Source organism: Echiichthys vipera (assembly GCF_963691815.1).
Source record: "Echiichthys vipera genome assembly, chromosome: 9".
Lineage (NCBI taxonomy): Eukaryota > Metazoa > Chordata > Actinopteri > Perciformes > Trachinidae > Echiichthys > Echiichthys vipera.
The window spans coordinates 11,377,137-11,521,315 of NC_139834.1; the positions used below are offsets into that span (position 1 = coordinate 11,377,137).

A 144,179-nucleotide genomic window follows, 5' to 3' on the forward strand; every position below is an offset into this window, starting at 1 on the left:
TTATTACAAGTGTTCATCTGGCCCATTTCAGTGAGTCCTCCTTTCATTGCGACGTTAGCCCTCACATTCTGGATGCGTTCAATTCTGGCTGAAACAAGTCTTTCCCTGTTGCTTTTTGTTTCACACGAGCAGAGAAAGCTGCATTTTAAACTGGCTGAATGTGACCTTTGAGGTCCTAGTGGCCTGTCATTAGTGCATGAAAAGGTGCAACCAATATTGTGAGATTCAGTATTGTTACTTTCAAATTTGCACATCATTAAAATGTATAATGGAGACTCATTGAAAAACACCCTTATATTTGCCATTTTCAGTTGCATGGTGCGTCTGTGAACGCTTTGAAATGCTAAAGAGGTACTTGCACTGCATTGTGGGTTCAATTATTTTTCAATCAGTCCAACGTGTCTCTCATGTCTGTGCCTGTAAGCGTCCGTCTCTTCTCTTAGGCCTCCTGTTCATAATGAAATGGACTTTCATACCTCTGTAATGGCTCTGACGAAAGAACACCTTCAGTGGAAATAAGCTTTGTAATATAATGGATACAGTGTGTGTGTGTGTGTGTGTGTGTGTGTGTGTGTGTGTGTGTGTGTGTGTGTGTGTGTGTGTGTGTGTGTGTGTGTGTGTGTGTCTGTGTGTGTGTCTGTGTGTCTGTCTGTCTGATTCACAATATATTCACTTTTGCATCATTATTCCCATTTTCATTGCAAGGATCTGTATCAGACATATTTTTTCTTTAGTCTGTAGAATACAACTTGATGGTCTGGGACATCTCTGCAGCACCAAAATACTTAATTCAGAATAGAATGTCAACACTTATTTAGCCTTTAATAATTATGGCACTAGTCTATATTGTGACTTTGATAGAATCCCCTGTTTTGTGATATCCGTCTCTATAGCATAAAAATATATATATATTTTTTGCGATTTGAATGAACTGATCCTTTAAAATTAATATAACATCACTTATATTTATTATGTATAAATATTCATAATTGATGTAAAACATACTGTGCACTGTATTATCTGTATTTGACTGCAAGTCTTAAATAAAACCATGTCGGTATCACTATAGCAGACACATACATAAACTATTTACACACACACACAGAACGTGCACAATAGCTATAACTGCCACAGTGTCGCCAGCATTTTGTATTGTGTGTGTTCTTTCTAACATGTATAAAAGGGAGTCAAAACGGCAAACTCAGCCTTCTGCATTCACCCCCCCCCCCCCTCCCTCACCCCCCAGCAACAGTGATGGCTCTCGACTGGTCAGCGTGATGCCCCAGTAACCTCCCCTCCAAAACTCTCTAACACGCACGCATGCATGCACGCACGCACGCACGCACGCACACACGCACGCACGCACGCACGCACGCACGCACGCACGCACGCACACACACACGCCGAGCACCTCCTAGAAGCCCCGGTCACAAAAGAATACACATTCCGCTGTGTTATGTAAATGATTGTTGTGGATCTGTGTTGTTCCACACTTTCGTTAGCTCTTTCTTCACCTTCTGGTGTCTCCACTATGTTGCCGTCGGCTGTGGCGTGGTGCCAGTGACGGCTCTGAGCTCTGAGGCAATGTCAAGTTCAGGTCTTAGTGTTCATATTCACAGGCCTGTGCACCGACTGCTGCCTCCTTTTGATGACTGGTTAACATATCGCTGGTGTAATTGTCTCCAGAACAATAAACAGAAGCAATAAAATGTGATCACAAACTTTAGCATTGCAAATTTAAGACAATGCTGTAGTTTGATATGTATTTTTGTCTTGTCTCTGTCCATACGTACGGCATAGGTAGCCTATATGCTGTTAACAGACAATGGTTTCACAGGGTCAGGCATTTCAGTGTATGGGTCAGTTCAGCGCTGTTAGCTTTGGGCACTTCCGTCCGGGGCCCCAACTGTATTATCTGTGTATATGTCTATGTGTGTGCGTGCATGTGCGTGTCTTTGTGCATGCGTGTTTGTGTTTTCTGTCCTTGTCCATCAGCATTTGTGTCCCCTGATTATGACAGTTATGATATGTCAACAGATGACATATGCCCCCAAAGAAAACTTTCTCCTCCAGCTGCTCTTCGCCGTGGCTGTTCCTCAGAGTTTCCAACTATGCCACTGAATATAAGATACAAATACTTCCTGTTGCCTGTCCTGTGGTTTGATCCACAATTTCTATCATAATGTATTTCACAGATTTTCACTCATTTTTCGCTTTATCTGTTTCTCTTCTTGGATACACTACCTCTCTTTTGGTCTCGTTCCGTTATAGGGGGGCGACAGAGGGGTTAAGTTTGTTTGATTTAGGATGTCCAGCACTGCCGCCCCCCGCCCTTGGCCTTACAGAGGGATTATGGCGTCAGCTGGGGCCCCTGGGGGGTTATTATAAAGCCCCTGTCTGGCCCTCTCCCCTCCGTCAGAGAGGCTAAAAGGTCCACCGGACACTCTGTCTATCCCCATCTCTACTTTAGAAATACCCCTTTAGCATTGATGCCCACCTCCTCTTGACAACTCATCCCACCTGAGATCTCTCCCACATTATCTCACACCTATGTCTTTGCGGCAGGTGGACAGAGGTGGCAAGCGAACGTAGCTGAGTTGACTTTACCAACCCAGTTCACGGCTTGGTAAAGATCCGTTGATTGGATTCGTCTGTTCTAAAATCCTGTTTGGTTTGAACTGACTCTCTGAGTGGTTTTGGTCAGCCAAATTAGCTGACTACAAAAGGGAGATCCTTTTTTTATTTTTGGAAGAGGACAGAAAAGGTACACATTTATCTTTACTTTTAAAGAATCTTCTTTGTCTAGTGGAGAGGCTCAAGTGAACAGTCACCATGTGGGAGTTCCGATCCATGAATTTTTGGCGGGCAGTCTTTGCAGAGTTCTTCGGGACCATGTTTTTTGTATTTTTCGGCATGGGCGCTGCCCTGCGCTGGACCACCGGGCCTCATCATGTCCTTCATGTGGCCCTGTGCTTCGGGCTTGCAGCTGCTACTCTCATCCAGTCCATCGGCCACATCAGCGGCGGCCACATTAACCCTGCCGTCACCTTTGCCTACCTTGTTGGCTCACAGATGTCTCTTTTCCGCGCCATTTTCTACATAGTCGCCCAGTGCCTGGGTGCTGTAGCTGGGGCTGCAGTGCTGTATGGTGTCACACCTGGCAACATGAGAGGCAACATGGCGATGAACACGGTAAGGACCTAACATGGAGGTTTTCAGAAAGCAAATACATGGCCTACATTTTAGAGTTTAGGAATTTGTCAGTTCAGTAAAGCAATCTATTGAAACCATAATTTTAAATACCAGAAACAACATTTCTGGTATCTATTTTCAGGAGCCCATATGTGTTATTAAATAAAAGAGAAATTCCAAAGTATATGTTCAATCCAGCCTCTTTGATTTCTTTGATTTATGCAAACTTTTTTTCACTTGCCTGTGTCTCTCCAGCTGCAGCCGGGCATCAGTCTGGGAATGGCCACCACTGTGGAGGTCTTCCTCACCATGCAGCTTGTGGTATGCATCTTCGCCGTGACCGATGAGAGGAGAAACGGACGACTCGGATCTGCTGCCCTATCCATCGGCTTCTCTGTCACCATTGGGCACCTCATGGGGGTGAGACACATGGAAACATAGATATTAAATTACAGCTAAATATTTTTAAAACACAACACAGTAACAAGTGTATTGGGTTGTAGATGTACTACACCGGAGCTGGAATGAACCCTGCCAGGTCCTTTGCCCCTGCTGTGCTCTTCAGGAACTTCATCAACCACTGGGTAAGAACTGCAACAGCACTGCAGATAAAATCAATCTGAGCAGGAATCATGAATGAGTGAAGACTGTGTTGACTGATGTTTGCTGCTCGCAGGTGTACTGGGTCGGGCCTATGATAGGAGGTGCAATGGGCGCCCTCCTGTACGATTTCATGCTGTTCCCACGCATGAGAGGTCTGTCCGAGCGCCTGGCCACACTGAAGGGCAGCCGGCCCCCTGAGAGCGAGACCCAGCAGGACACCCGCGGGGAGCCCATCGAGCTCAAGACGCAAGCCCTATAAACCTGCCCCAGCCCCCTTCTCCGACTAGGGATGAGGGACAAGGCCCGGAGCAACGCCAACCCCACCTCCACTACCCCCCCATGCCTTCACACATCGCACAAGACTAACCCAAATACTCACATCTAGACTAACACCACACAAACATGTTCTCAACCTTCAACCTCAACACACAACAAGACTCCTCTACCCCCCAGTCCTCACTCTGTATTCTGAACGGGACATTGTGTTTTTGATAAATGATGACCAGAGCCCGAACCAGCAGCAGCCCCGTCTCCCCCCAACCCCGCCCACCTCCTTCCTCCTCTCAGCCAGGCTTTCACCTGCGACTCAGAGGAGCGCGGAAAACCCTAAAATTGAGCAGAGGGTTGGGGAGGCAGGTGTTGGAAAGTAGGGGGAGACAAGGATGAGTGTGAGGCGGGGACGTGGGTATGATATGAGAAGGGTAAACGGGCATGGGGCAGGTGAGGGTGGAGTAAAGGGGTGGGGGTTGGGGTTTGGGTAGGGTAGAGAGGGAAACACTCTGGGTTTGTGGTCGTTTAAAGTTGGGTTAGACCAGTGAGGATGGGCATGCTTTTCATTATTCATCAGAATTTATCTCCATTTTAGTTTTTTTTTTCCATTTTGTTTTCTGCACTTCAGACACAAGACGTGGATGTATGATACCATTAGATTTTACCAGGGTTTCACTATTTTCAATCACTACATTTTATCTGTGGGTTTGTGTTTGTGTGTGTGTGTGTGTGTGTGTGTGTGTGTGTGTGTGTGTGTGTGTGTGTGTGTGTGTGTGTCTGGATACTTCTGCAACCTGTGTGTGCGTGCAAGTGTGTGTGTGAGAGTGAGCGTGCTTGTGTGCACGCCTGCCTGTGTGTATGAGTGCGTTTGCAAGTGAGTGTGTATATGTGTGTAAGTGTGATCAAGATTGCAGACACAGTACTTTTTATTTTGTTTTATTTTCATTACCGCTCTCCTGTTTCGTGCCATTAACTGTGTTCATTTTGTCATCAATTTTTAAGACATGATCATTTCTCCTCCCCTCACTGTGGTATTTGCTATGATATTCATTTTTACATAACTCATCTGCTTTTTTTTGTTCTGAACCAACACAATCCATAGGAAATGTTGTATCCCAGACTTTGAGAGTAGGTCTGTTCACTGCAGACCGGCTGTGCAAGCTTTACATTGAGTCTCTTATTATTTGATCCTTACTGGGAGCACAAGGTGTTTCAATAAACATTTCAATGATAATAAACCTAAAAAAACGTGATACAATATTTGGGTCATTTTTGTTTGTTGTGAAGTTGCTGGACATGGAGGAAAAAATGTGAGCTGGAATAAACCATTTTGGCCAGAAGAGGGCGAAAAGAGCTCATGTCAGACTAAAATTTCAAATACGGTAGTTGAAGGAACTTGAGTGATGGCTGAATGAGTTGTAAAATGTGATGGTTCACATGGTGATTTCAGAAAACTAATAATAGGTTACATTAGTCTAAGTCATGTAGAGAGATGTAGTTAAGGGAGGGGTTGTTTGGGTAAGACGGGGTTCACCCAAAGGCTGACTATTGTTTGTGTTTGATAAGAAGCACATTCATTTATCTTCCACTGTCTTCTGTTCTTGTGCATCAAAGCTGATAAACTACAGTGTGACTCCACCCATGAAAGATAGACTGTTAAAGAATGAGTCTGGTGAAATCCCACAAAACCATCAAAACAAAGAGTTGATTCTGCTACCATGTATATTATATTGAGCCACACTGTTGCATTGGTTGACCTGTCCCTTCAGTATGATGAACCTGGGCGCTGTATTTTTTCTTCTGAGTAGATACATACACCGTCCTGCTGCTGGAAATCACAGAAGCACCAAATGTCAAATATCAATCCACAGCTGAAAATAGTCCCCAACAAATACAATATAGCTGAGAGCCACAGGCATCAAAAAGTACAGAATAATGTTGATTTTGGTCTTTTCATGGGACAACAAAAATATAAAATTTTGCTGACATTATTCTTTTAGTTTCAGGTGGGAAATGATGTAGCCTCCGGATTAGTAATCATGTAGTATTTAAGAAGTATTTAAAAAAAGTCAAAGTCTGTTGGACTCATTCAAAAGAATGGTTCAACATATTGTGAAGTACTTGTTTGCTTTCTTGCTGAGAGTTAGATGAGAAGATCGATGTCTGTAATATTTACCAAACTGAAGCAGCAGCTGGTTAATTTAGCTTAGCACAAAGACTGGAAACAGGTTGAAAAATCTAGGTTCAAAAGTAACAAAAACTGCTTGACATCACCTCTAAAACTCATTAAGTTTTGACTAAACCACAACCCACTTTTCAACTTTTTGGATAAGGATCTAATTTAATTCTTGACAAGAAAGCAAATAAGAGTGTTCCCCTAAATGTTTATTTATACATACAGCCCATTAGTGTGAAGTATCTCAATGACACAGCAAAATGTCTTATATGACTCGTGTGTGACTCTCCAGGTTCATCCAACAGCTGTTTCCCACATATTTTTAACCACAATTACTGAAATTCGACCACACTCATATTCAGAAATATTCATTTTATTTTGCATACGTTTTAAATGTGATGTATGGCTTGGTTCATGACTTTACTAAGGTGGCACCACAGCACCGTGAGACTCCAGTTTGGTTGCTAAAGCATCCGACTGTATTCTGCAGCTGGAAAAAGAACAACAACAAAGAAACAACTCTGACCGGTACAATGGGCAGGAAATGGAGCTCGGTCCTGACACTGGCGTATACTGCATCGCTCTATTTCTCTCTTACTCACTCACACACACATACACACACACACAGAAACAGACACCACAAATACACTAACAGACATTCGGTAACAACACATCCAAACATTTACTTGATATGTACTGACAACTTTGTAATTTAAGTATCATAATCCAAATAATACAGACACACTTGCTCCAAAAGTTATGGATCAAAAAAGCCCAATATGCCGCTGCAGGTACTGTGTTTTAAGTGTGAAAGTCTTTATCTCAGTAATGTTCTAGCAGTAGCAATACAAAAACAAAATACCAGTGTTGTCTACCTTATTCATGTTCATCCTTTATCATCATAATTGCATATTCTGTTAAACTGTGATTATCACCGTGTAATGACTTGCCAGCGGTAGATAAAAGGAACCAAAGGGAGCACAATGAACATGAGAGAGAGAGAGAGAGAGAGAGAGAGAGAGAGAGAGAGAGAGAGAGAGAGAGAGAGAGAGAGAGAGAGAGAGAGAGAGAGAGAGAGAGAGAGAGAGAGAGAGAGAGAGAGAGAGAGAGAGAGATCTAAGGCCATAGACAGAAAGGTAACCTTGAAGAGGAGGTAATTGGACCTTTGTTTCTGAGGAACTGGCTCTCAGCTTGGCTAATATCCAGCCTTCAGCCCAGTACCTTTGGAGAAACTGCAGGCGCAGCATCATGTCAAGCAGACATATTTCTTATTATCTTTACCTGTCCGCTCTCCAGCAGTTGCCCTGCCTCCAACCTCAGCACTGAGGCTCAGCGATGAGACAGAAACGTCCAGAAGATTACCAGTCGTCTCATTCCAGTCCCTGACGTCTGCCACGTATGAAAAACATTCAGATCGTATGCTGATGACAGTAGCAATAGAACATTTTCAACTATTACAACAACAATAATATAATATAAAAAAAGGAATGAGAGTGCTTTCTAAAAGCCCTTTTGATTTCGTCACACTCTCTCCCTGGTAATCCAGTCTCATCCTGATGATGTCACAGGTCAGCAGTCACACTGCTTTGAATGATCAGTTCAGCAGCTGCAGCTCCACTCAGAGCTGCTCACTGCATGCGGTCGGGCTGGTGCAGAGGGTAGTGGAGGAAGGCCTGCGGGGCAGCAGACATGGTGGTGAGTGCAGCCAGAGGAGGATGGGTGGCAGCCGTAGGGGTCGGGGACGCCGTGAGAGTAGGTGCCGGCGTGCCGGGGGAGAAGCTGTAGCTGAGGTATCCAGCGGAGGGTGATGGGGAAGGGGTGTAGGGGTACGGCTCCAGGCCTGTGGGGGCGTAGTGGCTGTAGGCGCAGCTGTAGTCCAGATAAGGGGAGGCGAGTGCTGCTGCGGTGGGGCTGAGCTGGGACTGCAGCACCAGGCTGGGTTGGAGGAAGGCCTGGGGGTAGACGTACTGCTGGGCGAGCCTGGACAGAGCAACAAGGGTTAGAGATTAAACATTAGAAAATGAATGGATTAGTTGAGCAAAAGCTATTTAGATAATAATTTTAGTCATTTCTTCGGCAAGAACACCAAATCATTTCTTGTTTCAACTTCTCCGAGGTGAATATTTGGTTTACTGGTCTTGGCGACTTGGTTGGACAAAACAAGTTATTTATAATATACCTGTGCATTCCAGCTTAGACTGAGAAATTGTGAGAAATGCTTCCCCTCCACCTTCATGAGCTTCACCACCACCACCACAGTATTTACAGCCCTAGATTATGAAAAATACTGTGCTTTCAGATACAAAACTGCACATGAAAGAGGACAAACCTGGGAAGCAACATTCTTTGTGTGTTTATATATAAACATATTTTCTTATCACTTCCTCTCCCATTACCTTTTAGTGACTTCTTTAAACTTTTTGACATTTTCACCTTCATTTATTACGGTGCACAGATATGGAAAACTAAGACCTTCCACTATTATTTTACTTTATTCATTTTTTTCATGAAATATAAAGAAATATGGCATTTTTATGTTGTTATTGGACTATATATTATACTATATTATACATGCAAGACATGCTTGCATGTTGTTAAGACTGACAATAAAGTTCTCTTGATTTTTTTTAATGTTAAATTATTGCAGCAATTTTTGTTTGTATATGTTTCTGATGACAACATCAGCATAATCAGATTAATGTGGGTTCAGAGATGCCAATGATCTGATTAAGTCTCATTTAAACAACACACACACACACACACACACACACACACACACACACACACACACACACACACACACACACACACACACACACACACACACACACACACACACACACACACACACACACACACACACACACACACACACACACACACACACACACACACACACACACACACACAGAGTTGCAACATAAGCAAACTGGTAACTGCTTCTTTTCTTTACATCCCAATATTAAAAATCAGAGTCCTATAAAGGCCTCCTCCTCTTTTAAGAGCAATTATCAGCTCTGTTGGCTTGAAATAGACCTTCTCCCTTGTGTTTAAGTTTAATTAGCACATAGCCTGGGAAATGTTTAAAAATAAACGCTTTGTTCCGAATAAAATATTACTCACTGATTCAAAAACGACAACGTAAATGAGAAGAAATAACTTCGTATCACAATGAGTTTTGTTTCTGAAATGAAAAATCAAAACTGTGGTGTCTGATTTTCTGTGTGCACACAGAAAAAAGTGCTTTACTGTCCTCCTGTATTGACTCATGTCCTTGCCTGAGGCTGCCCACTTAACCTCAACTGCCTCAGTTACATCTGGCAACAGCAGCAACGCTCATATCAGAGGAACTGGGTTATGCTGCTTAGGTAAAAACAATAGAACATGACAGTGTTTAACACTTGCACTGCCGTGATCGGCGCCTACAGTCAAAACCCATTAACCTGACAGCACCCATGTCACTGAGTCTGAACAGGTGATCAGAGCAGCGAGAGGCAGCCTGTTGCTGCTGTTGCTTACCCCTAAACAGAGCCAGAGCAGGGATCATGCGTGCTTACACAACAAATAGTGGGAGTGGATCTGTTCACACAAACTCTGCTGTATACACAACACACAGGCACACACCACAGTATGCCTGGCAACATTCTCCAATATGTAAGAGTTATTTAACCGTTCTTAACTATAATATGGACTCATCTGACCCTACTGTGTCCAACTGAGGAGCACTCGAGCCCTCAAATTCCTGTAAAGTTTCTCCCTGACTATGCTGGATACAAAAATTTTGAGTCGTTCATATTTCAGACAGTTTACAATCACACTTGGGGTAACTTCTCATCACCTGCTACCACTTTGAACTACAGCGAACCTTATGGCTTTGTCCTAGGTCCACTTCTTTTCTGTTTTTACTTGCCTCCACTTGGCAGATGAATACATAATCACAAGATCTCTATTCATTGCTGTGCCGATGACATACAACTCTATGTGTCTATAAAACCAGGATGCCATATCAGAGACAGTGGGCCTCATTTATCAATCTTGCGTGAAAATGGGCGCAGATCTGAGCGCAGAATTGGTCGTACTACAGGACCCACGTGTGATTTATGAAACATTCGTATCTGACCAATCTGAGCGTACGAATGAGCGGGCCTTGATAAATGCGGCGGCTGAATTCAATCGTCATTAACATGTTACGCCCTTAAATATTCCTGGTTTGGAGGCCTCGCCCACTGAAGTCAAACATGGAGAGACGATACACTGGTACGAAAAGAAACTTTTCCGACACACAGATCGGCATCCTGACATCCGAGATGGAGCAAAATAAAGATGTGCTTTTTGTCAGTCTTAAGAGTGGAATAAAAGGGGCCCATAAAAACGCTGTATGGAAAAGAATAACGGAGGCAGTCAACCCGAAGCAGCGCTCCACTGTGACCCGTGTGCGCCTGTGCGTGTGTGAGCACTGCTGAACCTGCGCTCCTGCTCTGTAGCGGGGTTTGCCAGCGGGGTTATTAGGTATCCCGTCAGAGGATAACCTTTGTCACCTAGAAGAACCATACCAAGATGTTAATCATCTGATACCTTGTTTGATTTAATGCAATTTATCGAGGGTAGCCACTTACCGAGGAGATGACTTTGGCTCTGCAGTGCGTCTTGCTGCAGCCGCACGCCAACACATTCATTCATTAATTCATCTTTAACCGCTTGTCCCTGTCGGGGTCGCGGGGGGCTGGAGCCGAGCTGTTTTGAAATATAAAAGAATTCTGTGTGTCCCCCCCTGGCCACCTGGCCACGTTTAAAAGCGACAGCTTGGCATCACAAATCACCTGTACATTTATCTAGTGGTAGTTTTGGCGATTGATGAATGCGTAATCATTCATGGATGGTGCCTTCAGACGCACATAAGTACAATCAATTAATCCAACCACAATTTTTATTTTTCATATTCGTTTTAAGAATCCGTTTTGATCTGTTCTTAACATGTGACTGCTTATGCTTAATGACAGCTGAGGTTTGTTCATTATTTTCAGCCAGATTTTGCTGTGCTGCACCGCAAATGCACAGGCTCAAATGTGCGTACACGACCTCAGACCAGACGTGAGATTTGATCGTAGCTCCCGCTCACGTCCAAATTGATAAATGCCGGAGTTTGCCAGGAAATGGTCGTACGCACGTTTTTCTGCCGTACGTTCGTTTGATAAATGAGGGCCAGTATGTCTAAATTTCTTCAACTCAATGAAGAAAAATCTGAAATATTATTTTGTGTTTTGTCTTTTGTGAAGCTCTTTGTTACCCTGTTTGGAAAAGTGCTATACAAAATAAAGTCATTAATATTACCTGAAAACACCTATTTCTTATATCTGCTTGTTTTTATTGGAGCCATATTGAACAGGCTGAAAACAACAGCTGCGACATAAGCAAACAAGCCCACAACTGTCATCAAATTTTAATGCAAATATCGCTTCATAATTTGTGAACATTGCCTTTTTCTAACTTCGTCTTAACCCACTTTAAATCAATAAGAAGTCTGTGTGAAATAACCAAAACTTTCAAAAAAATTGGGCAGAAATGTCTGTTTATGTTGAGTCCCATAGCAAGAAAAACAGTAAGAAGCAGACTGAGGAGCAATGTTTTCAGGCCATTTAAGGGAAGTTAAATCTGCACTAGTGACAAACAACAACAACAAACTAAGTCACAACACAACTGAAGCTGATATCAGCCCTCTCCTCGACCGCTCTGTATCCCATCTCCCGTCACTCCGCGCTCCGTCGGTCTCTCCCAGAGCAGAAGTGCAGCGTCATTCCCAGGGCCGTGTGCCGCTGCCTGCTTGTGCACCGGCCTGACTGATTCAATGTGACAGCGGCATCGTACGAGAGGGAGCAGCGCCTCGCCTCTCTGTGCCTGGCATCATTGCTGGCTGTCAAACACACATATATATGTACACACACACACACACACACACACACACACACACACACACACACACACACACACACACACACACACACACACACACACACACACACACACACACACACACACACACACACACACACACACACACACACACACACACACACACACACACACACACACACACACACACACACACACACACACACACACACACACAGTGGGTGCCGACACATGCACGCAAACACATCAGTTTAAAAGCACGCATGCAGAAAAAGTCTAATGCATGCTTGAAAGGTTGTGTGTAGGCAGTTAAGCAGCTTAAGAAAAGGATGTGTATGTGTGGGTGGGGGCTGGGGGTGTAGGCATAGAAGGGCTAATTGGCGCAGCTGCATGGGTGTACCCCGGTGTACGCTCACTAACAGACCCATGAGAGCAGAATAACCTCCATCGACTCCACTCCCCCTCCCCTCTCTTGGTTTACTCCCCCACAGCCAGCTTCCTCTGCACCCCCCACTCACCATCCATCCTCAAAACCGGGTGGCGGGATAAAAGAGATAGGATGTACTGAATAAAAAAAAGGGGTCGAGGCCGGGGCTCCTTGGGCGAGGAGTGAGCGAGAGGGAGAGATTGCTGAGAGGTGAAGGATCAGCCATCATATCACTCACGCCTCAGGACAGCCACGCTTTTAATAGTTCAGATCAGAGATGCGAGGAGGGTGAGTCAGTCAGTCAAAGGGGCAAACACACACTCATGGAGACGCACACGCATGACCCTCATGTCCTCTCTCCATAAACACACACACACGGCTTGAGGGAGGGTGAGACATAGAAAGGCCAACATCAGCACTGGACACTCAGCTTTCATGTCAGCAAGAAAGACATTGGAATTAACATATTAATACAAACTGTGTGATGTCAAGAAAATGTGCAATAAGTAATACGTTTACTTAATATTATCATGGAAGTGTAATGTCATGTTCGTTTTAGTGTAACTCAGATTGTATGTGCTTTAAACCCTACGAACAAGTAGCTTTTGTGCATGCAGTGTAATATAATTTAAACAATCTCACCTTCACTTGTTGCACATCAACAAGTATTTAAACACAGCCGACATTAAATAAACCTTTATCAAGTTATGAGTTTGTTAAACATCACTGCAGCTGCTTCAGTAAAAGTCTTTATTTTAACTTCCTTTATGAAGAATTTCCAAGCAATTGTTTATAATGCACTATAATGCTGCACATTTATTCATGTATTTGTCAAACTTCTCCAGCTAAAGCACCCGTAACTTGTGTATAAACAGTTAATAATTACAAGACAAAAGGCTGGTAGGCAGCTGTCTTCATACAACATGAAACACAAAGTATGTACTCTTTATATTTCTAGTATTTACGATAATAAATATACATAATTAAGTATCTAAACCTGCCTGCGAATGATCTGTAAATGTGTACTACTAAGAGCGGTACTAATACTGTACTGTAATCAATCATTCATTAACTGTTTATACACAAGTTACACTGTAGTCGTTGATTACAATGATTAATAAACAACTAGATACATCCTCATATCGGAGTACAATTCAGATCTTATGCTGAGGCTTGTGTTTATGATTCCCTGACTTTGAGTTTTTAAAGACAAAGTTTAAACACAGTTCTAAGAGCCAAAGTTGTTGACTACATCATGTGTGTATAAAACATTTATAAAGTGTTTACTGCATGTTAATGCTCCATGCTTGCTCGTTACTGGCATCTGAAAGGTTTTTACTGTGAAGCCCTAGCAGCCACATGAAACGAACATGAAGTGTCGAGTTAGCCTGAAATGCTAAGTCACAGCTCGTTAAAAGTCGCCTTCAATCTGGATTTGTATATTTTATGCCCATTATCTGTTTACGGCTCCAACAAAATAATAAAATCAAGGAAGAAAAAGCTAAGATTCGAGTTAAAATGCACAACACAAAAGGTACAAAAAAAAATAAATACAAATGCTGATGAAAATGTGTCATCTTTCACTAGACAACTGAACAAAATATGAGCTTGAAAAGCTTCCCACATGACCTTGTTTTTTATTGGTTTTTAAATTAGGCTTTTCATGTGACAGAAGGGCCTTTCCTAATTAGGTCCCTGGTTAAGAGAAATATACACTTGAGGATTCACCGTCTACCTAAACCCCCTCGACACACACATAAGACTGATAATACAGGCTGAGACAGAAAGATCATTTCGAGGGGGAGGAAGGCAGCCAAAGAGGAAACAAAGTGGGGGAAAAAAAAAAATCAAAGAATTAGTGAGAAAACGGATGAGGATGTAAACGTATCAAAGGAGTCGACGTGTCGGTGTTATTTTATGTTTCACTCGACTATACAGTAAATCCATTTCATACACAAAAATGATCTCCAGCGTCACATCTAACATCGGCCCTAAAGCTTCGCCACAGCTACGCTCAGCCACAGGTGGGCTGATAGTCTGTGCCCCCCCTCCCCCGTTCCACTGCTTCAACAGCCTCACCACACATCCATCTCCTTTCCTTTGCTCTCTCAAAAATATAAAATAATAAACACCAGAACATTTTTTGAGAAAATTTAATTTGGCTTCTGCCAAGCACTGACGTTTGGTGCTAAAGGCAGACAGCAGGCAGCCATGGGCGACAGATACCCCCTCCCCCACCCTCCTTCCTCAATTGAGAACAACCCCCCTCCTCCTTTACAACTAAGCTGTACCTCAAAGCCACATTTGGCATCAGCTCGTCCTCTGTCCTCTTAAAACTTAAAGCAAATACACTGAAGCATCAGACAGAGCTGTGCTTTGTTTGAGTTGGTTTCCGTTATTTGCTGTTTACCGTGTGAGACCCTGAAGAATCAGAAGACAGAGGGCATTAAAATACCTGCAGACGCATTTCTGTCTGTTAAACACGAAGCTGCAGCCAGCAGCCGCTCAGCTTAGCCTGGCAAAACAACTGGAAACAGCTCGTCTGGCTCTGCCCAAAGGTAAAAACCACCTACCAGCTCCTCTGAAGCTCACTAATTAAAGGGATAGTTTTTTGAAGGTGTGTTCTGTCGAAAGAACGTCACGATTAATAAGATGACACACATCCTTGTCTTTGAGAGGATTAATAGAGCTCCTGTAGCACGTTTTCTGCCCATATGAATTTGATCAGTTTCAGCTTTTCACATGTCATTGCACGCCATTAATTCAATTCAATTAAATTTTTTTATAGTGCCAAATCATTACAAAAGTGATCTCAGGACACTTTAAAGAGTAGGTATAGACCACATTCTATGACTTATTTATGATTTACATAGACCCAACAATTTCCCCGTAGAGTACGGTGGCAACGAAAACCTTCCCTATAACAGGCAGGAACGTCAGGCAGACCCAGCTCTGTGGAGGACGGCCATCTGTCTTGACCGATTGGGGAGGAAGAAAAGTCTCTAATGACTTATAGTGTGACGTAGTATAAAGAGGGACAAAGTCTTTGTTGGGAGGAGGTCGGGGATGGACGGGTCAAACGAACAAAGGACTTTAACCCTGGAGAGCGCTGTGCGTGTCCCATCGAAAAACTAAAGTCAACGCTGACACACACACAAACCATGATCTTTTCCTGAACATAAAAAAGCTTTATAATGCAATGGCATGACATGTTAAAAGTCCTTAAAAGTTTAGCTTGCTTAACCTTTAAACCTTCCCACAAGATTACGTTGACTTGACTCATTGCTATAGACGACTTGTTTGAAAAATTGTAGATGTATCTGCTGTCACAGTCTCCTCAAAACCACATCTGGTGAATTTGGTGGTAAATATTAGGGATGCATGATGCAATCGGTTGGATTGGTATCAGGTCCAATGATAACATCATTAATATCGTCCAGATGTGATGAACCCACGTATCGTTTAATTCTGTTTCCGTTCACTTTCCTAATCTATTTAACTTTTGTTTCCTCCTGTACGTTCCATGTACGCTTTTTGTGAATAAATGTAGCTCCACAACAATCCCTGATGTCCTGTCACCTTACATAAAAAATGTAAGTGTAGTATAAAGATTTGAAATGAGGGGAAAGGCAGGACTGATTGTTCTTTTGTATCGTGAGGGAGTAAGCTGGATCGGTACATCCGTGGTCATTTTGTGACCTAAAAAAGGCTCCCGTTCTTTATCGGCTGCACAGGCCTGAAAACCTGAGCTATAGCTTGTTCCTAAAATAAAAGTCTTTCACTTTGCCAAGGAATGAATCTGACTGCAGTCATACTAATCACGTCAAAGACACATCTCGCCTCGGAGCAGAGAGATCTGAGCTGGACAGAGGCGCCCTTTGCATGCACTGAAACTGGGAAATATAAACATTTGACAGGCTGTGTGGTTTATTTATTTCTTATTTAAACATGTAATTTGTATAAATTTCAAATTTAGAGGAATTAAAACCACAGATGGTTGCAAAAAATCGATATTACGTCCAGTCTCCTTTAGACAAAAAGCTGTTAAATTGACATGTAAGTGGAGTGAGAGACATCTGCAGTAATTTAAAAGAGAGGGAGTTTGCTGTTGAGAAGAAGTGAATCTGCCATCCACTCAAAGCACCACACATCTTGCAGCTGTGCTGGACTGAGATCTCCTGAGGTTAAAGTTGTTTTTGGTATCGCTTCTTCTTCTGCAACAGATTTTCACCCATTTACACCACCAAACAAACGGTTTACAAGATACACCAAGCACAGATTTGTCCTTCAGAGTGTGTTGTGTTCAAACAGAAAGTAAATGAAACCATAAACTGTTTATTAAAGTGGAACTGCAGTAATTAAGCATTTTTACTTCCACAGAGTTTCCTAATATAGGTCAAAATCCTGACTGGACCGTTTTTTCTTCCTTTCTCTATTTTACATCTTTGTGAATAATGTTTGGACCGTTGTTCGAAGATACATATTCTGATCCTTCATGGACTAAATGATTAATCAGTGAATCAAAACAGAATTCATAGATTAATTCTAAATAAAAAAGACCCTAAATATGTGGTCGTTCAAACTAAACGCAGAGATTAGATTTATAACTAAAGACTATTAAAAGTTTAAGAACATGAATGTCTTGCTTGCATTTTAACTTAAGGTTAGATGGTGAAACAAACAAACAACTACAATACTATCTGCATAATAACAAAGTTTAGCTCACAAAGTAAAACCAAATCATTTTTGCTTTATAACAGCATATCTGTGGTCTGTAAAATATTAGATTTATTTCTAGCCACTGATAGAATTACATATAGTTTGCCTTGTTGAAGAAATGGTGAGAACTTGCCTGTTTACTGTTTACATATTTTTATTATATTTTGCATTATTTTACGGATTCTTTTATAATTTGCACTACTCTCTTTGCTACTTTAACACTTACATTTCCCGACTTTGGGATTAATGAAGATTGTTCTTACCTATCTTATATCCTCACTAACACACTGGATGAATTGTGTTGCTATGCTATAGGACTGACTGACTATAATGATAACAGTTAAAATGTCAGGAAATAGTGAAAAATTCCCATCACTTGTAGAAAAGTCTTGTATTGTCTTGCAACAGCCCCAAACCAAAAGATATCCAGTTTACAATAAAAACAATCCTAGATAAACAGACAGCTTAAACATCTGTTACAAACATCTTAATGCTTAAATCTGCAGGTGTTTCCACATCCGATAAACAAAGAGCCACCTTCTGGGTGCGTTTGCCTTCTGGGTGTGTTTGCGCTAGTGTGCCAGCTGATGTTTCTACCTCCTTTGTTTCAGTTTGCGAGGTGTCAAAGCTGCGACTCGTCCTGGCAGATTAAATACTCCCTATTCTTTCGAAATGTCCGATTTCACTGCGCGAGACATTCAATCAATCCATCATCACTCATTCATAGACTCATCTGGGTCAGCCTCAATTCCCTCATCACTCATTCAGAAATTGAGGACTGCAATATTAATAGCACTCAGAACAGTTGAGGTTTTTAATGGACTTCTCTGGAGCCGCAGGAGCGGAACATGTCATCCTGCAGAAAGTCAGTGTGAGGAGCTCATCATGCATATACCTTAAAAAACACCTCTAAAATATAGAAAATCAAGGCTGTAAAACTTTTCTATCAACTGAATACCAAAGCATGTTTTGCACTCTCAGATATTTCATTGTGAGAGTCAACAACACGCCCACATACACAGGACAGACAGCTGCGACACTGGTTGACAATATCATCGAAAACAACACTCATACATCGACTATTTGAGTCAAGCCTCAGTAGATGTTGTTGGGTTCGACCTGCAGCGTCGCTCTGCTGTCTGTAACATCCCTGGGAATGAATCACCTAGTCATTAAGATTTTATTTCGAGTTCACATTGAAATTCTGTTGGATGAGGAGGCAGAACGTCTCTCACACGTGGATAATAGGGCGTTTTTGGAGCAAGTCGAGTTCCTGAGAAAACCACCAGCAGCTCCGATGAGGCCACTGTTTGGCTCGTACGCACAATAGGAGCACTGTCGCTTGTTTTTGATATTGAACAAAGGTCTAAGTTATTTGAAATACTTGATTTTTATAATAATATATTTATAGTTATATTCATCATTCTTGGTGTGGATGGCCCTTGAAGTGAAAATCCAGCGTAAAATCATCCCAGGGTCATTTTTGGCAAATCCCGGACAGTCGCTAACAGCCGAATACGTCTAAAACGGCATAGCTCGGGGCAGCACAGTGAACGCATTAAAGCGGCTTTTTTAAACCACTAATACTGCTCAAGATAACACCAAACCTCTGCAGTAGTATGATAAGAATCCTTACACTTTAACCGAAGCACCAATGGGCTCCTACCTTTGGGATCGCATTTGGTAATTGACTTGAATGGACTTTACTATGAGAAGAGCTGCGACCGGGGCCAGTTGGTAAGTCTTTCAAAATACCCTTTTAATAAACTCCAGGTTCAATAACTACGTTGTTGATGCTTTGGTTAATGTGTAAGGACTCTTATCATGCTACTGCAGAGGTTTGCTGTTATTTTGAGCAGTATTAGTGGTTAAAAAAGACGTTGTAATGCGTTCACCGTGCTGCCCTGAGCATATCAGTGTTAGCTGCATTTGGCTGCGACTGTTAGCGACTCTCTGGGATATCTACGTTAATAGTTGTTACACGAAAAACTTGTCTCAATGGCTTATTTAATGAGTGTATTTGCCGAAAAAGACCCTGGGATGATTTTACACCGGAATTTCACGCACATTCGCATGGTAGACGTAAACCTTCAACCAGCCAAACTCAGCAAGTATGTGATGTGAACAGTATATATACATATATATGTGAATGTATATATATATATATATATATATATATATATATATATATATATATATATATATATATATATATATATATACAGTATGTAGTGGAAATTATGGAACCCTATGGGTGTTCATTAAGCTCCACTACATGATGGAAAGCCATGACAGTACATGATGGAAAGCCATGACAGTACATTTTCTTGGAAAAACTATCAATCAATCAAACAAACAAACAAACATACAAACAAACAAACTGTTTTTTTTTTCAATTAAATAACCAGACAAGGAAGTGTGTTTGGACTTATCCAGCAAATTAAATATCTGACAAATCAAGGTAACTCATTACATTTAGGGCTGCAACTAACAATTAATCCATTGTCTAAGAAACATGGCCTCGAGCCCTGACCAACAGTGCAAACCCCAAAGAAGCAGTCCTGATCATTGATTTTCAACATTGCCTACAGTGGAATACCGAGGTTTCCAACCTTTGTTACGTTTGAGTCCTTGACACAAATGAATATGCACTTGTGATTCCTCCTCACAGGTTGTCTTTGTGTTGTAAGCAGATAAACAGGAGAGTGGTTTCCCTTCTCAAATGGTTTCATTTGAATCGTTTTATTTAGTTGAATGAAGAGCTAAAACAATCGATATTTCTCAAGAAGGAACCAGATATTAGAATGCTATATATAACTATGTTCCACAAATATTTTCATTCCCCTTTCCTGCTCATCTCTTAATTAATGCAGTTGATAATTCACACATGTTAATATTATCACTGCAGTGCTACACACTTACATGATCAGAATGTGTCCTACTTTAAGGAGGTTTGCAGTAAAGATGTCTTCTCTAGCTGTGCGTTCTTTCTTTTTTTAACGTTTCCCTCACAATTAGGATTCTTCATGGGCATCGGGAACAATCACAGTTCTTGTAGTCTCCTTGCGTACGCTAGTTACATTTATTAGGCCTACATCTGTAACCCCTTAACCATGAATTCAGCTTGTGACCTCTTGTGGGATTCCTGAGCTCCAGGTTAGGAACCACTGATCTAAAATACCCAGAGATAATAAATAAATATAATATGATCTCTGCATGCATGAACATGAGGAATAAATCGACGAGAGATAATGGCAGCAGTGCACGTGTGTGTGTGTGTGTGTGTGTGTGTGTGTGTGTGTGTGTGTGTGTGTGTGTGTGTGTGTGTGTGTGTGTGGAGAGAGGAAAGAGAGAAGGGATGGAGGGAAGTTTAAGTAAATGGCTTGTTTCCTCAGTAAAGCCCAAGTCATGCGTGAGAGAAATTCAGAATTGAGCTTCTTGTGTGTTTAATGGCCCAGAAAGAGAGAGAGGGACAACAGCAGACAAATCAAAATGGGATGTACAGATACAGATATGGGTGCAGGGCTGAACATATCTTTAAAGCATCATTTGTGCTGAAGGCTTTTTTTTCTTCTTTCTTCCACATTGCAGAGTGGTATTAACAACCACAAGCCGAGTGGAGAACGGGAGCAAGTGCTCACAAATGTCAAGGACGGAGGAGTGAGATGTATTGTGTTGAAGAGGAGGAGGCAGGTGAGAGAGAGAGAGAGAGAGAGAGAGAGAGAGAGAGAGAGAGAGAGAGAGAGAGAGAGAGAGAGAGAGAGAGAGAGAGAGAGAGAGAGAGAGAGAGAGAGAGAGAGAGAGAGAGGTGGAAATAGAGGTATTGATTCTTCTCAGTCTTACCCATATTGCCTCTGAGCCCACGTAGGATGGACTTGCTGAACTCCAACAGAGAGACCTGCAGACAAAGAGAAGGCAGCCGTGAGGAGGGATATTTCAGCTGCTGGCTACACAGACAGCGAGAGAGACGGGCAGACAAGGACAGAACCGAGGACTCTCTCTGTCTCTGCTTATTTGTCTCAGATGTTAGCATGTATACAGAGGTAGCCATTATTCCTTCAGCATACACACTCACAAATAATAATGCACTCTATTGAATACAAACATCTGTGACCTCGCTGCCTCCAGAGTTCACCAGGAATCAGCTGAGGCTGAGTAAGAAAAGGAGAAACATATCCTCCTCCTCCCTGCCCCTCCTCTGACTTCATGGCAACATTCCTCCAGCTACTCATTCCTCCATTATTCTGTTACTGTAAAGCCTTGACTCCGTCAGCACTCGTCTTTTTGTTCAACATATATCTAAATGCACATTTTGTTTCTTCACCAACACAAAGAGGAGACAAACACGCTGTTATTTCTTTCTCCTAACAGTCCCATCCCCTCTCGCTCTTCCTATTCTCTCCCTCTCCCATACTCTCTCTCTCTCACACACAATAACAAAATACCAAGCGCTGCCATCTCCCATCAGCTGCATGCTTGGGGAGTTGCGTCGCAGCTCTGGCCTCGGAATAAGGACACCCAGTCAGTTGTTGTTGGCGCCAGTGTTTGTCAATCACACCTACACTCAACGGTATTTCAGCCAGCGAGCTTTAAATGAAGCAGCAAAGGAAAGCTGCTGTCAAGGTTTGGTGTGCACAGAGACGTCGGATGGGAAGCACAAAGCGTGTGTGCTAGTGGTTAACGCTGAAAAAGCCCGGCGGCAAGAAAGCTGTGCGTTAAATCAAGTATACAAAGAGTGAATGTATGGTGGGAATGAGCAGAGACAGTTGGCTGAAAGGAGCATACCAGTGGTTTTGCATGTTTTATCCCACTAACCTCAAATTTGTAGACTTAGGCTTTTAGATTGATTTTCTTCCAGACAGCTATGGGTTTCCATTCATTTCAGCGCAGCATGAAAACCAACATGCGGAGATTCAAAACGAACCATTTAGCAGCTTTTATTTTTTCATCAAAGTTAGACTATCATCATTTGGTAATGTCTTGAAGAGCAAGGAATATCTTTGATGCCTTGTGTTGGCCCGCACTTCTGGGACACTGCAATATTCCAGATGTGAGAGCCAGATTCTGAACAGCAAACGTTTTGCCTTCAGGAATCTATTAAATCAATTTAATGACATCTAAGTTATTCTAGGGTGGCTTGCCGGTTTAATCTCCCCTGAACATGCAGGTGGACTACAATTCTTGAGTAAACTTCGAGTCTCTAAAAACCTACCTGGATGTTCGGACATCAGTTCCTTTTTTATCCATTTTTTTTATATTAAAGTCCCATATTATGCTCATTTTCAGGTTCATACTTATCATTTAGGCGCCGGTCTCTTTAAGCCCCCAGCCTGAAAAAGCCTAGTTTGCTCTGATTGGTCTGCATTTTCTGGGTCTTCTGCATCTGCGCTCTCTGTATCTCTGCATCATTGCAGCCGGCGAATGACTGTAACGGCACAGTAGCAGCACTTTCTACTTGTTCTAGTGTGGTCGTGACATTACAGAAGCACTGGCGGCTCGTTTAAAGACACAGTTTCTGAATACAGGCTGTGTGCATTTCTCTGTGGATTGAGGATTTTGATACTTTCACAGTATTTATACAGCACCTTGACCTGCTTTATAATAATACAAAAAGACATGGTAATCTGACTAATGTGGGACTTTCAAAGAGGGTAGGGAAGTCAGAGAAGCACTGACACATCATTGGTCTTTTTGTGGTATTTGTTTACAATAACTAGAATATCACCAGTCTTATTCTTCACCTAATTTGTAGGTTTGTTGGCTACACAGGTTTAAAAAAAAAAAAACCTCCTGATATGATCTTGCCGTGCGTCACATCTACAGTAACTAACACACTTACTTGTCTGCGAGCTGCGGGGCTTTGCTCCCAGGTATGCCAGGTTCACATTGGCCTTCCTGCCATCAATGATGGGGTTTGCGTCTTTGCACGCCCGCTCTGCTGCTCCCCTGTCCACCATGGTCACCTGTTGACGATGTCACAGCAATACTGATAAGCTACATCATTTCGTGCGAGCGCTTCTCTAACCAGTGTTGAAGAAGTGATTCTAACACAATGAAGCAACAGAACCAGAGGGAGTAAGAAGATGGGTTCCTGAGGTAGCTGCTGTCCTTGTCTCTCCTTGACTGATTCAATCATTTTTGCTAAATGCGTGAGGAGACATGAAGACAGCCATCAGTGTTTTAATGCTTCCGGTGGAGCCTATGTAGGAGGCGGACATTCAGACTGTGCTGCCAAGGATGAGATACATGGAATCTACCTTGAGGGAGTGAGTTGAGTGGGCAGATAGCAGTGGGAAGGGGTGGTGAAGGTTCACACACACACACACACACACACACACACACACACACACACACACACACACACACACACACACACACACACACACACACACACACACACACACACACACACACACACACACACACACACACACACACACACACACACACACACACACACACACACACAGTTGCACTTAATATATGAGGTAAACTACAGCTCCACCACCAATAAAACAGGACACTAAAAAGTAAAACTGCCCCCGCTTGCTTTCGTTTCTCAGCATCAGACTCTGGACTCGTAAACAGAGGCGGCGGATGGTTTGAGATGGCCAGGGTTCAAGAAGCTGCTGCAGGGAATCAAGACCACTGAGGGGAAGTCAGGGATGAAATGAGCATGCTGTCCTAAAACAACTTAAACACAACACTGGTCTCTTTAGATGATCGGCCTCACTGGCTACACAGAGGCTTCATGTCAGTCTGATAACATGTCAGATATGATCTTTTTCTCTTTCACACACAAACTCACAGCACATCCGGGTAGAAAGGGGGGAAGGGCTGCATGGGAGGAAGTCAAAATGAAACTACTGCAGCCTTATCTTGCAGAGCCAACTGACATGTCACACCTCTGTGACCAAGGACCCCCTCCCCCCCTGTCCTCCTCTCAAACAAACACACAGGAGAAATAAACATCTGTCCACACAGCTGTTGCAGCTTATTACCAACTCACCTGTACCGTCTCTCTCCCTCTGCATTAGCCTGTTCCTGCACACAGAGCACCTTATACTGTATACTTTGTGCTCATTTGTTGCTCACTTTGGGACCGCAGAGATAATTGATGACACACTTATAAGAAATAATCTGCTACTCATGCTTCAACCATGTGACCGCCACCACCAGACACACTGCACATGGCTGCTGCTGCTGCTGGAACATACTGGCAGTGTGTGCAGCCTCCAAGGCAATAGTTAAAAAAAAATACAATTAACCATAAAGATAAAGTCGCTTCACGTTCATTACTAGCTGCTACAGACGGGATCTAGTGTGTCTTCAGCCCCCTGACGATCCAATTAAAGACAGACTGGCTGATAAAAACCTTAATTAAACCCCATATTTCACTCTTCACGTGTTCCGATTCTCATTTATTCTACCAGGACACCGGAACTTAAATGTACTCACAAAGCCATATCCTCTGGACTTGCCCGTCTGTTTGTCTGTGATAACCACAGCCTCATCGATGTCCCCGAAAGTCTCGAAATATTTCCGAAGTGAAGCGTCGTTGGTGTGATACGGCAACCCTCCGACAAAGATCTTGGTGTAAGTCGTGTCTTTCTCCATGGTGGGGTGCATTATTTCTAACGGAACCCCGACCAGCTGACCTAAAAACAGCGGTGAACTCATGCGGGTTGAGGGGGTGAAAAAAAACCTCCAGTTAAAACACAAAGGAAAAGACGAAAGCAGCAGAAAAAACTTTACGCTCCTTGGTCACAGGGAGGCTATAATAACGATAACAGCGCGTCCATGGTTAAACACGCAGCCTCCACTTGCACCACATACAGCTTCTGGATGAGTAGTCCTCCTGACAGGTGTCTCGGAACCTCATGTCTCCTGTTAAGAGAAAAAAAGAAAGTCTTTAAGCCTCAGTAGGCGCGTCTTGCATGCGCCCACTCCGCGTCTGGTCCAATAGACGAGCGGTGCGTCTTTTCCATTGGCGCATCCCGCCTCCTTCTCCACCCTGACTGACACGCACGCACGCGCACACACACACACACACACACACACACACACACACACACACACACACACACACACACACACACACACACACACACACACACACACACACACACACACACACACACACACACACACACACACACACACACACACACACACACACACACACACACACACACAGGAAACCCCCCCACATAGCAGCTGAAACACTTCTGCCAATAAGATGAAAGCAGACAGTTGAATATCTATTCTTCTTTTAATATCAATATGTGGTCGGACACCATATCTTCTAATTATTTGGCACCAAATGTTATTGTAAATATTGCCAAACATGATTCATAAGAGATTTCAATATATCTCTGACATGGTTTTGTTTGACTACGATCGACACAGCTGTTAGAAAGTCACCAGTAAAACGAAAGAGAAACTCAATGTGTGCCAAGAACTCTGGTTAAAACTAGTCATAAGAACAGTAAATCTTATATTATTATTATTTTATAGAACAGGAAAGCCTTCATCAGAGGGGTTTCCACAGGCTAAGGGCTGATCCCGGGTCTGACAGGGCAAACAGAGAGCACATGGGTGCCTCTTAATGATATAAAATAAAAATATTCTGAAGCTTATAAAAATGGCTATTGTTTTTATTTTTTGTCCAATCTTCAAGAATTATTAAGACACATGGAGAGCATAACAATAGATTAGTCTCAGCTTAAGACAGTGTGCAACACGTGTAAAATGTCACTATCCTCAGTATTAGGCAACCTTGGTGCAAATGTACTATTACTTCTGCTACTGCTAGACTCAGACTAAGTGTCAACAGCCAAATTCAAAAGCAAACAATAGAATAAGTTTACTGTATTGTTCAAGTACAACGACATTATAGGAAAGTCTATATTGAAGCTATCATAATAAATAAAAATAGTACAAAAATACCAATAAAGTAGCAGTAAAGTTATAACATCACCTGGAATCCAAATCATAAACGCCAAAACAGTAGAGAACACATACTATGAAACTGTAATGATAATGTAATGATAATGTTTACCATGTTGACCATCTTAACAACAACAGGCTGATGGGAATGTCATTAGTTTTTGTAGATATTTGGTGATAAACCAAAATATTGGACAAATTGAAATTTAGGCTAAGATCAAAAGGTCAGAGATCAATTGGACGGCATCCTGAGGGGAACACAAATGTTTGTACCAAATTCCATGACATTCAGTATCCAGTAGTTGTTGAAAGAACTTAACAGAAAACCACAAATGTGAAATGTGAGGAAAACCCCAAGGAACACCAACACTGTAAAAATATGAACTGTAAAAAAAACAGATACCATGAACTTACAATAAATAAGCATATTTAATTACAGTATATTTTATGTAATTAAACTGATGTTGACCTTGTGCTCTGTTTTGTTTTTACAGTTTATTTCATGTAATTATGTGATACGGTTATTTACTGCAATTTCACGGTATCCGTCTGGAAAATTATTTTTTGCAGTGAACAACAGTAGGATTCATCATCTGGGAAACATGAATGTCTGCACAAAACTTCATGGAAACACATCCAGTAGTTGCTGCTGTAGGCGACCCTAAACAGAATAAAGATCAGACATTTATAACTTCTCAAAATTAAATTAAAATCAACATACAATACACATCCAATCATTACTACATTAAAACACAAGTGGATGTCAAACCATTTCTCTTCAAAGAGTTGAGAGTCAGCCAGCGGATCTTAAACACACAGTCTCTGCATTTTCATTACAGAGCCTAAAAAGCAAAACGGACTGACGGTGTTCTGTAGGGTTTGGTTACAGTAACAGCAGCAGGGTTGGGATAGCATGGAGGTGTGAGATCTCTCCATGGGGTGCAAAATCATTAAGACAAGGGGAAAGAAGTGAGATCACTGAAGACAAAAGCTCTAACGGAGGAGGTGACTAGTTACAGGGAACAAACAGCAGATAAAAGCGAGGCTGCAGACGGCATCAAAAACCTCGATGTCACTGACAGCAGCCAATCTGAGAGGAAGCTCTCGCCTTTTTCAGTTCACTTCTAAAGATTTGCCACACAGATGTCCTTCACACTCTAGAGTCCCTCCACACTCAGACACACTCACCTCCCACTTCATACAGACTGGCAGACTCCAGTCATCATAAATGATGAGCGGAACATCTACTTGTCACTCGATCGGCCCTGTTACTGCAATAAAACACACACGTCGTGTTAAATGTACTGTATTATCTACTGTGGCTGCAGAACCGTTGAGTTATGTACAAAATGTTTGCATGTGCAAAAAGACAATAGAGACATTGTAATGTTTAAATATAAATTTGTATTTACATCGATATTAACATCAAGAAACAAGGTGAGAAAAAAAATGCAATAGTAATTTACATCCTGTAGTAATGACTGTATGTTTCCCAGATGTGTTTTTTCTTTTCTTTAGCTTCAACGATGCACTGAGAGGAGTTTATTTCCTTTAAAGCAAAACACAGACATTTTTTTTGTTTGTATTTGTAGATTTCATATACTTCATTGAGACTGGGATTAAAAAACAAGCTATTATTCTGAGACATAATGACATCAATCATGAAACCTCCTTTCCAGCTTAGAAAATCTTGACATTCTCTTGTGAAATAACCGTTTGCAGCACCACAATTCAACTGGCCATAAGTTCTACAAAAAGGAAGAAACAATCACAAAAATAACTCAAACCACCTCAGCAGAACCAGACTCGTTTCTACTCTATGTCATACGGACGATTGGGGGTATAATATATGCAATTAAACATATTTAGCTCAATAATTATTATAGGTTATGTGCGACAGTAAAAGCACACATGAGTACTTGCACGATCTACGTCAGGAACTGTTTCTAAGCACTGCAGAATGACAAACAAAAATCTTTGGATTGAGCATGTGTTCAAAGGTAGATTTCACAAGCAATACAATGAAAATAAAGGCAAACGTAAATGTAAAAGACCGACAGGTAAGTTAGGGATTCAACGACTTCATGTGTTGGTTCCATCAGGATTAAACATCTGTGAATAAACCAAAAAGGACTTATGGACAGTTACACGGTGGGACTGGTTTCCAAAGTCTTGTATCTGAGGCCGAACGATCATATCTACAAAAATTCAAAGCACAGAAATCTCAGGAGTGAAACTTTAAGTCACACATGGAAGCATGAGGTCCAGAAAACATCAACCCCACAAACTGGTAAGACATCTGGGGCCCTAGAAGCCTAACACAATCATGTGTCAACTCTTTTTGTATAGGCATATTTTGTGTTTTCTTTTTTTTGTCAAAAGAAAAATAATTTATTTAGAAAAGAAAAAATACACACTAGCACCTCTTTAGCTAAGACTAGGTCCTCAAAAGAGCTTTCTGAGAGAAAGAAAGAGGCAATATGAAAGAAAATCTACACATACTGCTTACAAAAAGGAGGCCCTTCTGTTCCAACCGATGGTTAAAGTATTGAAAATAAAAGCTGACCTATGACGGATTAAGAAAATTACACTTTTAAATATCAAGCCTTACAATCTGTGCAAAAACAGTATGTGACCTACAAAAGCATATATATATTTATATATATTACATTTGAAGCGTATTTACAATTCATATTCACAAACAAAGGAAAAACAAAAGCTCCAAACAAGACATCATGTCTAATACTGCAGTGCCGTCGCTTTGAGTCAATGATACTTCAGCTTTGTCCTCAGAGGAAAACCAGGAGGAAGGATTATTGCTAGAAATCTAACATACACTTTTCTCTTACAGTGGGCGCTAATAGAAGACATAATTTCATAATTGGCAATTTTTATTTCTGCACTTGCAGTAACACTGTCGATTGATGCGAGGTAACCAAAATATCTGCAACATTTGGATTTAAAAATCACCTCTGGAATGATAAAATGATCACGTTAATGAATCTGTATAAATATAAGTGAAGTTTTGAACATTAACAGAAGTCTGTTTGTTTCAAGAGTGATTTTTAAAATGACTTAAAAACTGTTAATTTCTCTTGTAATAAATCGGTACCACTGTAGACAAGAGCATTGGCTAAAATCTGTGCTTGCCGCCTTTCTACTGGTTCCCACTTTAGAACAAAGATCATCACGGTTACCCATTTCCTATCAACACCCCCCCCCCCTTTACCCAGAGAGGAAAAGTCAGAAAACACACACATGTACACAAATAAACTAAAATAAACAACTGCTGCTATGCATTAATTCTTGGGTAAAGGCCTCTATATTGCCACAATCCTTTTGATGTTGGCCTTTCCTTAAAGTGCAATCAGCCAACAAGTAATTCACTCGTACTTTAGCCCAGTGGCGTCCTGGAGGACGATACAATGTGCTACTGCTTAACGACATTCATCTGGGTGTCACAATCTGATGGCTCGTCAGCTAGAACTGCGTTTACTTTCCGTACGCAGAGTTCCTCCAGGAGCAGCAGAGAGACAGCGGGTTTAAAAATAAAAAAATCCCACAAAGTTCAGAAACAAGAGAGGAATCCCACATTTTAAAATCTGAACACAGCTTCATGGTACATTCGACAAAAGAGAGGAAGTCTTAACACGTTCGTCAAAGTCTGTGAGCCACTCAAGTGTCTGTCCACCTTCACCGTTTGGTCCAGCAAGAGGTGCGTGTTTAGTGACGCGCACACACACCGCTCATAAAGAGAGGGAAACTACAGTCTACGAGAGGAATCACAGAGCTGTCTAAGATGTATGTGTGGGTCACAGTGTTTCTGATTTTTATGAACGCTGCGTCTTCATGTATGTGTGTGTGACAGTCTGTTTTTCCCCAGGTTGCCAGATTGCCATTACTGGCCGTAGGTCCAAAGGAAGTTCACTCCCCCGTCTGGTGGGAGTGCAGCACTACACACAGACACACACCGCCTGGTCCTCCACACACACACACTCCAGTGCTGCAGCCGTGTCTTGTCTCTGGATGGAGATCACAGTGAGACAAACGCTTCTGTCACGATGCTCAGCAGTATTTCTAGATAGAGGAGAGGAAAAGGGAAAAAAGTGAGAAGAGGAAGTGCACAATGGAAGTGTAATCGTAAAAGTTTTGTCCATCAAAAGAGCTAACAGAATAAAAACAGGATAGGTTCACACTTTTTTGTACATCGAAAAGGTTTTGAGTGCAGTTACCGTTCCTCCTGTCCATACTGTCTGTAAAGAAATATCTTCTTTAAGCAACTTAAAGCAAATTTAAGTATGAGGAATAAATGCTCAGTCCTCATCAGACGTTAATAAGAAACTTCATCAGTTTGAGTTAGACAAATAAAATGGATATCTTTCAAAGTTTAAGTCTTCATAGTTCAAAATTCTCTCTTTGTGTTTCAACAGACAGTTTTCCATCCAAATGTACTATCCAAATTTTACCGGAATTTTCAAAACATCTACAAAAGATAATGCGAATTAATACCCTTTCCCTCCACTACCATTGTGCAAAAATTCGCTGGTTCATTGAAATAAACAGTCAGTGGTGCTAATTCAGGTGTAATTAAACTACAACAGAAGTAGAATACACAATAAAAGAGTGCCAGTAACACCTCAAACGGTGTAAAAAGATGAAAACCTAATGGAAATATGACATTTATGTTTGCTTCATGTATTGATTTGAGAAAGGTTACAGTCTCCCCACTCAAAACTGATGTCTTTTCAGTGAACATTGAAGTCATATGCCAGAAACTGGTCCTAAATGGTTGACACCACTTGATTTAACAAACTCACTTTCTCATCCATCTCTTACATTGAAAACTGCTACAAGAAGAGATTTATTTGCAACCACTATGCACAGGAGGAACGATTACAGTAAGCGATAACCTTTTCAGTATTGTTTTAAATTGAATAAACATTACCCTGGCCTTCAAGCACTCAGACTCTCCTCCTCTCTGCACTTACCTGATCAGGCCCCATCGGAATGCGTCCCATTACCATTGGGTTCATACCCATTGGCCCTCCCATCTGGCCCATGTGACCTCCTCCTCCGCTGGCTGGCATGCCCCCGTTCATCATCATGCCCCCGTACTGGCCTGGATTCCCCTGCTGCCCAAACTGCTGCTGGCCCGGAGGTCCCTGCTGGCCAAACTGCTGCTGAGGGTACGAACTGGTGAATGAGAACGAGAGGAAGGAAGACAGGTTTAACTGTACGCATTCAAGAAAAGAAGCCAAACTTTCTCCCTTATGTTGTGGTGCTTGCCGTAACTGTGTGAGATTTCATACCTGTTGCGTCCCATGCCTCCCTGCGACCAGCCTTTCATTTCTGCTCCCTGGTACATGGGACCGCCCTGTGGGTGCTGTTGCATCATGGGGTTTTGAGGCCCCAGGCGGCTGGGCATCATGGCGTTAGGAGGACTGACGCCTGATGGGCCGAACGAGGGATCTCCCTGCTGGCCCATTCCTGTAGAGAAAAATCATCCAGCCTCAGCTTACTCCTCTCTCGATGGGATACAGATAATTATGCATGGTGATGAATAAAGATAGATGATGGGAGTGTGCCCTGATAGTCACTAATCCTTACATCAATTACAATATTTGGTCTGACGAATATTTGGTTTCTGAAAAAACAGAAACAAGCGATACATGGAGAGCTGTCTGACATTTTTATTTTTAGATAAATCTGCCAATTCAATTCCTCTTTAAATAGCAAATGTGAGCCCAGAAGTGACAGTGACTCACCACCAGGGGGCAGCAGTATTCTGTCTCAGTAAACTCACCATAGTTCCCACCATAACCAAACTGCTGGGGGCCCGGCTGGCCCATGCTTGGCCCTCCCATAGGGTTCTCCATGCCACCAGGAGCTGTGACGTTTGGAGGAGGACTGAATCCTCCCGCTGCAGCAGCGGCGGCCGCCGCCTGCTGCTGTTGTTGTTGCTGCTGCATCAGCATCATCATGCGCTGTCTCCTCATCTGCATGGTGACCATCTCCCTGCTGCGCTGAGCCATCATCTGAGCATTGAGGAAGCCCGGCTGCATGAAACACACAATAAGAGAGTTTGATGAGGGTTAAAATGTGATATAAAAATGTTTGGAGCTTTAATAAAACAAGTTATAACACATACAGTATGCAATGTTAGAAATGGGTGGATGATAAGGTGTGTTATGGTGATGTAGAGGCTTTAACTTTAAATGTCACTGTACTACAATAGTCAAATAAGTTCTGGAAATACTATCACTTTCACTTGCAAGGAGTTTACAAACTCAACAAGGCTCTCACAGACCATCCCCTAATACGTATAATAACGATGTTTGCAACAGAGACACTGGGATTACAACACACACAGAGGGAGAGTGACTTCATTCTCTGCTCTGGACACCGTTACTCCATTATATCTAAGCAAATATTTCTTTGCTGCTATATTAACGTTCTGAATGTCTGAATAACATGTAAGCAAAATCTCACACCATCAACAACATATTTACACCCAGACTGTAACTATTATATACTACTATCCTACTACTATAACAAATAAAGTGAACAGGACGTCGGCTGCATACAGACAAGAGGTGATAATAACTTGTCCTGCATGTTGTCATCCCCCTCCTTCTCAATCTCCAGCTCCTGTCTGCCTCTTCTCTGTATCCTACTCGTTTAAGGCAAAGAAAATGCCCCAGAAATGTCATATTCATATAAGAAAATAAACTACAAATTCCAATGGAACTGTGGTAACCATGGAAACCTTTAGATTTCTGGGATCTATAATCTCCCGGGACCTGAAGTATGATGACTGCAAAATAGACTCCTCGAGTAAATTGAGAGCTACTGACAAGTGGACTCACATTATTTGTATGTATGGACATAATCGGCTTCTGATGATGATTATGAAAGAAAATCTGTAAGATATAACCAAAGAGTTTTTGTCATCTACCTGTCCTCCCATGCCAGGCTGCATGCTGGGCCTCATGCCAGGGTTGCCTCCCGGGTTCTCCATCTTTATGCCCATGCCCTGCCGCGTCTGATTCATGAACTGCGGATGAAAAAACCCCCAGAAAACATTAAGGATAAGATGGAGGATATGTCTCTCTGACCTTGTCCCACTTGCATACAGCATATTTATGGATTAATTATACATATATGCTAACACGGATAGTGCAGAAAGACATTTATTGTATGACTAACATTTTTGTGATCAGACATCACTTAGGCAAACTCAAAAAGCCATAATCTAGTTATTCATCTCCAGCCGTTGTATCTGACATGTTGTTCACTTTTTCCAGATGGGTGAGGGTCCTTCACAAATTTTGTGTACACCTTAACGTGTAATTATTACAGCGTGAGGGCACTACATACTGACATGTTTAGATTAGAATTAGTACTTGTTGGGACAACTGGGTCACAAGCTAATTGTTGGCATATATGCTGAGGAATCAGGGAGTTTGCTGTCAACATACCTGTTGTCCCTGCAGTCTCTGTTGCAGCTGGAGCCTCATGGGCTTGTTGGCAGTCATCATCCTTGGTCTCATCATGTTGGCACGAGGGTGACCCATGCCGCCCATTCCACCCATACCAGGGAAGCTGCCACCTTGGCCCATCTGAGAGAGCATAGGCCCAAACCCCCCCTGCTGGGCCTGTCCCTGCATGGGGTTCCCTCCATAGCCAGACTGCATAGGCATGGCAGGAGGTCCGGGATAGCCCTGTCCATAGAGCGGCTTCTGGTCCAGCACCATGGATGGGTCCTGTCCTGGAAAAGGCTCCAGCTGCTGCTCACTTCCCTGGTTCTGGAGCAGACGGCACAAGAGAACAAAAAGAGAACTTTGTCAAACCTCTCCATCTAATTGATTAATTTACAATTGGTTGGCTCTGTAATTGTCTTTTTCTAAGCAGCACAGACAGATCCCTTTGGGCTCATCTATCTCTTTTCAGTGAGATAGAACAGTCTGAACACGGTGAGTCATGACTGAAATATCTAATGATAAGATGAACGTAAGGGTGACTTATGAGTCATGACATGCAGACTGATCATTTCTCCTTTCACTTAGAGGGATCTAGAAGAGCACAGAGCTGACAGTGTTGCTAATCCATCTCTTCACGTCTTTTCTAATTACCTACCTGGCTGACGAGGTCTGGGATACCCAGGGCTCGGTCTATCTCCTCCAGAGCGATGCCGTCTGTATTATTCAGCAGAGAGTCCAGCTGGTCCAGAAGCGCCCGCTCGTCGCTCTGACCCTCACTGGTGGTGGGAGGCACCAAAAGATCATCTAAGGTGCTGCCAAACTGGCGTCTGGAAAACACAACCATACACTCACCATGAGGTTCAGTATAAACTCCCTCCTGAGCTAGATGCAGATAATCAGGAATAAAAACTGACGATGAGGGATGTTGCACTCACCTGTTACCCTCCATGCCCATTATAGCGTCCGGCCAGGAGGAGGACTGGTTGGGCTGGCCCTGCTGGCTGAAGGGGCTCATACCCATACCCATGTCAGCAGATCCCCCTAAACAACAAAAACAATACATATATTGGGTAGGCTGTACAGGACAGGGACGTACAGTGTGTTTTAGTCCACATGTGTAACAGATGCGTCCACACACTTTTGGCGAGCTGACAGCCTGACTCAACGCACTACACTGTCGGCCAGTTGTTCAGAATGAAATATCTCAACCACTATGAGATGGATTGCTACAAAATGTAGTTTCCGTCAGGATGAATTGTTGTAACTGTAGAGGCGATCCCTTACATTTTCATCTGGTGCTCAGGTCAAACTAACTACTTTATTTATGACCACAAACATTCTCATCGGCTCCAAGTTCAACTGCACTATATTTCCACTCTTCTTCCTGCTTTTTGGCACATTATCTTCACATAATCATGATCATCTGTCTTATATTAACCTCCTTCTAATAAGCGTTAGTTAATCGGTAATAAGGGCCTTATATATGCTTATTAACATTATGTGTTAATACACAAGTTTCAATAATAGCATCATAATTATTATTAGATTACAAAACTTATGAGAAACACATTATTATTCACTTATTAACAGGTAATGAGCATCTTATAAGGTCGGTATATTACAAGGACCTTAATATAAAGCGTCACTGATCATTTTCCAATACCATCATCACCACAGTATGACAGACGTACCCATATCCATGAGCTGTTGCTGCAGCATAGACCTGGTGCCTGGTACGCTGTTGGAGCGTCCGACCATAGGTCCTGACATCATGCCCTTGTTATTGTTGTACTCCATGCCTGGACGCATCATGGAGGGGTGTCCTGCTGAGCCCACTGGGCTGGCACTGGAGCGGCTCATGCCCCAGTCGCCTGACCCCCCCATGGGAGACCTCTGGGGTACCATGCCCCTATTCATTGGTCCTGGTAATACGAAAGTAGATGTGCATGTGTCAGTGGCATAAAAGCATTAAAGGAGAGCAGTGTGGCACATTCATGGTCTTAAATCTGTGTCTTTAAAGTTTAAAGGTTATCCGTTAATATGAGTCAAATATAGTCAAGGATCTCTAATACTAAAGAGATGGCGAGGCAGAACGATGGGAGAAAATGTGCTGAAAATAATGTTGGGCCACTTCAACACTCACCCATGTTTCCTGGGTAGCCGTCTGGGCCGCCCATCATGTTCTCCTGCTTGATAAGCAAGGGGCGTCTACCTGCTCCTACAGATCCAACAGGAGGCTTCCCGTCCATGGACACAGTCCTCTGGAAGGGCCCCCGAGGCCCGGGACCCATTCCTGGACTCCCTGTGCACAAGAAGTATAAACTCATTGGTCACAGACGTCAGGGGTGGGTTATACAGGAAAATATAATATCTCGGTACCCTCTGGCATTTTGAAAAAATTGATAAAGGGGTTTTTCAGAGTTTGCATTATGGTGTGTGGATAACTGATGGATTCGTAGACATGAATGTATAAAAAAAAAAAGTCACCAACGAAGCTGTAGGAGTAAAACAAAGCTCAGACAGACAGCACATGATGATGCCAGACGTAGTCTCACTGGCATTTTAAATTCATTACATATGATGTAATGACACTCGCACTGCATGTAACTTACCCTGCAGGCTGTCGTCAAGGCAACCCTGGGGTTTGCTTCCTGTGTCGTTAGCCCCTCCACCTCCAGCCTGATCCGGGTAAAAGTCAGAGCTTGAACCCCTCAAATCTCCGAGGATAGACTCCAGGTTGTGCAACTGAACATCAAAATAGACCACATTAGTTATTACATATAAGTCTATAATCAATTTAGATCAAAGGACCAAAGCATTTGGTTTAAGACAAATGTCAACAAGACAAAAATATAGTTGCAGTTATTTTATCATGTCTTAAAAAAAGAACCAATCTTACATCATCAGGTGGCTCTGATTTGATCTTGCTCTCAGGATGTTCAGGTGCAGGGCCGGGCCCAGATCCAGGGCCGCCCCGTGCAGGGCCGCCAGCGGCTCCTGGGGGTCCCTTCCCATCAAGCTCTTCAAGTTTAGGCTTCACATCCACGGGCTCTTTGGAATCATCCTTGTTGAGGAGGTAGTGGAGGAGCGCGTGGGTCTTCTCCTTCTTGGGGCTATGTTGTTCCTGCTTGGGCTCCGTAACCATCCCAGGCCCGGCCCCTGTCCCTGATCCTCCTGTCCCAGCCTCACCGCCCTCCTGGCCCCCAAGTGTCACTTTTCCTGTGGCCTCAGCAGTGATCTTCGCTACGTCATCTGGGGTGTTTCCATTTTGAAGAAGCTTGTGGAGGATCTTGTGCTTTTCTTGCAGTGAGCCTGTGTAGTGGGCTGGCGATATTGATGCTGCCACGCCCCCTGGCCCGGTCGCCTGGCCAGGATTGGCACTGGTTGAAGAGGAGGACACCCCAGTAGACGAGGGGCTAGTCATGCCTCCAGTGGGGTCCTTACTGTCTGAACCTGCCGGAGTGCTGCTGCTAGTTGGTGGGGGTGGTACAGGGGGGCCTGTTGACCCACTACCACCTATTCCCAGCTCCTCAGTTGGGGAAGTCAGTAACTGCAGCAACTTCTTATGCCCCTTACTGTCCGGCACCCTCCGAGGAGGTTCAGAGCTCGCCACCCCAGCCTCATTGCTTCCCTCTCCAGACTCTTTAATCGCTGCAGCTGCCTGGCTGTCTGGTCGGTCTCCAGTACTCTCAGCCTGAGGATGCTGATGATGGTGGTGATGGTGCATGGGGAGGTGATGGTCACTGGGCCCAGGACCTAGGCCTCCTGCTGGGCTTTTGGAGCCATCTTGGCCTGGTTTGGCCGGCTGACTGGGCTGAGAGGAGGAGGAGGAGTGGACGCTGGGAGAGCTGTCTGGTTTGTGAGCTGGGGAGGGCGACGTTAGCGTTGAGGGGAGGGAGCTTCCTACACCTTCACTGATTGCTTGTAGGGCGTTTAGGGAGCTGCTGGAGAAGGTGGTGGTGCTCCCTCCACTTCCTCCACCACTGACAATGCCACTCATGGGAGAGTGCATACCTGAAAAGGACATCATAACTGAGATCAAACAAGTCAACCAATTCATTAGTAAGTGATGCCAAATTACCAGAAACTGATCAACTAACCTCCAGGGGAGAACTGGTTGCCCATCTTTGGGCTACCTCGGTTTCGTGGTGACATCAGGAGTCCCTGCTGGGGGCCGCCCATTCTGGGACTTCCTGAAGGGCTGTTCATGCCACTCAGCCCAAACCCTCCGCTGCTCTGAAACGGGGGCTGCTGTGGATGCTGCTGCATGCCTTGGCCCGGGTGATTCATGGGACCCATCTGATTCATGTGCCCCACCTGATTCATTGGGCCCATCTGATTCATCTGCATCATGCGGTTGCCCATGCCTCCACCTCCACTCCCTGCTCCGCCACTCCCTCCATACATAGAGCCTCCTCCCATCGAACCCATGTGGCCCATGTGGCCCTGCTCGTTCATGCTGAAGCCCCTGTTCATGCTGCCCATGCCCCCCATGCCCATCCCTCCACCAGTGTTCATGTTCATTTGGGCATTCGGGTTGGGGCCTCCCATTCCCTGTTGTCTCATAGTGTTCGGCATTATGCTCCCACCCTGAGCTGAGCGGTAGCCGTTTGGTTCCCTGGATGAAAGGAGACAGAAGACAAGCACAAGGTTTTGAATAAAAAAAACCTTGAAAACGCTGTAACTCATTCCCGTACAATAACCACTCTCAGAATGTAGATCAGACTAAAGACACTCTATAAATGCAACTAAAATACCAGATCATGTGTGTCCTCTAAATATTCACACTGCCAGTGTATGAAAGCCACTTCAGCTGCTACTTCAGCTTTTTATGTGGCATGAATGCCTTGGTTGCCTCGAAAAGATATGCTGGAAGTGCTTTTTTTGTCCAGACAGTAAATGAAACATCCTTTTCTGTGTCTGAATGGAGTGTTTGCGTTTTATTTTCTGACCTCTGCAGTAGGTGAGTGGAGATGAAGCCTTGTGGCTCGTTGCTCATGGGGTGACGGTACAGTTTGCTCTTGGTCTGGGCTGTGACTGGAGTGCCGTCGGACAGGGAGAAGCGGTACAAGGGTGTCTCAGCGTGACCCTGCAGGAAGGCTGCACAGACGGATAAAATGACAAATGAACACCCTGAAACACTTATATGATAACAGAGGTCATGAATCACTCCCTTTATGTTAAAACCAACTCTGTGATTACAGTGAGGATCAATGTTGTATTCATGAGATCAATATTGATACAGTCATGCATGAGGTGTGCATGTGTTTATATTAGTAGGTCTCGTTGAGGTTCAGGGTTTCTTTATGAAAGAGAAAGAAAGGTAACAACAACACATTTGTTTTGAAGTTCTTCCTTCAGCAGTGTGTTTATGCATGTGACGCACCCTCATGGTAGTGGCGTTTGTGCGACCAGGGCTGCCCGTCACTGTGCTGAAGGAACATTTGAATGCAACGCCTCAGCAAATCCTCCCAGCCTGGACGCATGGATGCACGCAGTGAGTTCTGGTCGATCTGGATCAATTTACCTGACAGGGAGGACAGAAGAAGGACGAGACACAAGAGGAGTAGAGTCAAACCTGTTCATAGATAAATGATTGATGTCACAACTTTGTTCAGTCTTTAGGGTATGCAGGGCTCCTCACCTGAGAGCTCATGCCGGGTATTGAAACTCTCTGTTCTCTCCATGGCTGTCACCCGACGGGCCACACAGATCATACATGACTGAAGGTCTGTAGGTGAAAAGGAGAGGAGTCAGTAATGTTTTGTTGTCATCACATGTGATTAAGGCTCGTTGTTTTTGTTAACAATGTTTTTGTTATTATGCTTTTCTTACTCTCTCCTGCAGATTCAAAAAAGGACAAATGTTTGATTTGAGAGAGGCAGGTTTGCACTCAAATCTCATAAAAACAGTTGTCATGGTCCTCAGTAAAATGATCTCATATCTGTCAAATGTCACATTTTGCCTTTGTAATACATTGATAATTAATTTACTTTATTTCTGTCAGTGTGTTGGTATTTTTTCTATATATTTTTTTATAATGTCCTCTTTTGCAGAAGGAAACAGGAACATAGATCAAAAATACTTCTTCGTTAATAGAAGGTGGGGCTTTTATTTTTTTTAATTTTACTTTCAATTATGATTTTTGCATCATACTGTTATGAAAACAAGATAATTGAGATAAAACTATTTTTGTATCTCATTCTGTTTCACAATGATGCCCTCGTTTTGTCTTTGTTAGAAATCAAGCGCATCATTTCCTCTACAGCGGCGTGCTTTTGCCAGTTTTCACCGACTTACTGACCGGTATGTTGAATATAATTAATCAAAATGTTGAATTCAGGTTGTGGCAGTGAACTACAACCTATTTGATCTTATTCATTTTGGTTTCATTTTTAATATATAGTAAAATGTATATACATGTTTATTTTACTTATATATTTATTCCTCTCATTTTATTTGCATTTATTTTATCATTTGTTTTTTTCGTTTAATTGTATTTGAAATTCAAGAAAATCCACTGAGTTCAATAAATGCTTGATTTTTCCAAAGTCAGTGAGTAATCATGTTCAATAACCGTTGTCGCAATATCAACCAAAATAATCGTGATTATGATTTTTGCCATATTTGAGCAGCTCTATTAGAAAATTAAGAGAAAAACTTATAATGTGCGCCCTAGTCCCTTCAAGTGAGAAACAAACAAGAAATTGTTATACTACAAAGTGGCTGCTCTGTATTTAAATCTGATTTTCATTTACTTGATACGTTTTAAACATGCCGCTATTAATTTGTGTACATATTTTTGTTCCAAAAGTTCACTAAAAAATCAAGTTTCAGTGTATGTGCACTGGATGTTGTTAGTTTCCAAATCACACTTGTGTAGGATGCATACTGGACCACCACTGGCTTTCACACTAGTCGTGAAAACTTTTTAGGTAGAGAAACTTCCCTCCTTCAGCAATGTGTAATGTATTATTTCAACACAGTAAAACTGTAAAATAATAAGTCCTTATCGTGGAGCTAAAAGTGAGTGCAGGCGTACCTTCCCCCTCCTCGATCATGGCCTTGGGTTGGGTAAGAGCAAAACACTGCATGGTCTCGTAGCGTGGCCCTCCTGGCCCCTCCTCCATGGGGCCGTGAGAGTGGCCAAACTTGACCAGCATCCGGCAAGTGAAGGTGTGACTCTTCTGTCGGGCCGCCTCGTTTCCCCACGACACTCCATTTACTGAAAATGAAGAACACAGACAAAAAGAAATTTTCACTCATGAGTAAAAATGAAATGAGCATGTCATTCCTGGGACTGAAACCAAACGTATGAATAGATTGCCTGTAATCAGATGTCACAAGATCACACCCTTTTCCACACACACACACACACACACACACACACACACACACACACACACACACACACACACACACACACACACACACACACACACACACACACACACACACACACACACACACACACACACACACACACACACACACACACACACACACACACACACACACACACACACACACACACACACACACACACACACACACACACACACACACACACACACTTTCCCTCTTAAATTGAGAAGCAGAAGCCTCTCCTGCTGTTTGGATGCCTGGCTAAATGGACCATGGGATTAATGTAGCCAAGGTGTCGATTTCCAATATCTCTCTCTCTCAGTTTGCTCTGCAGCGGGCAGAGGCCAGGGACACTCAGCCATCTATCCTCATTTAGGCCCTGACTTCTCATCACAGCTCACACACAGACACACTCATTTAGACGGGGTCACCTTCACAGGGGGAGAGGGAGGAAGAGAGAGAAAGGGGAGGCAAACTTCAGAGAGACATCCAACTGTCTTCCAAGGTCTGCATGAAGCCTTATCAGGAGCCTTGAGTTTGCCAAAGGTTTCTGTCTGGCAGGTGCAGGGGAGGATACAAGAGAAGACCCAGGAGGGCGAGACGTGTCGGTGGGGGTGGAGCGGGGGTGGCTAACTGATAGTGAGAGATGATTTAACAAGGCCTTGAGTAAACGCAGCGTAGTCGCTGGGGCCGACACCTCCCCTCAGACACAATTAGCCAACAGCGAGGCAAGACAGAGGGGTCAAAAAACACACCGGCCGACAACAAAAGCTCACTCTACGTTTTGTGCACAAGTGTTTTTGTTAGTGTATCTGTGTGTGTGTATTTAACTGTGGCTGGCGTGGTCAGTGGTCATCCCGCAGGAATGTGCAGCGAGAGCGTATTTCATTCATAGGCCAAAAAGATAATGAAGGGGCAGAGCAGCAGAGCGAGACACAATGAAGGGGTGGGAAAGCAGAGAGGGAGGCCGGTTGAGAAACAAGACAACCACAATATTCGTCTTAGTCGGCTGCCATATCAGGAATGAATGAGGCAGAGAAAGAGTGAGTTGAGAGAGGCACGAGGGACGTTGGGAGGAAAGTAGTCTTAAAATATAAAGAGAGTGAATGAATAAAAGAGCGTGCAGGGGAACAGGAGGAATAAGTGAGAGAACGTGTCAATGACATGTCGGAGCCGCCACTGCTTAGGAGCATTACTGCAGAGTTAAGCGAGTAGCAGGTTCAGTCGAGCACACATATCCATAATTAATCAGCTTTATAAATAGTGCTCTGTGCACACACTCATAAGCTTACACACACTCAGGCAGCATCTTCAAAAAACGCAGTCCTATTTCTGACATAGGCACGCAAATATACACAATAATACACATGCACATGCAAACACGGATTGAATTAAGTAGAGGAAAGTGTGGAGGTGCATTATTCAGCAGTAAGTAGTTTCCAGATGGCTGCTATGGGATCTGAATAGAGCTCAGGCCTGTTTTACACTGTCTGGACCACTGAGTGTGACTGACAGCTGCGCTACGCTCTGCCTGCTTAGCACCGAGAGGGTGGGTGCTCCTGTGCACATGTGTGTTTTGTCAGGTGTGTGTGTATCTTTCTGAAAAGCTCTCATGCACATGAACAGGCTTCCCAGGAGCTCCTCGTTATAACAGGAGAAGGAGTTAAGAACGGAGGAGCATGAATAAATAACTGAGTGAGTTTACAATGACATATGCGAGCAGAATTGTGGTAACTTCTTAAAGTTTGCTTTCTACTTCAGCCCTATGAGTGTGTGTACATATATATATATGTGTGTGTGTGTGTGTGTGTGTGTGTGTGTGTGTGTGTGTGTGTGTGTGTGTGTGTGTGTGTGTGTCTCACTGTTGGTCTTGGGCAGGTTCTTGTGGAACTCCTCCCTGTCATCCTCATGGAGAATATTGTACACGCTGGTGTTGATGAGCTCCTCCTGTTTGTACTGCAGGTACTGTGTCACATTGTCCGACACAAACACGATGCTGCCCTCCCGGTTCACCACAAACAGGAAGCCGTCCAGAGCCTGAGAGCACAGCGACAGGAAGTCACTACCCACACAGTTCACCAATCAAATCTTGAATAAACATTATCCAGAGCGCTGAACTTACCTGCAGCAGGAGCGGCCCCAGGTGGTCCTTGTCAATGACCCCCTGACCCGTCGAGGACACATCTGACTTCTGGACGTCGTCGTCGTTGGATGATGCTTTTCCTGCAGGACGGGAAAGGAGACAAAATGCATTACAAAAAAAAAACACAACGAACAACCATTTCTAGCCCAGGTGCCTACAAAGAAGAAGAAAAAAGAGCAAAGGAGAAACACAAGGAGAGAGCAACGATACCTGAGACTGGAGGAAACAGACAGTTCACTACTCTAGCTGCACCAGCAGGGGGCAGCGTTTCTCAATCTTTACATATACTTTTTATTTTTATAAACTACAGGTGAGGAGGTAGACGGACGGAGGCAGGTTTCTCTGAGGAGCCCGTCAGGAGGAGTAGAGGGCTGGGTGCATGTGGAGCAGGTAGCAGCCGTCCTCTTGCTTTATATTCAGTGTCAGACTCTGAGGGACTGTCTGGTAGGCTGGGGCTGAGAGAGAGAGAGCGCGGGAGAGAGCTACACAGGCTCTGGAAGCTGTAATGGTGCAGGGGCAGGAGCTGAGGCACCTGAATTAATGGAGGGGCTGAGGCTGTGAGAGAGGAAAGAGACAGATAAAGAGAGGGAGAAACAGGAAGGACCGGAGCTGAACCGGAGCGATGTGGACGGAGACGATGCTGACAGAAAACGGCTGGCATTTGGGTCATTGTATTAATGCAGGGCTTGGTCTGGGAAAGAGGCGGGGGCTGCTAAGCTACAGGAATCATTCTATCTGATTAGCTCCCAAGGGGCACAGATACCCACACAAAGAAAAAAAGAGCCATTGCTGCCTACACCCAGCACTGTGAAGTTAGGTAGAAAAGGACTGAAAGAAACAGGGAGAGGAAAGAGAATGAGATACAAATAGAGTGAGTGAGACATTAAGAGAGAGGCTGCACTCCCCGTCAGTTCACTCGATAGCTTAAGATGCTGGGAGCAAACCTGAAGATGCTGCAACTCATTGTGCTGCAATACAGATGAGAAGGGGGGGTGGGAAAACAGGGAAGCAGAAGAGGGGGAAGACGCAAGAGCAGAGTACATTCAATCTGAGTGAGATGAGAAACAGAAATGATTGTTGGAGAAAAGAGCAAAAATGAAGACTGGCAGGCAGAGCAAGCGAAAGTGAGAAGAGGAGAAGAGGAACAGGTAGAGAGCGAGAGACGAGTCTAAACGCTCATGTCATTTCTGTCTTCACTTCCTGTAACTATGGCAACCTGTCAGCAGCCAGTCAGGGCCAGCTGTAGCCTCTTCCCCTTCCTGTCGAGGTGGCAGACGCCGACTGAGCCGAGCAGAGACACAGAACAAGATTCACCCCTGATCTTGTGAAATTCACCTCGAACGGAAAGATTTATACTGACATGTATAAACTGAATGCAAGAGTTGAAATCTGTCCACTCTCCACTGAGGGTACATTTGCAAAGTGAGATTCTCAGCCTGGAGCTTTCTAAACTGTTCGCTGTGGAAGTGACCGCTGTATAATGGAGACATAAGTATGACAACGGCAGCTGTAACAGAACTAATAATTTGGCAGTTCAGCAGAATGGATGGGCATGTGATTACCTGCAAACGTCCAATTAAACAGCCCCTGGCGAGGGCAGCACACAGCTGTGCATGTCCATAATGCGCACACACTCGCATACATGCAAGCAAGCACACGTACGCACACACACACGCAAATGACAGGTTCACAAAGCATTGCCAATGTTTCCTCCAAAACATAAACAGTTGAAGCTGTGAAATTTGTGGGAGATGAATGAGTGATTCGTCCTTGCACCTGGGCTCTGAGGAGGCGTGCGTGTATATGTGTGTCTGTCCCAATGACACACACACACACACACACACACACACACACACACACACACACACACACACACACACACACACACACACACACACACACACACACACACACACACACACACACACACACACACACACACACACACACACACACACACACACACACACACACACACACACACACACACACACACACACACACACACACACACACACACACACACACACACACACACACACACACACACACCCCATCTGACTTGGGGTGCAGCTGTCCAGCTCCAGCTCCCAGCAGCCTTTGGGATTTCGGACAACCGTGTCCACTCACCCTGCTCTTTGATCTGGCGGATCTGGCGCACTGTCTCTTTGAGGATGGCACATTTGTCTGGTTTGACGTTGAAGCTGTCGATGTCGCTGAGGTTGGCGGAGATCAGCTCTGCCAGCTCCTCTATGTATTTGCTCTCCTGCTCCCGCCGCTTCCTCTCACACCTGCAGAGGGCAATGTGCAAAGATTAAAGCAAAGCTAACTACGCTTCTCTTAGATCATCAGTGGTTAAAATATTTAAATTCAGAGTGGATGCAAGGTACATGGATAGTAGTTTGTTTGAAAAAGAATAGCAATAAATGCTTTTTGGGCACAATGCCCTTTAAGAGTTTGTCCAGCAAAACAATCTTGTAGAGGTTTTTAATGTAGCAGGAGCACATTGACACATTGTATTTGTAAGAGCTGCACCTTTGATTCATCTACTGAAAGTTGTAACTGGACTGTCCTGTCTGTATGCTTAATATGAAGCTACAGACATATTAGCTCAGCATAAAGACTGGCCTGGTGATGTGCTGAAAATGTGGCTCTTTTGTGTAGTATTAGAGTTTCTTGGTCTTTTTATGTTGTCATTATTTTCTCATTGTCTACTTAAAGGCAGAATGAAGATTTGTCATTGTAAACATAACGTTCAAAGTCAGTCCCTCTTCACTAGCTTAACAAGGGTTATGGTGCACGCCAGCAAGTGAAAAAAGGGCTGGGCAATATGGCCAAAATCTTCTATCCCGATATAGGTCTTTTTTTATCTCGATAACCATATATATCTCGATATAGCCAAACAGTTTTCTGGTAATTAAATATACAGTCTGTGAAATAACCACACGGTTTTATTTAGAAATCAAGGCTGTACCATGGGTCAGTGAATGTACGTCTGAATGATTAGATTAGATTCTGAGGAGCAGGTGGCACTGCTCATCAGGTTGTAAGACTAGAAAGGAGTTATATAAAATAAATATTTTTTTACCATTCATATCATTGTGACAATATATCACTAAGTGAAAGCCAACCCCAGACTCGCTCTCGTTTTGGAACAAGCTTGCTATATTTGAGCTTTTTTGGCACCGTTTTCACTATTTTCGTATTTCGTTTGACACATGCTTACGATCTGGCACCTGGTCGCCGAGTTTTTCAGAGTTTGAAATGTCCAGAACTCAGCAAAATAAGAATATACAGGCAGAGGGCAGAGTCTCTGCCTGTATATTCTTATTTTGCTGATACAGACACAGCACCACACGTCTAGTGTGTCAAAAGTGATGATTGAGACGATAAAAACAAAATGTATAGAATTAAATTAAAATCCTCCTCATTGTTGGAGTATTTCATTGACTGTCATATATCTCTATCTTCCTGGGGAGAGAAGATCTAAAACTTTCACCAGGTTAAATCAAGTGGAAAAAGAAAACATTCTTCAAAGTGATGTGCAGTCTAAAGAGTGCTTTTTCTACCAAAACTACAAACACAATCTTCTTATTTTTTTGCACACATTCAGGTTCTTACTCATCAAAGCACAAAATGGAGGCACATGGCCGGGGCTTCGAGAAGCCACTGACCCAGTAGCCCACTTTTCTGCATTTCCTCTCTCTTGGGCTGATCACACACACTCACCCCAGACCAGGCGTGTCGCAAGTGGAGAGCTTGCGTTTCCGGTTTTCTGAGCTCAGAGGCTCCATGGAGTTCTCCCCCAATCCGCTCATCGTGAACACATATCAGCACCTGAGAGGAAGGAGCGCACACATACACAGGTGTAAATATGGTTTTAATGCAGGCAGAGGAGGGATTATATAGTCCCTTTCAGGCCTTTAGCTCTTATTATAAATGTAATTGTAAAGGGAAGAAGACATGGGAATTATCCTTTTGAACTCAGCAAAAAAATAACCAATACAGAGGCAGCTTGTAAAGTGAATAGAGTGCAAAACAGTACACAGTAGAGTAAAATATGCTTATATCATGCAAATCGTATTCTCCTGGCAGAGACTGACGAACATAAACATGTCTCGTCTGCCTCCTCCTCCTCAGAAAAGGAGAGTAAGCATGTGAGGTTGTGTTTATTTGTGTGTGTGTGTGTGTGTGTGTGTGTGTGTGTGTGTGTGTGTGTGTGTGTGTGTGTGTGTGTGTGGGCCTCTGCATGTATGAGTTCATCAGCTCATATGGTGCATCCACACAAACACACGCACGCACAGGATTAGCAGTGTCTCTGATGATAAGCCACGCTGCACAACTAACCCCGTTAGACAGCCGTCTGTCTCCCATAATGCATCACATTTCGTCTCCAGGAAGTGAGCTGATAAAGGTTGTGGGGAAGAGAGAGGCAGATGGGCCGAAAGGAGGGGAAGAGGAGGAGGAAGAAGAGAGGGGAAGGAATGGAAGAAATAAGGGAGGGAGGGAGAAGCCGGTGCTGTGAAGTGAGCTCTGATTGGTCACTTTCTTTGCCACAGTGACAGCAGCTGACACTGGGGAAAGGTAGGAGGGAGGGAGGGAAGAGGAAATTAAATGAAGGAGAAAGAGAAGAGAGAGAGAGAGAGAGAGAGAGAGAGAGAGAGAGAGAGAGAGAGAGAGAGAGAGAGAGAGAGAGAGAGAGAGAGAGAGAGAGAGAGAGAGAGAGAGAGAGAGAGAGAGAGAGAGAGAGAGCGCAAATATAGCGAGAGATATACAGGGAAAATGCAGAGGAAGAAAAAATACAGGGGGGAATCAGAGCAAAGAGGCGGAGGCAGTAGGAGGGAGCGAGCTGAGAGAAAAAGAGATAAAGGCATGTCAAAGAAAGATAGGAGGGAAGGGGAACAGGTGAGAGGCAAAGAAGGGGGGAGGAATTAGAGAAGGGGATGTAACATTCAGACTGTCTGGTGTGTGTTTTGAAGGCATGTGTGGCGCACAGAGTGGGCTGAAAGCTTCCAGTACCCCTCTTAACCTTCACAGCCAGAGCAGCTTTTTCATTCCATTGATTACATGGTTATCCTCTGACCAGAGCACTGCCTCTCCTGCATAGCAAATCAGGCCAACGGCAGGGGAGAGGTGCCGGCCTGTTATTTAATCACCATGCACCATCATCTCATGCTCCTTCTTGAGGGATCAGAGCAGCTCAGGAAAACGTCTCATTACGTCCCTTTTTTTTCGGTTCTTAGATAGAGAGCGTTCTAATCTTCAGTCGTCCTCGAAACAAGATCATATCCGGCCAAAACGAACAGTGAATACACCTTGTTATGGAGACAGAATCAATGTGAGGGCTTGCTTTCATGTATGTTTTTAAGACCAGGTGAAACACAAGTGTATTCCCTTGCAAGACAACAACGGGGAATTCTCGTGAATCTTCTTCTAAAAGCAAGGAGATGCTCTGAAGACGCGCCAATCCTCTTGCTCATTCCCTCCTGATTTGAGTTTCTTTCAAATTTCTCTTTTAATCTCTCCCTTGAGCGCCCCCCATTCGACTGTCTCATTGCCTTTGTCTGCTTGCTTACCTGCGTCTCTTCTCGCCTATTCTCCTGTCTGCGTCCCTGTGCGCCTGTCTACCTGCCTCCCCTGTCTGCTGCTCATCGTTAGACAAAACCCCCGCTTGCTGTTGTCTGATGAAATCAACCATGAGGGGGGCGAGGAGCAAAGGAGGTAAAAGCAGAGTGGGGGAAGTACAAAGTCGGAGAGGTTCAGAACTCGAACAGCCAAAGCAAAGTGTTTGAGTGAAACTCCATCTTTGCTCCTCTGACAATCCGGCCCGCCTGCCTGGCAGCCTATTGATGGAGTTCTCAAAGGGGGAGTTGCTCTAATTGTGGAGTGAATGAGGCGGCCTCAGAGAATGGTTGATTAGGAGGCTGCTGAATGCCCCAGGGAAATGGGTCACCTCCAGCCTGGCGTGGGCCGCCCGCTTTTCCAGTGCAGGGAGAAAGTCAATTACACGCCACAGGCAGTGTGGGGCCTGGTGGCAGAGAGGCAGCAGGGCTGCGGTGGGTACAATACAGCAGCAGGGGGCAGTGGGAATGAGAGGCGTAAAGAGGGAAATGGAAGAGGGTGATGGCAGTGTGGAGGGCAGGGACAGGGAGAGATGGGCATGAAGATGGCAATTTAAGGCAGAAGGACTGAGGTGTAGCAGATGTGAGTGCAGAGCAACAAGTACTTGCGCACATTTTGAGCATTATGAACATTTCCAATTGGGGACATTAAAACTCTTCACTGAGGTGGAAAATTGTTGAGAAGATCTTGAGAAGATGTACAAAATGATGTTGAGAAAAGAAGAAAAACGTGAATGTCAAAAAAGGAAGCAAATGAAAATCCAAGAAATGGGATTCTGTTGGGAAAACTAGTCCCTTTTCACTAACACATTGTATATAATAGTTATATCAATAACACCAAAACCTTAGCTTATGGGCAGGTGGAGGAGGTTGGTGCACACTGATGTGAGTGTATCACCATACACCTGGGTGAATATGGTTTTACAAACCAGTTCTTTACCAGCATAACCCTGCCCTTATAGCCGCTCATTTGATAGTCTTTCACCATGTTCAGAGCAGAACATGACATAATGGAAACATGCTTTGAATCTCACGCACCTTTCTTTTGTACTTCAAATGCTCAGTTGAAAGCACACCTACATGATAACTAAGAGCTCTCAAAGAGAGTTCAGATGGAAACATTATCGTGGAAATTCTGTGTTAAAGGAAGCATTCATTCATGAAACCACAGCTAAGAGTTGAACATGTTCTCATCAACCGGTCCGTATGATATCTTACAAAATATGACGATGTGAAATGGTGACCGTAGGTTACCGTGACAGATAAGTTTAGGCTACAAAACAACCATTACGTGACAGGCACCAAAACGACTTGGTTAAGATTAGAAAAAAAGGTTGTCGTTTTGGTACTCTCATGCAACGTCATCCGATTGCCTTCTTTGCTTGGGACGTAAATTCTAGAGTAGCAAATATGAGGATTACATACAAATTATGGTGCATTAGTTTTCGTAGTTATATGTACACACTGTGGACGGGCACAGCCTGAAGAGTTACACAGGAACAAACATATTCCTGATTAGCTGCATGTTCATTTAAGTCTATAGACTAAATCCTGTAATTTAGGATGACTCAAAGGCATTAATCGAGGTCAGAAATAATAGTGGGAAGCTGCTAATCAGAGTGCTTATTAAACGACAGCTGCTTATGGCTCAGCCAGAGAAACAAACAAGAATAGGACAAAGAATTCAGCTGTGACTGAGCCGCCATGCGGGAGTTTTCTGTCCTCCTGCTGACATGCAGAGGTGAGCGCACCCATGCAGGTAAACAGCTCTGGAGTTTCCACACCAAGTTTGACCCGGTTCTCAACCCTGATCTTGACCCGGGCGATTTCAAGGGGTCACCGACTGCATGCTGACAGCTGACCCTCATATTTTCCGGGTCATAAGACGGGTGTGAAAGAAGAATCACTCAGGTCAACTGTGCTGTGGCATCACCTAGAGTCAAGTTAACCTCCTTAGGCCTGCTACAGGACAGCAGCCTGCCAGTGATCCCTGAGCCTGAAGCCCAGTGGGAGCACTGCTCACCAGGAGGCGCAGATTTTATGGCTTTATGGCAAAACCACAGGAAACGGTTCACCTCATAAACTGGAAAGCACGCAATCCGATCCCAGTACAGCTCACATGCTTCCGGACAAATAAATATCCCCTTAATCAAGAGGATTTCATGTTGACCCCCTGACCTTCCTGAGCCCCACAATTAGGCCAAGATTTACTTTCGCATACAGGAAATAACAATGACTGTGTTTACAGACACACTAATATTGCACTATTATAAAGAATATGAGAATATTCTGGATTTGATACAGGTCAAGTAAAGAGCAAATTCTGTTTGGATATTCAGAATAAGGCCTTTTTCCATACAGCATTTTTTCTATGAAGACAGGATGAACGCCATAAAGAAAAGCCAACATTTCTGGTCAGAAAGAGGAACACACCTACTCCTAAACATTTCGAATGAGTTGGATATCAACAGGTTTTCTGATATGCACAAACATCACAATGCCAACCTTTTCAAGAGGGTGTTTGAAGGAATGAGAAAGGGAGGCTGTGAGTTTGTACGGCCATACGACTCTGCCACCGATGGTAAACTTAGAAAGAAATCATATTTTGAAAGGCTGCATGTAAACTGGAATATTGATTTTCTTTACGGGGGAAAAAAAGGAATTTTTTGTGATGTAAACATGGAAAACATAACATTGTTTAACTTTATTTGTTAAAGTGACAGATTTTTGCTTTAAAATACTCTGAAAAAGTTAAGCCATTAGCTCATATAAATAATAATAAATAATTTCCCCCTGGTGTTATTAAAGTATTTCTCATTCTGATGTGTTTCATGCAAAGCATTTTACTGGATATGGATAGAAAATAGTGCTGCAAAAATAGCGCAATAATAACCTGCTCAGAATATGTTGTGCCTGTATGAGTAGCAACATTATCATTAGTGTTTGTTTTAAATAAATTACATTCATGTGACATTTCAGCCTCTAGAATATGTTTTGTTTCAGCTTTTTTTGGTGGAAATATCACAAAATGTTTTATTATAGCAAAAGAAAATGAAGTTTGCAAAGAGATTTTACTGTTTCTAACAATAACTCTGAAAATGTTTAGCAGAGTTTGTAGATTAAACATTTAATATTGACTATTCATTTCATGGATATCTGTCAGATAGCATTTGGTTTTCTAAAATTTGAACAGTGAATTAGTTCCGTTTCAGTACACACAATAAAAATAAGAAGAACAGTGCGTCATAACAATGGTAAATTAAAGTTATGGACCCATGGGGAGCAGAATAAAGAACGGATGAACAGCAGCTAAAAACTAAAAGCAAAAAATGAGGTTTTGGAAAACAACGTGGAGACGGCAGACTTCCCATGTTGACCAGAGTTAGTCATAGCAGGAAAAAACCCCACTGCAACAAACACTGTGGAAAGAGTCACTGAGAGCAGACGACGAGTATATGGGGAAAAAATGACAAGAACAGACACAATCTAGATTTACCTTTAATATGTGTTTAATCTTAGACTACACACAGAAAGGTTTATTTCTAAGCATCATCAGAAACATCTTAGGTCCCCAGAGTGGATTCAATCAGTGTTCTAGCTTAATTTTGTTAAGCACGAGAGCGTCGAGGTTAACACAGAAACGTTTGTAAATCTATTGAAAAGCTAGAATACGGTTAGTTCTCTGTGCAAAACTGCAGTTTGCTGAGTACTTTCATTCACTGTCTCTCAAACACTGAGAAGGCAGAACGGTGGCACTGTCTGCCATCAAACTTCCTGTGTGTTTGTTTGACAAGCGTCGTTTTAGGGAGGGAGAGGAAAGATCGTGAAGGCAGGACGGTACGGGCCAGGTTGCTGGTGGAGGAGTAGATAGGGAGGCGGAGGGAGGGAGAAAGAGGGAGGGAAGATGACGGAGTCAGCAGGGCGGGCGTGCTCAGGCTGGGTGATGCAAATAGCCCCGCAGTCGCCTCCCCCCGCCTACCTGCCTGCCAGCCGCTGTTTCATAATCTCTGTTGACAAAACAGAGGCACACAGCCCCGCTCTGGCCCTGTAAACTCACACCAGTGACATGACAAGAGCGGCTTGTTTGTTTGTTTCAAGCCATGGACAGTCGTCACTGCCTCATGAAGGATGAAGAAACATGCTCCCAGGGCGCCGTTTGATCGGACTCTGCCAATTTAAGCTGTTCTAACCCAGTAGAATAGATTTCGGGAGAATTTCTGTCTTCTGTGAATTCCCATGCTAGTGTTTTCTTTCAATGAAATCATCAATGATCCTCAACATTCAAGATCCAAGGGAGCTTTATTGTCATCCTCTTTCATTGCACTTCATTGGCAAAGCGACTGATGCAGATGCTAAGAAAACACTGCTCCACAGTTTCCGAATTCATCCAAATCTGACCCAGAATCCAAAAGTAAAAATGATGATTTCTACAAAGTGTCATTGTCGGATTCAGCTGTTACTAAATTTAAGTTGTGACTGGATATTTTACTGTCCCCATGTTTGATGTTTACAGGCTTGTACTTTTTTACTTTTTATTCAAAGAAACAAATACTTTCATGCATATCCAAGTCTCAGAAGTGATCTACCTGGAGTCCCCTAACATTATCTATAGCAAACATGGACTTTTTTTTTTTTACATTACTTCTTTGCGGAATAATCCAGGAGCCAACTGCCCTTCCTCATCTTCATCCTCTCTAGTTTTCTTCCTGTTCATGTCCAGTGTCTCCTTCCCTCTCTCACTCTGCACACAATCACTCCTGCTATCGGTGCAACGGCAGTGTGTCTGCAAAAGCATGAGTGAGACTGCACATGGACAAAAGAGCGAGTGTGGTGTTGTTAAACCTGGGCGCATTTAAATGTATATGTGTGTGTGTGTTGTTGTCACCTGCAGACAGGGGTAAAGATTAATGCTCTCGTTCAGCCTCTGTGGCAGGTAGAGGACAAAGAATAATTTGATTTCTCCTCCTCCTCCTCTCCCTACTGTCTTCCCCACTCTTCATTTTCTCATCTGCCTGAAAATCACCCGTTCAACCCTCTTTGTTTCCAAAAACTATCCCACCTTTACCCAATCTAAACCTCAAAAACAAAACACCTCCATAAAATATTTTCTTTGGAGAGAACACAACCTGTTCTCTGCCTTTCCTGCGTTCAGGTCAGGAGGATGTTGCAAGAATGTGGCAACAACAAGAAACTGTCTCTGGCAAACCACTCAACCTAAACCCAGCAGGCCGTTACCATGCCAACCATATGGGATGCTAGCCCACCTTGTGACGGCGCCCGAGATGATGGACGATCAGATCCCCCTCCAATCGCTCTGGGGTTGTGGTCCTCTGTGGGCTGGTCAATGGAGTCTGGAGAGAGAGAAAATAAAGAAGGGGAAAAAAGTTGAAGCTCAATAGTGCATGTTCATTATGGTGATATTAATGAATAACAAGGAGCATTATTAATCAGCGGCCTGAAGACAGATGCACAGGAAGCTGTATTAACAGCTTAATGAGCAGAAGGAACACTGAGGGAGCCATGCCTTCCTTCACTATGTGCTTCTGTCTTCATTACGGGTGCATGCGTACAGAGAAAACACAACGTGGCTCCTGTGCATTTGCATTAACACACAGACCGCTCCCACATTCAGACCAACCACACACACACACACACACACACACACACACACACACACGCACACGCACACGCACACACACACGCACACGCACACGCACACGCACACGCACACACACACACTCGCAAACACAAACACAAGAAAAAGGGATGTTGAGACACAACAGGAAACCAGACCGTCGAAACCTGAAAGTGACGACAATTCAACCAGTTGCTCGAACTATAAAAGGTAAAAGAAAGTGCTTTTCCTCTAAATGTGTGATCCTGATCCATACGACTGGATTTAAACCTTTATTGGCAAATATCTCTCATGCTTTGTGGACTCCGAGCAAGATTATGAAAACAGACTATTAGGCTAAATCACCACTCTAATCCCAAAAGCACATAATAGGCTAATTTGTGTCCATTTAGATCCTGATAAGAAACAGTGTGTGTGTGTGTGTGTGTGTGTGTGTGTGTGTGTGTGTGTGTGTGTGTGTGTGTATGTGTGTGTGTTTTGGCCACGCTGAGTTGTTGTAGTAGCTCAAGTGTTCTGTCTGACCAATCACTAAAGTGTATCCCGTGGGGGTAAAGAGTGCGTAACCATGGAGAATGCTGGGCGTTTCCATGACACCCTGTCATCAGTGAAGCACGCCGCCAGGATGTCTCATGTTCATCTGTCACTGTGCCTCAATGTGTGTGTGTGTTTACTTTCCTTTATATTATATGAGATCGCCGCGTCAGAGCGGACCAAATATTTGGACACGCCTACATGAGAGTGTGTGTGTTTGTATGGCTGACCCAATGCCCAGCTTGCCTATGGTGTGTGTTTTTACGTGTGTGTGTGTGTGTGGTTGTGCGACGTTCACTGTCAGCGACCTGACCGCTGGCTGCACCCATGATTGGGAGCAGATGGGGGCTGTCGGTGTGTGTGTGTGTGTGTGTGTGTGTGTGTGTGTGAGGAGAAAGGAGGCGGAGGAGGGGGGGCTGCTCTAGTTTAGGTGATGTATGGACTCTCACACACCAACAAAGACCCTCCTTCAACCGATGTGTTTCCTATTAATTGAAAGGGGAGAAAAATAGAGCCAGAGAACAACTGCTTAAGCGGGAAGAATTTATAGCTCAGCTGTGACAAAGAGTAACTGACTCAATTTTTTGGGGCAAAAGTTGGAGAAAGGAAAAAAAAAAGTAGTAGTTCTCCTTTCCGTGCATAAGCAGGAACTAGGGAGCCGATCATTACGGCTCTTTGTGCTCACTTTGAAACAGCCGTGAGTGAATAAAATGGTAGTTAACGCCATGTGGTGTTGCTGCTCATACCAGCGTAAAGCCTTGAATATAAAAGCAGCGTGGATGAGCTCAAGATACAGAGGTTGAAGGAAAAATGTTAAGCTCACAGTCGCAGAGGTCCTTTTGCAGCCCGCTCGACAACCAGAAACCTAAACAACCTTTTACTGTACGAGTGGTTGTGCATTCGCTGCACTTGAGCGGCACAGTAAATATCTTACATCTTCCTCTTGTTAAAGCAACACACTTTAAAGTGGAGCAGCCGGGCTTCACATTTTACTGTGGATGCTCATACAGAAGCCATTAACCTCATGAACATTAACTGCTCAGTACATCTTCAACAGTAGGGACGGACCAATATGGGATTTTTTAGGCTAATACTGAATTCACAGATTACCGATATTAAGGCCGATATATAGTGAATGTTTGAGCTGAAATGAAAAAAACATTTTCTATGTGCACCGCTATGATCATGCAAAGGTACTCTGGAGGCTGATTTAACCTAAACAAACAACTTTATTAACAACATTTGATTCTAGAAAATCAGTCAATTGCTGACCATTCACCATTAAGAATAAATAAAAAATAAAATGACACCGTTTCTAAATCACCCCACGCAGTGTTTTCTGTATCATATGTTCAATAAAAAATGTTTTCATATCAGGACAGACTGGAAAACATATATGCCGATACCATAGATACTGATATGTCTGTCATACGCTGACATATCGGTCTGGTTCTGGTAAAGAGGAGCTGATATAAGCGGCAGAAATCTTATCTCACCAACAATTCTGCATATCAACGCCACAGAAGCCTGTCAGAGAAGCTGATTTAACTCCGTTTGTTGTGTCTTTTGAGAGATTTCTTTCTTTTCCATGTAACGATACTGCAGAGCTCACTGCTGATGAATCAGTGTTTACTGGGCCTCTTTGTCCCCAAGCTGCCTGATATTACTCACTAAAAACAGTGGATTTTCAGACTTCTGTTAAAGATGATAATTGGTATTAAAAAAGGCTGGGCGATTATAGTACTTCAGTAATTTGTGGAAGTGCACTACAACATATTTGATCTTATTATTTTTATACTAATAATCAAAATGAATATGAACTCATGCATTATCAATTAATTATTTTCTTTATCTAATCTATGTACTTAATTTTTTTTTACAAAAAAAACGTTTTACAGGTTGAAATTTATATTTAAAGTTCAAGAAAATCCACTTAAAAGTCTAAAGTTATCGTGTCAAATATTGCATTGTGTTGTAAAGTGTTTCTCAGAACAGAATACAAAGGAAAGGACACTTTCTCGGCCCATTTTGTGTTAGTGATAAGTGTAAAGGTGCACAAAGCAGAGAAACAGCGCTGATAAGATAAAGATGGTAAAACCACACGCACGTCCTCGTCTGTCACCTTCAGCTGAACCTAGGAGAAAAACTGAGGGACACGTGGAGCGACTGTGAGAGAGAGTCTTTTTATTTTGGAGTCCATTTGAATCTGAGCTACGGGGCTAATCAGTCATGATGTTTCTCAGGATCCATTCAAGTTTTAACACCAAGACTTGAAACCTACAAAACAAGATCCTACCTGAGTCTTATCAGAAGGAGGTGAAGTGAGCGTTGAGACCAAAAAGAGCCCTGTGTGAAAAGAATGCAAGTCTCGGTGGAGACGTAATTCCATGACTTTGAAGGCTAATCAGACGTGAACACACTGCAGCATTTTTTTTTATAATACTACAAGACAGGATTTTGAAAACTCTGGTTATCACTGGGTTGATCTTTCATTGCGACATACTACGTTCTAATTCTCTTCTCATTTAAATGAATGAGAGGACTGCGGGTTCTTTTATGTTGGGTCTGAACACAGCTTAAGAGAAATTTGATGACCAGTAGTGAGCTTAGTCAGCCTGCACATCGCTGCAACCAAAACCAAATGCGGCACTTTGAATCCAGTATCAAATCCTCTTAATGAATCCAAATCTTTTCAAATCTTTGATCAAATCTGATTAAGTTTAGTCGGCACCATTTGCAATTAACTAAAGTTATAAATAACTACAACTTAAAGACAGAACGATATTAGCTTACTGCAGTTATATCGTATTAGTGGATATGTTAGCTAATAAGTAAATAAAAAAATCACAGTATAGAAGCACAAAACTAGATTTGAGGTCATTTAGAAACAAGAGTGTAGTATGTGTCTACTATAAGTGTACATTCAAATAATTACTTCAGATAATATATCGTTATCAGAGATTTTAAACCCCCAAATATCTGCCTCAAAAAAATCCAATATCAGTTGCTTCTTGCTCTTGCTAATAAAGAGAGAGAAGAGATTCCATAAGCGATTTTTTTGGTGTTTTTTGGAACTCAATCCAAAATGGACCCGGCTATCAAAAAACAACAACAACAGCAGCTCTGTGTATGCTAAAATGAGTTTTATTTGCGTGTACTGAAACACACCCTAAGCATTCATGTCCAGCGAAAAGGATCTGCGCCTTTAAGAAACATCTTCAGGCAACTGATATGGAAATTAAATTCAGGCACATCCACTAGTTGTTTCTTTGTGAGCTTTAATCTTTTCCCTCTCTTCGCCCCCTTCTTCGTACCGTTTCTTTTTTTTTTTAGAACAGGATTTTTCTCTCCATACGCCCGTCTTCTGTAATGACTGTGAATAAGGGAAATTGTGTACGCCGGCCGTCACAGGCCAGGCCTGTGTGTGTGTGGGTCTGTGTGTGTGTGTGTGTGTGTGTGTGTGTGTGTGTGTGTGTGTGTGTGTGTGTGTGTGTGTGTGTGTGTGTGTGTGTGTGTGTGTGTACTCTGGGTAACTCTTTAGTTTAGTTTTGCTTCGCCCCAGACCCCTCCAACAAATCCAGCACTCACACTGGAGCAAAATAGGAGCCAAGCCACATCTTGGCACCTTGCCTTCCCTTAAACAAATCAGACCACAGAGGCTAATAAAAAACTCTGAGTCCAAAGCTCTCCTCCTCAGACGAGGGGGTACCAAAGAGGGGAGCTATTCTCAGCTACCCCACTCCGTCTAAAATGAAGTTGGACAAGATGGAGCGCTACTTTTCAAAAAACGGCAGTCTCTCTCATCTTCTACGTCATCATCCCGACGCCCTTTTCTTTGCTGTTAAATAGCGCTTTGATGCTATATTGTTCTTAACTAGCCTCGCTTAAAAAAAAAAACCTCATTGAAAACAAATTGCTTCTTAGTTCAGTGACAAAGTGAGTGTGAACTGGCCATCTTTAGACCAATTACCACTATCATAGCACACAGCCTGCTGCTTCAAACTTCCCACTTCAGAGAGGGATAAGAGGGGGGTGGCGGATGAAGAAACGCAGAGCGAACGCGGCTGGCTCAGGACAGAAATAGGCCAGGCAGGTCTAAAACTAAAACTCATCCAGCCATCCAGGGTGTGTCTACTGTACGCTGCCATCAAACGTGCATTTACATATTCAAAAAAGGAAACCGGCGTTTGCATGAGTCATCCTTTCCAACAAGGTAGAGGAAACCAAACTCACAGCACACTGCACCACACTACAGTGTAACATACACACAACAATAAATCTGCAGTTACACAAGCTCCTAACTATACTCTCAGAAAGGACAAACCATATAAAGAAATGAAAGAAAAATGACTGTATTAGGTTTTTTTTTTGTAATAATAGCTCAAGGCTACTTTTAAATGACTTTATGGTGCAACATCTGTTTTGAGTACAGGCAGACACTCAATGTAATAAAACAGGCAATTTTCTTTTCGAAGAATTTACAGAGTATCAAATACTGTAAGACCACGTTTGAAGATCGAAAAATGAGGGGATCACTGCGCAGACGCACCATGTTTACTTAGTTTACAACTGAAAGGATGAAATGTGTGCTACCTGACTGGTTATATGTGGCTTTGTGGGCATGTAAAGCTTATTTATTCCAGTTATTTGATCCAACAAATATATGATTAGGATTAGGATTAAGATTAAGACATGCACACTGTGGTAGCTATGCTTATTAATTACATTTATTTACAGTACAGGAGCCTAATTATGGTGATGCTTTGACTTTTCCTCTATCCCCATCATGAGATCCACACTTGTTGTTTTTGACTAAAATATATTAACTATCGGATGGATTCATGAAATGTAGTAGACACAGCCATGCTTCACTCTGCATGAATTGTAAATAGTTTGGTGATCACATGGCTTTCCGTTCCGCGCCATAATCAGGTAAAAATGCTGTGCACCCACCTGTCATGCAACACAGCCAGCCCTCAATTGTGCATAACTTTAAGCCTAAGTATAATTTAAAGGGGTAAGTTTTGTAAAAATTCACCACCCATACTGTAATCATATACTTGATTAAAAAATTATTGAAACATTTATTTTTATCCCTTTAATTTTACTTGTTATTTTCCATTTTGCTTTCTGTCTTCCTATGTCCCCATGTATCTTTTATTTTATTTATCCCTTTTTTATTTAAATGTTATATTATTATATCTATTACTTTAATTTCTCCTTATATTTCAACATTTGTTTACTTATTCTGTTACAAATTGATTGTTTTGATTTGTCGCCCGTCAGTAACACGATCGACATAAAACACATTGCTTATTTTTCATTTTCAAAACTTCCTGAACTTGCAATAAAAGTGCAGTTAAAGTTATAAAAGGTTAACTCTGTCGACACTGCGTTTGTGTGTACAGTTCATTTTTGGAATTGTGTTGTCATGCAACAGATGAGAGTCTCTGTGTTACTTTGTGAACATTCACCATTAGCGTGAGCTGTGTGTACCATGGTACATGAGGGATGGCAGAGGTCATTAAAAACCTCTCTCTGGACTGCAATCTTGCATTGTAGTCAAATCCTGACAAGCATAAAAGTGCATGTTCTCCACAAAAGTTCCCCCTACTTCATGTGAACCCGGCCACGTGCCGAACGTGTGAGACTGTATGAAGGGCTGGACGCTTCCGTGTGTGTTAAGTACAAAACAAACAGCCCCGATAAGATAAGGACAGTAACCCACACATGTCCTCATCTGTTCTCTACAGCTAAAATACTCGTGGACTAATGTGTGAGTCAAGATGTGACGAAATCTCAGGGTCAGCACACAAGTGTTTTAAAAGCAACGCGTATCAAACTCACAGTCTGACACAGGCAAAGATCTCTGCATTACTCAGTGACTCTAACACTTATGAAACTCTGAAACGAGACCCTACCAGCGGTTACAAAAAGAAGGTGATAGAATGTCTACAGCAACTACAAAAAGAAGGAGTCATTAGCAAACCACAGTATTACAGGCTTTACCCCCAGGACTCAACCCCCTGTTTATATGGACTCCCAAAAATCCATAAAGAAGGGGCCCCGCTCAGGCCCATTGTCAGCAGCATAAACTCGGTCACTTATAACATTGCCAAGCATGTTGCCAATATTCTGGCACCACTGGTGGGAAACACCCCACGCCACATCCAAAACTCCATGGACTTTGTGAACAAAGTCCGAGACCTAAAAATGGATCCAGATGAAACCATGGTGTCCTACGATGTGACTTCCTTGTTCACCTGTATTCCAACCATGGAGGCCTTGGCCACGGTAAGAGAGCGGCTCACACAGGACATTTCCTTACAAGACCGAACAAATCTCAAACCAGACCACATTTGCCAACTTCTGGATTTGTGCCTGAATACCACATATTTCCAGTTTAATGGCATTTTTTACAGACAGAAACACGGCTGTGCCATGGGTTCACCAGTGTCCCCGATTGTGGCAAATCTGTACATGGAGGAGGTAGAGGGCAAGGCGTTGAACTCCTTCAAAGGAGTAACCCCAAGCCATTGGTTCAGATATGTGGACGACACATGGGTTAAGATCAAATCCAAAGAGGTGCAAACTTTTACTGAACATATCAACTCAGTGGACAGAAATATCAAGTTCACCAGAGAGGAAGTTAAAGACAACAGCTTGCCCTTCTTGGACTGTGACGTCCATATGGAGAATGACAGGAGCCTCCACATAGGGGTATACAGAAAACCCACTCACACGGATCAATATCTACTTTTCGACTCTCACCACCCTTTGGAACACAAGCTTGGCGTTATCAGAACACTGCAGCACAGAGCTGATAACGTACCCACTAGCTCACAGGCTCAAGGGGAAGAACGCAAGCACCTGAGAGGCGCCCTCACAACTTGTGGCTACCCCAGCTGGACCTTTGTTAAAACGGCAGCTGCCTCCAGAAAGAAAACCAAAGTGGTTGAGAAAGAAAAAGATAACAGGAGAAACAACATAGTCATCCCATATGTGGCTGGGGTATCGGAGAAACTCAGGAGGATTTTCAACAAACACTGCATCCCTGTGTATTTCAAACCCGGTAACACACTCAGACAGAGACTAGTACATCCGAAGGACAGAACACCACACCACCACAAAAGCAACCTGGTTTATGCCGTCCAATGCAACGAGGAATGCAAAGATCTTTACATTGGAGAAACAAAACAACCACTGCATAAACGCATGGCCCAACACAGGAGAGCTAACTCCTCAGGCCTGGACTCGGCTGTCCACTTACACCTCAAGGAGAAAGCCCACTCCTTTGATGACAGCAATGTCCAAATCTTGGACAGAGAGGACAGATGGTTTGAAAGAGGAGTAAAAGAAGCCATCTATGTTAAAGTGGAGAAACCATCGCTAAACAGAGGAGGGGGTCTGAGACACCACTTATCTCCAATTTACAATGCCGCCCTTTCGTCCCTTCCCAGGAGATTCAACAATCTAACCTCAAAGGACAACTGTTCACACATGGCCCGGGTGACCCCAACGACTGTCGTTCAGACTCAATAGAGCACTAACGACGTCGAAACCAACTGCCCACCACCGACTGTCACTCTAACGACGGGCGTGGGCACTTGGAGCACAAAGGGTTTCAGTGACATCATCGGCCTTGTGAGAGGTTAAATACTTGGATCTCCACACCAGTTAGTTGGACCAGTCCCAGCCTGGTCAGATGCGTACATGAACTGATGAAGCCTCTTGGATGAGAGGTGAAACGTCTTCCTAGACAAACAACCAGTCCAGTTGTTTTTGACTGAAATTGCTTTGAGGATAACGATGACCTGGACGAATGAGAACATTCACAGGCTTATAGTTGAGCAGAGAACTGGGTTAAATAAAACGCCTCATTGGAAGCCATCAATTATGCAGGAGCTGTACATTATCATAACAGAGGAACATTTCTGTGAGTTAATTAACAATGAACCGAGAGGCAAGGCTGCCATCTCTAAGAGCGATGAATGACTGGAGCTTTGGTAAATACTTTAAACATTCTTGTCATCACAAAGAGTAAATTACCTAGTTACAGGCCTCATGGGGTCCAGAATGAAATGCAGCGAGATTGCAGGAAAACAGTTGTCACCTGCTTTTAGTTACTGGTTGTGAAATGAATTTGAAATGAGGAGAAAGCACAGGCACACTGAGGTCATACAGGCTGAGGAGGGAGATAGTTTTCTGGATAGTTCACGCCTTATTAGTGTCAGGTCAATCAATAGAACACGCCCCTCCATCTCTATGATGGTCAATATGCTGCCATGGCAACAAAACAAAAAAAAAAACACTGATCTACCTGGATGACAACCTCCAGTCTATACAAAAATAAGTGAGTTACTGTGAATTCAATTATTGTAGCACGCCAATTCAGAATCAGAATCAGAAATACTTTAATAATCACAGGGGAGATTATTTTCGTCACAACCTGATTATTATACAGATAACATATATTAGAAAGACAGAATATAAATATATATACAACCATATATGAAATATCAAATTTGATGAACTGCATATATACAAGATCAAAAAGTATAATATAATTCAAAATACATGAGAAATTTTGAGTTACTTTACTGTGCAGAAGGATGCGTGTGCAGTGTTTGTTGGGAATTTCTCTGTAATCACAAAAAAATGTATTTAGACCTGGATTTTACAAGCGGTAGATGCACTTTTACTCTATTATTTTTTCTGGGCTTTTTTATGTCTCAAAGAAAGAACAAGTTGCTTTCTTCTGGGCAAACCAACAAACTGTGCTATTTGCATTTGTTCATTGTTTTTGCATATTTATGTAGAGCACTTTGAACTGCCTTTTTATTTATGATAAGGTGCAAATAAAAACATCTTCTGTAATTTGTCTCACACATTAGTACTGCAGTAAGTGAAAAAGCTGCCTTTGTGTGCATGGATAGTTCAGCTTGTACAAAAAGTGTAAACAGCCTTAAATTGCATTATGATGAAATACTTCCTGAGAGTGGTGGGTCTCTAAAAGTCTTTGCTTTTTTATCCTGTGGGACTGACACACAGCTGCTAAAGCTTTTAAATAAAATTGACTGCAAATTTACAACATATGCATGTGGTATGGGCTTTCCTAAATATAGATTTAAAATCTTCCAATAATTGCCTTGACAGTATCGCAATATATCACAATATATTGAATCGTAACACCTGTATCATGATATGCATCGTATCGCCAGATTCATGCCAATTCACAGGCCCAGCCAGAGGTCAGGTGTGAGAGGTCAAACAAGTATCATCCTGTATTTTATGCAGGGTGTGTGTGACAGTAAGCCTGGATGATATGACCTAAATCTTCTATGTCAATATAGACCATTTCATAACTCAATAACAATATGTATCATGATACAGCATGTTTTCTGGTCATTCAATAAATAAATAAATAAAATGTCAATTAGAAAAAGTAGTCTATACCCTCATGATAAAGCCCTAAATGACAGTTTTCTCATTTAATTAAGAACTTGATTGCAAAATGAAAATAACAGTTACAAGAGAAACTATCGAGATATAATAACTTTTTCCAGGTACATGTATAAATGGCTACGTTAACAGGGATTCACACAAATACACAGCAAGTGGCCTAAGAAGTTTGAGGTAAATATGAGACATTTTTGATCTTGATCCCTTGGATAGAAGTGTCAGCTAAATGAATGTTATGTAATGTAATGGGGTAAGATTGAACGGTTAATATAAGAGGGTCAATAAAGTAAACTTTGTGGAGTTAAAAAATATTTTTTTCAAAGTGTGCAGCGTCGGTGTGAAAGAACAGTATGTCAGTGCAAAGGTGTTTTTCTCAAAAATGATATACAGATAAAACTAAAGCTCTTCGCTCCTCGAGCTACAATAAGGAGAAAGAGACGTTCTTTTGCTGATGCATGTGTGTGATGATGAGTGAGTGTGTGAGTGAATAAGCTGTGAGACTTTCTTTAGTGGGGATGGGATATAATTGGCTCTCAATAACCCCTTAGTGTGGTCTTAGTGAGAGAACACCATCTTCTCCTCCACCTTTACGTTCCTCCTCGCCTCCTTCCTCGCGGTTTTGTTCTCCGAGGTGACAGTGAGGGAGCAGATTCACAACGTAACCCCCCCCCCCTTTTCCTGCCCCTCCTTCCTCTATTTATTTGCTCTGAGTCCAAAAACTGCACAGCACAGGGAAAATGATGGGGGGTGGAGGAAGAAGAAGAGGAAAAAAAAGAAGGGAGGAGGGGATGTAGATGCACAAAACATACACTGCAGATTCAGCTGCACACGTGGATGGGGCACGCACGTATGCACACGCACACACACTCCTGGTGGAGCATCTAAATCACATTAGCTGCCTGCCTGACATCCATCACTCCCACAGACAAAATCACATGCCGAAGAGGGAGGGAAACTGCATGGCAACATGCAGAACCACCCACCACCAAACACGGTCACAGAGCAGCCGACACACCTTGAAACCAGAAGACAGCGTGCGGAAGAAGGCGATCCTTCCTTACACACAATATTCCCAAATCAGAAATCAACTCGCATGCACATCACTGTCAGCACACATCATTTGGGGATCCACTCATTAGCCTCCGTGCTCTGCTGCTCTGCTGCTGCTCTGTGCGCTCGGCAAACTTGCATTAACATCAGAGAAAATCAACAATTCCATGATAACACAATGGGGAAAAAACATACCATAGTTCTTTTAAATATTTAAAGCGGAAGGAGCTAAGCAGGAGCATAACGACACTTTGAGAAATCTTTTTTTTTTCTGTCGGTATCAATCCTCTTTTCCATTAGAGGGGGATGGGGCCTTATCTAACTGTGTGTTTGTGTGTGTGTGTTTGTGTGTGTGTGTGTGTGTGTGTGTGTGTGTGTGGACCCAAATCTTTGTTGGGGGTGCCTCTTATCATGAAGATAGTGCTGGGTGCATGCCAGTGGGGTGCCCCTTACCTAATGGGATGCATGGTGAGTGTGTGAGTGTGTGTGTGTGTGTGTGTGTGTGTGTGTGTGTGTGTGTGTGTGTGTTTTAATCTAATGGGCTGTCTTGAGTGATGTAATTGGCTGGCAAGATGTAGCAGAAGAAGAAGGAGAGGTTTTGGGAGGCAGGGTAATGCTCTATACATTATGAGACCATATGGTGTCCACTATGCAGCAGGCGCAGGTAGAGCACCACAGCGCAGCCCTCATCCACTCGTCTTTCGAGCCAGTCTCTCAGCTCCCACTGTTCTCCCTCCCTCTCTGTCTTGTCAACTCAATAACATCCAGAGCCAGCTCTCTTAACTCACTGGGTTATTTTTTTACTGCCAGAAAAAAAAAGAAAGAAATCTCAGCCTTCTTCCTCCTCCTGCTTCCTCTCATCGCAGACGACTGGCTCTGGCTCTCGTCTCCTCCACACCTTTCCCTGCTAGATGCTGTGCACTCATCGTAGTGCTTAATCCAAACCAAAAAGGATTATTTCAATCGCATTAAAATCGGAAAAATGATGGCCCTGTATGTGCCATCTCGTTGATGACAGGCATTGAGGCTATGTCAGACACTAAAATGACTTCTACATCCTAACTAGATTGCAGGGAGTTCCCAATCAAGTTTTTTTGGCCCTGATCCCGTAGTTTTATTTGCTTGTATCTTGTACTTTATATGTATCAAACGCATTGAAATAACAGCTGTAGACTACTAAATCTGTCAGATCTTATTTTTCACAAGCTACTTGAGCCTTTTTTAAAAATAGCACATTGAGAAGTTTAAGTCATTGACATGATATGAGTAAAAGTTTGAATGGGAGAATGCGTCTCCTGAAACTGACGTGACCCGAGCCGCTAGAGAGGAGATGTATCACTAAAAAATCTGATTATATTCTGGTTAAGGCAATACTCAACCCGGAGTATGATCCGGTGACGTGTCTGCGCATGCTCCGTGGGTTATAGCTGCCCCTCCCCACTCCCCGGCAGTGTTTTTTTTTTCACCGGAAATAGAATAGACACACGCAAGTAACTACATTAATCTAATTAATCCCTTAACCGGGGAAAGATTATATTCGGGTTACTGCTGTGCATGTAAAGGCACTGTCTTTGTTGAAGTTGTTGGGACTACAGAAACACTCAGTTCACTTGTGACTAATGCAACCATGCATTTTTGCCATCTCAGTGTCAGTACCAAAAGCACGAAGCACGCCCCACAGCCATGGTAAAATGACAAGTCACGGCCTCTCGGGGCTTATTGCTTAATTTTATCTCCATGATCATGCGAATAAACACTGTTTCCCAGATAATACTCGTCTGCCTCAACAACGCATTTTACAACTGCTAGGAATTTATAATTAAATTATATAATTAAAATTAGTCTCCAAACTACATTTCACCACAAAAAACACATGCGAGAAGTTACATGGAAAATGACATAATGCTTAATATGCATAATATGCATAATTTTTTTTTGTTGCTACAAGTTGTTGGCGTGCTGATTTGCAATGACAAGACCAAGAAGAATGGATTGTAGTCATGGTTGTTCCTGGCACACATGTTCACAAAATAGCCTTCACAAGTCTTTTATATCTTCCTTAAGTCGGAACAACAATTTTGGTCTGTGTTGCAAATACAACACAATAAAGTGCCTATTGTTACAGACGACCCTTTCCCCAGGTTTCCCCTCAACCTGTGTCTTGTAATCTCATTGGCTCAAACTCCCTCATAGGTCCAGATATTTAGCCTGCTACATATCTGGCATGTGTCTGTGATGTACCGGCAACTGTCTTGGCTCACGTCTTTGAACAGTTCACACATCACGCTCGAGCAACAAGTTGCGAGCGCTAAGCCAACAATGATTCGCCTCTGACCCCGGGCCTTTGTCAGGGAGCGCCAAACTGTCTACAAGTGAAAAAAATCCAGGCATGTAGCATGAAATAGGCATTACGCAATCTAATTAAAACACAGTATTTTAGTAAAGAAAGAATCAGTTTTTGATCACTTCAGTTGAACCGATTCCGATCCATTAAAATAATTGCCAGATTTTCCTTAGTACCGATACTTGGGATCAGCTCTGACATCTCCACAAGATGGTCAACTTGTGAACAGCAGCAACAATTACAGTTGACACTTCACCACTCTGTGTCGTTTAGAAATTGCTAATGGCCGAATGCAGCTGCACGCCCGTGTGTCTACGAGCATCAAAGTAGCAAGCGAGAGGGCTGCTCTTTTAGTTGGCTCATGAAATCATTTAATATCGGGCCGCCACACACACACACACACACACACACACACACACACACACACACACACACACACACACACACACACACACACACACACACACACACACACACACACACACACACACACACACACACACACACACACACACACACACACACACACACACAAACACACACAAACACACACAAACACACACAAACACACACCTCCGCCGTTTGATGTGTAATGAGAGAAACCATTAGCAGTAAAAATGGGCTCTCCCCGCCCTGCCGCTCAGCAGATCTTAGTCAGAGCCACAGTTACATGTCTATTTATACATTTTCTCCTTTTTAGATTTTCTTCCTCTCTAACAGGGAGCAGTTTGTGCAGCACACAGTCAAGAAGGCTGCATTCCTCATGCCTTCTCTCCCCCTGTCGTCTTCTCCTACTGCTCCTCTCCCTCTGTCTCTACTCCCATCCCCCCTCTCTGGCTGTCTCTTCCCTCTCTATACCCTTCCCCCAGCTCTTTCCTGCTCTGTGCCTCCCTCCCTCCCTGCCTCCCTCCCTCCCTCTGTCTCATCAGGCTAGATGCAGCAAGGCACAAATTCATCGGGGGGAAGAGAAACAGCAAAGAAGAGCAGGAGATGGGGGGGGGGGGGGGGGGGGGGGCGGAGAGATGGTTTGTACTGAAAGAGAGCAAAACAAGAGCGAATGACAGACAAACGGGGAATGAGGGGGTGAGACAGAGAGAAAGTGAAAGAGAGAGAGAGAGAAGAGAGAGAGTGAGAGAGGAGGGATGGATTGGTGGAAGAGCAGAAGCGAGGAGGGAGAAGCTCGCTCTCGCTACAGCAATGGGCGTTCCTCTCCCAGTTCCTGCGAGGTCAAAAGTTTACCGTGGTTTTAATTTCACCTTTCCACAGCCAATCAGAACGCGTCTCCGGCTGCTGGGGGAACTTTGACCCACTCCGAGAATTTGACTGTAAAGATCTAAAGCTTGCCAGTTTTTTTTTCTTGTTTTTTTTTTTTTATCATTTCCACCTTTGCCAAGCAGACGTCTCCCCCTGCATGTTTATTTGTCCTTCATCACAGAGGACAAAAAAACAAAACCCAGTTGTTGTTGATCTAAGGGGGATACTGAGAAGGCAGCATGAAAAATAGGAACCTTTATTGTTTTTGTTGTTTTTTTTGCATTCAGTACTTTTCCACCAAAACAGATGCCTCCCAGAAGTGGTGCGGGTCGAAAACCACAAGATCAACAGCCTCTCCTTGAGGACGGACGACAGACGCCATAGCACTGACGCACAAGTTCACGGTCCACGGTCCACGTTAACGTTAATGATCAAACAACACACACATAAATATTCTCAGACTGAAGTGCGAAGACATGCCCCCCCCCCACCACCACCACCCCATGTGTTGAACGGTGGGTGTATAAGCAGTAAGCACCGATGTGTGTTTTGTGTGCGTGTGTGCAGGCATGTGAGTGTGGAGAGAGTGTCTGTCTATGAAGGGGGAGGAGGCTGCAGTTAGATCATAGCATCAGAGAGGGGAGGGGCGGCTCTGCAAATAGAGCGAGCAGAGTCGGCATGGCTGGCGACACTATGTAGAATTGCTTCAAGCCTCTTTTTAAGGAGACTAGGCCATATATATATATATATGTTCGGTGTGAGTGAGCATGTGTCTTTTTCTATAGCCTCTTCATCACTGTCTGTGTGTGCATGTGCATGTTTGATTAATTAACAGCCACGGTCACTGAAGAAGCTCCCTGTTGTTCTATTCTCCCCACATCAACTACACAATTGCCCCCACCCTCCTCCTCCATCCACCTGACTGTGATAATAAGGCACATGCAGGAGAGCGCGCGCACACACACAGGAACACACATCCTCACGAGAGCAGCAGGCTGTGAATATCACGAGATGAAGTGTGGACAGAGCAGACTCCGAGACGTGACGAGATGTACAGCCACCTTCCACCTGTAGCGGACTTTCTCTTCACAGACGCTGCTTTTCCATCCAGCTCTCCGCCCAGAAAATAAAATATGTCTGTTACAATTGGCTGCACTCTAAAAAGGACAAGTCTGGTTACATTCTATATTTTTTTATCAAATCATCAAAACATCAACATCAATAAATGTATCAAGCATTGTCTTTGTATCCAAAGTCTGCTATGTCCTATCCATCTGTGCCATAGAGCTCCATTATTGTTAAAAAAAATATGCAAATGAGCTGCATTGTTGCTGTGATTGACATGTTCCTTCATTACCATGAACATGGCCACTTCCGTTTTTTTTTCAGTAAATCCCACACACACCATCCCGCTGCTGTAAACACACATTAAATCACTAAATGCAGAGCTAAAAATAGTCCCCAACAAATACACGATTTGATGCTCTGGGACATTTAGCATTTTTAAAACTTTGAACTATATAACTGTGACTAGGGTTGGGCGATATAGCAACCATGAGTCCAGCAACCAGTGATTTTCCGCTATATATTCGCCCAGGTGTGTGTGTGGCACCAGACTCCATTGGGAAAAAAAATAATTTTACTTCGTGGCTCATCTTGAAAAACCTCATTCAAAGTGGACAAAAACAAAAGAAAACTCACCAAAACTGTCTTTCTAAGTCTTTCCAGTGTTCAAAGATATCACCAACTCTGCTTTGGTCCAAATAAATCCTTAATTCATTTGCGTTGATGATTTGCTGTTTTTGTTTAGGGATGAAAAATTCCCATCAGAGTCAGAGGTTTTGCCCGACCAGATATTTAGTTCACAATGAATGAGAAACAAAACAAAAAAACATTTAAAAAGCTGGAACCAGACAATATTTGGAATTTTCCCCTCAAAAGAAATAATGATCATGATGTTGAACAACAAATATGTTAATTATCTCAACAATGCTTCAAAGGGGATGGTATTAATGTATTCCAGGTAAAAAGAAGCTCTTACCATGGATGTAACACAGGATAATCCCGAAACATTCAATGAAGCACGGGAAGGGCAACGCACTGATTTTTGGCATTGTGGGTTTTTTTGTAGGTTGTTGTCAAAAGACATTGAACTCACAATATTTGCAGTATGTCCAACAGAACTAACACCTTTCAAACTATTCAAAGATGCAAACTTTGCCAAAAAGTGCTTGGACAGAAACAGTAGCTACTGACAGCCAACCAACAAGCAGAGAATTGCCTCACCGCTGAGATTTATCTTTTCACAACCACCAGCCATTAAAACACCTTTAGTGTCTCAAGTAAACAGATCACCTTACATCTCCCTCTTTCTCTCCAAGTTGGTAATCATCCATCTTTCTCTCAATGCGTCATTCTATTTATCTTTTTCTCATGTTTCTTTTTTTTAACCAGATTTCAGGTGAGACAGAGGAGCAGTGGTTTGTTTTATAAAGGTGTTACAGCCAAAACACACAGGGAACGGATGCATAGGCTGGGTGCAGTTTTTTGTTTTTCTACCTGCTGCACAGACCCAGTCTGTAGCGCGTGTCTGCTGCCAGCTTCACTGTTTGCATATTGAGTTTTGCTGAGTTTTGTGATAATGCAGTCGGTTCTGCAGGGTTTCTCACATTGCCCTCTGGTACAAAAAGGTATGCATCTTTTTTTATACAGTTCTATGTAGTTTTTACCTGTTGGAGTGCCGTGTAGAGAAAAAAATAATAGATGAGTCTTGTAAATATTGTTGAGTTGAGAGCTTCCGTTGTCAATGTGGCAGCCTCAACTGGATATAATGGACAAGCAACTTCCTGACCTATTTACTATCAGTTCAATCCCCAATGTGCAACTTTTTCCTTCTTTGTGACCTTCGGTTAAAGTTTGTTCCAAAGCCATGCGAGTTAAAATATTGATTTGCAGGCACTTTAACCCGACTAAGTTGCATTAGAAAAGTGGTCTGTGACACTTTGAGAGAGGGAGAGAGGCCTCAGTGTTACCCCAGGGTTTACGGTTACACAGTAAAGAGACTGTCTGAGAAACACTTGAAATGTAACAATGTCAACTGCATTGCCCATTCTTCTGCTGTGTAAAACCCCCCAACACCCCTGTGGCACTAAAACCAAAATCCTTTCTTTTGTGTAGCAACTGTGAAGCAGAGGACAGCTTGTGGAAAAATCAGCATCACTGTGTCCCTAACCCCTTAACTAGGACCTCGGTTTGTTTTGTTGGTAAATACAAACTCTAAATGCGCTCAAAAACAAACACACCCTGCAAAGTGTTTGCCAGAGCAGCATAATCGCACAGCAACAAGTTGCCCAACCCCTCCCCTAACTCCTACGACTGTATTTCTGTTCTTTTGTGCAGCTAAAGTGTCAGGAGAAAGGTTAAATGGAGAGCCGTCACAAATTAGTCCTGACTAGACAAGAGTTGAATATATGCGTTTCTGAGTAGTGTGGTGCCAAAAGGAAAAAGAAAATCGATAGAATACATAGAGCAGCAAAGCAAAGGATAGAATCTGTGATAACAAACAAGGACGTGTCAGCGTGTTAGCTCTGGAACCAGCCTCCTGGTTCACCAATTAAACCTTCTGAAAGGGTTTAACAATTTTGCACGTCATGTTGGACAGCAAATCTGTCCTGAGAAATGACTAAACTCAAGGTGAGACACAGAAACTATCAGGATTATAAACTGTGCGTCTACACATGAGTTCTGTGTCACGCAATACCTGCTGACAGCAAGAAGTCTTCCATCGAAACTCTAATTCAGTTCAGTGATTCAACTTTCTCCTGCCTAAATTATATCAAACTGTTTCTGTTTAACCTACAATATAAATTATGTTTTGTTGTTGTTAATTTAATGGTGTAAAACTTAAGTTCTTATCCATAACGTTTTAACCGCCTAATTTAAATTTGTGTTTTACAAGAGCGGTGAAAAGGACGCCAAAACCGGTGAATAAGCCTTGTGCTACTCTCGGCCCTAGCCGGACACCCGAACTCCTCGCCGTAAACACTGGGAGATGCTGGTCTTCCAAATTAACATCCGGGACCATATTTCAGTCCTATGCAATAAAATGACATGCTTTAATAGCTCCAAAATATACGGTCAAATCTTCTTAATTTCTAATTTACTAATTTGACATGTAAATGTTCATGTACAAATATAAAACTTCACTTGTATATTCTTAGAAATGTGTAAATCAAGTCTACTTGCACTTGGATGGCGATCACCCAGTAAAAGCAACACAAAAAGACCAGAAACTACGGCAGAGCAGATCCGTCCAGGGATAATACAGGCGAACGGCTGGTGATACACTTACGTTAAAACTGTTTCCTGTTTTACGACCCTTCGCTCTGCTTTGCAATAATAAAGTCCACTCCTAATAACAATGTTTTTAACTGATAAAATTTTGATATTTTCATTTGATGCTCAAAACAAATCGGTTCTGATGTCTATTTAGAATATAATTTACATGTTAATACTGCATGGGACCCTTTTGAAAATGTCCATATTAGTTTTTCCCGTGCAAAAATCAACTTGGACCTAAACTTTGGAGCGTTATTTTCCCTTTCTAACAAACTACCATGACATGTTTGATCCTAGTTAATGCCTTGGGTCATCTTCTTTCATATGATATCAGTATCTTTGTCTCTAAGGTTGAATATTCTGTGGGCCGGATGGGAAGCTTTGGCAGGTGGCCCGTAGGCCGCCAGTTGTCGATCACTGCCTCAACACATTCAGATAAAAAAAAGTTCCTCTTATAATTTTATGAAAGGCTATAAAATAACCGAAAACCTGCCCCCTTTTTTCAGAGTAGCTTATTTTCTTTTAAATAATTAAGATTTTACTGCTGCCTTTGCCCCTTTCCTTTTCCTATTATTTTGTACAGAATCATAGTCTAGGGTAATAAAGTAAACCGTACTCACTGCTTAACCTTGCTTACTTATTGATCACATGAAGTGGAATGAAGCGGATTCCCTCTGCTCACCATCACTAATAGTTTCTACAACTTAACCCCAAAGACCTGAACACAGGAACAAAAATATTGACCTGGTTCAACCTTTGCATTACGACGCAACACTGCACTGATACAGAAAGTAAATGCAAACACACATTCCTGACGGATTAGTGTTTGACGTTAACAAGGTAGCTGTCATTTTTATATGAAGTTGAGTGGGGAAATTACATGAAATATTTTTGTCGGAATAACTTCCCAGAACTGTAAAATCCAGCCTACTACAGCACAGTGTTTGCCAGCTGGAACCTTATGAATCTTTTACTTAAATTCTTCTTCCTGGATCTTATTTCATCATCTTACTGGTACCTGTTTTTTAAAATATATTTTATAACCGTGCTATTTTGGGCCTGTATGCCCGCTTAGCACCTGAGCACACCTGGCCAGTCGCTGTGGGAACAGACTTCCAGACGGTGCACACCAACCAGATCATGTGAAAGAGTTTCCCAACACTATATAACACTTTGTTCTTTGCTGAACAACACTGACCAGAACTAAAGGTCGGACTAAAAGTGTCCTCCAGGTAAATTATTAATGGCTTGTTTTCTTTTCCCTGCCCCTCTGCCCGTCTCCTCTCCTCTCTCTTGCTTTGATTGTTGTTTTCTCACTCTGCCTCCCTCTCACCCCCACCTTCTCCCTTGCCTCCACCCTCTCTTGTGTTCTCCCTCCCTCCTTTTCTCTGTGTAAGTCTAGTGTTGAGATGGTGTTATTTTTAGCCCTGGTGAGATAGCCCAGCACGGTCTCTCTTTCCCTAACACGTACTCTCCACAAGGCCTTTACTGGAGGCCTGTCAATGACGTGTGAGAGAAGAACGGTTTTCAGTTAACACATACATGTGCACAGTATGTGTTTCTACTGTGCATGCGTGTTTACTGTAGTAACCTTTAGCTGCTTTCATTCGAGTACACACTTATGTTCCTATAATAACAGACATCCACCCTTGTCAAAGGTACAATCCGTGATGCAAATGTAAATACAGGGCGGCACCACCACCTATACTCAAAACAGGATTACATCAGTAATGTTTGAATGTGAAAAACAGGCTGAATTATACAATAACGATGGGCTGACATTTCTTTGTCATTGAAATCAAGGTAGTGATGGTATGTAGAGGTGGAGATTTGGCTGATGCGATAAGGCCTCTTCAGTGTGATTGAGGTTGAAAGGTTTCATCTCCTGCTTTGATTTTCAAGATTGTCAGCCTCATCTTTCGCACATGCAATTTGATTTTCTTAATTATCTATGTGGCTGCCAGAGTCTCTGATGTTGTATTTGTTAACATACTGGTTCTTGGACCAGCTCACACAATGTAGAGAGATAAGTTTCAATCTTAGCCAGCGTTACTTAAGGGCCTGTCCACGCGTGGACGCGTTTTCCTGAAACCGCACTACTTTTGTATCGCTTTGGCCGACCATCCACACGCAGCCGGCGTTATCGGAGCCTGAAAACAGTATTTTTTTGTAACCACGTTCCCAAATGGGAAGATTTGAGAACCATAACAAACTTGTTATATCAGGTCAGATTATTATTTTAGCCGTTGTGCTCTTGTTTGCTAGCAAACTTGACATATCATTTGTATTTTCAATATTGGGTTGTGCTGTTAAAGTGCTAACCAGCATCTTAAGTCTCATGGTTTCCCTGAATACAGACTACCACCACCAGCTGGCATGGAAAGTTATTTCCTCTCATGCAGGTGCAGAACTTACATGCTAGTTGAAAGTCAGCTGTAGTTTCACAATCTTATAGCTTGTGGTAAGTCTACCGTGGATGGTTACAACATTATGGTCAAAATCCTTGATTCAGGATACAAACTGGATTTACACTTTGGGATCTTCTCTGTTCACAGCTCTATTGTTGAAGAGGATAATGCAGCATTTCGTCTATCACACTACTCCTGAATCTACTGGTGATGGCTTGATCAGCTCGGTGAACATCAGCTTCAGCTTTCTACATCTGCAGGCAAGCCGAGACTGTTCACCTGATGGTTACCTGAGTGGGAAGCCAAGTCCAACAGGAGATGATATTTCATCCTGGGCATCGTGTCTAACTTAGACACAGGAACATGCACACAGCGAGAAGCAGATGAAGAGAAGAATCTTAACGCAAAGAAGCCTTCCGTTTGAATAAAGGCTGATTTGTTGAACACCTAAAAATACACAAACAACAGCTATAAAAAGCTCTGAGAAGAGGAACACAAGGCGAACCGGAATCTTTGTCTCACATTGCATCAAATCAATATTTAAATTCTGGCCCCTTATCCTCTAAAGAAAGCATGCGGATGTCACTGTCTGTTTACTACGACTCGGATCTCACAGGACTAACAGATTCATTGTGAGGGAGGGAGGCAGTAAAAGAAAATGAGAGGGGTGGGGGTTAGAGAAGAAAAGCTGATTCAACAAAAGACACTCCCTCCCCTCTGCCTGAGCTGAGGCCGATGCACAGAGGGCTTCTTCCCAGCTTGGCAGAAACACATGGTGAAGGTTGTAACTCCGCTTATTCCCCCGTCCACAGCAGAATGTGAAATTCAGCAGTTTGCCGACAGCCTGAGCCTGCGACTTCTCTGCATGACATGTGCACGTTTTCAAAATCTCCTTAGTCATATGTGTCACTGAGCAGTCAAAACTTCTCTTACACAACAGTTTCATGGGGTTAAAGGCATTAATATCACATACTGAGGCAAAATGGGATCAATCCATTAAAAGGTTGCGGAGCTGAGAGTGTAAAGCCATTATTAAATGGGTGAGAATGAACAAATCAGTAATGAACATCACCAAAACCAAATATAGGAACTGTTTCATTAGTTTGATTATGTCAGTATTCATTTTTTGTAGACACTAGAAGCACTTAGCACCAGACCAAACACTTGTTGGGTTTGTGGGTAACTAATAAAGGTAGCAGGTGCATTAGGGACAGGTAATTCGCCAGGACACGTTTTTTTTTTTTTTACCTGGGCATGGCATCATGACATGTATGTTAATCTTGCCTGGCCAACAGATTTCTTTTGCCTGAGTACTACCCGAACTGAACTGGTGAATCAGTGGCCTATGTGTACCTTTTAGATTTGAAAGAAAACATTTTGACAAATAGTCACTACACTAAATGTAACCAGATTAGTCCTTCATTGTTCTTTCCTGGCTAATGTGGCTAACTGTGGAGGCAAAATAAAAAAACTCTGTTATCACTTGTAAACCTGCGTATTGACTAACACTGTAATGTCAGCAAGCACATTTCTGTCTCGGAGACTCTGTTATATCTGTTATCTGTTATATGTTGAAAATATGGACATCAAAAGGCATTAAAAGAAAGGTTGTAATCTACAAACTTCACATTTTAAGAGATGAATAGGTGTGTTTTCTGTTGTGTGCTGTTATCAGATACTCCAATAACAAAACACTTAATGGGCAAAACACTTAATTCAGTGCAATGAAAACTGAAAACATCTGAGGTGAGAAATAATCCATGACGCTGCTGAATTGTGGCAGCGTGGAAATGACTGACCCTGTGAACATGTACCATGAGGAAAAGAAACAGGGGAAAAGCCAAGTTTCTGCTACATTACCAACTTTCAACTTTCCACTTTCCTAAATCTCTATTATTATTGAATCCTAATGTTGTGTGCACCCACAGCGACCACTTGGTGGAACACTAATGGGGATCCAAATTAAGAATAAAGCCATCACTAATGTTATTGCTTATGCAAGATGCTATTGTGTACAGCATGTGCCAACTGAGCTTAACAGGAGGTATGGATAAACAAGTCTCTGTGACATCACAGCATCAACAGTGTGACCTCGGAGGGGTGGCGGTGTGGCAGCCAATCAGACAAAACCCGCCTGGTCGGTCGGCTGCTCCACACCAAGGTAACAAGGTGGGGGTAGCAGACCTTGGAGTGCTCCACCGCTATCATGAGATGAGTGATGCTGCTGTTAGTGACACTGGAAAGAGGAGCTCGTGGATGGAGATGGCGACGTGTATATATTTGTGTGTGTGCATGTGTGTGCGTGTGTGCGTGTGTGCGTGTGGGGTGATATAGGAGTTGTGGTGGCTGAGGGGATGGCAGGATAGGAGTGAATTAAGTTGAGAAGGTGGTCACGTAATGCCAGGTTCAGGCAGAGTTGAAGCCACTTGCTCGCTGTACTGCAGCTGGTAACATTTAACTCAACTCCTACCCAATAAATGTGTGTGTGTGTATGGGTGTGTGTGTGTGTGTGTGTGTGTGTGTGTGTGTGTGTGTGTGTGTGTGTGTGTGTGTGTGTGGGTGTGTGTGTGCACGTGCATGAGAATGAGCACCTAAAGCAGCTCTAAAACACATAAACTAGGTCTGGACTTTTACAATGGAAAAAGGGTAAAAAAAACAAAACAGAACTCACACCCTCCCCTGTGAAGACCCCTTTAATAAGCATCTATTACCTTACAGCAAGAAGAAATGTGAAATGAACTCCCCCCATACCCCTAAAATCCACCTCTCCTCTGCTCAGGGTTTACAAAAAGGTGACAGATTATGTTTTTCTTACTCTCTTTTAAACAATGACACGCATACATAACACACATCAGCCCTAAACCATCATGTCACTGACCACAAAAAGCAACATAATTCATCTCTCTGGTCCCCCTGAAAAGTTTGTGAAAATCCGGCTGAACTCTGTATGCACCCTGCGAAAGAACAAGCAGAAGCGGGTCCCACCCTCCAGCACACGGTGTCTTTTTGTGGTAGATTCAGGAATATGTATGCATGTACTTATATGTAACCCAAGCGGACAGTGATCTCCTGCTCTCTCGCCTTCATATGTTTGCAAACCAGCGATGTGAGTGGGGTTTCTTAAAACCCCCTTCACTGTGATTTCTGACACTCCCTGAAGACATTAGGTAAAAAATATTTGGTCATCCAACTCCCTTTGCTGCATGTCTCCCCCGCTCTCTCTACCCAACTTCCTATCAATCTTCAGCTGTACTCTCAAATAAAAATAGGTATATAAAAGAATAAATCTGCTCATGAATCCAAACAAAGAGATACTGACGGCTCATTTAGAGCTTTGGAGACCAAAACCAGCCTGCATGCAAGATTCAGGACCAAATTCTCTCTCTATCACTGCTACTATACGACAACCTAAAATGACTGATTGAGCCACTTTACTTTTCTTAAAAAGCTTGTAAAAACTTTTTTTATTCAAACAATGTGATTTGCTTCTCTGATTAATTACTGCAAAGTGAACATAACAATGTGATTGATCAATCATTGCCCCTTCTGCGGAATTAAATCCTAACTCATCCTGTCTCCTGGTCAATGACTACATTTACATGCACACTAATATCTCACTTTTATTCAGAACGTGACAACACTTCAAATTTGATACATGAAAGCAGCATATTGGATTTTCCGAATTAGGCGTCTTTCTCAATTTTCTGACATGGGTTATGCCGATATTATTCAGGGTTTAGAAGCATCTTTGGTACATGTATCCAATTCAGAATATGTGTGTTAATTGGGGTTTTTACCACAGCTTGTGGCAGTTTACGGTCTCCTGCCTGTTTGCGGCTTACAGTCAGGTCCGCGTGTTGCTATGGTTGTTGTACACAAACAAACTAGCCAACAGTTTATTAGACTAGAGTAGAGAGGAATTCCCAAAAGAAAAGCCCACATTTCTGATCGGAAGGAGAAGCACATCTCATTTTTAAGGACAAAAATTGTTGGTCAGTTTGTCAATGCTTGAAACAAATAAAAAATCTTGACCATAAGTATCACCATTTCAATTTTTAACTATCATTAAACCATGTTTGATTATAGCTCAGAAAAACTCATGGTAAGGTCTGGCAACAGTCGCCAAGACAGAGGCAGCAACTCTTTTTTTTTTGCTTCCTTGAGAACCTGGTAGATATTTTTCAGCCTTCAGAAAGTCTTAGTCTGAAGCGTAGCCATATCTTGGTTTTTGGAGCGGGAGAAACCTGAGCAAGGATGGTCACCCTGTCTGCAGAACATGAAAAATAAATAATCGCTGTTATTATTTAAATTTTTACGCAAACAAAACATGCTGCAAATTGTATTTGTGGTTTTCAATATAAAACTTGGTGTGTAACAGTACTTTGCAAACATTTTCAGCACATTTAAAAGAATACTGCGATCCTACTGATAACTTAGGTCACTATAATTGTGAGATTAAATTTCATTAAGTTTCATCTTAGCTTTAATTAAGGACCTGCTATAGCCTCCTAAAGACAGGCCGAGATTGATCACTGGCGGTCCTGCGGGATAGCAGACCAGGGGAGTTTCTACAGGGTGGCCTGGGGTGACCCCTAAAATCTAAATGGCCACCCCAGGCCACCCTGTAGAAACTCCCCTGGTCTGCTGTTCTAATAATGTTAATATCACAATAAGACAAATGTTAACCATGTTAGGATTTATATATGTATTATTCAGTGGCGGCTGCTGGTCTTTCAAGGAGGGGAAGCTAATTTTTCCAGTCTACATCATAAATATCTTTGTTTATTTATATGTAAATTCTACCCTTCGTTCCTTTTCAAGAAAATTATCTGTGACCTTGTCGTACTAACTGGGCGTCTTTTCCACAGACTTGACCGGTGTCCTCTCAATGGCCAGCAGAGCTAGGCTGCCTAAACGGCCTTGGCCCAGCTGGAGCTGCTGCGCCAGGCTACTGTGAAGTGTGACCACCTGTGAGTGTGAGTGATCGTGACGGGGGGGAGAAGCTCCGCAGCTGCCGCTGCTCCTTGTGGAAAGAAACCGCAGAGTGACAGAACAGAGTCTCCAAACACAACGCTAGTCGTTTTTAACAAAGACAAAGACGCTGGGGATCGGTTAAGTCTCCGGATCAGTTCAGAGCAACGGAATGAAAAACTTAGAAAATGCTCCGCTGGATGTTTGTACTTCAAGATCGCTGATTCGCTCATTTAGCTGTCAATCAAAAAAATATTCCGCCTCAGACAGCTCATCCAATCATCATGCAGAAGCCGAACGTTCAGGCCAACCCACTGTCCCATAGACCCCCAGAGACGCTGAGCGTCCGATTGGTGGCACAAAGTCCAGCATTTATCCAATGAGCGTCTAGTTTGGCTGCAGTGGAACAACCCGCTCTACACTTCTCATTGAAGTCCGTAGAAGCTGAGCATCCAACTGTGTACAGCGCTGTGGGGATGAATGAGAAGGAAGTTGCGCCGGTTACCTGTGAGAAGTAGCTGATTCTGAACAAAAGATGAAGGCTTTCTAGCACGTATTTAGTCAATAAAATGCATATTTCACCACTTTTTTTTTTGGTGAGATTTTAGTGGAGGGTGAGTTTCCCTTGCAGTCTTAGAGCAATCCCCACTGGTATTATTACAAATGATATGATACTGTGCACCAATACTGATGACTCTTCTCCGATTGCATTTTTTTAAAAAGATGGCTATAGAAATAGCACCACCACTTTGGCTGTAATAGCTCAACCACCACTGGATGGATTACAGTGACATTTCATTCATGGTCCTCAGAAGATGAACCTGACTTTAATGATTCCCTGACTTTTCATCTCGCACCATCGTGACATTGACATTTATGGTTTTGAGTGAAATGTCTCAACAACTATTTGATGGTTTGCTGTGACATTTGGTTCAGACATTATGTCTCCCTCTGGATGAATCTTAATGACTTTGGTGACAATCTGACTTTACATCTAGTGCCACCATCAGGGCAAACTTTTTTTAATTTGTCCAATACTGGTTTATGACCAAATATCTGCAAAACTAATGACATTCCCACTAGCCTCAGGCTGTAATTTGTGCTTAGTGCTAATTAGCTAATGTTAGCATGCTAACCTGCTAAACTAAGCGGTTGAACATGGAAAACATTATACCTGCATTACATCAGCAAGTTAGCATTGTCATTCCGAGCATGTTGCCATGCTAGTATTAGCATTAAGCAGACTCTCTAACATCTTGTTTTCTCCATTTGCCCTTTAGAGCTACAATTACGGTATTCATGGGCTGACGTGCCTCAAAACTGAGGTTTTCTGACACAAATTGTGACCAAAATTTTATTTGACCCAGTTCCGCACACTAAAACATTCAATGAACCTGCAAGATTGCTGCCATCACAAAATGCATTGGGGTCTTTAAAAAGACACAATGTGTGCCATACTGAGTCCAGTCAGCGCCGGCAAACATGCAGCAAAGCCCCCGAGGGATGCAGCAGCCCTCTGAGGAGAGGAGAGGAGAGGAGAGGAGAGGAGAGGAGAGGAGAGGAGAGGAGAGGAGAGGAAGCCCCAGGTAGCCTCACAGCAATGCACCATTAGAGAAAGGAAAACACAAAGCCAAGCTCTGCTGCTCGCTTCTTCTCCAGCCACTGTATCCCTCTCTCTCCCACTGACCGGCTAAATATTTTATCAGCTGGCAAAAGAACCTACAAGCCCCAAGGCCAGGGGTTCTTTTTTGTTTGTTTCTTTATTGAAGAAAGTAAGTGTATTTATGTGGGTGTATTTATGTGTGTGTGTGTGTGTGTGTGTGAGAGATATGGGGGGGGGCAGAAGAGAAATGCATTTGATTGGTCACTTTGAAGTAGTTTTTCCTCTTCCTCTCTGCCTCTCTCGCTCTCCGTGTGCATCCTATGTGCAGCACACTGCTCAGTTCAGAACTGGATGAACGACCTTGAGCAGGCGCACGAGGCTGTGTTGCCATGGCAACGAAGCCTCGCGCAACCAGTAACAGCTGGATGCAACAGCACTCCCTGAATTTTAGCGGGAGTCGCCACGTTAATAAAACGACTCTCCACGTCTCCTCCCCCCTCCTTTCCACCTCACTATTTGCCTCCCCTCCTTCATGTGTCTCTCTCTCTCTCTCTCTCTCTCTCTCACTCACACACACACACACACACACACACACACACACACACACACACACATTTACCTGTACTAACACAAAAGAAAACCATGGTTGTACAAAGACAATATGTTTTATGTTAAAATATAAACTTGTTTAGCTGCATTGTTACGAGTCAGACCTAAAGAACAAAAAGACCATGGGCAACAGTGAACTGCATACCGCGAGAACGAAACATTGCAGAAGACAAAGACTAGAGGAGGAGAAAGAGACGGAAATCAAGAGTGAACCACAAGTAACAAAACAAGACACAGAACAGGGAGAAATGCATTGAGATGGACACTTGACATTCCTCTCACAGAAGAAAAAGCTCTCAGAAAAATAAAGCAGCAGAGGACATGAGCTGCACTGAAGCATTCAGGGGAAAAAAGGAAACAGACGAAACACAGTCGACAATCGTTCCAATGGTGCATCAGCTCATGCTTGTTTGATATTTAGTTACATTATCACACACAAATGTATCGATTACTTTCCAGCTCTTCAACTCCAAAAAAAGTGCATAAAACCAAAATACATTTTTCTACTGAAATGACACATAGATGAATTTGTGACTTAATTTCTCGATTCGTCAGATAACACAAATTAACTGACACAACTCTTAGATCAATTTCAGACCAAAGCAAGGACATGACCCATGTTTGCTGTTAGTCTGAATGGTTCAGTTCCTATTGCTAAGTGACCTGGTTTCAAAACTCGCTCCAGGTCGGGACCATACAAACATATAAAGTGTAACCATTTAACATATTAGGAAGTATTTTTATCATCAAAAAAGGTGAAAAAAAAAGGGTGATGATATTTTCAAATTGCTTGTTTTGTCCGACTAAAAGCATAAAACCTAAAAGATTAAAAATAATAATAGGCAATTGTTGGATTAAACAATTAATCAATTATCATTCTAGTCATAGTAATTTCACATACATGAATGCATGAATTTACATTATGCGTGTCATATATATACATATTTTTTGATGTGAAAGGAGGATATATCAAAGCGGGTTTCATATATTTGTATGATTTAATTTGTGCTTAATCCAAGATAATTTAATGATGGGATGATGACTTTTGACAGTTCAGTTGTTTTTTTTTATCATAAAGATCAGTATCAGATCAGAATTTCACAATCGGTGCATCCCTACTTCGCAGACTTGGAGTGAAATGTGTGACAAGAATAGATTCTCTTTTTCTGCATGAAAATACATCAAATATGCCACCAAGTCATTTTTTTCCCCCGTTGATCAACCATGTATGGAGAAATCGCGGAACAGTCAAAAGGCTAACACTGATTAGCTCGGTGAACAGCTCCAAACTGCATGTTTGAACCCCTAATACTGCTCGAAATAACACCAAACCTCTCCCTACACAGAAAACGATCACCAACAATGTAGTTAGTGAAGCCGGAGTTTATTAAAAAAGACTGCTTTACGTTAAGTCTGTGCCTTAACAGTAGGTCCATGTTGTAAGCTTTACTGACATGTAAAGAAAGAGATTTATTCAAGCTCAGGTATAAATTGTAAGTATAGGGATATTGTTAATGTAACTACACTTACAGACCCATGGCCATGACCACATGCTAATGAATGACAACCATAAACATTGTGGTGTCTATTTTCTGTGTCTTACACATGGTTTTGTGCGTGTCACATGTGGTACTTCTTACTCACACTGCTCAAGGAGACCCAAACTGTTGCTTACATTTAACAATAATTTCTAGAATCATAGTTTCTCACGAAAGGTTTTACTGCATAGTTTTCAGCCAATTTCTTTAAATTGTGTAAACCAATAAAAATGCAAATCAGTGTAGATACTGTTTACTTATGCCTTTAGTCAATGTTCTTCATTGTTAATAACTCTTTAGCTAGCCACTTCAGTGTCATCTCTGCTGTCAGCATCAGTGAGAAATGAGTCAAACCCCCTTACATTTTTATTAGAATAGAATAGAATAGAATAGAATAGACTTTATTGATCCCACAGCGGGGAAATTCACGTGAGCAGTAGCTTACACACACACAGACAGCACAGACCCTCAGTTTACATAAGGTAAACAAAGATAATTAAAAATAAAATAGAAGATAAAAATAAAAAATAAGAATAGAAAATATACTATATACAATATACAACAATTTACACTATGTGTCATAAATATGAAATGTTATGTTGTTATGTTATAATTATCCGTGAGGGCTCCGTTTTCCTTTTATACAATCTGTGACTTGGGTTTCTCTGGGATGAGTTGGTTTTGGTATGTGTTTTGGTTTTATTTTAGAACTCTACCCTAACCTTATTAGAATATGAGAGAGAAAAAGATGAATGCATCCGGATACATGCAAAAATTTGACATAAATAAAAAAACATATCTGGGCTCAACACTAACTTTTATAAGTGGTTGCCAGTCTGTCAACCAGGCATACGCTTTTGGGAATTTGAGTAATTAAGATTATTTGCATCAGCTTAGAAGTCCAAGTCCACCCTTACTTCCTGGTGAACAAAGTACTAGTAGTAACCAACCATTCCTGTCGAGTCCTGCTTAAAGCTGCTCTAATCAATATTTTGACTATGGGTCACTGTGAGTAATGGAAAAGGGGTTGCTATTGGTGACAAACCCACAGTTAGCATCTTTCAACATCTTTTTGATTTACAACCCCCCAACTTTAGAGGCCAAAATATCCCAGATACAGGCACAGCCATCTTGTATCCTGCCCGATCAATCACAAGCCAATCACCACAGTCAATCATGACGTTTCACCCCACATTTATAGCATTCATTTACTAAATAAAACTTTTCAGAAAAATTGAACAGACATCGGTTTAATGTGTATAACAACCTAAAATAATAATCATGTCGTCCATCTTTGCATACAATCTGTTTTTGATTCACTCTTAAACTAGCAGCAGGCAGCCATCTCCAGCAAAATGCTCTGATAAATGGATTGCCAAGACACAATTAGCAAAGAGTTGGTGAACATGGTGAAGCCTTTAGCAGCTAAAGAGTCCGATAATTCCCCAAGGAGTTGGTGGAAACCAGAAACAGAGGTAAAAGAAGTAAATATTGGGCTATAAACATGACAAAGAAAATTAAACGTTACTGTTGCTCCAAATCTGCTGCATTTATAAATAGGCAACTGCTAATATGTTTACCACATCAACTTATAATATGTTAGTGCTGTGGCAAAAACAAGTTACAATGTTAGCAGTCATAATGATCACTCAGCATATGAAAAATATTTATTAAATTAGTTCTTTCAGACGCCTCTGTAAGAGAAAAGATATTGCAGGTGGTGTCAACACTGAGACATTTTGTGTGGCACAAACATTTCTTCCTGTATCGTCTTGACTCATGAAAGCATGTCAGCTTCCTGCACAACCACAAGACCATCATATCCAACACACACAGCACGTACACCACTACTGACAAGATCAGCACAACATACAAGGGAATAAACAAAGGAAGTAACATTTGTATTATTAGAAGTATACTTTTTTGTTTTAGTTTGAGTGTAAAGAGACAGGAGAAAGCTATCTATATCAAACAAATCAACAATAAGGGTAATTAAGATCATCTTTAACACTTGAGGATGTACTTACATCTTTAATGTGAAATAAATTAAACTCAAAGCTTTCAAAAGACACTGTGAAGGACTTCCATTGATAGTTAAGTGGAAAGTGGTCTTATGAGCCTTGAAAGCAGCCAGGATGTCTTTTTTTAACGGGATGTAGATAGTATTTCTGGTTTCAAACCGTTAGCTGTACAATAAAATAGAGCTGATTTGGTTGTCAAAGCTAAGACCAACACATAAATCCCACACCTACCTCCAATTCATTATAGCAAGAGAAGCAGCAAAAAGTGTCTCTAGATAACTTTACAGGTGGAAAAATCCATCTCTGATGCTTTTGGCTACAGAGGAGAGCAATACATGTTGGTAGATATTGACTTCATATATGCAAAATCATACAAGTTAGAACTCTGTTTTTGTGTTTTGCCTTAAAAGGTTGATCCAAATGTGGTCTTGAGCATTACCTCCGACTCCAAGAAGCTCCAACTACATTAATTTGTGGCTGTGGAATAACATTATAGTAGCACTTTCTCCAGTAAAAAAAAAATCACAGCTTCTAAACCAAAAAATACAGAATCGCTCCAGCTAAATGAGACCCAAATTGTACAACATCCACAACTAAGACTACAGCTTTACCTGACATTGGGAAGTCACAATATGAGATTTTGATATCTCGATTATTGGTCATCATTGGGGACAAACCTATTAAGACCACATCAAATCAGGCGAGGGTGTATCCACCGCTCCGACTGGAGATGCCCGAGTTGAGGACAAAAATGGGAAACATAATTTTTAAAAAGACCCCTCCTCCACAGAATGAGAGCTGGTGAAGATTAATTCATCGTAAACACATCCTGACACATGGGAGAGGGGCCCCGACAACAACAGGACAACAGTTCAGCTCACTCCACTGAGTTGGGGGAGGCAGGAGAGAGAGAGGGAGAGAGAGAGAGAGAGAGAGAGAGAGAGAGAGAGAAAGAGAGAGAGAGAGAGAGAGAGAGATGCCGCAGAGAGAGCAAAGAATGTGATCCGTAAAACTTCTTGATTCCACAAAATATTTTTTTTTCAAATCACAGAGCAGAGTCGAGGAGGGCAGAAACAAGAAGAGACACAAAACACAAAAAATGGCAGGTAGAATTCCAGCAAGAGGCTCCACCTGAGCTCCTCCCCCTTTACGGGACACACACCCCTCCCTCCCTCCTCCACACACAAATACACACACTCACACACACACAAACAGAGCTTCCCAGGCTGGTGTGTGATGTCCTGCCTCTCGCTCGCTCAGCCTCGTGAGCCCTGCCCCCAGCGCCTGACCCAGTCACCAGCATCCCCTGCTAACCTCTGTCCCCTTTTTTCCCATTCAGCAAACATCATGCATCACTGTCACCCTCCTCCTCCTCCTCCTCTTCTTCGTCCACACATTCATCCCACCATCCGCTTAGCGAAGACCCCTCACGGGTCCAAGCAGCTCGCCCACACCCCTCTCCCCAGTCCATGTCCCCTCAATTCCTTGTAAGCAGGTTGTAGGCGCGTGTCGGCCCGCGCGTGTGCAGAGACTTGGGCCACAGAGTAGACTGTAAATCTGTCAGGAGAAAGCTGCAATGGAACAAGTGAAGGGCTTCTCATCACCACTGACCCTCCACACGGGCGGCAGACAGACAATTCGGCCATAGAAGTGAAACCGGTTGTAAATTAAAACGAAAAGTCAATGAGTAAACAATGAATTGCCAACCATTTTGATAACCGATTCATTGTAAAACTCAAGGTTGACAAACTATAAATCGATTGAAAGCAGAAAGAATAGTGAGACAACAACCTATATCACAGAGACAATATTTTTTTAGTAAGAATGCATAAGAAATAGAGCAGTAAAATAAACAGAATAGGCACAGCTCCCGGTACATTTTTGATCATGTTCTTGCCTTTGTAAATGATTTCAGAACTACTTTTGCTAATTCGGACTTTCTGCTTGTAAACCTTTTAGAAGAAAATAGGTTTGCGTGCATTTGTGCGTCGATTTCATACAAGAGATGCTTTTAAATGTAATTTTTCCATTTAAAAAAAATTACAGTCATCATTCTCTGGTTTCAGCTGCTCCAATGTGAGTATTTGTTGCCTCGCTCTGACTTTCACCACCGTAAACTGAATACCTTTGGGCTTTTGGCTGTGGTCAGAAAAAAAATATGACACTTGAAGATGTCAATATGGACTCTTTACTATTTCCCCCCACATTTCATAAATAAAAATGCTCACACACTAATCGATAATGAGAAAAAATAAGCCTGATTCAGTCACAAAGCAACCTGCTCTAAATTTAACCACTGACCTCCATGTAATTAACTCAACCTCACATCCTTCATCCGTTCACACACAAAAACCATCTGCATCTCTTCCATTCAACTACTGTTTACACACACGCGTACTGAAGAGTAGACTGCTATTATCCAGTGCGAGCAGGTATTATCATAGGGCTCTGGTGTCATGCTCAAGGACACGGTGCGTCTCGTGCACACACACACAAACAAACACACTGCACTAGCTGGCTGTTTTCAGGGATCAAAACCGCGGACCTTCAGGGTGACATGACAGCGTGTGTGTATGCACGGGGCCACGTTGCTGCCCCCTGCAGATATACAGTGAGACACGTTATTAAGGATGAGGCAGATGACAGGAGGGGGGTGTATGAAGGAGACCTAACGAGCTCAGCGACCATTCACCTCACACATTTATAGGCAATGCATGCCCCTATTCGGTGCAGCGACTTGCACACTGGAGACAGGCAGCGCACTTTTTTTTTTTTTTAAATCATCGATCAGCAGTCGGGACCCGGTCAGGCTGGCTGACACTCAGCATCGCCTGCCTCTTTCTCGCGTGGCATGTTTGTAGTAACAAGCACAGTAAAAACACACCGGTGTCCTCTTTAAAACATGATGCATATGACACGCAGTGGCATGCTCTCGATCAACAAACATTTGGGATCAGACCCTCTCACGTTCACATGAGCGTCAGGCTCAGCTGTTGTACAGTTCCCTACACCGACAATCGCGGACATGCGAGAGAAAATAGTTAACTATCGCCGTGTTTGTGCGTGTTTAAAGCGCGAGTGTCCAACTGTGTGTGCTGTTCCTCCGAAAAAAACTTCCCGACGCTTTGTGGAAACACTTCTGTGATCCCACCGGCTTGTGCGTAAACTGGCTTTGCGTGATCAAGTTAAGTTTATAAAAGAACAAATACATATTTCTGGTTCATTCATTTTTGCAGCTGACAACCAAACAAACAAACAAACAAGACATGCCGCGTGCACTTCACCACGGTCACGGACAGGTTAGTAAATCTCTTGCTGTCATGTACTAAATGACCATGCACTGTGCCCTCCGCACCGTAGCGATGCCAATATTGTGTGTATGCGTGTGTGCCCCGACGCTGGGAACATAAAGTCACTACATTTCCGTCCTCTATCGTAGTGCAAAGCAAATGCAAAGTCGCGTTGAATAAGCTGGGTGTTTGCAAACACGTTGCACGAGCTTACCTTGTGGACGTATCGCTCAAACCGGATCGATAATTTCTTCTTTACACCATTAACTCTCCGCCATCTTCGGCACTGTTTGTTTAAATGGGAAACACTCCCGAAGCCCCAAGAAGCCAGTTCTGTAAGTTGAGGCGACGCGGGGGCTTCTGGGTAAAGGAGTTCGTTCGAATGGAGCCGCGCGTTCCAGCTGCGTAGTCCAACCCCGGATACGGACTACAGGCAGAATCCACCACCGCAGGGGGGCGGAGGTAGAGGTGGCGGTGGAGGAGGTGGGGAAACTGTCTGTCTCGCAGCCTACAGACGGATGTCAGCGACGGTACCAGAGCCGAGGGAGATGACAGGGTGTGTATTTTCAGTTAAATGAAAAGCAAATACTGAATTATTTGCTTCATGGGGCCCAGAGGTTGGAAATAATAAAATAAATAAAAGCACCACATCCAGACTACCCACCAAAAAGAAGGCGTTTGGCTGCAGGAGGTGACACAGAAGTAGACAGCCTAAACTTGGGAGCAAATTAGGACATGGAGGTCTTATCCTTATCTGGTGACCATGAGAGGTCCATTTGGATGAATAAAAGTCTCCCTTATGTAACAGTTGACTTAGTCATTTTGATATACAGTCAGTTTCAATTAATTTTCTTACATCTTTAGTTAAGATCCTACTTTATTGTCAGCGAAATGCAGTTTTGCGAGAACAGGCAGTAAAGTGCAGAGTGATATAGCCTTTATAGTTGTAATATAAATAATAGATATAACAGACATGTGACTCAAGTCACAGGTTGTGTCAAGTCGCTTATTTACAGAGAAGTGAAGTCCCTCCCCTTGTAGGGGATGCTTTAAATTGTGCAATTAATTACACATTGGATGTTTGTCAAATGAAATGATCATTTTGTAAGTCTACAGAGCCACAACATTATATTAAGAATCTTATTCCAATCATATAATACACATTATGCTGAAATGTGCTATTTCTAAAAAAAAAAGAAAAGTTTCCCTTCTGGTGCTGTTGGTGTATTTTATAATTATGTTTATACTTTTGTACTTTTGCATTTTTAAATGCATAGCTTTTACTTATTTCTGTAGTTTTGCTACTTTTACTGAAGTAAATATAAGCGTATTACTACCACCTCTGGCTATAATTAATCTATACTCAAAATAGTTAATTTTCTGTCAATCGACAAATAGTTTCAACTCTAATTCATCAATATTTTATTTTTCATAAACGATTATTTTATAGACCCTGCAGTTGCGAGTAAAACGTAATGTGTGAGTTAACATAATTTCTAATATGATATGTGCAATGTTAAAGATTGTGTGAGTACTCCAATTTTTACGTTAAGGGTGAGACATGGTGTCATATTTGGTCTTTATGAAACCGAAATCCACCAAAACTCATACATCAAAATAGCATTAACTAATTCATACATTCATATGGAACACATAGGGGATATAGGTCACAGTAGAGATGCCATTTCTTTGTGTATTAAAATTAAGATGTTGGGGGCATTTAATGGTATAATGTGCATGATTATCTTCTCATTCTTCTATTGAAACTCAGCTTCTTCTTCCTCATGAAACAAACAAATGATAAAATGTCACTTCACATCCTGCAGCCTCTTTTTTTTTACGAGAGCCAGCCTTCTGTGAACTGGGTTTGTTTCACCGGAGGGACTGTGGCTCCTTCAGGCCGCCTATCTCTTATAGATGAGGTCCATATGTGGGCTCCATATGTGAGCTGGCAGGGTCAGCGTGGAGCACTGACGTCGGAGCCGGGTGGCCTATGAACTGGGACACGTCGGCACAGCGTCCTGACTGCTGCCAAGATATACAAGGCAGGAACTGATAGCACCAAAAACCCGTCACTATGGTGATGCCAGGCGAACAAGAGCACAGATAGATGGATAGATACACACACACACACACACACACACACACACACACACACACACACACACACACACACACACACACACACACACACACACACACACACACACACACACACACACACTCACACACAGAGTGAGTAAGGATCCTGTTGTGTTATGACAGTGGGAATGAAAGAAGATGAGAACAGGAAGGTGAGAAAGAAGTGAGACAAGATGATGAGATAGTCGAGTTTAGTTAAAGGCAGTTTAAGAAGTCGCAGAGACAAGATCACAGATAATGATAAATGGTGTATCTTGCCTGAAGAGGAGGGTAGCTATGAAAACCTATAGGTGTTAAAGAAACACAAAGTATGAAAAGGGCAGAGAAGAATCAAGTGTGGAGTTGTCAGTGTGATGGAGGAGTGGAAGTGTTGTAGCTCGAAAGAACATAGAGAGTGAAAATAAGGTAAAACTGAACCAGTTTGACTCATGAAGTGAAGGAGAGAGAGCATTCAAGATGGAAAAAAAATGTAAGAGACTACACAGGACACAAAGATGTTGAAATAGGGTTGTGGAGAAGGCTTAAAGCAATTAGCCTTATGGGTCAGACATAATTCATCAGGCAAAACTAAAAGAACCGCTAAGGAGAAGGAAATGTGATTATAATTTAACTGCAGAGAAATGTGAGCGTTTTCTGAAAGCAAAGATTACATTCGTAAGATCCTCAGAGTTTAATTTCAATAGAATAACCTGAAAAGTTTTTGTCAAAGTTGATCACTTTTGTGCATTTTATACAGAAAAAAGCAACTGCTCATTTCACAGAAACATCCAATCAAACAAGTGTGTATGCTTCATGTTGCACTGTAACCCTGTAACACACATATTCACACACTCAGAGGCACACATCCAGAGATAAGTCCTGCCAAAGGATTTAGAGTTTTAAGCCTTCTTTAAAAAAATAAATTAGACTTGGAGCACATTTGAGTCCACTGGCTGACTGTACTAAACCAATAACTGCATGGGTAAAAGCTAAATGCAGGTAAAAGGTTGAAAGAGAGAAGAGAAACTGCTAGGGAGCAACGAGGGTCAGAATCAGAAACTGTTTTATTGCCAAGTAGGTTTGCACATACAAGGAATCTGTCTTGATCATTTGCTGCTTAACAATAAAGTCAAATAAACAAAAAAAACCCATAAAGGTATTATAGTTTTTTGCACAGTTTTGTTCAGGTATTTGCCAAAAATATTTACTATAATGTGCAAAAGTTCACAGTTTAAAGTATAAGTACAAAGAATATGTGCATGTGGGGAGAAAGCAAAGATGTGCGTTAATGTAAACCTTAACAATGAGTATCATAGTCACTTCATAGAATATTACTGTGCACTAGGTGACCTTCAAGTGAGCTGTACTTCCCTTTACAGACCATTTATGTTGTGGCTGAGTTTGATATACATTGACAAAGAGAAGATACTGTATGTTGGAAAGCAGTGACAGTCACATGTTGTAATGCATGGTCATGGTATACCAAAGACTGTACAGTTATATAGTTGTTTTGGAAAAGATTACTATCATTAAAGAGTATCTGAAGGCCGTATGGCACTTCCTTAAAGTACGAGGATTCAAAAGTGCAAAATTTAAAACAGGATGCTAAAAATCAAAGCAGTCTGTATAGTTACTTTTGAAACTTTGGAAAGCTGCTCCAGAGCTACAGAAGATCATACACCTGATTTCAAAGACTGAGTAGTACTCCTCAGTGGGAACAACTCAACATCATGTGTAAAACCAAGTGCCTTTAACATCCCCTACAAAATCCTGTTTTATTACTTATTTTTTTTAAACCTCCGGTGCTGGAAGTTCTCACGGTGCTGCAGTGACGTAGAAGCGTATACTCCAGAGTGTACCATGTAAGTAATCATTATTTTTATTAATGTCTTCCATTTGTTAAAGGGCTATAACAGATTTTTGCACATTTTATCAACACAACTACAAAACACAAGTTCATTCTACATGAAAATGAGAGGAAACTAATGCCTGGAAGGTAGAAAACAGACATTACTGTATGCTTTTGACATTGGTTGGCAGTAATGTATGGCATTCTTATAATAATCAATGGGCTAAAGTAGGCAAAACCACTGGCATGATCCTTTAACAGACATTAATTAAAACTATTTCTGCATGAAGGGCAATGCAATTAGATTAATATCAGACCTTTATTTACAAAACAATTAATTTTATATATATTCTTGGGAAATATTAACAGCTATTGAGAATATATGCCTGCAATCTTTGAAGTGGCTGTGCTGCTATTGCATGAAACACTTAAATTCAATTGATAGAGTGAAACAGTGGAGAATTTGTTTTTTCTATAGCCATTTGGCTTCAGGTTGCAGTTGCACAATATTTAAAAAACACATTATTATGGTACTTATTGTCCATCATTTGGAAAATGCCATAGTGTTGCCTTAGGCTAAAATAAATCTGAAATGGCAAAAAATGAAATGTAAGGTGAAGACACACACACACACACACACACACATCCAGCACTTGACTTTGCCAGCCTTGAACTGTCTTAACAATTCAACTTGAGCATAATATCCTCTTGTATCCTAATACAATAAAGCACACTTACTGCCTAATATCAATCCATTAGATGTTTACAGTGCGGACAGAAGATGATCATGTTTTATTTGCCAGCATACCGTTTATTGTTGAGTGAGAATTTAGTGGACTGCAGAGAGAGTTGTGGGAAGGTGAGAGGAAGTGGGAAGCTGTTTAAAATTCCAAACAGGTAGGGACGAGGCTTCAGGAGGGTAGTGGAACAGCTACAAACACATACACACACACACACACACACACACACACACACACACACACACACACACACACACACACACACACACACACACACACACACACACACACACACACACACACACACACACACACACACACACACACACACACACACACACACACACACACACACACACACACACACACATACAGATGTGGGGAGAGAAAATAGGCAACCCCTATGCAGAAAATGCAGTTGCATTTGTATAAAAAATATTAATCAATTAAGCATGTCATACAGTTAATCAACAACTACTTTGTGCAAATGATTAATCACAACAAAAATAGCATAAGTCAATAATTAAAATAATTGTTAGTTGCAGCCTTACTTGTATGCACTGCAAATTTACACACTATGGACACTGGAATACATTTACTGTACACCTTAATGCTTTCCTATGATTTTTCATTGTTAAACCTAGATGCTATATAAATACTATGAAAGCATCAGTCCACAGAGAAATGCACACAATCAGTATTCAGAAACTGTGCCTTTAAATGTGCCATCAGGATTTACGTAAGGTTGTGATGTCACAACTATATATAGGTAGAAAGTGCTGTTACAGTCATTCCCCAGCTGTAATGATGGTGCAATCAGAGCAGATTTTGCTTTTTCAGGGGGTGGGGGCTTAAAAGAGACAGGTACTAAAACAAAGCTTTTCAGACTACAGGTATATTCAGACAGAATATGAGAAAAATAATGTATTTTTTCGAACGTTGTAGCATGCAAACATGTTATAGTAGAAATCCTTATTCAAAGTATGAACCTGAAGATGAGCATAATACAGGGCCTTAAATGTTACTTTCCACCATCAGCAGAACCTCTGTCTAATTTGGACTCTGAAGCTGAAGTGAGTAGGGTTAGGAGGTGACCTTGATTATGCAGACAGTTCAGTGTCGGTGCATTAGCATTCACGTGGATGTATAATGTTTGAAATTGTATTCAAAAAGGGAGGGAAATTACATCAAAGTGATCAAGAAAAGGGTGGCAAATAAAGGTGCTGTGGGAAATAATTATAGTCATACATTTATGGATCCACCATATGCTCCTGTCCCATTAAGCCATAACCCTCATACCTCACCATCATCCAATGTAAAATCAATACAACATGATTTAACAGATAAAGCAAAATCAGGGACAGTTGTAGAATCACTGACTGGAAAGCCTCATGGGACGATAAAGTTGCTGTTTGGAAAAACAAGTCGGCAGAGGAATAACAGAGGGGGAAGATGGAGCCTGCGTTGTGTGTTTACCGTCACCATGGAAGAGTGCACAGACTGAGTGTTACCGAGAGAGTTCAGGCAACGGAGGAACAGATGAGACTGTATAAACACACGTGACCCTGCTAGTGCTGTCAGCTGTCCCAGTTACTGGCTGGGTTATGTGTGTGCGTGTGTGTATGTGTGTGTGTGTGTGTGTGTGTGTGCATGCACATGCGTGTAGGTGTGTAAAGATTCATGTTGCAGTTGCAGCGTGTTGGTGCACAGGCGCATGCAAACACAGAGAAAAAACTCCACAGGGGCTAGAGGACGAGCATAAATCACATTCCCTCCACATTTTAGTTGATTTCTATGTTGCTCAGTGTGAATGCCTGAAACAAAAGCGACATGTGGTGACTCCGTAACTGAGGTCTTCACTAGCTCACAGTGCCACATGCCACACAGTATAATGCTTTGGTTTGGTGTTGCAAACAGCCAACAAGGGACAGTTTAAGAATCACATAATTTCCATATGTAGGTCAGTTTATTTATTGAAAAACTGATTGAGGCTCTAGAAAATCTAGCCTGGGACAGGAGACTTTGGTCACAAGTCATTTCACAGAGAGGGCGTCCGCAATGGCTGTAAAATGTAAACATAACTATGATGAAATGCTTATCACAGCACTGTGTCCTTTGTCAAGTAGAGCAACACACTTTTCCCCAGGAAAAGGGCATGTGAGCTGAGCGCGAACAAGCGGGGAGCGCAAGAGTTTTGGATAAAGAGCAGAGCGGATTTTGAATTCCCCTCTGGTAACGCTCACACTTACCCTTAAAATCCAGATACACTGCTAGCAAATTTCAATTTGCTCTGCAGCTGCCTCTGGGCAAAAAACGTTGGAGCTCATTAACTATGTCAGAAACAAACCAATCAAATCGAACTATCTGTTCTGGCGATGACGACAGTGCTGCGCCATCCAAAACAAACAGCCATTGAGTCGTTTCCGTTGCTCTAGATATGTCTCTGATTAGTCGTAATGCTATACAATTGCGTGCAGTGGTATTTTGAAATGGTAAATGGTATGACTGTACTTGTACTTCTATAGCGCCTTTATAGTCTTCTGACTGGTCAAGACGCTTTCACACTACTTGTCACATTCACACTGATGGCAGTGGACATCTACATACCATCTAATCTAACCATTCACACCACATTCACAGACCCATGCGCAGCACCAGAAGCAATTCGGGGCTCAGTGTCTTGCCCAAGGACACTTCACTGGAGGAGCCGGGGATTGAACCACCGATGCCTCGAATGGAGCCACAGCTGCCCATGCATGCGTTGGTGCTGCCCCATGAGTTGGGAAGCTCTATCGCTCATTACCAGACACTACGTCTTTCTAGATGTGAGTCTGGATATTTTGGCAGCGGCTTGGCAAGCAGCTCTGTGCACTGGCCACATGGAATTAGGGCGGGCCCCGTCCGCGCAGCTTTTTTTCTTTTTTTGGATTGAGCAATTTGAGTGGAGCGAGATGAAATCTGGGCTGAGCAGCATGGAGGAATATTGAACAGCCCGGCCAGGAGCGGCTTTGAGTCGGGGAGTGAAGGGAATGGAAAGCTAACCTTTGTCCAAAGCCTACGGCTGCTGCTAAGTCAAGTTCATGTTTATGCAGCTAGCTAGAGCCTCGAATCACATTATGTCGATTCTCATAAAATGGCCATTATTACAATCATTATCGGGATTATGCTTAAAAACAGGTTACTGTACCAAGCATGTGCTTTTGCATGTGCTTGTCTAGTGGGGGGGGCTTAGAACAGACAGGTGAGAGCTGCTGGGTGTAGCGCTGTAGCCTATTTACAATTCTGGCGGGGGATGCTTTTTTCTGAAACCACCTACCGCAGCTTTAGTCTGTGCACAATTCATCAGCACGGCTTTAAGAATAAGGTGTTGCTCAGTGATTGAGAGACTAGGCTACTCACTGGACTAGTTGGTGAGTTCGCAAGCTAACGGCTAAAATGGTAGGAAGCCAGGAACATGCTAATGCTAGTCAGTCATAACAGCCAATTTTCCCTCTGTACTGGGCTTTTTACTCCCTCTGGTATTTTATTCTCAGAATCATTTCATTAGCTGTACAGAACAATAAGTTCAAACTGTGTATTCAAAAAATGCATTGTGGCCTACTATCCACTTCTCTCTTGTAAATGCAAACCATTCCTCTTTTCTGGAGCAGTTTATACTCCAACAAAGAAGGGTTGAATAAAAGTCCTCACTGGCAAGATAGCTTATTGGTCAATTGGGTGGATTCGCCTGTCAGAAGTTCACTAAAGTTATACTAAATGCAAATGTTGCTGTTTTAAATACTGGCCTTCACACTTTACGTCCAGGTCTTTACTCTCAGTTGTAGATTGCTCACAATGGAAACAAACTTCCAAAACTGAAAGCGTGCAACTGGATCCCAAACAAACACGGCCCTCCTTCTTCAATTACTGTGACAACATTCCTCTTGCAGAGATTTATTACACTCAATTCATTCCCTGCTTATTCTCAATACTTGTTCCGTGCTCACTCAAATCTTGACTTGAAGACTGATTTCCATTTAAATTTGTTTTATGCCCTTTCAATATTTTTGCCGCTAATGAACTTGCACTCACAAGCAGCAATGTTTAGCCTCATTGTTTTTTCTTATTTTCACCTTTCCTTCAATTTTGCATCAAGAACTATTATGTTGCCCGATTAAAACAGTCACACTAACACTTAAGGATAGAAAGCAGGATATTTAATAAGGTCAAGGGACAAAGCTGGATGGAAACACATCGTTTTTGCCTTTTCCTGTATCTCTTTTTCCCTTTCCTCCCATCCATTCATTGATTCCATTCACTGTTGTCTAGAGCCTCTTTTTTTCTTCACCTTTCCTCTCTCACTTAGGCGTCTGCTCTAATTTGCATTTGCTGGCTCTGATGGACGCCGATAGGGCACTGCTCTCCTCTTCACAACACACTCTTCCCTCTGTTATTCAGCTTAGTTCTACTCTAAATCATAGCACTCTGCTCAACGTTGCTCTCCGTCTGTTTTTCTTCCTTTCACTTCCTTGACCATTTTGTTTTCACTCCCTCCGTCTGCTTTTCATTTCCATGCCTCAGATCCCTCCAGATAATTCCACCCCTTCTACACTCTGTCCTTCATTGGTATACACCTGCTCCATTGCTCACCTCGCACCCTCCCCTATCGTCTTCTCGCTCACAAATAGCCGTGAGGTCATGAATGTCTTAGATCTCCATCGTGTTTCATGGGTCACAGCAAGTAAACCTGGCTGGTTGAGCAGCTGCTGCCCAATTTGCTCATTTGAGACAATCAATGAAAGTAACTGAGGGACGACAATACTTTCAAGACACGCATTTACAAATACACACACACACACATACACACACACACACACACGCTCCAGTCCTAATTGTTGGCTATTACTTCGCAAGTCTGGGATTGCATGTCTTATTAAATACAGAATTTCAAATGAGCTTTGTTAAATAAGAAAGTACTCCCCTTTTAATGAAGCTAATTTATATGGAAATTACACATAATTCTGACGATTCAGCGAGAGATTTATCCTCATTGGATGAAGGGGAGGAATTAAAGAAAAAAAAAAAAGAGTAGGATAGTGATTTTTTTCACCCCCGCCTAAGCTTGCTGTTGGACTCTTTCTGCAAGTTTGCTTTTGAAGCATACTCTCGGGGGGGTTCAGGTCATGTATGTTTGGTTTGGGGATACAGCCATCAGTGAGCTGTGTGTGTGTGTGATGGAGAGCGTGTGTGTGAACTCCTGTCCTTGTGCTGACCCTGCAGAGCTCCAGCCTGCCTCTCTGGTTCCCTCTGATCCATCATGCTGTCTGATTGCCCAGAGAAAAGCCATTACTCTGAAACAACACAACACATTAGCAGTGAGCTGCAGGTGTCTCTCCTCTGTGTTGTGCTCATTCCTCACCATCCATGGATGCAGATGTCATGTTTACAGTGCCATTACCTAGCAGTCAAATGGCTCAACGGTGGAGCCGAGGCAGAGGTCTCCCACCTGAAATATACTGCCATATTTGAAGTGTGCAACCCATCAGTTGCTTTATTTTGTTGGTTGACTCCATACTAAAATCTTTTTAAGAGTGTTGATCTGCATACTGTATGATAAGACAATGTTTCTGTCTTTCTCACTCTGACTAGTGATTTATTAATGCAGGTCTGTATGCAGCTATGCCCCTGCAGACTGCTTCTGTCCCTCAGGCAAAAAAGCTCAGCATTGCCCCCTGGTGGTAATTAGCCAAGAAGTTTAATTGGCCAATATTTCCTCATGTCTCCTGACACAATCCTCAATGGGTATAAATGAAAAATCCAGTAGGCAAATCCGAATATATCCTCAAAGGAAATAGATGGAAAGGTGAATTGAGCAGATGAGAGAGAGGGATGCCTCAAAAACTAATATCTTTTGCATATCCCTGCTTTATTGACTGCTGGTTCACCTCAGGAGTGGGTACTGTATCTAACGCTCTCAGAATTTACTGTGCACTTTGAAACTACAATGCTTTCACATGTATTTTTTACATGGAGTTTCCATGGAGACAACTCTACTAATCAACATGTGGGCAGTATGTTAAAAATATGTTCACCCAGTTTAAATAATGAATAAAAGCTTTATTCAAGCATGAATTTAAAAAAAATAGTGACAAAGAAAAATGATCAGAACTCACAAGAATTTGCATAAATATATACCATCAGAGCAGTTCAGAGACAACATATTTGAAAAGGAAATATAGAACTGCAATAACATACATAAACAAGCAGCAAAAATAAAAACAAATCAACGATGATGCAAAATGAATAATTAGAATACAATAAACATGTGTCTCTGCTGTGCAGGCCTTTTTTTCTCATGGTCAAATGCATTGTTGCCACCTAGAGGTTGCTGATACAGTCGAATCATTGCAGTCTTTCTTTCTTTTCTTTTTTTTTTTTTAAAAGTCCTCAACAATTACAAAATGCACACAGTTTGAAATCGAGCAACTCTAATTTGAAGTTGAGAATCAGTGCAGAAACAGTCCAAGTGAGCAGTGTTATGGCGCTCTGACATAATGCACATTATGCAAAAAAAGAAAAAAAGTGCATTCCTGTGGGATTAGACCGGCTATTGTGTCTCAAAGCGAGGGGGCCGTGAACTGCAGATTGGCTCATGTTTCAGAGCCTAAACGTCTGCTGATTGTTATCCAGTGTGACATCTGACGAGCAAGAAAAGCTTACAGATAGTTTCACTCTGCAAAATGTGTGTTCTACATCCAGGCCTGTAATCACAAGTACTGAAAAACACCTGCAGGATTGGAACAAATAAAACACTAAACTGACCATTTGCTCCTCTGATTATAAATTTTAACTGATGTGGATGAATAGTGTCAATATGATGGTGCACTTCACGATCATAAAACATGTAGTTGTGAAAGCTGCAGAGTACACCCGCAGCATAATGTTAGCTAAGCACTGTTTGACAATTGAGTTCTCTTTGCTCCACTAAGGCCATGGAGTTAAATAAACCATTAGGCAAAATAAACGTTAACACTCATACCACAATGTATATCCACACCAACAGTTCAGCAAGCTTCATTCTTATATAAAAAAAACAATTCATATCAATATGGATGCAAAACAAATATTCACACGTGTGTACTGAACAACAGTGAATTTCAACAGTTTCCCCTCTATAAAAATAGCTTAAAAATCTGACACATATTTTAGTACAGTGTAGGATTAAGTCAGTTTTTTTTTCTTTTTACATCTGAGACGGTTTAATAACAGGCTGGTACATAAGTCCTCTGCTCCTCCTCTCCTCCTATGACAATGCATTGCACAAGACCACCAAAGTCCCAATAAGGAGCGCTAAAGGGAGAAAAAAATGAATGGCATCTTCACCTCACCCCTGCTCTGGACTAAGACTCCGAACTCCAACTGTCTGCAGGCAAGTAGCACAGACATTTCTGCACAGAGCTTCACATGCACAGTGGTTAAGTAGAGCAGGACTCAGAAGAGGAAAGAGTATGGCCAAACAGTACAATATGTGCGCTCCATAGCAATGTCAGGATCATTGAAAAGGTGAAGCAGGAAGGACGGAACATGCCACATTTGACAAACAGAAATCACAGAATCTCTCTCACACTGGAAAAGGGCATCATCGGACACATAAGCATTTAGTAACTGATAACCTATAGAACACATACACTAATCCACAACACACAGAAGCGTGTTGGGAACTGAGACGGATCTGTAAATACAACAAACAGGGCAGGTGTCTAGGAAGAGATTGTCACATTTCATGCTTCTGCACACAGGCAATAATTATCTGAACGAGACAAGCAATAAACATTGTTGTCATCACCTTCATCATCATCATCATCATCATCATTCACGCCCAGTTAATTCACGTACACAGTAGGCAAAACACTACTGCACACGTAAGAGTAAGTGCACAGGCGTACAAATACATCCCTTTACAAACACACCTCCCATTGCACCGTGGGATGTAACTTATACCGTAAGTGGTGGATAGCTTGTACCGATACCCGAGAATAAAAAAGCAAACAGAGAAGGCAAACACAACGCGACGCAAGCAGAACGAGTGATACAGACCACTGACATCATAAGGACACTTGAAGAAAGATTGTATTGTTTGGATTAACTAAACGCAGTTGCTATGTACCGCTGTGTTTGCTGGTTATAGCTTGTCAAAGCATATAAAATAATAACTATCTGTACTATATCGCAAAAAATAAACAACTCAAAACTCTAGCAGCAGTTGTAAAAAGGCCACTGAATGCTTGTGTGTGTGAGAGAGACGCATACTCAACGGCACAGGTAGGAACTAGACATGACGTCTTTATCCTTAAACCATCATGCACTGACATTACCCTTTAAAGACTGAATCACAGCCTCAAACACAGTTTCTTGCTCCAGTTTCCAATCATGCCATTACGAATATTTAACTGTATGCATAAAGTACAGCATCACAGGTTACAGTGCAGCTTCCTCTTGGTGAGTCACCAAACCCGGGGATGAGCCCCAGAAAAAGGGTGGAGCTTATTGCCAGGCTAGTGATAAAAGCAAACAAAAAGTGCCTCAATCCTGTAACATGTAGGATTTCAAAGGCAGCGGCTGTCAAATCATGGCAGTAAATGATCAAGGACTCACGTACAAGCTTCAGTTTTCTGGCTGCAGCTATGCCAAATACCTAAAGAGCACAAATATTCCTGTGGAGAAAGTCTTTTAGGATCGTTTCCGGACAACAGCAGAATATTGAAGTGCAAAGAAAGGCCTGTTATGTGAGTCTAACTGAAAAGGCCCAAACTTAAATGACACCCTGCGCAGTTGATCTGTACATTAACACCTAGGTACTTACGTATTAAGTTGCCCTGAAGTCAAAATTTGCTTTTCAAGTTACTGTGATGTCAACTGATTCAATGTCAAATTAGTGAAAGAGCGACTCAGTTTGAAGAACCCGGCGAGTGATCGTAGATTTACACAAAAGGACACTTTGAAATCTATCGTGTTAAAGCATCAAGCCCAGCGCTGTCCTGCCTACGTCCCATCTGCAGAGAACCCAAATGAATAATAAACATTTTGAGCAGGCAGTAAAACTGAACTTTTTCAAAAAGCAGATTCAACCCAAAAGGGACAGTTTTAAGGTTTCTTAGTGCGCTTAAACATTTGTTTTGGAGGGCAGTGGACAATATTTGAAGTTGTGTTAAGACATATGTCACATTGTCAGAACTCCCTCAATCATTCCCCCGCCCCGATTCTTCCATCTCTATGAAGCTTTGGCCTTTCTCGCTCGTGGTGATGTTTTATCCTCGGACTTCACAACCCCATTGGCAGCACCTCCTGACAAGACAAGCGGTTAGAAACAGTCCTGATGAAAATAATTTCAGATATGTAAATTCAACAATATTCAACAGTATTACAAACACATCTGAAATGACACATAAAATGAAACACAGGATTACATAATGTCTATTTGCTCAGGTTCTTGAATGCTCACCCCTTGTAGGCTCCCTTTTGTGAGGCTTGCTCTTCGGGCTTACTGCTTTCTTCTTTGAGGCCTGGTTCTGGCTGTGCTCCCTCCACTTTTTCAACTGGAAGTTAATAAATTTCCACATCATCCATGCCTGTGTCAGGCAAATAGCTGCCAGACAAGTCATCCTGAGGGGTGGGGAAGACACATTTCAGAACTATAAATGTTACCCACTGAACCTCAGAAACAGCCGGAGAGGTTTGCAAAGCATGTTTTCATTTTGAATAGTGCAAGAATTACATAATTTATCGAAGCCTGAAACTGTAAAAATAGGCATTATCATTGGATGTTCAACTTTTCAATAGTTCTTGAATGGATCATATGTGAATGCCTCGCTTGAGATCGACAGCCAAAAATTCAGCAAAACTTTCAATAAACTTCAACCTACACAGAGCAGAGAAGAGACGACAGGAGAGGTTGTAAAAATGTAAATAGTTCAATGAATAAGCCTGTGAATGTTCTCATTTGTCCAGGTCATCGTGATCATCGTTATTCGCCTAGGAAGATGTTTCACCTCTTATCTGAGTCAGTTCACGTACGCATCTGACCAGGTTGGGACTGGTCCAACTAGCTGGTGTGGAGATCCAAGTATTTAACCTCTCACAAGGCCGATGATCTCACTGGAACCCTTTGTGCTCCAAGTGCCAACGACCGTTGTTAGAGTGACAGTCGTTGGTGGGAAGTAGGTTTGGACTTCGTTAGTGCTCTATTGAGTCTTGGCGACCGTCGTTAGAGTCACAGGAGGCCATTTGTGAACAGTTGTTCTTTGAGGTTAGATTGTTGAATCTTATGAAGGGATGAAAGGGCTGCATTGTAAATTGGAGATAAGTGGTTTCTCAGACCTCCTCCTCTGTTTAGCGATGGTTTCTCTACTTTAACATAGATGGCTTCTTTAACTCCTCTTTCAAACCATCTGCCCTCTCTGTCCAGGATGTGGATATTGTTGTCATCAAAGGAGTGGGCTTTCTCCTTGAGATGTAAGTGGACAGCAGAGTCCAGGCCTGAGGAGTTAGCTCTCCTGTGTTGGGCCATGTGTTTATGCAGTGGTTGTTTTGTTTCTCTAATGTAGAGATCTTTGCATTCCTCGTTGCATTGGACAGCATAAACCAGGTTGCTTTTGTGGGTGTGTGGTGTTCTGTCCTTGGGATGTACTAGTCTCTGTCTGAGTGTGTTACCGGGTTTGAAATACACAGGGATGCAGTGTTTGTTGGATATCTTCCTCAGTTTCTCTGATACCCCAGCCTCATATGTTTCTCTTGTTTTCTTTTTCTTTTTTAACCACTTTGGTTTTCTTTCTGGAAGCAGCTGCCGGTTTCACAAAGGTCCAGCTGGAGTAACCACAAGTTGTGAAGGCGCCCCTCAGGTGCTTGCGTTCTTCCCCTTGGGCCTGTGAGCTGGTGGGTATGTTATCAGCTCTGTGTTGCAGTGTTCTGACTTGTGTTCCAGGGGGTTGTGGGAGTCAAACAGTAGATATTGATCTGTGTGAGTGGGTTTTCTGTACACCCCAATGTGGAGGCGCCTGTCATTCTCCATATGGACGTCACAGTCTACGAAAGGCAAATGTTGTCCATGACTTCTTCTCTGGTGAACTTGATGTTTCTGTCCACTGAGTTTATATGTTTGGTAAAAGTTTGCACCTCTTTGGGTTTGATTTTAACCCATGTGTCGACCACATATCTGAACCAATGGCTCGGTGTTATTCCTTTGAAGGAGTTCAAAGTACCCCTCTACCCCCTCCATGTATAGATTTGCCACAATAGGGAATAGTTCAATGGATACAGTAGCCCCTATTTGTTTTCCAATATTGGTGACATTTGTGGGCACTTGTATGAAAAATGTTCTCCCTCTTCTAGCCATGACTGTGCTGTTTTCATAGAGGAGCAGGATTTTTATATTTCAGTGAAAAACAAGTTGTCAGTTGCCATCTGGACTTGCCTTGTGGTGAGAACGTTGAAGTTGCCTTCTGCTATGGAAAAGCCCTGGTTTTCTGTGCGGGGCAGCCCGAAGCCAAACGTCAGAACTGAGAGTGTGAGGGTGAGGAGGCGGGCGATGACAAAAAGTAGCGCCCACAGAGTAAAACTGTAAAGGAGAAAAATAAAATGCATCAGGTTGTTCGGATCAGAAAGGCACAAAATACGTAATGGGAAAAAAATGAACGCAATACCCCTTCTGCTTGTTCTCATCACTGAAGTAGAAGAGGCGTGAAGCGTGGAACAGGAGCTCCACCAGGTAGTGAGGGACCAGCAACACCAGGCCCAGTCGGTGGAGGCTAAACAGACGGACGCAGAGAGAGAGGCGGCAACACAGAGTTAATAAGGACAACTCAGCACACAGAGAAAGAGGAGACAGCACTGAACACTATCAGCTGCATGTACTCTTCTTATAGAACATGGATTTGAACCAGCAGATACAACATGTTCCCCACATTACATTTTTTTATAGATCAAGAGGAAAAGGGACGAGCAAAGGGAAGAGACTCAAATCCAAATACATTACGACACCTTATGGTTTCAATTCCCCATATAGAAGAAAAGTTTAAAGATAATAAATGAAAGCTAAATACTGAGCCTCACTCTAAGAAAAAGCAAAAGAAGCATCCACAGACAGATAGATACTGTGTAGTATCTTAATGTCAGGTTCGATGAGGTCGTCTGAGTTGTTAATAACATAACGTGGAGTAATATTTCACTCACTTTAGGACATAGGCACCAGTGATGTGGACAACGTAAAGGCAAATGTAATAGAGCTGGCGGGGGATGTCCTCCTGTGGAAATAAAACAAAGGATCAATTAACACAAACGGCACACTTTTTGTGTTAATACATTGTTTTACATTGTTCTACATTTTTTTCATGTAGCATTTATGACTTGAATATGATGCGTATCCTTTGGATTTTAGTTGTTTTATTTACTTTATGGTGAAACATTTTGTAGGACCAAAGATTGTCTTTAAAATCTGTCAACTTTAAAACACAATCAGGACTCGTTAACCACCATTTAGCTTAGACCGTATGATACATTACATTTTCTTTGCTAATTAAGACTCAACATCCTTTTGGTTCTACAGTAAACTACAACACGCATTATCCAATAAACCTCAAATCAAGAAACTTTGTCAACTGAGTAGATAAAAGGGTAATAATAAGTGACAGTGTCTTTATGCTAATTCCACCAAGAAAAAAACATTTAATTCTTGCTTGTATATAACATTGCAACAATTGCATTAATGTGGTGTCGAAATAATCGTAAAAATGGAAACGGGAAAATTCATGTGAAACATGGGGAATGAAAGGAAATGTTGGGTTGATGGTGCTTTTTTATTAAATTACATATTGCATAGAACTTTTTGGGGGGACATGTTATTTTTAACCATTAATTGCTATCGACATAGAGTGACCAAACCAAGTTATTTATTAGCATTAACCCTAATAACAAGTCCGGTAAAACAATATTTTTATGGTTTTAGGGAATGTACTGGTGCAGCAACATCTTAGGGGCAAAATCACTAAAATAAATACCAATAATAAATATATCAATGTGTTGTTTAAATGTTTTGAGCCATAAAATACAAGACTTTTTCTTTGTAGTGTCCATGTTGTTTCCACATTATGATTTAAAGCTCATAAACACACCAAAGTCGGGAGAACGACTTCCCAACTCGGAAAATGGGAGCATCTGAGGAGCATGTGAATGCATCATGAGCTCTGCAACAGAGGTGTGATTGTTTAAGGTATTCCCAGTCCCCCTGTACTCCATACTGCACATCTGCATGGCCGTCAGCTGACTCATGACACATGACAACAGCAGCATGGATTAGCAGCGGTTAGAGGGGAAGTTATTGACTCATCATCGGTTACAGACTACAGAGCCTGTTACACTTCAACTTGACTGCTTAAACTCTGTACTCTATCTTATTACCTTGTTTTAATCCTGTAATAACGGGCTTGTTTTATCTTATTCTTGAAAGACGTGCCTTATTTTATATATTTTTAAAATATTGTATTCTTTGTAAATATACGTTCCTTATTTTATTCTTTGTAAACAGGTGTCAAAAACATTTGAGGAGGATGCAATTGCAATTTTGTTGGGCTCACACAACGACAAAATAAAGTTCTTGAATTTTGAATCTATACAGTTGATTTGGCTGTAAAAAACCAAAATTAAACGTGACGCCTTGAGCCAATGTGCCACCTTACATCTTTAATATGATGATGATTTACATAAATAAATACGTTTTCTTAAATGACCTTACCTTCCGTACTTTTTGAAAGTACAGCTCTGGAAGTGCATGGAGCCAATAGGCAATTTGGCAGATGTAGAAGAACTTGACCTGGAAACTAGACAGAGGACAGATTGTGCAGAGGTAAGAGTCTGGGTGTTATTTCAGTTTGGACAGATGTTATATCATACTAATGTACAACAGATCATGTTGTGAATGGGGCACTGTTTGGTTAAAATACAAGTTTGAAATGCACAACAAGTCAAACCAGTAAGGCAAAAGGTAAAAAAACACAACCGACCCAGAATCCAAAACATCTCTTTTGACATAATTGACCGTGATATTAAACTTTAAATAAGATATTAAGATTAATTCCAACAACTCCAAAAACCTGAAAAAATGCATGCACAATTCCTTAGTTGAACTCATTTAAGATTTTGTTCTGATATTTCTGTGATGAACCACTAAGCTGTAAAATATGAAGATATGATGTGTAGGAGTCTTTACTTACACCATGTAAGTGTGTGGGTAACCATCCCATAAGAAAGTAGGATTTGTTGCAAAGTCCTCCTGTGGGAGAAAAAGGGACACGACATAAGATAAAGCCTAATTTCTGCTGGGACAGAGTGTGTCTGTGACTCCTGACCCTCGTACCGCTGTCAGGATGCTGCAGCCCCAGATGAAGGAGAAGAGATAGAAAGCCGCAAGCTGTCCAGACTCGTTGAACTTGCTGTGTTTGGTTTTTGACAGGTGCAACCTCCTGTTCATTTTCTGAAATTGAACAAAAATATTACACAAGGTGCATCAATATATCATGTTGATGCTGGAGATATTTAGCTGCTTCCCCTTTCATTTTTTAAACTATGTTTCACTTTTTTTTCAGTCACTCAGATAAGATGGTGTAGATTAATTGTCACTAATCGATTTATGAGATTAATTATGAAATACTGGTTATACCCGGGCAAGTTTTCCCCTTTTTCCTTCTTGCACAAATAATGCATTTCTTAAAGGATAGGTTCACATCTTTTCAAGTCCACCTTAAGGCTGCGTGGCTTAGGAAGTAGAGCGGGTTGTTTGTTAATTGCAGGGTTGGGGTTTCGATCCTCCCCTCCACGTGTCAAAGTGCCCTTGAGTGAGAAGTGAACCCCAAACTGAATACATTCCGTATACAGAATGAGGACTGAGGATTTTGTCCCCCATCTCTTAAAGGTCCCATATCATGCTCACTTTCAGGTTCCTACTTGTATTTTGGATTTCTGCTGGAACGTGTTTTTCCAAATAATACCATTATTTTTCTTTGATTTAGTTCCTGTCTCTTTCAGCCCCACTCCTGCATCTGCACCCTTGGCATCTCTGCATCTCTGCACCATCATTGGAGCCCGGAAATGACTGTTATGGCACTGTTGGCTTGCTCTTCCTATATATAGTATAGTTGTGACATCACAACTGCACAGAAGTCCTAACGGCTCATTTAAAGGCACAGTTTCTGAGTACGGGCTGTGGGCATTTCTCTGTGGATCGATGCTTTCACAGTATTAATATAGCACATAGGCCTGCTCTATATTAAAAAAAACACATGGAAATCTCACTTTTTACAATATGGGGCCGTTAACGGTCAGTGTAAACAGGAGGAATTTTACAGCAAGCAAAACCATTTTCAATGTTTACACTATAGTTTTAAGAGACATGAAAAAGTGGGATTCTGGCACCCTGGTAGCTCAACTGGTAAAGCATGTGTCCCATATAAAAAGGCTGAGTCCCTACAGAAGCGGTCTGGGTTCGACTCCGACCCGTGGACCTTTGTTGCATGTTTTTTCTTCTCTCCCTTTTCACCCTCTCAATCTTGAACCGTGCTCTCAAATAAAGGCAAGGAAAATAATCTAAAAAAAAAGGAGGAATTGGATCCTATCCTTTAAGAGAGATGTCAAATGTGCTCCACAGAAGATTTTTATTTTTGGAAAAATAAATCTATTAATGATATCCCACTGGGAGCTGACATCAAAGACAAAAGATGTCAGCAGAAACACAAACATCTTTTCAGTTATTCTGCTGAAGTGCACTTGCAGCTGGAAGGACTGGACCTGGTTTCCAACAAACAGCTCTCCAAACCTTACTCCCGGACCAGCACGGAGCCAAAACACGAGTCGTTGTTTGATTCTTTTGATATGAAAAACTAGATGTTTTTCAGCACAGTTGCTGTTCGCCTCATGCTGTGTTAATACACATAAGTAAAGCGATTGAAATAATATGCCGCTGCGTGCAAACAAAAAAACCATGTGAGCCAATATGATGTTCTGCTGAGCTTGGATATTGGTGTACTCACGTCGAGAATATATTCTTGTATCAAGGCGTGTAGGATGACTGCAATAAGCAGGTAGAAAAACACAGTGGCCACATCTTTAGGGCCATATTGATAAAGGTTCACTGGATCACTCTTTTCATCTGCAACAAAAAAAAGAGAAACAAAGTTAAAACCGCAACATTCAGATGCAGGGAAATACAGTTAACTTGAGTTATCTTGTTACTGAATACTGCAATTATTACTGTCTGGACCTATAAACTTCAGCTCACCAAGAACTTGTGTAACATTGTACTGGACTGTGATGAACATTATGGCAAACTTGGCTGTGACCTGGAACACAAAGAAACAAACAGGATCAATGGAGCCGTATCTCATACAAAGGGAAGCCTGAGTAAGTGTTCATAAACTCAAACTGTAATAAACACGTGTATATAATGCTCTTAGATCGTCCAGTGTGGCAATTTAATTGTCCCTGGTGCACATAATTTCATTTTTATTTCATTTCATTTCATGCACACTTGTAATTAGGACTGTTGTGTCACTACAAGATCCTGAATTCATTGAGTCCCATAACTGGTGTCTGGGGACCTCCTGGGGCTGCCTGCAGGGGCTCTTAAGGGGCTCTTAAGGGGCTCTTTAGCAAAAAAAACAAAAACATTTAAATTCACCATCATTGCATGTGTCCTGGTGAGTGTGCATCAGGGGCTTCACTCCCTCCCTTTGAGTATTAGGCATTGATAATTCTGTCAGAAGCTTATAATAACCCATCTTTACGCAGATAAAGAATTTGATCTAATTTTCAGAATATTTTTAAGTCTGATGGCTGGTACAGGTCAGTAGACTGTTTCATTCAAAGTCAGCTATAGTTTCTCTGGGGCTGGGCTGGTAATCAAATGTGTAGCAAGCAGGCAGACATTTCAATCCTGACTATCTTGTTGCCAAAGGCCGGGTGCATGTATTGATTTCCTATGGAGGCAATGGATTAGCCGACTGACAAAATAACCTGTTAGCTGTGCCAGTGGGGCCTCCTCGCCATCTTCTTTGGCAATCGGTGAGACACATGAGAAGGGAAGGAGAGAGAGAGACACCCTACAGCGCCCTGCCCCTGGAGTGCTGCTGTCATGTCAGCTAAGTTAGCAGCAGCACACATCACTCGGCTAACCACAGCTCCTGTCCAATCACACAGTACCTCGAACATCAGGCCGAGGAGGATAATCATGGCCAAACACGAAACCATGTCGGCGTGATTCTGGATCACAAACTCGTGGCTCAGCACCGGCGGGCTCTTGTTCTTCTTGCGGAACCCCATGGCTAACCCAGCCGCGGCTCTCCCTCCTCTGGCTCCCCGGTTGAGTGTAGCTGGGTTGGAGGAGCTGGCTGCTAACGGCCTGCAAGTCTCTGCAAGGATGGATGTTTACCGATCGCTCCGCCGCAGTCCGCACGCACCGTGACCCGCTGTTAGTGTGTTTAAAAACAGTCATGAAGATGCATCGCACCAAAACCAAACACACAACACCCACTTCTTCCCCCTGCCTGGTGAAGTCAGATGATGACGGGGCCCTCCCACTTCAAAAACCCCATTCATGAACCGCCCAGTGTCATTGACGTAGAAGGAGAACCCAGGCCCGTGGTGCCTTCACGGACTCCGCGTAGAGCTCGGTTCACTGAGGTCGGATGGTATGGGGGACTAAACATGGGTTAAGTCTTAATACATGAATAAGTAAATACTGAAATAAATGTATTTATGAATAAATGCGGGCGGTTGAAGATGGATGGGTGGATGGATAAATAAATGCATGAATAAATGGGACCTCCTACCTCATTAACATATGGAAACAGAAATAAATAAATAAATAAATGTAGCTGAACAAAAATGTAGAAATACACGTAAAGCATTTATTTATTATTTATTTATTCAATTATTTCAACATCTATTTACTTATCTCTAGTTGTCTGTAGCTATAACATGTGCTACTAAATGTGTTTTATTATATCTTATTGTATTTAGTTGATCTTCCTTTACCTTGTGCTTTATTGTTTCCTGCTGTGTTCAATTTACCTTCTTTTTAGCGCACATTGTTTTAACCTCTTTTATCTTTTACTTTGTGCTTTATTGTATCTCATTGTACTCATTTTACCTTTTTATACTTAATTGTTTTAGTATTTTACTTCTAGTAAGGGTGTTGCAAATTTTAATACGCTATACGCACTATGATACGGTTTGTCTATGAACTTTTCAACGGAATTCCATTGCTAGGCAACAGCGTTGGTCCTCTGTAACTTCCTGTCAGTTGATGTCTTTCACATACACTGCAACAGGACATAAACTGGGACACATTTATAATGTTTACATCTTTGAAAAGATCTACATGTCTCTGTCAAATAAACCATAGATAAATAATAAATGAGTAAAAGATCCGGCTATGGCTTAACATTTTATCTTGAAAAATGGGAAGACCGGAAGTGGCATTTTGTGCTTCTTGATACTGTAGTTCAGAACGCAAACAAGTCAACTACCGGTGTTATAAGCAGGTTACAAGTCATATGACGGTGACTTTAAAGTGTTGCCTATTATTTAACGGTGGTTTATAAAGAAATAACGGCAGAAAACCAACGGCCAGGTAGCTATAACTAGCGGAAATACGGTGTTCAAGACACACAATGCCGTGAAGCTGTTCACCGAATGTCAGCTAACGTTAGCGCTTTCATTGACGTCACTTGACGCTAGTTAACGTTCGCTTATAAATTAACCGTTAATGGAATATTTCTTGGGGCTTTAGAGGTGGTGTTATCCGTCTTTAAAATAAAAAACCGCCTTTTGTACTAAACTCTAGTGAAAGCCAGTTCAAAAAGGAACCTCTGGCCGACTGAAGTTAGATATAACACTTTCGGTTTTATTGCCACCAGAGGTCAGTATGAGACAGAGCCTTTAAATGCTGTCTATGGACAGAACCGGGGTTAGCAGGACCTACAGCAACCCTGAACACTCCCTAAATTATTCATTGAGCCCCCACCTATCCGTGCATTTATTTATTCATTAGTTATAGCTCAAAATTAAAGTCTGTAATTCATTTTACCATATATTCAGTCGGTGTGTGCACGTTTGTACCGCCCGGCTAGCTCAGTCGGTAGAGCATGAGACTCTTAATCTCAGGGTCGTGGGTTCGAGCCCCACGTTGGGCGACCAATATTTTCCCCTTGCCAGAATTTGACACAACTGGGCTATCGTTAGATCAGTTGTACACCCGACTTTAATATCACGAAGAGGGAGGGTCCTTCCGTTTTGAAAAATGTACATTTATTATTATAGGAAGATAATCTAACACTGTAATGGCTTGTAAAGGGTTTTATAATGTTGAAAAAGTTATGGCGATTAGAATATAATACAGCCTATATTATATAATACAGTCCAGTAGGCTACAACATTATGAATTACAGCCTTACAATATACAAGAGCTGAGTCATCAACTGATTTAGTCAAAATTTGAACATGATGAGGAAAATATTAGATAGATATATGGCAGGGTTACATTAGAGTTTCATTACATTATGTTTTTCTATTTTTCGGATCTCTGAGTATTTCACTGCAGCTGGATGTTAAAAGGATAGCCATACTGGTGCTTTATCCAGCTGTGTTTAATTATTAATAACTGTTACAGCACAGATGATAAGAGGAAACCCCTAGTATACACACTTTATACAAAGCCTCCTCCATTGCTCAAATTTAAATTTTAGTTTTCCTTCTCATGATGGAGAGATAGATACATATTTTATTATTTTTATTATATTACTACATTTTGGCTAAATATTGGTTTGTACGTGCGTATGGTCAACACTCACTAGGCCATTATCTATTTGAGTTTATAACAGACATCAAGAGAGGCATGACTTCCTTTTCCCCTTTCGTTTATAACGAACCATAAAAGTGTTCTGATTATGTAATCGCTAATTTAAGTAAGCTGATTTTCTTTTCTTTTTTTGCAGACTGAATTGCCAAAAGTAGGTGAGGAGCCACAGCCTCTCTTTTCTCTGAAAACGGCCAAAAGGGAGGGAGGAGTTTAAACAAAGGCCCACTCCACAGAAAAAAAATGGAGGCTTGTGCAGAGGAGCCATGGTGTCCTGCTCCTCTCAGTCTACATGCTGCCATTTCTACTTCTAAAGCCTTCAAATAAGACAACTACCACCAGGTTCTGCACATGGAAGCTTCAAATCATTGTTACATGGGGTTTGTATGTCGAAATACTCATATTAATCATGTTATTTTGTGCTTTTAGGCCTAGCTCTCTGCTTATTTTTCTTCCCCTGTCTCTGACACTCACAGTGCTGCCCCTGCCTGCACTGAACAAAGATAATTACTCAGGAAACATTTCGGCCAATCAGACGCGGCCTTGTATCCTGCCTGTGAGGAAGGCGACCAGTCAGGATCTGGCTTACATCACTGGGGCCTGATCGCCTTCCCTGAAGAGCGGAGCCTTCCCCGGCTGAGGGCTGAGAGTGTCCTCCATGTTTTATAAGTGTTGACATAACAGTGTGTCAGGCAGCCATGCATCCACAGAGGTAAGCTCTGTCTTTTTTATCTCAACTCTCTGATAACAACATGGCTTCCTTCTTGTAGTTGTGGTGACTGTTGGTTTCTCATAATGAAATGTGCACACCTTAAAAATCAGTTTAGTGTGCAGGAGGAGGAGGAGGAGGAGCTGGGGTGGATTGGAGGCCTCGCCAGGCCTTTCTGCTCCACAGTGCTCAGGGTGGGGGGCTGGGTAACGACTCTCACCCTTGCTCTCTCTCTGTGTCTCAGGGTCACATGGGTGCCCCAGACAACCAGGCTGCCATACAGGAGGCAGAGTGGACCATGGAAAATCCTTTTCCTTTTTATAATACAAAAGAGAGTTAGATTTAAAAATGGCACCCACATCTCCTCTCTGTTGTGGCAGTCTTGTGTTGCAGCCTGGCAGGGAAAGAATGGGGGATGGGCAATGGAGGCGAAGGGAGGGGGGGCATTATGTACCTTTTGTAAGTGGATAGGCTCTGTTCTGTTTTCTTATGTGTCATGCCAGGCCGGGGAATAGACATGGGGGGGACAGATGTGTTTGTTAGGAGGACAAGGAGTGCAGGGCATAACTGAATACTGGTTTTCAGTTTCACTACTGTACATGTAAAATCAAGTGGTTTAGAAAGTGAAAACTTGGTATTTGGACTTGGTACACATAAAGAAAAACTAAACTGGGAATTGGAGTTTTTACACTAAATACTGATGAAAGGACAAACCCACATGAAACAAACCTTTTGTTGTAGATGTTTAGATACAGGTTACTTCTATTTAAAGCAATAGGCCCTGAGTTTTCGTCCTCACGGTTGTGAAACTGCTTCCTTCACTCTCTGATCCTCAGAAAGACAGTGGCCATTTTGTGTTTTAGAGAGCTCTTCTGAGGAGAACTCTAGCCTTCTCTTCACAGATCAGACCGCAGGGGCAGAGAAACAACATGAGACATAACAGGTTTATACATGACGTGTGTGTGTGTGTGTGTGTGTGTGTGAATATATTGCTTTATTTTCTCTCTTTTCCTGACAGTATGTGTTTTTTCAGTTCTAAACCTAATACAGAGAAATCATTGATACATAAGTTACAGATAAAACAGTTTTTCCATATAGATATTTTATATTTAGGAAATCTACGCAAAGACTAAATGTATGAGCAAAGTCTTATCTTTCAGAGCACTGACTGTATATTGTGTTGCATAATGTATCACCGTTTTAGCAGCCTCAGTTGCGTGGGGGAAGCAAAGAATGTTTCCTTTCATTTGTGGCCTGACACAAGGCGTGTTTCATCTACATGACAGCCAGAAAATAGTAACGTAACAATCAGCGTTTCCTCTTAAACTACTAATTTACTCTCTCTGTAAAACCACAACCAGAAGTTAACTATAACTACTGAATAGCAATGAGTCAGGCTTCTCGACAGTGCTTGAATGTAAATGCTACATTAATAGTTATGTCAGCAATGTGTAACGCTGTGGTGTTGGGACAAATCGCGGGGGCCTCCTTCTGAGGCAGTGTAGCAGCTAAACATGACGGCAGTTATGCATCACAGCCACAGATATAATCTCCCAAAAGACCTTTTTTTTTTAATCCCCCCTGGTTTATACTGTCATAATGAAGAAGGGCAAGCTCAACTGAAGGAATACAAACCGTCTCATGCAGGGGGAAATCTCTGCATTGCAGCAAAAATGCTTTTTAGGAGGAAGAGGGGAGCCTGCACACTGTGTGCTGTGTGGCATAGCGTAGCCGACCAATAATGTTCCACCCTGTTGGCCCTGCAGCCAATTGCAGCTGCAGTTGAGGTTAAAGATTGACAATCAGAGGGAGAACGGCAGGGAGAGCAAGGGCCTTCTGGAAAATTCCACAGCCATCTTTGATTCACCCTTTACAGCCATATATAAAATCCAGGTCAAATCTTTCTTTAATACAGGATATTCTGTGCATACCTGTAGTATAGTTTGGTGTTTATCTGTTGTTTTAACATTGTTACTAAAACAGGCATCTTTATGTGGTTAAGATTACTATTTTATTAAATGTAAACTAAGACCTATACATTCTGCTTTTAATTATGTTTTGTTGATTTTCAGGAAAAACAAAAGCTATTAGTATGCATTTCTTCATTAGTCTGAATGTGGCTGTTGGTCTTGTGAAAGCTAAATGTCTCTTGTCATTTGACAAAACCTAATAATCTCTCTGGGGTTTTGTGTAGCAGGTTGGGTATGATGTTTTGTTGTCAATGCTATTAATCCCAAGTGTTTCCCATGGCAGTTCAAGAGCAAATAGTACAATAATGATGTTTGCATTGAATGGCTCTCCTGGACTGCCATAAAGAAAGGGCATCTATTCAGATATTCTGTCTGATGTGTAAGAACTGCACATTCTTTAGAGTATAGTGGATAGCTTTGCTAGGATCTCAGTGTGGCTTCACAGTGATGGTCCCTCGTTCTTCAAAATTAAATCTAATTATTCTCTGACAGCAGTATTCAGTGAAGGAGGCAAGCCAAGATCGAACAACATAAAAGAAAGAGATGAGTGCTTCTCATTTTGCTGGATTTTCTTGTGTCTCCTTCTCCGTGCTCCCCCTCTATCTCTGTGATCGGCCGTGAAGGTTTGTCTTGACATAGCTGTGTTGTTTTTGTTTTAATATTGGACTGTAATCTCCTCAGATCTCTCTGGTCCTCCTGCATGGATGTGCCACTGCCTGAGTCTGAGCCTCGGTGTGGGGGATGGGGGAGAGGGGGGAGGGGAGCAAGCTGTGGCCTCCATTTTCTGTGACGAGAGAACCCTGCTCGTCTCTCACAGGAGTGGAATCTAAAGGCATTGAGTCAGTGTTGTTTCCTTCTTGTCCATCAGGTACTACTTGCAGAGGGGAATGCTGTCAGTGTTTTCTTGTGTGAACCTGCGTCTCTCTGGAATATATCCCAGAATCTGCTGAGGATTTATTTGCCAAACTCTCCTTGTTTGATGGATCATAGCTCCTGATATGAGAATGTCCTTTGGATCAGCATACCTTTTTACTATTGGTCATCCTGCCTTTCTGGTAGTTGCAGCAATGTCTTGCCATAACGAGTGTATATAATATAGGGTCGTGGCACGTTGTTCTGCAGCTCTGCCTGGTGATGGCGGGTGTTCTCTCTTTTCAGGGCTGTGGTACACGTAGCAGAGCGGCTTGGCTAACGTTGTCTTATTTTCATGTGGGCCTCGTTTGTTCACTCAGTCCGGAACAGGAAGGCCCCGGAGGGGTTGGGGTGCGTGTGCTTGTGTGTGTGACAGTTGGCAGGCTGAAACAAGATACCCATATGCCACATTTTTTTTAAAGAAACTCTGCTCAACCCATGTTTGGCATTTTTCAGATAACGCAGGTTAGGATGCATTTATTCTCTGAAGTTTTAGTTTGATAAGCTTTCTGTGATTGCCAGTCTGGGAGAATGGAATGTATTTAAAATAGCCTTGATGATTGTAAAGTATTGGCTGGGTCACAGTGTCTGGTATTTTGTGTGCTAGCATGATAGATATAGATATTTCAATAATTATTAAACCTCAATTGTGAAGCAAACATCAGGATTGACATGGTGTTTAATTAGTTTAATAGCTGATGTGATCACCTTTAATCTCTTTTTGAGTCTGTCTCATTCATTAAACCTTTGAGGTTGTGTGTTTTAATCTCCCTGTGCCTATCAGGGTACTGACATTTGATCAACTTTGTGTGGAATGTCTCTTTAAGGGTAGAGGAGGGAACATGAAGAGCATTCCTTTACTTTAGGAAGAGGGGGAAAAAAAGCTTATCCTATAAATGTGGTTGACCTTTGAGTCATAGCCTGTAAACCCTTCATCCTAGCTGGAAACCAGAGCTGCGGCCGAAGCTATGAACTGGTCAAGTGTGTGACCTGTCAGGGGTCCTTGGGAAGGTTTTCTTCTCTGGGCTTTTGAATAAAAGCTACATCCTTGGAACCGGGCCCTCTGTTTCTCTGACAAAGGAGGAGCCAAATACTCAAAGACTTTCATTTATCGCCAGACCCCCTTTATCCTCATCCTTTCTTTTCTTCCTTAGAGGAAATGAAATGAGAGCAGGACCGGGGAGCTGGGAAATCAGTCTTTCACATGCTACATGTGCATGTTGGGATACTATATTCTTCGCTTTTGGATATTTAATAATTTGTTTTTAATTTAACTGTGATTAATATTGGCCTGTTTACACCAGCTTTGTAAACGCAACCATATTAAAGGCTACTTTTTAAAAAAACACAAAACTGTTACTCCACATATGAATTGAATAGTTCCTAAACAAATTCACAGATTGGATGATATAAACATGAATTTGACCAAGAAAGCTACTTTAAATATACATGTTGTGAAGATTTACGGCAAACTATTTTTGCTTGATGTTGTTTGAATCTTGTTAGAGGGATCTCTCGCCATTAGTCTCCAACAATGGGCCCAAATCCTCCAGGGTCACCCTGTTGTTACTGAAGGGACTTGAGAGGTTGCAGAAATGCATACAGTTAATCATCATGAGAAACTGTCAGTGGTATGGACCAACTCCCTCTAAATTTCTCCTTACTTTAGCTCCATTCACCATTTGTCACAAACAAAGCAAAGATCAGGACCGAAATTGAAGGACAGAATTGCAGGGTAATAAAATGGCCTTATGTGTTGTTGTGAATCTGAAGATGGAGAGAGGAACGTTACCATGGCGATTGTTACCATTCGTCCTCTTGGAACATAAAGAAGATATTCAGACTCGTTTGTCACTGCTAATATGGAAAGGATTTGAACTTCACAATGTCAGCGATGTGCCAAAATCAAATGAAAACAATAACAATGGAAACTTGCAGAGTCCCCATTGACAGATCCTCTGGGACCAGGGTGCCTTAGGTGGTGTTCCACTTGTTTACTGTTATGCTGATGTGGTTTCTGAGCACCCTTTCTGACTTTGTGTTTGCCTTCCTTTCTGTGTGCTCTTGTTCGCTGCTCTGCAGTCTGGCTGAGGAGGAGATAAAGGCAGAGTCGGATGTGGTAGAGGGGATGAATGCATCTGCACGATCCAAAGGTAAGTCTCTAAGGCCGAGCACCTCGTATTAAGAGTTAAACTTCGTGGTCATCTTGATTTGAATGTGGAGGTTGTTTACTGTAAGTTAAGAGCAGTCTGAGGCATTTTGTTGGTAATAACATAATCCATTATGCCTGGCCGCCTGCCTGTTTAGAATTTGTGTCAAGTATCAACGTGGGGTCTTGTTGGTTCAAAGGGAGCCCTCAAGCTATTTGTTAATATAAAGTGGTAATCTAGTATGTCTTTATGGCATCTTCACTAATGGCTTCTTAGTGCCAGTGTGCTTGCTGTCAGGACCAGATGTTAATGTTATCATGATGATAAAATTGTTAAAGGTGAGCACTGCATCTGACCATTGAATTTCTCAGCTGAAACTGATTTCCATTTGGACTTTGGTTGGAATGTGGGAGGATGGGAATTATGATTCATGATTTCCATTTTCTCTAGCTAAATTTCTGTCATGGCACCCTTGTTTCAGTCTTTTTAAGATTGTCTAATGCATTGAGTACGGTGAACTATACCAGCCTATCTCTCATCATACGTGATGACCTGATTGGTCTTTGTGCTTCCAGTCCCTGATCCTCCGGGGTCAGCAGAACGACCAGTGGCACCACAGAAGAGAAGGGTGTCCAGTCCCACCCATTCCTCCAATGGACACTCCCCCTCGGACACCTCCCCCAGCCCTCTCAAGAAAAAGAAGAAGCCTGGGGCCATCAACTGTAACAACAAAGACCAGGTAAGTGCTCTGGTAGGCCTATACTCATTTCAAGATTTGGCATGCTCTCAAAGGCTCTGGAATAAAGTGTCGTTGCTGCGACGGGAGGTCTGTCCTACCACACCAGAAAGTGGAGTTAGCAAAGGAGATGGCACCAAAATGATCCATTACAAAGACAACATGAGTTTGCACTGCTTCCACCCACATTCCAAATCAGTAAATGTCATTGAAAGGGTAATACAACATGACACTGGCAGAGTTATGCTCGAAAAGTTAGTAGTTCTGACATTAGTAGTTACGACAAATGTGTTTATAACTGTTCTGTACAAAGGTGGAGTGAAAAGCCAGCCGTCTTAGAGAGGAGGGAGACATGATAAGCATACTGTAGATGGTTTTATAAAGGCCATAAGCGGACTGTCTCTCCTTGAAGGTGACACCCAAGAAGAGCCATAAATAGTTGTGTGAAGAATTAAAAAGGAGCACTTGAGAGAGGAATTCAAAACGTGACTCTTTTTATTTCCTCTACATAACGGGCCAATCGTAGCCTGAAGAGGGTTGGTGTGAATGTCGGCTTGTCGGTTTCAGAAAGTTACAGTAATCGTTGGCTCAGACGCCCAACGAGCAGTTCAGGTGGTGTATACTAGCACCTTTTTAGTCTTTTTTTTCTATAAGGCTATATTGAACTACAATGTTTTCATTTTAAAATGCATAACTTTTGGAACGTTTACGCCTTGCATCCACACACTACTCTAGTGTCGCCGAACCCCAGTAAAAGAGATGTTTCGAAATTCTTGAAAACTCAGGGATTGCGTTTATGTCTGGACAGGCAGAAACAGAGACCTACGTCAGTAAGTCTTATCCATTAGCTAGGCCGAAATCCCTTTTGTGGTTGCTCCTTTCCCATTGCCATTGCTTTCTCCGACGATGGATAATGGACTTTAAGCTGCAACGGTTCAAGGGACAACTACGGCGTTCCAGAAACATTTCAACAGGTTGCCGTTGTAGTCGGTACGGCAAACCAGTCGTTCTCCCGTAGTAGACGATCGGGTTACAACGTGAAGAACCCATTAGAATGCTTCTCAAAGACCGCAAACATCTGTCGCTACTTAAAGTCCCTAATAATATTTTGCCGTGTTTGCTTTGCAACAACTCCCAAACTATGTTTTCCTCTGCCATAACCGCCACCCGTGTCTTACTTTTACAGTCCCACCGTGTCGTCAGTCCAAGCAGGAAAAAAAATCTCTGGTCTTACTTTTCGCTATTGCTGTTCTTCCACAAAAGTATTTTCTGTGTTTTTAATGTATACATGCAGGATTTTCAACCACAAAGTAAATCTAGACAATCTGCTTCCTGTTAACACTGGAACACGCATGTGTATGCAAATGGTCACGTGATGTGCATTTTAAGGCATGATATTAACAGAGATTATTTCTGATATGCAACTAAAAAGCTTGTGTGGAAGCCGATGGATTTCGTTTAAAATGCCATTTTAAAATAAGAACTTAGTAGTGTGGATGTTGCCTAAGATGACCTAGAAGGCACTTACCAGGTGAGAGAAATATCTAGCCTGGCCTGCATACACTGCAGAGATCAAAGCTCAATGTGGGACTTCTTTCTTGGTCAAAAACCCATTACCCGTGAGAGCACGCCAGTTTTGATTTTGACTGTAGTATACCATCATCTTAAATGATTTAAGATTTCTTGTTGTGATAAGTCTGTTGTGTAGGTTTGGAGCAGGGCCTATAATGCATTGTGAGCTCTCTGTTAACTTTGTTACGCTGAATTTTATGTACTTACGCAGATCTGATGATGCATATGTTTTCAGTATCTGCTTGCCAAATGAATGTAGTGCTGAGTGAGTCCCTTTTGTCACTTAGTGCTTTGTTGAATGCAAATGAAATTAAATCTAATTCTAGTATTTTTGCATAATATTTTTGCCCAGTGTTATTTTATATGCTTTGATTGGCAAATAAGTTATTTGATTTAGCCACTACTTGTAATTAAATTAATAACTAACAATGATTTGTTGTAAGTTTAGCGCTTAAGATAATTTGGACTATGAAACATCATCTTGAGCTGTAAAAGCAGATGCATCAACTTCTATTAATCCATTCATGCATAATCACTCATCAGCATGGTACTAGTTGGGTACTTACCAGGGAACCACATCATGCATTGTTTACTCTCAGGTGAAAGATGAGCTATGTAATTACAACAAAAACCGCCTTTATTCTCAAGCTCACACCCTGAAACCTGTTTGTTTAGTTTAGCTCGCAGTTGAACAGTCACGTGACCAAATGTTCAGTTTATTTGCTTTTAAATGTCTTGTTAGGTTTATGAACTCTACTGCCCTTTGTGCTCCATACCCTGCTAACCCTACCATAATGCTGTCTTTGTTTTTGTTGTATTGCACCTTTTTGTGTTCCTGCGTCTTTTTTGAAACCTGCCCCCTTGTTTCTCTTACCTGCATTTCAGTCAGAGCTAAGACATGGTCCCTTTTACTATATGAAGCAGCCAGCACTCACCACAGACCCTGTTGATGTTGTACCGCAGGACGGCAGGAATGACTTCTACTGCTGGCTGTGCCACCGCGAGGGCCAGGTGCTCTGCTGTGAGCTCTGCCCCAGGGTGTACCACGCCAAGTGCCTCAAACTACCAGCCGAGCCTGAGGGCGACTGGTTCTGTCCAGAGTGTGAGGTATCTCAAGGAGACGTGTATGTGTGTGGCTGTACACAAAAGATTGTGGCAAGGCACAATCTTGCTTGCTTAGTTGACAAAAGGGGTGTCAGACTATGGGCCATGAGCAGTTTCAGCCAGAGAAAGGGAAATAATCGGTGAAATAACCTACAGTACTATTGTCTGTGGTTCATCCAAAAACCTACAGACCTCTTGGCCCTCCATGCTACATGGTTTGACACCCCAGCAAGCCAACCGCTCACACTGCAAGTTTGAGAGATGTTAGAAAATGAACGTATTGATGTGCTTCTTAATATTTAGGGGAAATTTACCAAGCATTTCTTTTCATTGGCACAATTATTTATATGTACAAGCTAAATCAAAAGTGTACATTTTTGATTTGTAAATGACAAAAGTTAAGATGTAAGTTTGTACGAATTTAAATGCCCTTTGCTGGATATTTGTTGTTTTCATTGTGTGTTCATTTATGTAATTATTAAAGTTTTTATTGTTGTTGTTGTTTCAGAAAATAACAGTTGCTGAATGCATTGAAACCCAGAGCAAGGCAATGACAATGCTGACGATAGACCAACTCTCCTACTTGCTCAAATTTGCACTCCAAAAGATTAAACAACCTGGGGTAAGACATGCAAACATATATTGTTTGCTGGTTTAATGGATGTCTTTTTAATCTTTCTATGTGCAAGAATGTGTTTTATGTAAAGCCCCTAGAGGCAAATTGTTAATTGTGAGATTGGGAGGTATAAATAAAACTTTATATAGAAGTCTAATCAAGTAAGGTCAAACACAAAAGTACACGGTCATTTTGGCTAACGCATATGTTGTTTTTGTTTTTTCACATGTATGTCAACTGAGCAGACTGAGCCTTTTCAGAAGCCTGTGTCTTTGGAACAGCACCCGGATTATGCAGAGTACATTTTCCATGCCATGGACCTGAGTACCTTAGAGAAGGTAACACCAATTATATTCTTTGGTTTGCACATGGTCTACATTCAGCCTTTTAAGACGTTTTTTATTTTTATTTTTGCATTCAGTTTTTTACCAAGTCTATGAAGTCTTATCGAGCAGCTCTCATGTGTCATCAAGAGTGTCTCTTGATGACACTTTAACGATGGAAAATACAAAAATACCGACCGACCTAAATTCCAGTCAGGCTGCAGGAAGCTGGGAAGATGGATATTGAGAACCATGAAACATTTAACATCATTTAGAACATATGTTGTCACAAGATATGACGAAAATGTAGTACACAAGACTACACGATACCCAGAACAAAGCATGAAACAATACTTTCGAGCTAGACTGGTGGCTCAGTTTTCATGATTAATTATTTTCATAGAAGTAGCTTGTTTTTGATTTTGTTATTTTCACTTTTTAATAGAATATCAAAAAGAAAATGTATGGCTGCACTGAAGCCTTTCTTGCTGACATGAAATGGATCTTACACAACTGCATCATCTATAATGGAGGTAGGCCACTTTAACATATAAATGTAATCCTAATCTGCTGATTTGAAGTATAAATTAACATTGTGACTTTATTCCAGGTAATCACAAATTAACAGCAACTGCGAAAGTCATCGTCAAGATTTGTGAACATGAGGTAAAGAAGCTTTATTAACCTAATAATAGAAAATAGTCTGTAGATGATTCTTGTTTATTAATTGATCACATTTTTGTCATTTATTATTTATTTGTAGATGAACGAGATTGAGGTGTGTCCAGAGTGTTACCTGTCTTCATGCCAAAAAAGGGACAACTGGTTTTGTGAGCCATGTGTAGGTCCTTACATGATCTTAAGTACTATATTATACATTTAAGTCTATATCTTAGATCTGTGAGGCATTTCATTATTTTGATTTGTCCCTAATAGAGTCAACCCCACCCCCTGGTCTGGGCTAAGCTGAAGGGCTTTCCCTTCTGGCCAGCAAAAGCACTTCGCGAAAAGGATGGACAGGTAGACGCACGCTTTTTTGGGCAACATGACAGGTGAGCAAAGCTTTTAAGCACTGTAGAGGCTCAATGTATTTAGGTTGTTGGACCAAAACTAAGCCAAGATTAGTATCCTGGTTGCTCTAATTTGGTGAATGTTTTATTGTGCTTATACTAGGGCCTGGGTCCCCATCAACAACTGCTACCTCATGTCCAAAGAGATCCCTTTCTCTGTAAAGAAAACAAAGAGCATTTTCAACAGTGCCATGCAAGAGATGGAAGTATATGTGGAAAACATCCGCAAGAAATTTGGGGTCTTCAACTATGCACCCTTCCGCACTCCGTACACACCCAACAACCAGCTACAGATGTTACTGGACCCCTCCAACCCCAGTGCTGGGACAGTGAAAACCGAGAAACCAGATAAACTTCGCTTCAACTTTGATATAACCGCCTCTCCCAAGATGGTCCTCGGCAAGAGTTCTACACCTGGTAACATGAGTCGGAGGGTCTCAATGATGGACATGCCTCGGTCTCCCATGAGCACCAACTCTTCAGTTCACACAGGGTCCGATGGGGAGCAGGATATGGAAAAGGCCAGCAGGAATCCTGCCTTCCACTACAGCACTGGAGAGGAGTCAATGGACTGTACTGGTTAGTAAATGTTAAAGTTGATTTAGTTGATATCTTTATTATAGCAGTGTATCAAATGAAGATGTGAAAACTGTGTGCAAGGTATCGCTCTAAGATGAACTTACAGATAATTATCACCAAACCTGCATCTGTCCACGGCTTTATGGAGCTCTACACCATTGTAAAACCATATTACCATTTTTGATTACAGCATCTCCTGTTTCGGGCAAAATGGGTCCTGGAGGCAGTGTGGCAGGCAGCCCAAAGCCTTTTAACCCCGGACTGGTGCCCAAGCAGGAGAGGACTGCAGGCACAGGTGGCATACTCAATCTCAACCTTGGTCAGTACCAACAGCACAAATATACACTTTAACGGTGTTGTCAGAAAGGCTAATAATCAACCATCGGCATTATCATGTGAGATAGTACTTGAATTTGCACTGACATCAAATACTTACCTGTTGCTTTCAGATCGGGTGAAGGCTGAGATGGATCTGAAGGAACTGAGTGAGACTGTGCAACAACAGCAGCAGCAACATCAGCAGCAACAACAGGGAGCGTCAGCGTCCCTCCCCACCCCAAAAAGACCCATCAGGAGCCTGGACAAGACTATTGAGAGTTGCAAGGCACAGCTTGGTACATACTCAATCATCTTGTGTTATTTTTGGTACACAACTCCATTCTTGTACTGTACAAAAAATAGTAATTTAAGTTTTGTGTTTTTGTGTTGTCCATTTGCAAGAAAAATAAAATGTTATAGTTTGATAAAGTAAATTATGAATGTGATGACAGTTTTTAATTTTATATTATAATTTAACAATGTTGTATGTTGTGATAAATTTGGAAGAATTTACACATCTTAAATGTGATTTCTGACAGTGTGACTGGGAAATGGTTAATCAGGCTGTTACCAAAGAGTCAAATCTTTGTTTCTGTATTCCTGCCTGACAAAACATGTTTTTAAATATTTTGAATACATGTAGTAAAGAATGTTTGTTTCTTTGTACAGGGATAGATGAGATCTCTGAAGATGTGTATAAAGGTGTGGATCACAGCGACTCTGAGGACTCTGAGAAATCGGACTCAAGTGACAGCGAGTATCTCAGCGACGAGGAACACAAGCCAAAGAGCTCCGCCCAGGATGACAAGGACAAAGCAGAGAGAAAAAGGCCCAAAGCAAGCACGGAGGGAGAGAATAAGGAGGGAGTTACAAGGAAATCAGACAAAGCCACCCCTGAACACGTGCTTAAAGACAAGCAGGGTAGCAATGGCCCAGATAGGGACATCCAAGACAAGCCCAGAACACCCCAGTCTCAGCCCCTCACTGACAAACCCAAAGCCCCAGAGGAGGGCAGAGCAACTGCTGCCACATCAGGGGCTGAGCAAGACTCTGACTCTGAAAGAGAACTAGTGATCGACCTGGGAGATGAACATGGAGGCCGTGACTCAAAGAGGGCGAGAAGAGAGCCGGGAGCTTCAGCTGCCAAAACTCTCAAAGAGCCAAATGTTGCCAAGTTGGAAGGTGAGACCTTAGTTTGATACTGTATTAAATTTCTCCTGTGGTTCTTATTATAACTTGTGTCTCGAAGAACAATTGATAGGAAATAATATCCTCATGATGTGAGAACACACACACACACACACACACACACAAACAAAGTGTAGGTCAGTGAGTCCATCAAAATGAAAATGCATTAAACAACTCTCCTCCAGCTCAGGCCATCATTTATTCACCAAAGGTTTCAGCTATCTTCTCGCTAGATCAGTGATGTGTGATGATAATTCACCATAGATGCCATGCATATAAAGATTATCATTTTCTTGAAAATACTATTTACAAAATACTATTACACTTAATGGATACAAAAAGTATTATTAGAAATATGCAGTAAACTGCCATGAATGATAAACTTAACATAAAACTTACAAAACACATTTTAACCCAGCAATTAATCAATACCAATTCTGTATTCTTTTAACCACATTCTAAAAATACAGTATACTCAAATCCATTTAGTCTCTAAATTTTCATGGATAACACATGGATAACATATTTCAAGGTCTGTGATTGAAAGAGTACTCCACTAATGTAGCATTGCACTCTTGCATACAATTGTTTGACTCAGCATGGAAAGTTTAAAAAAACAAAAAAACCCATCAAATTGATGCAGGAGAACCAGAGATATTGTTCATTTAAATTGTATATATTCTTCTTCCCCGTCAAAACTTCTTACCGTCAATGCAATTCAGTCACTAACAGTTTTATCAGAGATTCAGGTGTGTTCTACTAGTAGCGGCCCATGTGGCCTCAAGCAGAGAACCAACTGACACTGACTTGAGCGACATAACCTGAGTGAGTTTATTAGATCAAGTGCAGCTCCCCCTGGGTCCACAAAGGACAACTTACACAAATACAACGTTTTTCACATATGCAGTCCTGCTGCCCAAGACCTGTAAACAGACTTAGATGTGCAAAATTGTGGGAGTTCCCCTTTCCAATTCAAAAACTCCCATATAGTCTCTGGAGACTCTACAAAAATAATCTAATTGGGCTTAGAGTTCCCAATTCAGAAATCCAGAATGCCTCGCACTTATAGAGCGATATTGTTTTCTTTCTGCTCAGGTAAACTGTCTTCGTCTGCAGCAGCAGCCACACCATCACGGGAATCCGCCTCTAACCTGAAAGACTCTTTGGAACCTGCCATCACAGCTGCCCTGAACCTCGTTTCCACTGCAGCTTCTGGTCAGACCAGTGCCACCACAGCTACCAGCGGGTCCACCAGTGCACCCTCTCCTGCCTCCACCTCAGTCTCCGCAACATCCCAAGTACCTGCTGCTGTAAAAAAACAGCGCCCTCTACTGCCTAAAGAGACAGCTCAGGCCGTGCAGCGAGCAGTGGTTTGGAATCCTACCAAATTCCAGACGTCCTCACAGAAGTGGCATATGCAGAAGGTGCAGAGGCAGCAGCAGCATGGAGAGCAGTCGGCAGCGCAGACGCCGGCCCAGAGTCAGGGGCAGACACGCAGCCCACAACAGCTGCAGTCACAACAGCAGAACTCTTCCTCAAGTACCCGCTATCAGACCAGACAAGCAGCCAAGGGTAAATACACTCGCCTAATCATTCAACTGAACATAATGAGATAAAATATGTATTAAAGGATATATAATTTCCATTTTTTCCACCTTTATCCCATGTAGGGCAAAAAGACGTGCCTCAGAGTACTTCCTCATCGACAGCTGCCCCAGTCACATCTGGCAGTTCCTCTTCTTCTTTGACAGGAGACTTGCAGATCCCTACAGGCTCAGCAGAGGTGGCTGCAGATATAGCCAAGTACACAAACAAAGTAATTAGGCAAATTTTACTTCATATGAATATAATTACTACTCTGTAATAATTTTTACACAATGAAAGTGGTTAAAACTGTCGACCAATAGTGCATTTTTCCCCAAACTCTGCAGATTATGGACACAATAAAAGGGACAATGACTGAAATCTACAATGATCTTTCCAAAAGCACATCAGGAAACACAATAGCAGAGGTAAAGTCTGCATCTATACTGATGCTTGTTTGATGTGACATAATATTTAGCCCATTTTAATATGGTTGTTTTTGACACAGATTCGACGGTTAAGGATAGAGATTGAGAAGCTCCAGTGGCTTCATCAACAAGAATTATCAGAGATGAAGCACAATCTTGGTAAGTTTTCTTCATCCAGCAATTAGACACCACAACTCTGAGAGTTTATGAATATTCTATAAATACAGATGTTGTTTTTTTCACACATGGCATGAGTTTTAGGTTGTTTATTTATTTATTTTATTTTATTTTGACTTCAATGCAGAGCTAACGATGGCAGAGATGAGGCAGAGTCTGGAGCAGGAAAGAGAACGATTGGTGGCTGAGGTAAAAAAGCAGACAGAGTTGGAAAAGCAGCAGGCAGTGGACGAGACCAAAAAGAAACAGTGGTGCGCTAACTGCAGGAAGGAGGCCATCTTCTACTGCTGCTGGAATACCAGTTACTGTGATTACCCATGCCAGCAAGCCCACTGGCCAGAACACATGAAGTCCTGCACACAGTCAGGTAATTAAACACCAATACACAGTATAGATTACAGTTTGGGCAACATCTGCTGTTGATTATGTTTGGTGCTGTGATGAACAAAGCTGTCACAATGGTTACTTCAAATAAAAAAGTTCATTGGCAAATATAAATACCAAAAGCCACTGTTTATTAGATTTTCTAATAGTTTTGTATGTACTCTAAATATTTTGTTATTGAATAATTCATTATTAGAAGTTGATTTATCGGCAGGAATCAGAATAGAAAGTTGCCTAAGGGCACTTGTTTTTATCCTCAGAGCGTCCTCAGTGTTTTTCCAGTGTAAATGCTTCCCCATGTCGGTGTCTTGTGCTTCTGTTTTCCTACAGCACTGTATTGACTCCTCAAGTACTGTGTTCACTAATTATCTACTATTATTCCGAATGTGCAAATTTTCAGAATTTGATAAAGGTATTCTGCATTAGGCCTTATTCTGAATGTAGAATTATTTTATAAAGCCATCGGGTTTTAGTCTTTAGACGTGTATACGGCACTGTTTGCAACAGTTTCCTCTTGCTTGTTTATGGTCAGCTCTGTGCCTTGCAATGGTTGTTGTACACTTTGTTGTTCAATTAGCCAATAGTCTGCAAGGCTGGGGTAGAGATGCATGCCCAAAAGAAAAGCCTACATATCTGCTCTGAGGGAGAAACACACCTGCTTTTAAACAACTTAGTAGGAATATAGACGTAATAAGGGCAAAAAACCCTGAATAGTTTGTGCATGTAAACGTCATCACAGTCTGTCATCCCCTTTATACCTCCTATAAACTCATTCCCCTGGTCACATAGCCCCCAACTCCTCTCAACCAAAACACAAATTCCCTCAAAAGCCCTCTTTATATATCTAACCTACTGATAAAGTATGTAGCTTTGCAATAATTACTATACAGATGGCTTACCTCACCATTTTTTTCTAGACCCAGCCTTGCCTCTAGCCCAACCTGTGTGATAAAAGGGAAAATTCAGCAGACAAACACATATACAGCATCCATGTTCTCACTGTATATTTTTTTTATATTATTGCTTTTCCATCCAGCCACAGCTTCACAGCAGGAGCCAGAAGCAGAGTCCAACTCAGAGCCTTCAGTGAAACCACCAGGCCCTTCTCCTGCCACACAGACCCTGCCCTCAGGAGCAGGATCCATATCAGACAAAAGCAACTCTCCCACATACATGGACAAGAGCAAAGAAAGTGCTGGTGTTACTGTGACCTAACTACTACACTACAGATACACTCACACAATTTGCAAGGCCGCTGTGGGGCTCGTCGCGTCAGACAGTAAACTTGGTGCTCGAAGGCCGGCACCTCTGTGACAAATCATTCTTATTTTCCATTCCCATGTGTACATCTGCTTGGGTGACATTTTACTTGGTTCATCTCTCATTTGCAGTTTCCATAAGTCTGTGTTCAGGTGGATTCACCATGTGAAAGTAGATTGTCTTGAGAAATAAGATGTGCGGTTGTACGTTTTCATACTGTAGTTTTGTTATAGCTCTGTTTGTTTCAAATCTCAGCAAGATTGTATCAACCCACAGAATATTTACACTTACACACTTAACACTTTGAATGCTGCTTTTAGTACTTCATGGCTGCTTTATTTTGTTGACTGCTCTTCATATTATGAGACAAAAACAGCCATGGACAGTTGATATTCATTTATCATGGTTTCATCGTATTTTGAGTTATGCAAGTTTCATCTTTATATTTTAAACCATGCTTCATGTCAGCTGAGATATTTTGAGTAATGCAAGTTTAAACATTGTTTTCATCTGTCTCCTCTTCAGGCATTTTTGGCTCATACCAATTTTGTATTGTAGTTCCACATTGTATAGAAAAAAATGTGATTTATTAAAAAAGAACTAAAAAATTTAAACTGTACAAAGTTTTTGTAAGAAAATACCTGAACAATATTTATAGTGTTATGTTTTTATAGTATGTTTAATGGAATCACATTTCTATGTGTCTAAAAAAAGTTATTTGAAAATAAATTACTTCATATGAATGTCAGCTCTGAGCGAAGCCTCTGTTTAACTGCTTATCCAAAGCTGATGTAAATTGATCAGACTGTCTATAAGAAATGGGTAGGCATATATAGAAACTGCATTTTGGCTGGATATTATTTCCTGTGAGCATGTCTGTTTTGAGCTTGTGTCTCGTTCGTGTTTACATATTGTACATACAATAAATGGACTTGTGAAGAAAAAATAAAAATGCTCTGATCATCTTAACACAGTGCACCTTGATTCTTTTATTTAAACTAAATATCATTGCACAGATGGCAGTATACTAAATAAAACAGTAACAAAAGAGCCAGGGGTATATCTCACTGGACGAATTGAATTTCTATTTTACTTCAGATATGTAAAAAAAAAACCAGAAGATGTCATACAGAAAATAACATTACAAACTAGAAAGCACAGAGATACATGAATAACAAATGTCAGAAAAGGAGAGGGAAGACATATACACTCATTTAATGCCGACCCTTCTCCATGATTGATTAACTTTTGTCATTTTAGTATTTTATTTATTCTTTTTTTTAAACATTGTTTTAAACTTTAACACTTATCTTACAAAGTACAATTTATTTTTCATATATTCCTTAAAATGTATATTCTAATTTCTTGCATACTTATTTTATTCAATCCAAAATTTTAAACTAATTCATATATTTAAAAAACTAAAATATAAATGAATTCAGAATTTAAAAAGAAAAACAACAAAAACATCAGTTTTATTGCTAAACATTATATTTATCAATAGAATATGCTGCCAAAGACATTAAATGTATTATTTAAAAAAGATTTGTCTTATTTTCTAGAGATTTTGAGGAAACCAAACACATATTCAGAATCAGAATCAGGTTTATTGCTAAGTATGTTGGACTTACAGAGAATTTGACTCCGGCTTATGCTTTTCTCACAGTTTCCAAACATTTAACAGGACAAACCTAAACATACAATAACAATAACATTTACATAACAATAACATAACAATAACAGAACAACACAGAACAATAATTTAAGATAAAAAATAGAGGTAATATTAAAAATAGGTATTCACATAACAATTTCAAGAGTGTAAACATAGGTCTTGACATAGTATCTTGGTGTTAGAACAATGCCAAAATAGGTGTAAGACAGCCTCATAATAGTGCACCTTGATACATTTAGACCTCTTTCTATGGAAATGACCACAACAATCACTGATGAACAAGAAACCACTGTGCTTTCCACTTGTGAGTAACTCTCGCGAGACTGCGAAACAAGCAAGGCAGAGAAAATGGAAGGTTGTGTTAGCAAGCTGGCTAGCTTGGCGAATCCATTAATACCTGGAAATTAATCTCTTGTATCTAAGGTATGGTTTCAGCTTTCCTCGAGGTGTATTGTGTACAAATGTGCAACATTTAATTCGGCGTTGGTATCGTTGGAGACAAGTCGCTTCGCAGCGTTTATAAACAGGTAGCCTACTGTAGCAGCTAGCGCCTAAGCTAAATTGGAGAACAGAGAACAATGTCCATTATCACTACAAAACACTCCCCTGCTCGTTTTACGGAATAACTCTTGTGTGTTTGTAGTGTCTGCAATAACAAGGACGTTTCGTTTCTGCACCTTCACAGCCGACTGAGCTCCAGTAGTTACATTAGTAAGGCCTGCGTGTTTCATTTCTGGTTTGAGCTGCTCACATAATCATCACAGTGTTTTCACAAAGATAGACTTTGGCTTAGATCTAATTTCTCGTCAGACTAGATAGACATATAAATGCATCGGTATTTAACGGCTCCACAGTCAGCCTGGGGGAAGGGTTGCTGATGTAATAGGTTTTCAAAGTCGTAAATGTAGTGTGAGACTGGTTTAACATGGAAGACTAGTCAAAAATGTCTATGTAAAACTGGCATGGGACTTCTTTGGTTAAATGCACCATCTGCACTAGACCAGGGGTCTTCACCGTTTATTCGGCCAAGGATCCCTCCGCTGAAAGAGACATGAAGCATATTGTTGCATATTAAATTGGGCCTAACTGCTAGGGTGGCCTAAAGCCTATACACACAGCTTTGTATGGTGCATACAGCACTAAAATATTGAAATGATCATTATTAACATATTCATACATCATATGTTAATGTTAAACATACATTTGGAAGGCACATGGAAGCATATCAGTCTTTATTTATATGGCACTTTTCATACTTTGACAGTAGCACAAAGTGCCTCACAGAAAATAAAAGCAAAACAAAACATGAACAACAAAGAAACACCATGAAAACCCAAACCTCCCACCCTCAAAAATATACACACTAGGATACACAAAGACATACACACTCACGCACTCCCACACACATACATTAGCTGTTGCTGAGGAGACATGGTCAGGCACTGAGATCTGAGGTGAGGAAGAATCTGCCCTTGGGGGCCGCGCACGCCGAGAGGAATCATGGTCCATGGCTGCAGGGGGCACCGCCACAGGGACCACCCCAGCCCAGGCAGACAGGAGGCTCCACACCACGGTGTAGAGCTCTCAAGCCACCCGGCCCACGGGACAGCACCTGCATCGGTGGACCAGAGACAACTCCCGGTGTGGTCGGCCCCCAGCAGGAAACACTGGAAAACTAAGGGGCTAAAACAGTGACATAACATAAAAGATATAGAAGCTAAAAACCGAGGGAGTAAAATAAGATAAAATGAATTGAGGCTAAAAACTGAGGGAGTAAAAAAGGTAAAATGAATAGAGGCTAAAAACTGAGGGAGTAAAAAAGGTAAAAGAAGATTAAAAGTATAGCGGCTAAAAACTGAGGCAGTAAAAACGGTAAAATAAGATAAAAGGAATAGAAGCTAAAAATAATAAAATATATAAGAAGCATAAAAGGAATTAGAATTAAACAGGTCAGTTAAAACCCTGATTAAAAAGGGGGGTCTTGAGCCTCTTGAATCCTTCAGCACAATTGTATCTGAGCATGGCTACCTTAGTGGTGCCTATAAGCCAGTAAACCTACATAGAGGTTGTGTAAATATATTTATTATTTGGTTGGAAAAGATTAAACAACCAACAAAACAATTTGTGGACCCCTGTGGATTGATCAACTCCTTAGGCCTTAACACCACAACCAACATTAGAAAGTGTCAGTACTGGACAGGTGTGAAAAATATGAAACTGGACAATCTAAGATTAATATTTCATGCGACACATGGCTGGAAACAGCCTATTTCATCATGTAGTCCCTCGTTTCAAGTGTCATAATATGCACACTAACTCTAAGTAACATGTTAAACCCATGTTTATGACAGCAATGAAACCTAATGCAGATGAACCCATATAGTGACACGCACGTAACTACGTAGACAGCCTTTCATTCCTTTACTCTCAAGTTATAAAACAACGCAGATGTAAGGAAGTGGTTTTCACATGTTATATTTGTTAGGCCCAATGATAGTATTTTTTAGCTATAGTTATAAACTTGGACAAACCCCATAGCTTCACATTTCTCATCTTCATCTTTAGGCAATAACCGGTTAAATTAAAGCCCCAAGTTGACTTGGTTGAGTTTGGTGAACATAAATTCAGTTGCTCATTCAGTAGTAAAGCAGAGGCAGCATAGTACATCAGCCCAGCAATAACTCCTGTATGTATCAAATGTAACTGTTTGTAGTGCTGTGAATTATTAAAAACACCTCAGTATAATACGATTCAGCTTTTGAATCAACACCACTCTGAAACAATTCAAACAAAAAAACAAACTTTATAACCTTTATGAAGGTTTCATGTGTTGTTTTGAAACAGTTCAGTAGCGCCAATGAACTGGCCAGTGAGTGCACTTGTACAGGCATGTTAGGGACATGAGCTTGGGAACTAAATTCTCACACAGCATCACAGTATTCATTATTGTTACGGTACATTTTAATGGCTTATTATTGACTCAGAATCTAATGTGGACGGTTTGGTGTATTTTCCCTCCATATTTTACATAGGTGCAAAGAGAGATAAGTGGAATAAAGTTTGCACACATGGCTTTGGCAGCTTATTAGTTGTTGATAAAGCCATCATCAAACTTGCCAACTAGTTAACATTCCTTAAATTTCGTTTGCTTACAAATTGTGCCTTATGTGTTTTGACAGCCTTGTTACCTGTGGATGTCAGTATGGAACCAATGGAAAATAACAGCAATGCCAATTCAGGTAATACAGATTCTTTAGTCTTTGAGTTGCAGAAATGGGCAGACCACCCTATAAAATAAACATGAAAGAGATTTATTTTTGTTAACGGTGTTTGTTCCTGTTTCTGTAGAGGGACAGCAGAGCCAGTCAGAAGGGGAAGAGTTGAGCGATAGGCCAACAATGTCTCAAGTTAAAAAGTCCTGGGGCTTCAGGCGGACAACCATCGCTAAAAGGGAGTTCTTGGATGAAGTCGGAGACCTAACTCACAGTCCTCCGCTTATACGCAGAGGCCGAAGTCGTCGAACCATCCATACACCCGAGGCCACTCCAGAAACCTCCGCCTCCCAAAGAGCTACTCATTCAACTCTTTTAGATGAGCTTGAGTGGTCTGCCCCATCCTCGCCTGCAGCAGAGCAGAGCAAGTCACCCTCAGAAACTTCTGCAGGAGGGAGCCTCGACCCCAGCTTATGGCAAGATTTTGGGTCTGCCTTCCACACGGCCTTCTCACTGCTTGGCGGGAATGAGGGCTTACCAATGGAAATGTCAGATGCCCTGGCAGTCTCGGACACTTTGGAGGCCACTGGTGCCATCGAGGCTCCTCCTCCAGAGGTTATAGAAGAAACTGATACTGATGCTGATGACATGGAGATATCACAGCTTGTTGCTCCTGACAGTGTGGCAGGAGGGGAAATCGATGATGTGGTGTTGATTTCTGGGCAAGAAGAGAACAGTGACGAACTGACTCTGATACAGATTAAGGAGCAGCTGGCATCTAAAGGCGGACGAGGGGCTAGAGGGGGCAGAGCTGGAAGAGGTAAGGCCAGAGGAAGGGGTCGAGGCAGAGGAAGGAGTAGGGGAAGAGGTAGAGGAAGGGGCAGGGGGAGGGGCAGGGCAGCGGCGCTTCAGACAAGCATGGTAGATGATGAGGACAATTACAATGAGGTCCTGGTTAATCCAGTTGAACAGCAGCTGCACGAGGAGGAAAAAGACTCAAAAACCCCCTCTGAAACTGAGATATTATCAGGTAACTCTGACAACACTCTTAGTCCTGCCCATCACTCCAGCTCAGACTGCATAATCATAGACTCTGATTTAGACCAGATTACTGATGTGACTCCTGGCCAGTATGATGACACACCGGAGGAGGAGGTGGTGGAGGTGGTTGAGGAGGAGGAGGAGGAGGAGGAGGAGGAGGAGAAGAAGAAAGACATGAACAATGTAGTAGATGGTTCAAGCACATCGGACACAGAAGGCTCTGACTCCAATGCTCTGTACTGCATCTGTCGACAAAAACAAGATAAAAGGTACATGCTTATTTCGGGTAACAAGATCTCTTGGGCGTCTGAGGTTTGCATACCATCTGTGAGTTTCACTTTCTGATCACTGCTGTGTTTCTAGGTTCATGATCTGCTGTGACAGTTGCCAAGAGTGGTTCCATGGCGACTGTGTTGGTATCAGTGAGATACAGGGCCGTAAGATGGAAAGGAAAGGGGAAGAGTACATCTGCCCCCCTTGCTCTACAAAGAAGCAGATCCAACTCCAACATGAGACTCAACCAGAGTTTAGCTTTGGTGAATGCTTGACACAATGTTCATCTAGTGAAGAACGGGAGGGGCATGAGGAGGAGCAAGACCTCAAGGTTAGAATTTCCTTTTGATTGCCAGTGATCTCCAGATAGCTTATGATCCTTACTAACAACAAAATATGAATAGCTTTTGAACTTGTAGGCAGCAGCAGGTAGTTTTTAGTAGGGCTGTACCCTGAAAATTTAAGAATCGAAACATCAGTCGACTGAGATTCTTCAAGTCGAGCATTTTTTTTAATTTTTTGTCTGTCAGTCAGTGTCCACAGTATTTCTGGGTCTATCTTCCCTGTAAGTAGCCGTAGAGTGAATGCTTCCTGAAGCTCAGACAACGTTATCTTCTGCCTTGTGCTTGGAAGTTAGAATTAACAGCCCACAGCAACTTAACACGATGTGATCTCTTTTGTTTGATCTGATACTAATTTTTTTGTTTTTAGGGAAACAAAGAAATCTTCATTTAAAAAAAGAACTGAACCGTTTTAAAGTCATTATCCCTTCATGACACCTGATGATATATTTTGATAGAGCACAAATTCAACGATACAAATTCATGAAACAACTTTTGATATTACCTTTTTTCACATGAAAAATAGCGTCACCTACTCTATGACAATCATTTTTCAGTACTTGCAAAGCCCTCCAAAAAAATGTGAAATCTAAATTGAATGCAAAAGCCATTACAAACATAATAAATTAAAAATATATTATCCTGAAAGTGTAACACAGCTTTTATCAAGTTAAAATGTGTAATTTCACTGTTAGCAACTTAACTTCATATATCCATTGACTTTAACTCATGTGTGTAGGGCTGTGAGTAGATATTGTCTCACGACATCTCGCGATATTAAATGTGACGATATTTCTCATTGAGAGTCAGTGTCCGCTCCTGACAAACCTGCAGCTTCCGTATTTGAGAAGCAGATAGAACGGTTCGGTCTCTGCCGTCTGTCTGCAGCTCCCGAGCCGAGTAAAAAGGGGCTGGATAACCTGCCTTCACCAGCTGACTGACAGAAAAGCGAATGAGGCAGCCAGCAGCAGGTGACACACATAGACTGAGCTGATCAGTCAATATAGCTACAGCTAATATGTTCAAAACACATACACTGGAGATCAAAATTAGAGAACATATTATAAATATGAATACGTGATTATTATTCTGAAATACTGTTATTTTTTTATTGTTCAGAATTGATACAATATCTATCCCTAAGAGAACATTGTTTAAATCTCTGACATAGTGGTCACTGTTCTCTAATTTTGCTCACTGCTTTTTTCACAAAATAAAGGTGAAAAGTGCCATGGCTATTTTAAAAAAACATGCTGTGGTATAGCCACAGCAGATATTCTTTCAAATTCTGAACATTAAAAAATAACAATATTTCAGAAATCAATCAAGTATTTATAATTTGTTCTCTAATTTTGATCTCCAGTGTATAGGCATACGGCGGGAGAAAACGCTGGTGTTGGTCGATAATAACATAGAGGCGCCTCAATGTTATTGTAGTATACCAGGCCCCTAGTGTGGCCACAGTGTTCAGGGGACTGAGAGCATATCTCCGCTGGTCGTCTGATGTGATGAACTCCATCACCTTGTTAGTCATCCCTTTTAGCTTTGGCGCTGTCACAGATCTTTCTTCAATACGGTTTCCAAATCTGACAGCAAAAAAACAATACACATACATCAGCTGCCAAAATTGGTGAGAACCATCTTATTTGCTGATAGGCAGTCAACAAGGCTACAGCCCTATTTTTTAGGTTGTAGCTCATCCCAGTATTATATTTGTGTAATTAGTCATTGGCTGATTTGCATGATAGAAGTTTGGTATCGGGGTCTAAGATGAGAGTCTGGTTTCAGGGGACTGTATTGGTGATGGAGGAGGAGGAGGAGGAGGTTCCTGTGATGGAGCCAAAGCCTCAGCCTGAGCCCGATCCCAAGCCTGAAACTGAGATGGAGATCGACAGCTCTTTTCCTCTGTGCATTGGACGCGAGTGCTCCAAACAAGCCCTACCAGACTCTGTTTACTGTGGCACTGAGTGCATTCTTCAGCACGCTGCCTTCACTATGAAGACTCTTTCTGTGCCTAAGGTGCCAAAGGCCAGAGGACGGCCACTGAGAAAAGCTGCTGCTGCCAGACCTACCGCAGAGGTAAGTAATTTCACCATGCAGACTGAGATATTAAGAGACATTTAAAGATCAAAGGCAATATTTAAAAACATATTTTCTACAGTTTGTGTCTGATTTAATGTGAATCTATTCCCTGCTGTGACGTATCTTTATTTTTTTGACCTGTGCAAATATTTTCATCACAGGGTCAGAGGTCGGGTAGGATGTCTAAGAGATTAGCAGGAAAGGCTACGGAGAAGGGTGACAAGGAGGTGGTGAAGGAAGATGGAGGGCAGGAGGAGGCTGCATCTCCCTTAGCCTGCGAGCCCAGTCTCACAGAAGTCAAGGGCACTTCCATACCATCATCTAAGCTTTACACAGCGTGTATGTACCATTCACTACTCATACACATTCAGATCACACAGCAGTTTACACACCATGCACAAAATGCCTATTTTGGCATTGCAGATTTTCCTTCCTCTTTGAATCGTGGCACTACGTAACACAATCACGCACAAGCACGCACACACTTGACGCATACCTACTCATACATACTCTCTCTCTGGGATGACTGATAAATAGCAGGGGTCAGCAGTGGGTAAGTATGTTTTACTCATTATTCAGGTAAACACAAACTCATTGAAACCAGTCTCATAACTGGTTTTACACAGAGCAACTGTGTGTGGGGTAGTGCTGGAGCTTAACCACGTTTTGGTATCAGTATATTGAAACACTGCGCTGATGTTCATTTTGTCGGATTTTGCAAAGGTCTCATGCAAACTGAAACGGTTCTCATACACTGCAGAAAACGACAGTCACTGAATGATGAACATGGGTTGGAAGACGAAGCTTTAGTTGGTAAAAAGGAAATCGTAACACATCAACACTTTTTGAAACAGTCTCTTATTCTGCCTCGTACGGTGAATAAGCTGTGGGCCTTTGAAGAATACTTTCCAGTCAGGGTTTAGGGTGTTTTTTTCACCATAACCTGCACATAAAGCACACATGTTCACACGTTCAGCTTGGAGTCAACATGAAGATGCTCACATACACACAACATTTTTCATCATTTGAAAGATTGAAGAACATCTTGAACAATCTTTTTCTTTTTCCCAATTCTATTCTCTAAAAACCTGCTTCACAACTCTAAACTGTTTGAAATCCTTAGCTTCCATCGCTTTTGCTGTTTGAAAACTAATTTTAGATTAGGATTTGGTATAAGGATTTTAAAAAAAAGTGCTAAATAGTGAACTGCATATTTGGTTAAAGGGCTTTAACCAAACATGCAGTTCACAGTTCAGTTCACTACAAGTGCTGTAAAGATGACCAGACAAAGAAAAGCATTGCAAACTAAAATCTGCATACTGTATTTTATTAAAGACTACATACTGCATGCCTGAAAAAAGTCTATGCCCAAAACTTTTAATTTATTAAAATGGAGTGCACATATCCCAGTGAAGCTTTTCTTTTCTCAATATTAAGGCAATTCAATTTGACAGTGGATTCACAGAAGGGTTTTTATGAAATCATTTGGTCAGGACTAGTCACTGAAGTTCTTCAAGTCAAGCACAGCCCAAATAAAATGAATTGACCTTTACTGTTTAACAACAAAGAATAGAATTAACTTCTCTAAACCTTGATGACACTTCAATTATACAAGTTTCTGCATGTTGTAAAAAACTGCATCTTTTATCAGTTAACAGTGTTCATGGATCTGCTTTGTTAACTTAGACACTTAGAATAACAGTTACAGCACTCAGTATGTTTTGCTCAAAGCCATCATCCACATCAAAGCCTTTCACAACTCCTCAGAACCACTGAATATGTTGGTTTCGTGAAGCTCGCATAAAGATGTAGTGCCACGTTGGCAGCGCACATCACCTTTTCAAACCTTATGGTTATCTCAAAGTGGTTCCTCTTTTGAAACAAGGACCCCGATGTTCAAGCTGTAGCGGTTTCCTCCTACACAAAGCACAATCATTAGTACCCTTATGCCTCTATGAAAAGAGATGTTCTCTTATTTTTGTTGCAGTTGCATAAAACATTAAGTGAAATGGACTAATTTCATACTTGACCCATGAAATGCGCTACATACCACATTCAACAAACATGTTACAACTTTCCTTTCCCCCGTGTCATGCTCAAACAACTTTCCATGTTCCTTTGCATCAACACAAAGACACAGACACGCACTCCTGGACCAGTCATTGTGTTGCACAGACACGCCAATATTAGCTTGGATAGTATTCAGAATGAATAGTGACTGGGCAGCTGGTATGGAGGAGGAGTTGACTTCTTGCTGATGCAGAGACGCAGAGGGGACTGGAGGATTCATCAGTGCAGATGCTAGGATGAGGTTCCACCTGAAGTTCACCGAACAGTGAATGGGCGATTTGTTGTCACATTTCCATGAAGATGATTTCGAAGTGTCAGCTGCTGTCTGCTACTTTCGTCTGAGCCTCTGAGAAAAGACTTCAACCTCCTGTTAATGAAGAACGCTAACAGTTCATCACACATGCATACAAACTCTAGAGATGAAGGATAGACATCTGTTTTGTAACGGAGTGTGGATCTAGTCGTCAAATAACCCTACTTGGGACATATCAAGTGAAATTCGGTCCTGTTAATATACTAATGCATACATACACAGCAGCACATCTGTTTTCTAAAACTAATCATTTCTGTGGTTTCCCTTTTTCCCAACCTGTACAACTAGTGTGGAAATTCAAATTTGAACAGCAGCAATTTAGCCTTACATTCACAAGTACTCCTTACAAACAAAAGTATACAATCTAAATGACCGAAGGTCTACTGTTTGTGCTGTAGTTCAGAATCAGTTTTATTGGCCAGTATTTGTACACATACAAGGTATTTTGCTCTGAATACACAGTTCTAAGAGCAATTTACAGGAAGGTAGAAATACACATACAGCTATAAACAAGGACAACAAAGAGACACACATTTAACTGTTATTGCAACTAGTAAGTACATGCATGTAGGTGGAAATAGGGAACATATCCAAATCTATATATACTTTAGCAATTATAAGCAGGTTTAGATTCCAGAATGTGATGGTATAATTGCTCATCAAATCAAAATCCCAGGTTTCAGTATGATGCAACACACATTATTAATACGTTTAGGTTTAAAGACATTAACTGTAGTAGCCGCATTTCTTAATCCCTCATTTTAGTCTAGAAGTTTAAAATGTATAAATAATAAATGTTATATATATAACTGCCATGTTTCAAAAAGTAAGTAAAGTGTTAAAAGTTAGTAAAAATCCAGCTTTACTGCTAGCTTAATTGTGAAGGACCACTGCCCCCTCTACAAAATGAAAAAAATAGAATATGAGGCCAGGGTTGACCGTCTACTTTCAGGTTTTATCCAGCACCGTTAGCCAACTTCATAATTCTGCTTTGTGACGCCGGTCCCCTACTCACAACCCCAGAAGTGCAGAGGTGCAGGGAGGAATATAGGAACATATATTGCGCGACAGTAAGGCCAAATGAGAACGTTTTATTTGTTTTATGTAATTTGGGTAAAGTTGGTTAAACTTGGAGACTTCTGAAACTCAAACTTCTTTGGCTACATTGCCTGCATTCTGAGAAATCCAATTAGGCTCAAGATTAAGAGCAAAGGTTTGTCCTCAGCCATTTCAGCTGGATTGTAGTTTTGTCAATCCAAACATCAAGATGTTAGGAACTTAAGTCTTGACCTATACTGATGGCAAAAATGAATCACTACAATAAAATACATAAAAACAATAATGGTAATGCAACTACATTTTCTCACACGATAACATTTACAAGCGTTGTCCAGCAGTCCATCTTGGCGATCACCTGTCCCATCGACCTCTGTTGAACACCACCTGTAGCAAATGGCTCTTTCGATGGGTAGCTGTGAGGTGCTGCCACATTTCTGGAGAAGGTCCAAACCAAGCTGCTTGCCCTTTGCCGGCAGAGGTCATGTCTCCAGCTGTTGTGGTGCAGGGTCACACGGGTTCACAGTAGAGTTGAGG

General features: G+C 41.9%; 5 protein-coding genes across 7 annotated transcripts; 2 read left to right on the forward strand and 3 right to left on the reverse strand.

Moving 5' to 3' along the window:
- Positions 1-2,832: 2,832 nt before the first annotated feature.
- On the forward strand, positions 2,833-4,054 carry mipb (major intrinsic protein of lens fiber b; the record flags this gene model as incomplete). Its single annotated transcript, XM_083919984.1, has 4 exons — positions 2,833-3,192; positions 3,448-3,612; positions 3,696-3,776; positions 3,869-4,054. The coding sequence occupies 4 exons, from the start codon at positions 2,833-2,835 to the stop codon at positions 4,052-4,054; spliced, it is 792 nt and encodes a 263-aa protein (XP_083776110.1).
- A 3,168-nt stretch (positions 4,055-7,222) lies between these two features.
- On the reverse strand, positions 7,223-25,041 carry rbm38 (RNA binding motif protein 38). Its single transcript, XM_083919983.1, has 4 exons — positions 24,756-25,041; positions 23,137-23,260; positions 21,141-21,195; positions 7,223-8,221 (listed from the first exon to the last, which is right to left on the reverse strand). Exons 1-4 carry the CDS (start codon positions 24,975-24,977, stop codon positions 7,870-7,872), a joined length of 753 nt encoding a protein of 250 aa, XP_083776109.1. The 5' UTR covers positions 24,978-25,041; the 3' UTR covers positions 7,223-7,869.
- Positions 25,042-29,634: 4,593 nt separating this feature from the next.
- LOC310951646 (nuclear receptor coactivator 3-like) lies at positions 29,635-90,210 on the reverse strand. Its single transcript, XM_083919968.1, has 23 exons — positions 90,125-90,210; positions 54,121-54,207; positions 46,965-47,072; positions 45,366-45,526; positions 43,215-43,315; positions 42,955-43,129; positions 40,770-40,952; positions 39,372-39,458; positions 39,114-39,254; positions 38,680-38,827; positions 37,828-38,345; positions 36,627-37,741; positions 36,340-36,472; positions 35,871-36,029; positions 35,419-35,649; positions 34,663-34,768; positions 34,383-34,554; positions 33,725-34,051; positions 33,202-33,300; positions 32,050-32,302; positions 31,556-31,733; positions 31,235-31,439; positions 29,635-30,323 (listed from the first exon to the last, which is right to left on the reverse strand). Exons 3-23 carry the CDS (start codon positions 47,051-47,053, stop codon positions 30,312-30,314), a joined length of 4,593 nt encoding a protein of 1,530 aa, XP_083776094.1. The 5' UTR covers positions 47,054-47,072; positions 54,121-54,207; positions 90,125-90,210; the 3' UTR covers positions 29,635-30,311.
- A 10,493-nt stretch (positions 90,211-100,703) lies between these two features.
- Positions 100,704-112,175, reverse strand: LOC310951654 (translocating chain-associated membrane protein 1-like 1). The gene is made up of 11 exons (XM_083919982.1): positions 111,844-112,175; positions 110,924-110,984; positions 110,676-110,794; positions 109,007-109,123; positions 108,864-108,922; positions 108,386-108,470; positions 106,828-106,898; positions 106,299-106,403; positions 106,070-106,213; positions 104,102-104,262; positions 100,704-103,944 (listed from the first exon to the last, which is right to left on the reverse strand). Exons 1-11 carry the CDS (start codon positions 111,961-111,963, stop codon positions 103,871-103,873), a joined length of 1,116 nt encoding a protein of 371 aa, XP_083776108.1. The 5' UTR covers positions 111,964-112,175; the 3' UTR covers positions 100,704-103,870.
- Positions 112,176-114,725: 2,550 nt separating this feature from the next.
- LOC310951648 (MYND-type zinc finger-containing chromatin reader ZMYND8-like) lies at positions 114,726-132,530 on the forward strand. 3 transcript variants are annotated; one of them, XM_083919970.1, is made up of 21 exons: positions 114,730-114,883; positions 114,976-115,211; positions 120,173-120,243; positions 120,816-120,979; positions 123,434-123,655; positions 124,161-124,274; positions 124,514-124,606; positions 125,037-125,124; positions 125,202-125,257; positions 125,355-125,432; positions 125,528-125,643; positions 125,765-126,240; positions 126,431-126,559; positions 126,690-126,854; positions 127,228-127,740; positions 128,842-129,318; positions 129,417-129,562; positions 129,678-129,758; positions 129,839-129,917; positions 130,063-130,302; positions 131,356-132,529. In XM_083919970.1, exons 2-21 carry the CDS (start codon positions 115,198-115,200, stop codon positions 131,532-131,534), a joined length of 3,501 nt encoding a protein of 1,166 aa, XP_083776096.1. In that variant the 5' UTR covers positions 114,730-114,883; positions 114,976-115,197; the 3' UTR covers positions 131,535-132,529. The 3 variants fall into 3 exon arrangements, with proteins under 3 accessions (XP_083776098.1, XP_083776096.1, XP_083776097.1); XM_083919971.1 differs by having other exon boundaries at positions 114,730-114,879; XM_083919972.1 differs by having other exon boundaries at positions 114,726-115,211; positions 123,512-123,655; positions 131,356-132,530.
- Positions 132,531-144,179: the final 11,649 nt, after the last annotated feature.

Excerpts from the sequence above, each read along its gene's own strand:
- rbm38 (XM_083919983.1), bottom strand. The coding sequence starts at position 24,977 with ATGAGTTCACCGCTGTTTTTAGGTCAGCTGGTCGGGGTTCCGTTAGAA. Across the intron at positions 23,261-24,755 it reads AGTCCAGAGGATATGGCTTT|GTGACCATGGTGGACAGGGG; the intron begins GTGAGTACATTT and ends CATCGTCAACAG. Across the intron at positions 8,222-21,140 it reads TGGGCTCAGAGGCAATATGG|GCTCGCCCAGCAGTACGTCT; the intron begins GTAAGACTGAGA and ends TGCTCTGTCCAG.
- LOC310951646 (XM_083919968.1), bottom strand. The coding sequence starts at position 47,053 with ATGAGCGGATTGGGGGAGAACTCCATGGAGCCTCTGAGCTCAGAAAAC. Across the intron at positions 40,953-42,954 it reads GAACCTGCCCAAGACCAACA|TAAATGGAGTGTCGTGGGGA; the intron begins GTGAGACACACA and ends CTTCATTTTCAG. Across the intron at positions 37,742-37,827 it reads CAACCAGTTCTCCCCTGGAG|GTATGCACTCTCCCATGAGT; the intron begins GTTAGTTGATCA and ends TGTCCTTTTCAG.
- LOC310951654 (XM_083919982.1), bottom strand. The coding sequence starts at position 111,963 with ATGGGGTTCCGCAAGAAGAACAAGAGCCCGCCGGTGCTGAGCCACGAG. Across the intron at positions 110,985-111,843 it reads TCCTCGGCCTGATGTTCGAG|GTCACAGCCAAGTTTGCCAT; the intron begins GTACTGTGTGAT and ends TTTGTGTTCCAG. Across the intron at positions 110,795-110,923 it reads CAATGTTACACAAGTTCTTG|ATGAAAAGAGTGATCCAGTG; the intron begins GTGAGCTGAAGT and ends TTTTTGTTGCAG.
- LOC310951648 (XM_083919970.1), top strand. Across the intron at positions 120,980-123,433 it reads ACTGTAACAACAAAGACCAG|TCAGAGCTAAGACATGGTCC; the intron begins GTAAGTGCTCTG and ends CCTGCATTTCAG. Across the intron at positions 127,741-128,841 it reads AAATGTTGCCAAGTTGGAAG|GTAAACTGTCTTCGTCTGCA; the intron begins GTGAGACCTTAG and ends CTTTCTGCTCAG.